This window comes from Ostrinia furnacalis, unplaced genomic scaffold, assembly GCF_004193835.3.
Source record: "Ostrinia furnacalis isolate ACB-3 unplaced genomic scaffold, ASM419383v2 OfSCF1253, whole genome shotgun sequence".
Lineage (NCBI taxonomy): Eukaryota > Metazoa > Arthropoda > Insecta > Lepidoptera > Crambidae > Ostrinia > Ostrinia furnacalis.
In genome coordinates, this window is record NW_021131492.1 from 174,243 (window position 1) to 290,790 (window position 116,548).

At 38.3% G+C, this 116,548-nt stretch overlaps 1 protein-coding gene across 2 annotated transcripts; it reads left to right on the forward strand.

Annotated features, from left to right (window-relative positions):
- Positions 1-8,256: 8,256 nt before the first annotated feature.
- Positions 8,257-116,214, forward strand: Ten-m (teneurin transmembrane protein Ten-m). Of its 2 annotated transcripts, XM_028303578.1 has the most exons (17): positions 8,257-8,274; positions 46,969-47,007; positions 98,960-99,121; positions 99,661-99,957; positions 100,048-101,766; positions 102,163-102,440; positions 102,535-102,751; positions 102,864-103,268; positions 103,350-103,685; positions 103,943-104,150; positions 105,303-105,519; positions 107,111-107,287; positions 107,489-107,897; positions 108,065-108,317; positions 108,438-112,224; positions 112,309-112,680; positions 112,811-116,214. In XM_028303578.1, exons 2-17 carry the CDS (start codon positions 46,971-46,973, stop codon positions 113,165-113,167), a joined length of 9,231 nt encoding a protein of 3,076 aa, XP_028159379.1. In that variant the 5' UTR covers positions 8,257-8,274; positions 46,969-46,970; the 3' UTR covers positions 113,168-116,214. The 2 variants fall into 2 exon arrangements, with proteins under 2 accessions (XP_028159379.1, XP_028159380.1); XM_028303579.1 differs by lacking the exon at positions 8,257-8,274 and having other exon boundaries at positions 100,048-100,206.
- The last annotated feature ends 334 nt before the right edge of the window (positions 116,215-116,548 follow it).

Genomic DNA, 116,548 nt, shown 5'->3' on the forward strand with positions numbered 1-116,548 from the left:
CAATGCAAATATTTATTTATTCACTTACAACTTTTTAACACGTCTGTTTACTTTTAAATTGTTTTTTTCTAACCAAAAGACGTCAAAACAAAGGCCTAACAATCCGCGAGGGTAGACTGCATCGTTATACATTAACAAGCGCGCGTTGGCTCAAACGCTCAATGCTCAAACGCTCAAACGCTGAAACGCTCAAAGGCGCAACCGCAGCGTGATAGTATAATGGTCTGCCTTAGCCGACCGATCCGAAGTCTTCAAAGTGACAGTCTTTCGGCAATTGTGCTGAGCGAGTTTAAAGTAAACATCATTAAAGTTGAAATGGTTTTATAAATTTAAATAATTGTGTCTGAAGACAAGATTAAAATTAAGAACTAGGTCGGTTACAGATTTTTTAGACTATAAGGTATGGTCACTGTTGATGTTAAAGTGTGACGTGAGCCTCTTAAGTAATTACTGCATGCCTTGACAAAATTTTATGCTAAATTTTATGATGGTACATGGAAAACAAACATTGTTTTGTAAATTACACTCTCTAATTTTTATAATAATATTCTCTAATATTAAGTAACTCTTCCAATTTGAAAGCTCTTTTTATGGCACTTTCTAATCAGTAGTTAAGAGTGTTCAATTTGGATCAATAATATTTTAGTGACTTAAGGTGCCACCCTGTTGACTTTGAGTATCGTTGCCTGTACCGAAAAAGTTTCACTTAGAAAATATCAGATTAGAAAAAAGCTACATTACCTAACGGCCAAATTACCAAAGCACTCGCCTAAATCTTTGTTAACATTCGTATTAACGGGCGGACCATTACTTCTGCTAAATAAAACCCGGGATACCCAGCCGATATTAAATTTCCTCCTATTTACAGCAAATGATAAGTTACGGGGATGCCATGATTAAACTCTGTTGGCGGCAATAGAAGAAAACATTATCCCAGTTCCCATTACGTAGCGTTTTACTTCACCGGATAAATTACACAGTTATGAATAAATTTCGCATAAAACTCGGCAGTGCACCTTACATGGGAGGGAGACGCACGTATTATTAGCGGTAGGTGTGAAAAGGACGGACGATTACTGGGTCATAATCCGAAAATTTCATTAAGACGTCGGCGATCAGTGTGCCTACCATGAGTTTACGTTAGGTGTGCTCGCTAGCGACTGCGTAAAAAAATGACATTTAAATGTATGACATATTGTGCAGCGCCCCTAGTGGCTACTTTCAAGAAATAGGATCTTCATAGAATTTTTTGACGTATTCGCTAGCGAGCTCACCTAACGTAAACTCATGGTAGGCACACTGAACAGGTCGCTGATATATCCTGGTGTGCTTATTAAGGGAAGAATGTCTTCCGCTCCACCGGGTGATTTTAATATAGTGCTATAAGATGCAATGAGGATCATTTCGATTTTTAGCTGTGAATGCAGATTTATAGGGCTAAGAAATCCTTAATACACAGTGCAAAAATTTTTGTTCTACGACAAAAATTGACGAAGTTATGGCCAAATTACTAAAAAAGTTCACTGACCGCCCGGCGCGGGGACGATGACGTCATTATATCCGATCNAATTTTCTACAACAGTACTGATCCTCATTAGGAGGCGCTGTTTGATGGTCGTTGCTGATAAGGACGATTGGGCTGAAGTCTATAAGTACCATAGTAAAATTCTTTAATATTATTTAAGTAGTATCAGCTTCCAGATTATAACGTGACCGTGACCAGTTAAATAGGTACTTCATTTAATTTTGTCATTCCTATCCGGGAATCGAACACAGAACCTCAGGTTTGAAAGAGTAATTGTCTCCACTTAACCACAAGGGCTTGCTTTTAATGCAAAAACACAGTTTTCCTACTGTGCACATTTGTTTTGAATTTCGTTTCATTTTTCTTTCTTTCTCTCTTTTTGGTGTTGCGTCACTAAAAATTACACCCCTTCGTGATAAAATAAGTTTCCCCTGTTGTCTTCGCAATTGTTGACTAAAACGCATTTCCCTTTTCTAAAAATATGACCTAATGCAATTTTAAAGCAAACACAAATGCTTGCTGTGTCGATTGACTCTTACACATAGATGAATGTACAGACAGAAGAACCCACTTGTAAAAAAAACTTACGAGATATTATTTATTTACCTATTTTTTATCGTGACAGTCATCATCATCCTTCTTGACAGTATTTAAATACATATCAATAAAATGTAAGGTTTGAATTTGGTAAATCTGTAACACCATATTTCATTTATTTATGACTGGACCAACCGGTCATTATGGCAATCATTGGGGGAGACCTATGTTCAGCAGTGGACGTCCTATGGCTGAAATGATGATGATGATGACTGGATCATCGCACAAGTGATATTTTCTATATTTATAGGCAAATGGGTATAAAGAAAAATCTTGGTACGGTACACTCCGTCTACCTCCAAATACTTCTTCTCAGCACCAGTGCACCAGCCCATATGTTGTCCCGAAGTGGTGGTAAGGCTAGCTATATTTGGGACGTGTATAAGTGCCCTACAAAAGGGCCTATGTACTGTACAAACTATTTGAATTTGAATAATACTAATGCCTCGATAGTAGGCATAATATATCCCAACACGTATAATTTGCCACTTCTGCACTCGAACCTAACACAATCGCGAGTGTTTTCTTTGCGGATAGCAAGCAGCCAACATCACCCTTTAACGTGTTTATCCTTACCCCGGCCTCCCCTCAGATATTCGGCGCTATTTTTATTTTACGAGTACCGCTGTTAATGTAAGTGCAAATTTTGTTTTTCTTATATTTATGTGTGTGGTTTTGTTATTTTTGTACGTCGGCACTTATTGTGTGTGCGTACCTTAATAATGTTAGGAGGGAGCATAATATGTGTTCGCCCGCACTCTTGTATATTACGGGTGATCCATTGAAGGCTTTATTATACGCGGTGCGGGAACAGAATGTGTATGGTACAGTTAGTTACTTGTTTATATGCTGACGATGTTTCTGTGTACATACTGATGCTGTATAGTCTTTAGCTGCTAACTGAAACTAACTTGAGAAACTATACCCAATAGAGAGTGTATCATTTAAGGGATCCCGGTGGATATCTTGAGATCTATTGATTAAATGTCTACTAAATAAAGATGGATGGATTCTGTAACTCTTCCTGTACCTAATCAAGTAAAAATAATACCATAAATATTGGTCATTATTTTATAATCAACTATTTTCTAGAAGAAGTGCGGTGTTACAACTTACCTCGTGCTTGGGGCAAGTTGTAACATCTACCGGGGCAAGTAGTAACGCCAAAAAAAAACGTCAATAATACCTTTAATCATTTATTCTTTGCTTGTTTTTTAATAAAATTCACATCATTTAAAAGTAAGTATTATTAATTCTTATCAAAAACCAACGTAAATACACTCTTTTAGTAAGCAACACCTAAAAATTAAGTAATTAGCAGTCTTATTAGTGCACTTTTAAATCACAGTGATTAAATTATTTATATCTAAGGCATGCTTCGTAATTATCTCTTCTTAATATCTATCTAACAAAGTATGATACTTATACATAGAAGAATCAACATTTGGTGGGTTTCATTACAATTAAATTCAGTCTTTGTCTGAGCTACAATTAATACAAATAAAAGATATAGTGTTTCCTTTAACACATCCTACATGTGCCCACATCTTATAAATGATACACTCTACCCAATCTTCTTGTTACAACAAGCCCCCGCATTTTGTTACAACTAACCCCATGGTATGATTTTTAACATTTATCAAGATAACTATTTAAACAATTTAGCAATCATAAAAACTGTTACACATTATCAAAGATAGATAAATTTGAATGGAAATAAAATATTGAACATTTGAAATGAGTCAGTAATAATAACGCAAACCGAAATTTTACGACAGTACAATTTTATATTACCTGGCAAAAATGAAGCACGTGCACACTTCCGCTAACTGCGCCGGCCGGTGGGACACTAGCTATGGCAACATGATACGGCGCGGTTTATAGGTTGAATCGAGTCAAAGACATACGTCAATGCGTTTAAGATCCTAGTGAAAAGAGCCTGTTACTACTTACCCCTGTTACAACAAGCCCCTCGCTCCCCTACCTCATATAATACCTCGTCCTCGGATGCCGCTTAAACAAAAGACGACACCAGCTTTTAAAATCATGCGCGCGCGTCAATAACGCTTGATTTAACAACAATCGCACTAATTCATTTGATTTAGGACATTAATTTATAAAAATACCATGTTACATTAACATAGTCATTAAACCCGGTCAATTAACACCCTTGTAGAATGATTACAAATGAAACGCACGTGATAATTTCATCCATTTAAATGCTGATGTTGGAATTGATATATTTTTTGGCTAATTATGGATAATGGGTGATAATTCGCTGGTCAAATGACCGCCGTAATTACAAAATGTTGGTGCATAATTATAATATTAAGGTATGTTTATTTCCTGGAATATATTAAATATGTTTTAACCCCACATAATGTGGTTTATCGATTTAATAAAATATTTTTCAAACCGCTAATGGGTATATGAATTAATAAAATTATAAGACAATAAAATTATTAGGTAAAGACTTTTTTTATTTATCAACTTTATGTGGTCCCTGGAAGACTATAGGACTTACACTGGTCTCTGGAAGTATATAGGACCCAAACTATTTGCTAAAATGTAATGCACAGCGCAAAATCTCTAATAGATACCAATTTCTTGGCCCTGGCTTGAATTTCTAAGTGGAACAAATCTATTATTATAATTAAAACATTGTGGTGTAAAATCAACCTGATTGTCCGATAAAAACACACAACATTTATAATTCCCATCTGGGAACGGAACTATGAATCTCAAGATCTTTTAACCGACTTATTTATCTGTCTCTCTCTCTCTCATGCTAGACACGTGCTTGCTAGCAAACGTTAAAATATTATAGCTTAAAACATGCGACGCTATAAACTTGCAGTGGCGCTCTATACTGGTACTTAGTACAGATGACGGCACATCTAGCACTGTGGCATCTTATCCACTAGTAATAAGTACTATTTTATAACAAAAGTGTATACCCTAATGTGCCCAACGCACTGCACTCGTACATAACATCTAATATACTCGAGTCGCACACAACCGTCGGAACAAAACGGCTTAATCCCCGGAATTTATAACAAGAATACAACAATTAAGCAAATTAACGAGCACTCGAAAGCCATTTACGACGCTACGGCTCGTTGGCCGACGAAATATCGCCCCATCCCGGTTTTTATTAATGAATTTTTAATAAATTAATTTATGGATTAATTAAAAGTTAATTAAAATGTTAACGCAGGATCGGTAGTTGGATACGAGACCCGAAAACCTGAATTTTTTATTCCAATTGAGTGGAACAGGAATAAATCATATTTTTAAGCACATTGTGTGTAGGTAGACTCAGAAAGGGTTGTATTCTGTAAGTACTCGTAATATTATAGAAGAAAGGTAAAGTAAAGTAACATTAATAAATCTGAACTCAATCTCGTGATAATAATAATAATAAATACACTTTATTGCACACCGACAAATAACATAACAGAAAGAAAAGGAACACACAAGGCACAACTAGGCGGTCTTATCGCTATGAAGCGATCTCTTCCAGACAACCTATGGTGAGGACAGTTACTTGAAACAAATATGAAGGGGAAGGCGGTGTCGACACTAAAGATTTCTGTGAAAAAATAGTACATAGCCGATATAACCACATTATACAATGTATCTGACTGTCTTTGAAGCTAGGTATTCATGGGGTTATTGAAATAATTTTATTTATTATTTACTACTTTTTGACATATTGTTTTACCCCTAAGTGCTTGACGATACTTAGGCTGAATTGCACCACCTAACTCTGACCGTAACTTTGATGATAACCGGTGTTTTTTGTATGGAGTTTGACAGGTTTTTGACGTTTGTCAACGTTAAAGTAAGATGGTGCAACCCAGCCGTAGAGCTAATTTATTATTAAGGATATTTTCATTATCTTCTGGTCATAATTACCTATCAAGAAAGCCTTCTTTATGAGCACTTATTTTGCGTCCAATTAGTTTCTATTTTATTTGTAGATTCTTATAGGTATGTTACTTGACAAAAAAGCAAAGATAAATAATTCATAGAGCTTGAATTGATATTAAAAAAGGTAATATTCCAGTTCGACTTAGCTTTACATAGAAGTAAGTACCAAGATATTGTCAGTAAATATGTTACAAACGCGTCTGTCAAAATATCGGATCAACTTGAAGTTATCGAATAAATATACCAAACGTTATAGTAAAGCGCGCCGCACATTTGCCATAGTGCGCGATGATCGAAGGCAAACACGATGAGTGTGCGTCGTTCCTTAGAATAACAGCGTAAGAGCCTTAAGATGGCTCCGCTAACCCTCCGAGGCGGTGCTTACACAACTTGTTGGCACAGGGTCCCATGGACCGAAACCACTTGTACACTGAAAATTTCTGTGAAAATACAAAACGCTTCTGCTTTTCATAGTGGTACGCGATGGGAAATGCAAATTTTCCCATCTCTAGAATATATTTGAGACAACTTATCGACCGGTGACGCGGTAGCGTATGTAGTATGTATAAGTTGCACCACCTAACTTTAACGGTAACTATAATGATAACCGATGCATTTTATATGGAGTTTGACAGATTTTTAACGTTTGTCAAGGTTAAAGTAAGATTGCACCATCTTCACTCAGCTTTATACTTTTGTCAGCTTTGGGTATATTATTACAGTAAATACACAAAATGCGTAGTAAAGGCGAGCTAGATAGGTACCTATCTAAATCAAATCACTCTGCCGTTATAGAGAAATCATCTACGTTATAAGTTTTCATAAGACATTTCTTAATCATTTAATTTGGATTATTAAAAAGTAATAATTACACCCAGAATGACTTACACAAATAAAAACATATTTAATTAATTAATTTAAAATCTTACGTCCTAGCTCTATGAATTCAAACGTCTACCGCCGGTCTTACAGACCAGCACATACGTTTGACGGTTACCCAGCCGTCTACAACGATGCAAAGAAAACACCCTAGCACATCAACAGCTCTGCACCATACACTATACTCGTATAGCCGTGTACACCAGCAAGCTATAACGTAAAATTTTACGAGCCAACGAAGCTCTATTAACTTTTTACAGCTTACTATTAATGTTTTGTTATTAAGTTTTCAGTACAATGTTGACCCGATAAATAGTTGCGATAATATCTTTCAGCTCTGTCGTCGTGTTTTAAAAATTCTATGCTGGGTAATTTTTAAAAGTATGCCTGGTCAGGCAAGTAGGTATACTGAGGATCGAATGTTAAAAATACAAATATATTATTCATAAGACTTTATTATGAAAAAAAAATTTACAACAACCTTGATCACAAAGTATTCAGCAATATTTAGTCTTAGTCATATTTTTCGTAGAAAATTAAACATAATGTGACTTTGTTACAAAATATTGTATTTTAACGTTGAAACAGCAATTTTGCTTCTTAGAATCAAATTAAGTTTTTCTGTCAAAGAGTTCTGGGTAGCTAAATTATTTTATTAAAACTTATTATGCTTCTTTTTCTTAAGAATTTATTTAAATAATGATATGAAACTTTAACTCCCGATGTCTGTATACAGGGTGGAATTTTGTAATGCCACCTGGAGGGAAAGTACTCTTAATACTGTAGATAGAACATTTTACTCAAAGAAAACATTCCTTTATTTTTGAATAGAAATAGAACTGCATTCAAAGATTTCCAAAATTTTGCTTGCCACACCCGAGAATCGAACCAACTAAAATTTGTTAAAAATTACACCCTGTATTTTTATTGCATCGATCGTTAGGGTAAAGTTTATGGATGAAATCTCTTTAACAAACTTGATAAATTAAATGAAAGGAAAACCATGAAATCTTAAATTATTTTAATTATTTACAGAAAATTGTATGGTATGGTAGTGAATTTTCGAAAAAAATTCAAAAATCTTTGAATGCAGTTCTCTTTGTTTTCAAAAATAAAGGAATGTTTTCTTTGAGTAAAATTTTCTATCCACAGTATTAGGAGTACTTTCCCTCCAGGTGGCATTACAAAATTCCACCCTGTATAACGTTCTACGAGTACATTTGATTGTCCTGTTATTATTTTCATATGCCTGTGTCATATACTAATGTTTCTCTTTTTTGTTACAGGTAAAAAACGTTAGTTTCACAGTTGGTACTAACCCCCACATCCAATCCATCCAGGTATTTAATATAAATTATGTTATGTAGGTATTTAACATAGAAGACATACGATACTTATTCTGAGCATGTTCGTCTAACTCAAAAATCTATAATATTTGCTGTTTTCGCTATAACTTGCCTTTCCTTTAATTGACAACTACAGACTTCCTACAGTGGTGCATGGTAAAAGTTAACTATGAAAATAAGAAACAGTTAAACAATACAATATTTCAAATATTAATTTATTTGTAAAGAGACTTGAAGCTTACTTTGATGCAAACAAAAAGTATTAATACAAATACAATTTTATTTTTTAAGAAAAATATAAAACGGTCACGTTTTATAACCTAACCTGTAAATAAAGTAATATTTACATTATTATGTTAAATACCGATAACGTTATTAATAACTTCGCTAGTTATCAACACCGCTAATCGCACTTAAGCCTTATAAACTAACTTCCAGCTCGTGCGTGAACATTAACGTTGAATGTATTTGAATTTTCAATGTTGATAATGACTGATTATTATAACTACTGGGCAAATTGTGTGTATTTAATGTCAATATTTAACATTGTCGTTAGTATCAGTCAACAGCTCAGTGCAATGTATACACGGGACTATTTCCACAACTGCAACTCCTACGTAGCCAGGACTTATGGCTTGACCGAGAATAAGATCCAACCTGTAAATGTAAATCAGAATAGACAGATAGTTTGAGTCCCGGGAAAAGACATAGGATAGTTTTTATCCCGGTTTTTGAAACAGGGACGCGCGTAATAAAGTTTTTCTGTAACGGACAAAATTTCACGCGGGTGAAACCGCGGGCGGAAAGCTAGTAGTAACTAAAATATTGTACCTAATTAATTACGTGGACAATGTTCTTTTCATGACTTTACTTTTATGATTGTGATCAGTTTGTCTCGTTGCGTAGGCGAGGACACCGATGCCAAACTTTTGACCAACCCAACCTTAACTTCGTTCGTTCGTTCGTTTCAGCCAAATGACGTCCACTGCTGGACAAAGCCAAACCTTAACTTACCGTGCTTCAAACAAATACTAATGAGCAAGAACATTATTAATTCAAAGGCATTAACCTTATTCCCGAAGATTAACCCGAAGCGCCGCAATGTTTTTGTGAAGTTTTAATTGGGGGCTAATACCGCCATCGGACGGTTCGTTATTACCCGTTACCGTTACCGTTACACCCAGTGGTAACGGACAGCGTTATTTAATTATGAAGTTTGATCGGGTGTGCCTTACCGAAATGTTACAAAGTAACGCTGTCATTAAAGTTTGTTTGAATTTTAAATATTAAATATCGATTTATGATTTTTACGATAAAGATTTCATTCGCCAGCTCTAACAACTATTATGATTAATAAGAACTTTAATTTTTTTCCAAACCTTATTTATGCAATCAAATCATTTGTTTGCCTGCCGTAAAAATATTTATTTATAGTTTTAAAAACCATTAGAGTTCACTACAAATTATTAATAACTCATTATACAAAAATATGCTAGGTGAGTGAACCAATCTATCTCAAAATAAGTATTAAGAGAAATTTAGTTTGTGTGGGATCTTAGCTTGAAGCTGAAGATCAATTGCTTTTTAAGCAGAGAAAACATTGTACATATGTTTCTCGGATTTAATAAGGCCTCTTAGTTTAGACTTACAATTTTTCACCAGAATTGGCACTACAGTGTAACAGCTAAGGTGCTTGAAAGAGTCCAAAAGCCGTCACACATTTTCTGCAGACGTGGCGAGTTCATTTGCTAAAACATCCTCACTTTACGCGTCGGTACATGGATGCACGAAAAAATGATACGACAAGCATAGAGTAGTTAAGAAATATTGACGTTTGTAGTTGGATATGTTCTGCATGAATCAATAAATTATTGTATTTAAAAAAAATATTGCAGAAGCACTAGGCTACTGATGATAACAAGTGTCGAAGTCTAAATTATTTATGCATCTCTATAGACTTAGGATAAATTCGGGATATTGCTATTTTCATTGCCACTTATGTGTTGTCTTTTCTGTGATGTCCTTTTGCGTTAAATGATGATGCTCTTTCTATTTTGCTAATATAATTGAACTCCGCTGAATTTTCAAACTTACGTAGGAAGTTTTGTACGAAACGTCAAGCTGTAAGATCATGTAGGTACCTCATAAAGAATGACTCATTGAGATCCGTGTTTCTCTATTTTAATTGTAATGAAACGCGAAAGTTTAAAAAGTAACCAATTAAAAATCTGAATTATCATGTTGCTGTATTATGCCATATCCAAATCACACTACCTCTGGAATAGGCGTGAGCCAGAGTCATCCTCGCACGCATAGTGAGACAAAAATCACGTCGCCGTGACTGCGCAGGACCAGTCCTGTGAATACATGATACAAGTTGTTTTGGAACCAACTTGTTTGGAGTCTGCGTTTTTATTTGTCACACTGAAAAAGTCCTGTAACTTTTTGGACCGAAATCTCTGTGGATAAGTTTCATTGCAGTTTTGCTGTTAATTTAAACTGCTTTTTTGTAGTTTTAAATACTGACCACCAAGTATTATTATTATTATTAAGGTGAAAATGTCTGTTCTGTAGACTATGAGAACGTATCTCGCTACCGCTTAATTATTCGCAATTTTCTTACTTCAAAGACTTATTAATTAACAACTTACATTTCCTTTCCTTAATGTATAGAACTTTAAAACATTTTAAACTTTTTTCCTTTTGACCTCGCCCTGTTTTCAATACCGCCTTTAATTTCACTCCCAAGTTTTCGCGAAATCGCTTTTTTACTGCTCCAAAATCGCTCGAGTCAAACGTTTACCAATATTAGGTGAGTTTTTATAGTGCCATCGAGCTGTAAATACCGAAGGGGCAACGCAGTCGATCATGCGTTTCATTTTTCTTTTGACACTCGGCGATAAAGTCTAAAGATAAAATTGGCGTTTCCAGAAACTGCCTGAAGCCTAAAATGACTTTTACTCAGGTACCTTCTAGTTAGTTAGTTCTTCTGACGAAATCTTCAGTAATTGTGAAGAGTCATATAAGCAAGCAACCAAGTTCAATGTGATTTTTAAAACGTGCAATAAAATTATTCTTTTATAGAAAACTTTGTAACGTTATAGGTTAAGTTTCAGTTGATATTTAACATTGTTAGAAAGGGTGGGAATATGTCCAGAGAAAATTGAGTGATTAGACAGTCTAAAATTGTGCCTTACCATCTTCTTGTGTTCCTTATGATTTCGTATTTCAATTTACAATAAAGCGGGTCCATCTATCAATCTCTTACATCCCAGATTCCATTTCACATCGGATCATTTAACACATTCGTCTTTATCTAAATCGAATAATCGAGTCGAGTCCAATCGATTTGCCGGCCGCCCGCGCACGGCCTAAGCTGTAAAACGGCAATCGTAAATGCATGGCGGATTGCCTACCGGCTGTTTTATGTGCCTCTCAATTGTCACTCGGGTTTATAACATCGTTACAATGCTAAGACGAACATAAACCGGCAAGATTCTTGTAACATGTCCATTCGAATTGTTAAAAATCCGACGTTAGTGCTGCTTGAATTGGCTGTTTATAAGTGACAAGTATATGGTGCTGTAAAATTGTATTTTAGTGACTTTTAGATACAGTAAATGCTCAATTAGTGAGTTTTGAACAGGCGCTAAAAGTCTTCACAACTCAATTTAGAGAAGTCGATTCAAGCCAACGAATATCTAAATAGTAGCCATTAAGTATAATGTGTATTTTAATTGAGGGTGACCTAGTTTTCAGAATCAAATTGACAGACTCATGTTTACTTTTTGTATCGTTAATTAATATGATGGAAATGATAATGAGACCTATCAGAAGTCCACTAATTAAATACCGTTAGTAAAAAAACAAAAAGTTTTTCAAAGACCCTACCAATCTCGAGATAAAATCGATACAGCACAGAATATGTTAATCCTAGCAAGATCAACTCTAGAATAAAGCTGACAAAACTGCAGCAAAGACAACCCCCCATTTTGCAAGCAAGGCCACCGGCAAGCGGCACGCTAACTACGTAATTCGATTTGTCGCGAAACACACCCGTACCAAAGCCAACCTGTGTATTTTTCCAACAAAGGCAAACTTCGGTCACAGTGGAAGTGTATGTAGTAGATTCATTCTAAATATTATTTATGTAAGCTCATTCGCATAGATGCTGGCGATGATATTTAGCTTCAAACAGGATTGTTGTCATTAAAAATTTACTGAATTCTGAACTAAAATTATTTCGATGGATCGTAGTCAATTCTCAATAGATTCATTTTGGAACATTAATAATTAATAGCAACACAGAATTTTCATTAAACCTTCGATGCTTTTGCATCCTTAAATCCTTATTATGATCTTTAAAGCCTCGCTAGTTCAAAAAATCAACCTGAATCTCGACAAGCATCAAATCAAAGTTCATCCTCAGAATGTGATGCTACTACTTCTGCGTACACTGTGTCTCAACACAGATCCATCCGCCTTTTCTCAGTATCTGAATTGCAAATGGCGCTATGACGGCGTTATACAAAACTAAAAGTGTCGGCAAACTTCAGATTAAACTTCCGCGTCAGGTACAGAAACAAAAACCTCACTTACAATTATGATAATTCGTTCGCATCTCACCGGATTGAATTTGCATGGACGCTATCCTATGTCAACTGCGCTACCTTACCAATGAATAATGCAGGCTCGCGTCGCCACTTACCTACGGGATTAACATATTTATTAATAAAATAAATACGAGACGTCCGCTCTCGACGGCGTCTGCTAGACGAATGAGATATTACGCTCGTGTTGACATTGTCTTCAAGTTCTCGAACGCTTTATGGTGAGGAGTGGGGTAATGTATGGCATTCATTATATAAATTGGGTTAGTACTGGAGTGTTCATTTCGTTAATATGTGGAGAATTTAACGCAAACACCTCAGAGGCGACAAATTAACGTGTGTTTGTTTTAATGAAGCACAATGTGTTGCCAACCGTTGCAATTAAGGAGTGCGGTTAGCAATGTATCTATTGCTTTTAATCGATTAATTTTGTTTCGTTCTGACTCTGAAAATATCGATTATCTCATGGAACACTACATCTGAAATCTACAGTGTCACATTACAAAATAATTCTGCGTTTTTCTCAGTTGTGGACCTTCCAATGTATTTTTCCAATCAAAGTTTTTTCATAACATAATCAGGAGTCGAAGTTACGACCCTTCGAGTCCCAGCAAAGTTTCCACCGCTCCACGAGGTATTAATCATCGGAAAGCCGACATCAGCGGATTTCCCCAAGGCCACTAACTGCATCAGCTTTATTTTATTCTGGTTCACAAATATTAAATACGTGGACTGCAGGTTATTGTTGGGTAAAAAACTAAAAAGAATAAATATCACGTTATGTAGAGTTCCGCAGATTTTTATTTTTATTAGACAAAAATGTAGGTAAGATAACTCAAACTAAGCAGGGGTTTGTACTATGATTTGACATCATCTGGATATAACGGCAAAACTTTACTTTTGTACCTACAAAGATAGACTATTTATGTCAATAATAATTCCAACCGCCACTAAGTAGGATACTTAAACAAAATTAAAAATTTAAAAATAGGAACCTTATATTATTTGGAGCACACCTCACAAACTCGTATTTTAGTCTCCCAACTTACCTTAATTTATATGAAGACATCCGAAAACAGGTAGACTATTTATCATTTTTATTGCTCATAAAAAGTCGACAAAATAAAAAGACCTTCCTGCGGACCCCTAATAATTTCTCAGGTGACCTAAATTTATGGTGCCCAAGAGACGATCGAGCGAAAATTCGACAACGTCTGTAGTAGCCCCCCGATTTGTTGCGAGTGAGCTAGGGGACTATTCTTGTAAAAACTTTTTTCGTTCGCGGAGGAGCAATATTTTTCTTTTTCGGGGAAATGTGACGGTTGGAGATTTAATTAATTAGATTCCCCTTTTAAGTGAATATATTTCAGGCACTGAATCGCTAATGGATTGATCTACTGTGTAGGTGGCGGATTTTTTTTCTTTTATTTTGGCAAGACATACAATGAGGTACACTGGAACTAAACGTAACAATAAGGAAAAGACAACAATAACTTAACGTGTCATCTGAAGTACAGAATCATTCATAACTGAATAGTTAATGATAACCGATTAATAAAAGCGTTTTGCTTAAAACTTACACATATGTACTTCATTTTTAGTTATTTTATACAATTGATACAGTTTATACAATTGGCACGCAAGTGCCTCGAGAACTCTTATTTCTTATCAAAATCTATAAACTCGCGTTTTAAAATCTCATGTTATCAATTGTTGGGTGCCTATGTCTTCCCAATTATTTACCAATTAGGGGAACTTAAGCGTTTCATCGTCATCATCATTTCAGCCATAAGACGTCCACTGCTGAACATAGGCCTCCCCCAATGACTTCCACATTGCACGGTTGCTAGCGGCCTGCATCCAGCGCCTTCCTGCTACCTTTATCAGGTCGTCGGTCCACCTTGTAGAATGTGGGTGGACGTCCTACGCTGCGTTTTCCGGTACTTCGTAAGCGTTTACTATCTTTCAAAAGTGGAAACAGATAGGTATACTTATGATAGAACATAAAACCAAAAAAAAACTATTTAATCTCGCTTAATAAATAACCTAGTCCAAACAAGGCTACACACTTCCAACATGGCGGCAAGGCATTACGGAACCCACCGGGACCGTAATTCGGGTTATTGTGTTCTTTCGTCAAGGCGGAACTCGCGGGAAATAATTCCCCACTTCAGTTGCCCGCAGTTCGCGATGCGTGAAACTCTGATTATCACTCGGTTTTGTTTAAGTTAATAAGAGATAGACAATCATGATGGTAATGCGAACATCAGGATTCCCCAACCCGTCTGGTCATACTGGTAATGTAGGTTATAATTATATTCAACTAGCTAGCCGCCCGCGGCTTCGCCCGCGTGGAATTTTGTCTGTCACAGAAAAACTATATAGCGCGCGTCCCTGTTTCAAAAACCGGGATAAAAACTATCCTATGTCCTTTCCCGGGACTCAAACTATCTCTATGCCAAATTTCATCAAAATCGGTTCAGTGGTTTACGCATGAAAGCAAGACAGACAGACAGACGGACAAACAGACAGAGTTACTTTCGCATTTATAATATTAGTATAGAAGTATAGATTTGCCTTTGGTAAATTAGAAAGAGTTGTGATCCTGCAGTGAAGACTAAATTATCTATTGATGATTGTGTTTTGAAACATATAAAATGTCATAGCATTTATTAAACATCTCATTCCATCCAGTGCTACTCCTGTGTTTAATGAATTTTGATGAATTTCGTACTGTACTGTTAAAACAATGCGTTACAATAGCAATATGGACGATGCCAAGGTAGCACACTCTACCTACAAAGTATTGCCAATGGAATAACTGCCTAGTTAGGTAAATTTCGCACTTAACTGACAAAAATATAAAAACAACGCGTTTACAAGCTACAGGTACGGCCAATGTCAACATTTTGCACACTTTTCTTCTACACGAATGGACTTTCTGCCTTGCTATAAATTGTAGCCAATTTTTTTCTGTATACAAATCGTGAAAATTCTTTGGCCGGGTTGCAACATCAAACTTTAAAAAAATTGTCAAACTCCATACAAAAACACCGGTTACTTATAACAGTTACGGTTATTTTTACGGTTAAACTTAGGTAGTGTAACTCAGCCTTAGTAAAACTAATAGAAGGTTAGTGTAGTTCTTGAGAGAAAACACTTTATACATACGAAGCATAACCTTCCCAAAGATGGAGAACTTTCCAAATATTTAGCAATCCATCAATTCACACCATAATTTCTCCATTGAATATGACAGGCGTCATTACAGCTTATCCGGCATCGCATTACTCGCGGAAACAACGAGCCAAGTTTCTGGTCGCGCGTGCATTATGGATGCGGTCGACACAGACTATGCACGTTGCAGATCAGACATTTTTTTAACCACAACGAGGAACTCTTGGCCTGTATCTCACCTGATGGTAAGTGATGATCAGGCCGAAGTACATAGCATCTATTTTGTAAATTAGCTCTCACTTATGTGCCTAAACTTGAGAAAAAATACTTTTCTACTCATAAAAATAAGATCTTTTCTAAGAACGTTCTGTGCTTGAGGTCATAGTCTTTTTTAGCCTGAAACAGGTTAAAATCTTTTAGGTTAAAATCTTCTTTATGTTTGCATTTTAAAGTTTTAAAACCTAATAAATAAGTAGAGGATTTCTTATAAAAAAAATTGCTCCAAAAGAAATACTAGATGTATTTGAATGAAATAACGCCCAAAGAATTTATAACGCATATCACGTCATTTAATATTTCTATTGTTCAAGATTTGTTGACGTCTGTTTTTGACATTGATATAGGTCGCGAATAGTATTGCGTGATCATATCTTATCACGCCCGTCCACTATATTTTCGAGATTTATTAAGAATTGAATTGGATAAAGCTGAGCTTTGTGTATCGCTTACAGAAAATTGTAAATAGAAAGCGATCTTGAAATTCCAACTAAGAAGAACAAAAATACCTGTTTGTATTATTATTATAAAGAGCTGTGGTTTTCTGAATAAAGAAAAATAAAATAAAATAAAACTTATAATTAAACTAGCTTTTGCGTTGCGTGAAATTTAGTTTGTCACAGATCGTCATAAATTATAGCCTATATGTTATTCTGGGTTATAAACATTAATATTGTAAAGTTTTGTCAAAATCCGTTCAGCAGTTTTAGCGTGAAAGAGTAACAAACATCCAGACATCCACACAAACTTTCGCATTTATAATATTAGTAGGATTTTAAGAGTATCTTAAAAGAGTACGCCTGAAAAAGTGGAATTTGAAATGTTTAAGACATTTATCTGCTTCGTTTACGTTTGAAATAAAGTCAATTTTCCATTTATAACAATCCACAAATTCCAGATTATGCATCTGCCACAGTGCTAAATGTTACCTATAATAATTAGGTAGGCAATATTGTCGTCTACAGGTTGTTTATGTGTTGACGTGTCCCATCTGCGCATCTCTGATCTATGCGCCGACATTACACCGATAGACGTGGATTAAATATGGACGCCCTGTTTAGGCATTCACTACTAACTACCAAGCACGAGGTGAGAATGCACCGAGCCGTCTACAAGACAGATGTGTTCCAAGTTTTGCTAGTTCGGGTACTTGTGGACGTGTATCGGGATTAATAGTGTATAGTGCTGTATATTGAATAGAATACCGCTAGCTTTAAATAAAAGTAGATTATTTGATAGTTACTCTTGAGTTAGAAGTATTAGTTTTGTCATATAAAAATTCTAAGGCTGAGTAGGTAACACCACCCTCTAACTTTGACCGTACGTAACCATAACGATAACCGGTGCTTTTTGTATGGGGTTTGACTGATTTTTGACGCTTGTCAAAGGTAAGATGGTGCAACCCAGCCTAAGTGAAATAAATGGGGAGCCAAAGCGCTGTCATAAAGCAATAATGACGTCATGCTTGCATGTGACGCAAAGGACAGTAAACAAACGTAGAAGTTATAAGTTAGGGGCAGTCCGTGACAGATTTGCAGGCACTGGAATGACGACAATAATTTTAGATAACTGGACTGTTCTTAATAATACCGACTAGGTATAGAATACCGATAGAAAAATAGTATTTCTGTTACAACATAATCTGTTACTGTTTGTACAACTTTTTATTAAAGGCTGTAAAGATCTGACTGCTTTGTCACATAATATGAAGGTGGAAGAAAGAAAACTAAGGATGGGTTGCACCATCTTACTTTAACTTTAACAAGCGTTAAAAGTCTGTCAAACTCCAAATAAAATGACCGGTTATGGTTATAGTCACGGTTAAAATAAGGTCTAAGCGTCGAAGAAATCGACAGTATATTCGACTACCGTCATCCGCTGGACTGTTGTGAACCTACTTTTAACACAAGCTGTAGGCAAGAGTTAACAAAGATTCTAGTAATTTAAACACAACAAATTAACAGTAAAAAGCCAAAGCTCTTAGACAACGCTGAAGTCACCGTAAACTCACGTAGCAAAACCATATTTTATGCGAAATGCGTCTAATTAAAGCCATTACAAATCCGAACGACACTTGCTCGCGAGCGCAGATGCGCGTAATCGCCACCTGTGTGTCATGTAAGGCGAGAGGCACACTGTTAGCTTTTATGAGAGCTACTAAGACTTACTTACAGCTCGATAATGATGCTAGAATTCTCACCTATAGCGAAAGTTTGGGTACATAAACTCTTAAATTCGTATTACAAAAAAGCGCGCAAAACGCGATTCAGTATCTGTACTAACTGTCATCATCATCATCTCAGCCATAGGACGTCCACTGCTGAACACAGGCCCTAAATGCTATCCATGTTGCCCGGTTGGTAGCGGCCTGCGTCTAGCGCCTTCCTGCTTACTTCCTTTACGATGTGGTCGGTCCACCTTGTGGGTGGACGTCATACGCTGCGTTTTCCGGTACGCGGCCTCCACTCCAGAACCTTGCTGCCCTATCGGCCGTCAGTTCTGCGTACTATGTGCCCTGCCCATTGCCACTTCAGCTTGCTAATCCGTCGGGCTATGTAACTAACTGTATTAGCCCTAATTGAAATTGAATCATAAACTTGAATCTGAGCCTTAAAGGGTGCTGAAAAAAGACATACGCACATAATACAAAAATATCCCTAATTTTCTTTAGAGCAATACAAACAAACTGATGTAAAACATGCAAAATATTTGCACACAAATGTTTGTTATCGAAACTTTTGTATCTAGCTGAGATCTCAATCAATTCGAACTCCGCCACAACGACGAACTGATGATTACTTAGCTAAGAAATGCTTCAGAAGTAAACTTTACTACTCAAGTAATATCAAGAAGCATTTAATTGACCCTTACTGCGAATCGCTAACTTAGTATTATTACCCAGTAGTGCGTTCCAGCTTAAAGTTCAGGGCGTAACTATAACCTTGTGAACTTGACCTTGCAAGGTCAATTTGAAGGTAGACTGTGATTGGCAGATAGATAAACGTTAGTTAGTAAAGCATTAACAACCTTTCAATGTAGTTCACAGTAATGCAATTAGTAAGTTTGAGTCAAAATTTTGCTCAGAAATCTTTCAATAAAAGCTTAATTAGTTTTTTTTTCTCTAGAAATCTGTAGTAGGTATAACATATTATAACCGATAGCCTGGATGTTTTCGTAACGGATGACAATGCGAGGTATTTGTGGTATCGAATCCTCCACCACCACAATATAGGGGTTCTTTAAAGATTTTCTAAGTACATATTTCTTTTTTTTTATTTTGATGACCAATGCCAATGACAAATGAAGACTCATTATTTAAAATTAGTTCACTTTTTATTTTGCTATTGAAACAGAAAAAGCCTCGTTTCTATTTAAAAAAAAAGCCATTAAATGTAAATAGAGTTAATGTCAAAGAATTGGAGGTGATATCTTCAAAGCAGTCCCAAAATTGTCACCCTTGTTGGCTCAAGCGTGTCCCGAGTGGCCCGCATGCCTGCTTTTTATTTCTTCTTCGTCGTGGAAACTTTATAATCTCAGATCCTCGTTTCTCGTTAGGCAGCTTTGTCAATCAAATACCAAGATCAGAAACGATTGTCCATTACCCTATTTGTGTTACGAATAAGAGGTGCGGGATTATGAATACCCCCAATTTGGGGAGTTTAACGCGGTTTCAGGGGAAAAAATTTAAAATGGAATGTTGGAAAGGCTAATTTTTGTAAATAAGCTCATTCGGGGAGAAGTTGCGAGTATTTTTTTACTTTTAACGTCAAAAATATATTCCGCAGTAGGTACAAAATTAAAACATTTGTACCTAATCAACCTACTTACTTTTACATGCTCCTTGCATTATTTTTATTTTATTTTTATTGCACAATAAACATCGTACAAAAGGTGAACTATGTTCCTATGATAGCAAAAAAAGGGGTTTTCCGTCATTATAGCTTCTTATTTAATCTTCAAAAATGGGTTCATATTTCTAAAGACACTTTCTTAGATAAATTGCTCGTTAACATTCCGTTTTATCATTAACAATGTCCAATTGAAACACCCAAACAGCATAAAATAGTGATGTGAACTCGCAACTCGATAGTGGCCAAACAAAAAAGCGTTTTCCCCATCAGCACGGAAAAGCTTAGGAGCCATGACGAGTGTTTTCCAAACAAATTCGTCGCATTCGTCGTAATTTCGAGACAATACAAAATTGTCAGTTGCAGCGCGCGGGGATTCCTAAAGAGCTCTATGATACAGTGCACCTAAAATGTTTGCATTTTGGACCGTATTGCAAAGGGTTAGAGACAAAAGTAAATGCGCCTTTTAGGTACGATGTACGTTCGCGGGTAGAAGGCGCGGTGGCCGGCGTCGGGTACAGTCGCGTGGAATCACAAAGAGCCAAAAGATAAATAGAACAGTAACAATTTGAAAATAAATAACAAAACATTTAACATTTTGCTGGGAAGAAACACTAATGGTTTTAAAAGTGTTTGGTAGAATTTAACAAGCGTCACCTTAACCTAGTGGTATGCTAAATCATATTAGCGCAATTATCAAGGGGTCAAAATATTTTATTGGTTTTACTTTTTGAATAACTTAATACTTAGTAGGCACATGCCACATACACAAGTCAACTATAAATAATTTCTTCAGTAATAATATTTTATTTCTATTTATTTAAGTACCAAAATACTTCCATAGTTCGATGAAATTCTTGATTTGAGTACAAATGCTTGATATTGCATGGAATGGTTCGGCGGATTTATTCGCGCTATAAACAGGTACAGGCGCTTGGTAATTGCACACTGGCCCGCTCCCACAAAAGACCGTAATGCATTCGCGAAATTCTGACGGTGAACTGGTAGTGATGAGCTTGATCCATTACCTTGTCGATAATATTGTTAATACTAGCTTTTGCCCGCGGCTTCACCCGCGTGAAATTTTGTTTGTCACAGATCGTCATAAATTATAGCCTATATGTTATTCTGGGTTATAAACAATAATACTGTAAAGTTACATCAAAATCCGTTCAGTAGTTTTTGCGTGAAAGGTAACAAATATCCAGACATCTAAACTTTCGCATTTATAATATTAGTAGGAAGTAGGATTAGTAGGATAGTAGGAAATAGGATGTTATCGATTGATTTCCTGTTATTTGGTTTTAGAAGAATCGAATTTCTAAAAACGCTTGACTAGATGTTAGACGAATTTTCTGTAAATTTCACCTTATATTTTTAAATCTTGTTTTTGTACGTTTAAAAATTGAACTTTAAAAAGTGCTTGCCTACGAAATCGTAATACAAAGGACTGATATTTTCTTAAACATTGCTACTTGCAATATCTCTAAAATAATACCAATTTTCATGATAATAGAATCGTAAATATTTCAAACAAAGGTCATCCCTTATACCTCTGTCAGAACAATTTCAATTATTTGCGCAGCTGCCAACGGCTTCACAATAAAAATTCAAATATGAACACGCAGAATGACAGATATTTTTGTTTTTTTATGTCTAACTCGGGTTTAAAGTGACCCGCGGAGGTCAACGGGAACAATTAGGGACGTCTGCAACACTGGCCCTGCCCAAAAGGGTATATTAATATTGCCTTAGTAATTCCCAGGGTTGGCACGCGAAAAACCGGCACGAAAATAAGCAGAGAAAAAAATTTTTTTTTTTTTTTCAATCTAAAATACTCAGTTAAAGATGCATTCAAGAATACATAGCTATTTTATATGGAAAGTGATAATGCTTAGCCATTTCACTCTCCCTCGAATTCGATGTTATGTAACACCCAAAGTGTTAGAATCAAAATTATTTCACGCTTCAGTGGTATCGGACACAATATTTTAATTAATTAATTCGTAAATCAAAATCAGATTAAACAACCAATATATCAATGAGTGCTCTTTAACGAATCGAATTTGTCGTTGTTGATTGTCAGTTGTCACACAAACGCAAGAGTGTTAGGTGCGATTGCGGTCAAATACCTGCCTTGTCTAGCATAAAAAAAAGTTAGTAAAAAAAGGAACTACAAGCTAAGGAACCTCATTTTAAGCTGCTGCTGAGTGTGCTGAAATTCATCTGTCTCTAAAATAAATAAAAAAAATATTTATATCTAAAGTGACGTAATCGTAGAGTGCTCAAAAACTCTACAATTGCGGCATCTTGTCTAATAATAGAGAACAATGCGGTAAAGCTAGAAAGGTCATGAATGTAGGTCTATGTAAAGACGCTCACAAGGCCTTTTATACTAGATATTATAGGGAGCTTTTACTATTATTCTAGAGTACTCAGTCGCCATTACAGCTATGTTATTCATATTTTGATGGACTTACCATATTTGTAAGTTTAAAAAAGTTCAGCAAATTCTGGGCAAATGAAATACTGTATTTCAGAAGCCATAGCATTCTTAATGTAAGTTTTTATGTAAGATGACCTTTAAAAGTTTCGTTCATATTGTTCACCATCTTAATTGGCTTCTTCCGAAAAAACGAATTTTAACTAGCGTAATGGTTATGAGGTATTGGCAGGCCTGGCTCACTCCGCGCGGTACATCCGATAATTACCTACAGCGAAGCGCCCCGCCGGCGGGTATTATATCAGTCGAGTGTCACGCGCGCGCCCGTCAGGACGCTGGCGTGCGTTGTAGTACCTAATTCTATAATCGAAGTATTATTTAAAAATGGACATAAAGAGAAATAAATATTATTGTGCGGCGTTCGGGTGTTTAAATTCGAAAAGAAATCTACCGGATTTATCTTTTTTTTCGCTTCCCAAAGATGCTGAAAGGTCTGTTGGCCATGTAGGTAATCAATAATTCTTAGGATAGTAGAACCTAACCTACCATGACTACTGCTCAGAATGCGTTCGTTCGTTTCAGCCAAAAATGACGTCCACTGCTGGACAAAGGCCTCTCCCAAGGTTTTCCATAATCAATGCGTACTTACCTACATACGTACCTCATTACAAATAAGTAGATTAATTATTTTTTTACTAGACACTACTAGACAGCAACCCTAACAGCGTAAGAAGAGTTCAGAGGCACGCGATAGAAAGAGACAAAACTTGTAGGTGAATAAAATTGTAGGTACGTAGTGCTGTGCGAGCTGAATTCCACTGTATCGCGTCGTAGCAAGACTCGCATTTATTTAAATCGTCTTGCGGAGTAATCCTTCTGTACCTGTACTATTACTTATTCTGTGACATTGGAATAATTACTCTTGTATTTTTGCTTTTGAATTAATGATTTTGATTTTATTTACTTCTCTGTCTGTCTGTTTGCACTGAAAACATAATTATGTACGATTTAATACGCCTTTTAGGCGAAAATGTATCATATAGTGATAGTATATTAACTGGATTTTCAAGAGGTTCCACCCAAACTTGGTGCGAGGCCATGAAAACTGTACGAACAAGTTCACGCCTACTACATCGCGAACTAAGCTGGGTTACAATGGAGTTATGGTCTGGTAGGCTCTTCCCATTTTTTGACCCATCCTAGACTGCATCTCACATAACATCAGGTGCGATTGCGGTCAAATACCTTGTCTTGGAAAACGCAGCGACGTCCACCTACAAGGTGAACCGACGACATCGTAAAGGTAGCAGGGAAGCGCTGGACGCAGGCCGCTACCAATCGATCAACATGGAAAGCATTGGGGGAGGCCTATGTTCACAGTGGACGTCCTATGGCTGAAATGATGATGATGATGATGATGACCTTGTCTTGCATAAAAAAAACGACCGATTTCAGCAGTGGTCACATAAAGACCAATCTCTGGCTCTATTTGTGTGTCTTGACAGTATTTCAATTGTTTTTCACTTATTACAAAACAAACTTACAACTACACAATTTACAAAAAACTTTACTTTTTTGTCCGGTGTTAATAGTACAGCTTTCAGGTTGAGTCTAGTACTTACTTGGGAAAGTTAGAGATGCAATGCAATGCAATTCACGAAGGCGATTTTTTTTTTTTTTTTGATTGAACTTTACTTGTGTGTGTACATGTACATGCACAAAACGATAGTCCAATGTCTATTATCAATGTGTATCATTTAGTACCAAATAAATATTTTTTCTTTCTTTCTTTCTTTCTTTCTATTAAAACTTGAAAAACTAACAGTAGCGAGCCACCACACATGTAAAGCTCACTTGCCTTCGTGAATTGCAACAACTATAATACCTCCAATATTTTTGTACGGCTCTAACACTGTGTTGTTCTATCAATCTTGAATTTCACAACAACGCCCTTGATGCGTTTCTTGCTTGTTAAAGCGGACTCACTATACCTACTTCTGTTGTGCGTAACTATAGCTGAATCTTCATTAAAGTTAGTTCTCTGCCATTATTCCATTATTCAGTGACGTAATAACTGTCTGCCTGCTATAAATGACTGCGTAAGACACTTCTAGAGTGCCCTGAACGGCAACAATGCTATTTTAATGCACCCACGCTGTGTTTTATTTAATTTTCCTGAAGAAACATTCGTAATTGTGAAAATAATGTTGAAGAAACTGTGATCTAACTTTTTCTTTTTCTAATGTTTTTAATTGAAAGAAGATGGCAAATTTTTCTTAAGCAGTACAAAGCAGATTTGACTGCAATCATACCTGATGTTAAGTGAGATGCAATCTGGAACCATTTTCAAATATTTTAGTGATATATTGTATAGTAATTAATGTGATCCCAAAATCAAGTACTACGATTATGTAATCTACGTACTATTCCATTATAATAAATAATTCAATCACCCAACCCTAGGAGGTTATCAAAGAAACCTACAGACATACTCATCACATTATCTTCGATTGCGCATACTCCGCACAATAGAATGTAAATACAATGGGAGGAATATTCCAAATGTCAACACAATCTATTACGACAATATAAGAAAATACTTACATAAACAAAATGCCTAATAAAATGGGAAGAGTTGTTTATTTTTGCTTCGCACACAAAATTGGAATCCATTATGAGGAGAAACTATTGTCGTTTGTTTGCTTAATGATACAGATTGCGTCTCTTTCCGTATTAAATATTTATAACTCAATCTTTACTCTGGTATATTGACAAAATGGGACATGAGATTTGGCACATAAAAGTCGCTGACCAAAATATCAGTCTCATCTTTTGTATGAAAGAATAAATGTTTCATGATTTTCAAGAACCAAATACAAAAAAGTCTATCACATTTTATTTACAAGCCGCACCCACTATTAATGTCAAACAACTCCATTAATTTTGCCGAGAGAGTCGTTTCGTTCGACATTATAATGATAAGTCCTTACTAGAAATTGAAGCTGTATTTTTTTATGAAATGAAAAATAGTTTTACTAGACCCGAGTGACTTTGTACCTTTTCAAAATAAAGCGAATATTAATGTTAAGTCAATTTTGATTTATAATGTCCTAGATTACTAAAAATGAAATATTAAATTCTACTCCTAACCCTCGGTTTGGTTGGACTGTGGTTTAATATTCGATATCCAAGTGTTCTGAAATAATATGCACCTATTACGATTTTATTATAGTACTTTCAAAGCCGCCTCTGTAATTTACACGACTGCATAAATCTATTCAAAAAACCATCGACTGATCTAAACGCAATAATTTCGTGTAGTATAGCGAATCGCCGCAAAATGTCACTCCGACATTATGGAATCCATAAACAATGACCGCGTCTGGAAATAGCTCGACTGCCTGTAAACATAAGGAATTGAGTCTTAAGAACTGGGCGCGTCTTAAGTCCACGTGGTAAAGTCTAAGGTTGCGTATATCATTCCGGGCCCGACCATAATCGAGTGCCTCGCGTTCCTCCTCAATAATGCATCGAATCGATATCCACAATACGTGGTAGTAGCACAACACTATCCTATATTGTTTCTTTTTATGATTACCATGTAAGTTATGTGCTGGAAGTTATTAATTGTGATGTAACTTAATTTTTTATAAAACTAAAGCCATTAAATAAACTGCTAAAGAAACTTTAGATCTTGATTGAGCTGTAAGTTATTGATTCGTCTACCATTGACCCACTTTATATGCCGAGCGAGCCAACCGTTAAACAAACCGGATTACCAGCAAAACCGATACATAATTAGATGGAACCGGTAAAGCGATCCTCCAGCAATTAGTGGCAGTGCATTGTTCGATTTGACTTATTAGTGCTATGGCAATGCTTAATTGGAATTATTGGCGCTACCGACAATGGCGGTCTTGTAATCAGCCGGCTGTAATCTTGTAATGGGGGTGATATATCGGTCTGTAGGCTAACAGGGCCGATAAGGGAGGCTGCGGGGCTTGCCTAATTAGGATGAATGTGGAACAGTCCTTGATGACCAATTCACGTAATTGTTACTTTATGGAGAAAACAGGTCGAGTGGTAGCCATATCCATAGACAGAGGGTTGTGTATAATTTCATGTAATCAGATGTTATAGTACTTATAGTTCGATAGACAGACGATCGCAAGATGTACAGCTGTCAGCAGCTAAAAAAAGCAGCAGAGCGTCCATTTTCGCATTAGATTTGATGATGATACTTACCGTGCAAACATAAATAAATTTTATGGCTAAGTACTTAATATCTAAGTATACTATCAGTATCACAGTACTGTATATTTCACCGCCTAAAATAAAATAACCCCAGTCTATAAAAACCCACTGGCAAGATAATACAATTTCGCCTTTTAGATAAGGGAAATTTCCTTTATCTAAAAGCATAAATTACTTTGCTACAAAACCAATTACATTGAATGCCTATTTTATAATATTGTTTCCACTTTTATATTTAAGAAAGTTGCATTTTTCTTTCATCTTAATCATTAATTATTTCTTTCATATACTTGTGTGTATAAAGACTCGGCCAAACCAACGCGTCCAGTCCGCGTGCAAATCAGTAGGATCGTCATCGCCATCGCCATTGGTTTGGTCGAATGGGACTATTCCCACCTCTCGTTCCCACCACTGCAACTCCTGTGTAGCCAGGGTCTACAGCTTGACCGCCATAAAAACCCAACCAATGAAGGTCAAGTTTGTCCCAGGGGAAAATTAAACTGTCATTGGACCCGCAACGAAATTAATCAGAAGAACATAGGAGGAGATCGAAATTAAGGTTCGACTTCCCTCCTGGTTTGGTCGAACCTTAACAAGTACCAGTCAGAAATGTAATCCACAATAAATGCTACCAAAGACTTCCGAATAAAGTGCTCAATCTAGCAAAGAGCAGGCTACTCGACATGAAATTGAAAAGCATTTCTATATCGGTGAACGGTGCTTTCTCGAAAATTTCAGTGTAATTTCCAACCAAAACTCGATTGGTCGCGGTCAACCATCGGGCTGGTTCAAAAGACGCTCGTTGTCCGTATCCCGGTCTAGATCGGCTCGCTTACATATCTGCTGGTTTGTTCATTGTATTTAATAGCAGGGTTGCCAGGAAGATTACATAAACGTTGATATTATCTACCTGTACTTAGACCTGTACCGATTTAAAGACATCTCGGTTAGAAGAGAGTGGAAGATTGGGAGACTTATCTGAACGTGGCAACAAATCGCTAACTCTACCTCAGAAAATCTTCTCTTCTTATGCTTGTCTTTGCCCTTGATCTGGCTGGACTAATGCTAACTGATAATCAGATTTAAGTACTCCTCACTTGTATCCCAATAATCGGAGATCTGGGAGACAGAAGTTGGCAAAGAGTTCTATAGACTTGCAGTCCGCATGAAGAACGTAACACCTAGCTTTGTTTGAATCAGTGATGATGTCAATTTCAAAACCTCTTTAATAAGGATACCCTTACAGAGTAGCCGTCTTTCATGGTCTGTGTCTATATAGGTACAGTTGTTATTTCTTTCGCCACTTTTTCTAAGAAACCAGTAACCTTTCGTATTAGCCAGCCCTAGCTACGGAAAAGCTAGACATTAGAAAGTGGGTCATCGTCCCCAGTTCTGAATGCATTTTAAGTTTAAAATACGCCACGGTGGCATATTGCTTTTTTCATTTTCTCGGACGTTGAACATTTAGTTTGCATATTATGTTTATTCGATTGGGAGAAACTTCGTCTGCGCGCGCTCAAAACATGTGTTGATTTAATTTTGTTACGCGAATGTTGTAAATGAGGCGACTTTTTGAATTAGGTCAACGTTCTAACTTCGTGTAGCGAATCCCATGCAAAGATGTATATTTGGGACAGTTTTATCTGGGTTATACGACTGAGTATTTTTGTAAACACAATTATGGGTTAATGGCTTCAATAATTAAGATCATTAATTGCCTTTCATCTGCAACTTATTACAATTATAAAAAGTTTAGTTAATTAGATTAGATCCAAAAAAAATCATACGGGTAGGTACGAGTACCAATGTGTCAAATATAATGTAACTAGCGACCGCCCGCGACTTCGTACGCGTGGATCCCGTTTAACTCCCTTAGGGGTGGAGTTTCGTAAAATCCTTTCTTAGCGGGTGCCTACGTCATAAATCTACCTGCATGCCAAATTTCAGCCCGATCCGTCCAGTGGTTTGGGCTGTGCGTTGATAGATCTCTATGTCAGTCAGTCACCTTTGAGTTATACTAATTTAGAAGGTAACGTAGATAGTAAATTAATAAATGACACAAACTAACTGACCGGTCTCTGACGCCAAACACTATAATTAACTTACATTTCAATATTTGTAAAGACGTCAATATTTTTTATTTTTAGCCTGCCAGCACGTGTTTCAAGTCGCACGCTACTATTTTTTCTTGACGAGTAAATTCTAACACGTCAGGTTTGACACTTTGAACTTAATATAACCCGTATCACGTGCTAGTAAGTATTATAATTGAGCTGCAACCGTCAAGGTTTGTGCTTACTATACAAGCAAATAACTACACCTATCATTAAGTAAAATAAAGTGTTTTCAAGAAAGAACTCTCTCACAAAGTATTAGTTATGCATTCCATGCCGTGCATGAACTGAAGCACTCATATTAAAATTTTAAAATTCATTGCTGACTTTATGATATGAGAATGTATTTCGCTCGCATATTTCATATCAATGCTTTATAGGAAAAAGGAATTGGATATCAACTGGCTAACGATAGTGATTTTAGTGTTAAATACTAAAACTTACTTCGAATTTTAAGCTTACACCCGTATTCACAAACGTTGCTTGCTTGCTTAAGTGAAGCAACAAATCGAACACACAGCGTTGAATAGAGCTCTGTGATTAGTTCGTATGTCACCCTGTGCGTCCACGCGCACTGTGGGACCTCATAGTAACTTAACATTTGTGTATACGGGCGTTAGACTGATCTGCTGATCATTGAGCTTATGGCAAAAACTGCCAGTGGGCTTAATCCATCCCATGAATATTGCTCAGGAAATGATTAGCTCTACCTTGAACCGAACCTGGCACCCATGGCGTTCAAAATGACACCATGTACAACTAAGTACTTGGATTACGTTGTTGCCATGTGAAATAAATTTCCCCATGATCATTTTCCATAGACAATCCTTTGAACATCTCAATCCTATTGAATATCTTCGTCTTAAAGATACCCATTGACTGATACAACCTAACTCAATACGAGATATACGCATTTAATTAGATTCACGTTTCACCTCACGAGATTATCATCTGGACCCAAAGGATGGGTACAATTTAAATTTAATCTAGCGAAATACCCTCATTCACAATATTAAAATATGATTGCGTTTGGCTGAGGGGTTCGACTGAAGCAATCAGCATCTGATCACGTGTTCCTTTCAAAATCCGCTTAAGGGGCTCAAGCCGACGCAGCCATTCCCTCGCACGCGCAAATCCCAACTCTAAATCAAACGGATTGAGACCAAAATTTGGAAAGAAAAAACTCGTTACAGCCGTGAAATGTTCGAAACCGTCTACGCCGCGGATAGCGTCTTCGGTTTTACCTTTCAAGTCGTAATTATAGCGGAATTTCGACCGAATTAATACGAGATAAGCCGCAGTGTTCGCCCTTTTTTACGAATCGCATAAAATTTAGGGGCCTGTATTCATTATCGACACCTATTTTGCGTAATAAAGAGCTCCTTTTTTAACGGCGAGATATTTAAATAGGGCAACGGAACAATCAAATGCAACGTTTAGTGATGCTTTGATGTTGGCTTCGTTTAATTCTCTTCAAAAGCCGATTTTAGATTTGAATGTTAATTCAGCTGAAATTCCACGTCATGGACATAAAATCCAGCATTCGTTTTGCATTACACACTAGGAATGCCGAGCTCAGAACAACTTTGTTTGTAAACAACTCACTTTAGAAATGTCGGGGATCGAAATAGTGTAGTGGCATTGACATGGCCGACAAATATAGACCGCAAATTCAAACGGCGTCTCACGTACGTCGTCCGACGAGAACTATGCATTGTTAAAAATTCAGCAGCGCCCTCACCTCGACTCGCGTTTGACATGGAAATGTACAGGCCTACTCGTTGCGATTTCCCGCAAAATTTATTCAAACTCCCCCCACCACGACCGCAGGCCCCTCGCACGCACCTGTCTTCGCAATCGCATTGATATGCACATTCAATTGTCAGCCAGCGCACGGGGCGGACGCGTCGAGCCATCGACTCCGCTACATCCAAATCGACGCCTCTAGAGTGTTTAGGTATTAACTTGTCAATACGAGATGTGTATCTGGCTGTGACTTGCACATCTTCCGCATGGGGCGAAGTTAAATTAACGGCGAGGAAAGATAAATGGAAAAAACCCTGTCAATATCTTCCTTTCATTAATGGTTCAAAAGCGTTGCGTGCAGCTCAAGCCAAATCTGCCGAGTCAGCGTGTATGTTAAATTGAATAAAATTTTTCGGGATATTTAGAAAAACGACTGGTATTAGAAATGAGTACCTACCTACATCTAACTCGACATTATACGTTAAATAAATTAAAAAGGAAGCTTAGTGACAATTGGGAACATAAAGATCCTGACCACGGTAAAATTCGGTTCAATGACGTTAACAACTAGGGTTTCTGCTCGAGCTTTCTCGAACTCGAGAAAACTCGAGAAATTTGGCTTCATTCGAGACGAGAAAAAAATTACCGGAGCTCGAGAATTCTCGAGTTTCGATTTTGAAGCTTTAATATTCTTGTTAGCCGATTTTCTTAGACAAAAGTAAGTTTTTTATTATTTAATAGGTCAACGTTGCTTTTAGACTGGCCTAGTCTTTCCTTTTTTAACTGTGCACCTACCATGAGTTAGGTGTGCTCGCTAGCGAGTACGAGGATTCCGTCAACTGGGACCGCAGTCCCAGTCGCCGGATGCGTAAAAATTAAATAATTTTCTTCCGGCGACTGGGACCACTCATGGATTTTAGTACTGTACCAATTTTAGATTGAATAATATTTTCTTTTAAGTTATCTATGAGTGGTCCCAGTCGCCNTAAATAATTTTCTTCCGGCGACTGGGACCACTCATGGATTTTAGTACTGTACCAATTTTAGATTGAATAATATTTTCTTTTAAGTTATCTATGAGTGGTCCCAGTCGCCGGAAGAAAATTATTTTTTTTATGGATCCGGCGACTGGGACCGCGGTCCTAGTTAATTGCGGTCCCAGTCGCCGGAAGACTCGCGAGTACGTCAAAAATCTCTATGAAGATTTTGTTTCTTGAAAGTAGCCGCTAGGGACGCTGCACAATATGTCATACAATTAATGTCATTTTTTTACGTAGTCGCTAGCGAGCACACCTAACGTAAACTCATGGTAAGCACACTGATTTGATTTGCAAGTCATGATCTCAATCGAAACTAAGTACATAATAATGTTCACCAACGAGTATGCTATATTTATTATGTATGTTTAATCTGACTGAAAAATTTGTTAACTAGACAGTTACCTTACCTAACATACGTTAGGTTAGGTACTCGTGCCTCCTCGTAAAGTTAATTCAAGTTTTTTTTGTTCATAAAAAAACTATTTATTTATTTATTTAAGGACAGCTCACAAGACATACACAATTAACTGGAAAAAACATTAAAAACAATACGTGTTTATAGTGTAGCCTTAATTAAAAGCTGCCACGACATGTGCATAGATTGCGTGGAAGCGTGGTATCGACTAGTCTAAAAAACATTGAAAATTTATTTATTTATTTATCGTAATTTTGCTATTTGGACTTGTGTTCTTTAGAAAACAAGTGATTCAATTGTAGCTCCAGATTTTTATTATCCTTAAAGTGCACGCGACTTTATGACTTTTGTTATGATTATTAGTAAATATTAATTATGAAAGAAGATTTTATTTTTTGTTTATTTCCTTACCAAAATAAGTGGTACTAAATTCTAATATTGATTTTTGTGCATAAAAGTAGGTAATATATTAGATTTAAAAAACCTGTGTTTTTATTAAATTTCAACCGATTTCAGCAGTTTTCATTAAAAGACTCGAGACCCGAGAAAACTCGAGACTTTGGCCTCGAGAATTCTCGAAACTCGAGAAAAAAAATAGCTCGAGAAATCAGAAACCCTATTAACAACACTCTTTAGTATTTATTTTACGTCTCAACATAAATTGGTTGGCTTTTTTGGTTTGGCTTTTCTTTCTTTTCTTTTTTTATTATTTTCTATTGACGTTCATAAGTGCCACTTGTGGTCTAAACTGAATAAATATTTTTGATTTTGATTTTTTGATTTTGGTAAATTAGAAAAAGTATCAATTATTTTTAGCAGTTTCTTATACGAGTGTTAAGTTTAGTACTGTTGTAATGTGCCGGCTTGCACTTTAAAATTATAAAGACTTTCATTTAAAGCGAATGTATTCAAAAACGGCATGCATCACGAAAGTCGTAGTTACAAACTATAATGTTTAAATCGGTTTTGTTGCGGGTTATGTATGCAATTTCAGTCATTTACTTAAATGCTACTAAATATTTTATGATCTTCGGCATTTTTTCGATATTTGTGTCTAAAAATAAACTAACTTAACAAACAATATTTGTAAGGAGTGTCTGTGTATAGTCATCATTAAGTAATTTAATTTCCATTTTAGGAAGATCGTTGTACAACAGAACAAATGGAAGATTTGGTCTGCACCCCCCATGCAATGTCTACGTCAATGCAAGTCTGAATTAGCAATAGCAAGATACCTGATTCTCCGCTCGTTCCGAATCGCACTACATCGTTACTAACACGTCAGCGCTCCCTAGCGTGTAGTGTTGAAAATTACTAAAGCGGCTGAATTTGACTGACCGTCATTTACGGTCAAATTAGTCAAAAACGGTCAAAAACAAGTCATGAACTGTCAAAAACGGTAAATTTCGGTCAATTTGATTTCAGTAATAGTTTAGAACATTTTTCTTAGATTTTTGTGATTGATAAAAGTCTACAACTTCTAAATTGAAACAATAAGTGTTTTATATGATTTATTGTGCTCTCTTTCTTTCCCTACGCAATTGCCCCGCACCCTGCTCACATGCATTATAGGTGAATGGCAATGTCGCATCGATGCGCACGTCAACTTTGATGACGTCTTATTCACTCTTAATTTATTACAAACTAACGTTCCTTCATTTAAAATTGCATATAAATTGGGTACCTAAATAAATAAATTATTCGGCGTTAGTACAGTAATATTAAGTCAAATTGACTGAATTTGACCGGTCATTTATCATCGTGACCGGTCAGATTCAGTCAATTTACATCTCTACTAGCGTGTGCAGCAAACGTGCCAATTACAGCACTAAATGAAATCCCGCAGTACCTCTTAATTCTCGTTTTAAATAACAAAAGGTTATTACGGGCGTTTTTCAGCGCCAGGCACGGGGTAGCACGCCCTCGCACTCTCACCCTCTCACCGGCTATCTAATAGGTACGCAGGGGCTCGAATCTAAATGGAAAGTTTCCAATTCTAACGATTAAGTAGTATTGATAAAGTTTTGATGACAATCCATTTTTGGGTAAACACGATAAGGGTATTGCGAAATGTTTGGCTGGTAGCGCGTCAATTGGCTAGTTACAAACTAGGGAGAAATTGTGTGTGGTTACCTATTGTGGCAATTAGGTACGGCATAAAATAAGGATGAGTTGCACCACCTAACTTTGACCGTAACTATAAACGATAACCGGTGTTTTTTGTATGGAGATTGACAGATTGTTGACGTTTGTCAAAGTTAAAGTAAGATGGTGCAACCCAGCCTAAGTGATACGAATACTATGTACTATAGTTTTAAGGATAACAACTAATTTAATACAAAGTGTATGGAAAAAAATCTTGTATGTAATACGCAATATCGCGTACCGCTTTGGCAGCATACAACAATAATATACTCCAAGATCTAGATAAGTGCTCCAGCAGTATAACCCTGATAGGAGATATTAATTCAAAAGCTCGGTATCTTCTATAAATAACAAAGGTAGACTCAGTGGTTTCACTCCTAAAAGACAAATAGTTATCGGGCGTTGTAATGCTGTTTACTTTGAGTAAAACTATATTACAAGATCACAGAAAATTAACCAACGTATTCGAAAGAAAAACAAGGTGGCCAACACTGCACCGTTTCTAGGCTAGTGTCCAAAGATAGCCTAGCACTAGTGTTACCAGATCTGTCGCCAGCAGTCAAGCAGCAAATATTAATCAGATCTTTACTCATTTCATGTCATATTATCCTGGAATTTAGACGCCAAACCTACTCTATATAACTCTATTAAATTAGGTATTTGTACTACCTTCGTTGTTCCGCTTTATAGCGCCGGTTTACAGCCTCCTTCATAGAGATGAACCGAGTTTTTCATCCCGGCGAAATAAATTTCCCCAGAGGCGTTTCAGTGTTAGAAACCTATTCTTCACCACAGCCATGAGCTTAGCGTTAATTTAAATCTTGCATTATCATAAACGGAATAAAGTGCATAATTGTGTGTAGGTATTGTAATGGTTTAATTCAAGAATGCTGAATACACGTTACAATAATGACTTCAGCCTAAGCAATATTTTTTCTCAAGCTTCTATTAACTTGACCCATTTTACTGACTTGGGCTTATTCAAGATGATTTTGACCTAATTTCTTGTGTTCATTATTTTGACCTACGACGGTCTTAGAAAAATCGTCACTAAGTACATTCTTTGGCTTTCTTCTACCAACTACCAGATTATCTTCTAGACAAAGGATAGTGCCAGGGTCTGGACCAAGTGTTGCCCAGAATCAACCCATAGTGCATTTTGTTCCTCAGGCCTATACTAATATGTAAACCGAAGCGTTTGTAGTTCTATTTACAGGTTCACATAATGTAGAATTTCTAGTATTTCTTTAGACCTCACATAATGAGAATGTTCAATCATCACGAACTCTAAAGTAGGCTAAGACCACGTGTATTCTCCAAGAACATAATGAAAAAAGCTCGTATATTAAGAGTCCTCCGTAACGAGCCCACTTGTAACGCTAGTAATTTCCATACTAATAAAAACTAATGTCGAAATATTGAGTGCCCTCGAGTCCGGGCTCCTCGATAAGTCCTCATTAAGTCGGCAGCGTCTAATTTTCCTTACCTCCTCTCGGTTAGTATGAAAATCCAAAAAAAACTGCCTCCGTCCTTTTTAGCAATAAAAATGTAGATCAGGTCATGAGATGTAGCGATATTTTACTTTTACAATATTTAGAGTAGGTACATGTGTTTTACACGAAATTGATACAATAATAATGTAAGTTCGACAAAACACTTCAACCTACTCGTATAATAATGACAATGCCTATGACACAAATAAACTCTGCACTTATACTCAAATGGAGTAAAAGTATACAGTTTTTTATGAGAGTCCTCCAACCGAGCCTTGTCGGACGCCTTTGGCTCATTGCGTGCGACCAAGATTGTTAAAATGGAAAGTAAAATACCGTTGTATTTAGCTATCTTTCGGAAATACATATTGTGATATGTCCCTTGATAAAACAGTGAAAGCTCAGAAGCTCGAACCCAAAAGCTCTAAGACATTACAAGCCGCTTCCGCTTATCGCTCGCGGCAGCTCCATTGGACGCGATTAAGGCGCGGGGCCTCTTCAGCCCATATTCAAGGGTCTTAAGATTTGTTAATTACTGGAAACATTAAATTTAACAACCATCCGCCGTAATAAAAATGCTTCAGCGGCGAATTTTCCAAGTTATTGTTGGGAATATGAATTCCAATTCGGAGACTGTGGATTGTAAATGTTGGTAATTATTGGGCAAATAGCCTTATTCCAGGCTTATAGCTGCTGTAAATAGGCTCGGGTTCAAAAGGTATAAATCTCAGACCTGTATTATCAAATATTAAATACATACTTAGGAATAAATTCAAGCCTGTGATTGTTTCGAATATTGAATTTCAAGCAATTACAAGAGACACATAGAAGTAATTTATGTTCTGCATAAAAGTATTTATCATCATCATCATTTCAGCCATAGGACGTCCACTGCTGAACATAGGCCTCCCCCAATGCTTTCCACGTTGATCGACTGGTAGCGGCCTGCGTCCAGCGCTTCCCTGCTTCCTTTACGATGTCGTCGGTCCACCTTGTAAGTGTAGTAAAGTATTTATAAAGCGCTTTAAACAGGCTTGATATTTGAATAGAATTTCTATAGAATTTTGAGCATTTGTTTCATAGTAAGGAGCATGGCATTCTGTGATACTTATGCTTTTTGCACCTTCTAACTTTAACAAACGTCAAAACTCTGTCAAATTCCATACAAAATCACCTTTTATTGTTATAGTTATGGTTAAAGTAAGGTGGTAAACTTAGCCCTAGAGATCGTTTTATCCATGAAGACGCGCCCCACTATTTTTCCGCTAATGTTTGAGTGTTATCGGTACGCTTAACTTCCCTCGACCAAAAAGGCGCGTCTTCGTGGATGAAACGAACTATAATTCATTTATATCGATAGTTAGCTAACTACCCTCATTATCGGCCACACCTCGTGATAACCTTCAACCTTCACAGGGCAAGTACACGTAGAAGTTCTTTCAGACGTCTCACTCGATATCAACAAGCCTAATGTAAAGCTATGTCGACAGAGATTAATGGAAGGCCCGCACTCGCTACGTAGCGCGGATTATACAGCCAGCTCATCACTATACAGTATAAAACAAAGTCGCTTTCCGCTGTCTGTCCCTATCATCATCATCATTTCAGCCATAGGACGTCCACTGCTGAACATAGGCCTCCCCCAATGACTTCCACATCGCACGGTTGGTAGCGGCCTGCATCCAGCGCCTCCCTGCTACCTTCTGGTCTGTCTGTCCCTATATTTATGCTTAGATCTTTAAAACTACGCAACGGATTTTGATACGATTTTTTTAATAAATAAATAATTTTTAATAAATAATTCAAGAGGAAGGTTTACATGTAAATGTATACTTAGCACCCGTACCAAGCCGGGGCGGGTCGCTAGTTTTGTATATTTTAAAATACTTATCACACCTATTTTACATCTTCAAGAAGAGTTTAAACAAAGACGATTGGGTAATCGATAAACTTCCTCAAATTTTAGTTTGAGTAGGTACACTACTTTAACTCATAACTTCATAAGTCTAAACGTCTTTCATTTGACACACAATATTGTGTGGTGGTGCTCATTCTCATACAATATGCCCCTAGTTAACAACAAAGACAATCAGTGTCAAATAGTCCGTGACACCCGAAGTGGCCAAAAAGTCAATAACACAACCTTTTAGTACAAGCTTTGCTTAGTTTGGGACTAGAAGCGCAGTGTAAAATGTCCAAGGATATTTATTTATTATTTATTTATTTTTCTAATTTTCACAAAGACGTGTTGCGAACTTATAGGCTACTTTGTTTTTCGCGAAGTATTTAACGCTGACTGCACCTACCTAGGTAGGATTTGTGAAGAAAATACATTATCTCTTTTGATAGCACTGGTTCTACTACTTGAGCTGTGGCCAGGCTCCATATAGCCGCTTAGTGCTTTAAAGTTGGGTGTGACGCAAACTTACTTTGCCCTGACGATGGTTTGATTTCTTGGACTTGTTTTAAAGTATCTTTTCGCTTGCAGTTTTATAAGAATCTAACTGGCTTAGGCTTCATGATTGATACCAAGGGATTATGCTGGGACCAAACTCGTAATCTATATTTAATTTTTTATTCTAAAAGCGAAAGGGCACTGATTAACTGACTGACTCACTCATCACGAAATCTCAGAAACTACAATTGCTCGGAGTCTCAAATTTTGGATGGGGGTTCCTTTGGTTTTCTCCTCACTGTTCTCTCCTTGGTTCCTTAGGTGCTCACTAAGAACGGATTTTACGAAACTCCACACTTATGAGGGTAAAACGGGATCCACGCGTACGAAGTCGCAAGCGGTCGCTAGTTGTCCATATACGGAGTATCATCTTAAACTAGGCCTACCCGTTTATAACAAGTGATGTGTTTGGACCAATATTAATAGTAGGTAGTCGCAATAGACATCCTAACACAGTGTATATTCTGGTCCGTGAGCACGTAGAATTTAGTCCAATGACCCCTAGCTACCCATCCTTATCGCTCGCGCGTAATTATGTTGCTATCGCGCTCGCACACTGACTGCGGCCGCCCGTCGCACAGTCGCGACAGCAATATAATTACGCGCGAGCGATAAGGATGGGTAGCTAGGGGTCACTGGACAAAATTATACGTGCTCACGGACCGGGCTTTAGGTACCTACTGTAGGTAGCTCAAAGGCGAAGTTCAAGAACCTTTTACATTTTTGAGGGCAGGACATAAAAAGCTCTTGCTTTTTATTTATGTTCGTCGTAAACTTTTAAGCAGTCAGTAGGTAGCGGGGCGAGTTAAATTGGAAAAATTCATAAGTTGAAGATTTACGCGGGTCCGGTGGCGGATTAGCATATTAATTGCGACGAGAAGTTCCGCCTTCTATTACTGGTGATTGCTGGGTTAAGAGCTTTCATGTACGTAGAAAATAATTTAAATGCAAGCAGACAGGTATTTTCGAGTTTGGACTATCCAACTGCAAAGAGTCACCGTGATTGCCTCCTGTGGCATGTATTAACGAAACCTACCAACATTACTTTAAAAATATTTATTCATTTATTTATTTTTGGGAAACATACAGTTACAATATATTTATTTATTTATTTATTTATTTATTAATAGGTACAGTTACAGTACATAGAATACTACTTATTTAGTAAAAAATACAGCTACAAATCACTTACAAATCTATGGACCAATTACAACTGCACACAACTATGCCTAATAACTTAAGTGCTTAGATAAACAACAAAAACTAATGTTAGCTACAACAACAACTAATCCAACAATCTAATCAGCATTTCTTAATTTATTTTTATTAACCCGAAATGTATGCTGGAACATGTCCTTGTCAACGTCAAGACTATTGTAGGCCCTGCACATTCTGTAAATAGGGTGATTTACTGAGACATTATTTGTAGCGAGTGGTACATGAAACAGCTGAGGTCGACGCACTGAACGTTTCGGAACCCTAAACAGTATATTTTGAAGCAGTGAAGAGTCGAGTAATTTAACTTAGGTGCAGTAAGAAAACACATAAAAAAATTGAGATTCCACAGTTAAATATATTTAACCCTTCAACGGCCAACAAACTAATAGAGCAAAGAATATAAGCTTTCGAATTCAAATTTCGAATGGCGGCGTGTCAACCCGTCCGCTGCTACAGACTTATTTGGTATCGCGCCATATACAGCGGCCGGTAGGACCAGTGCAGTGCCGCCATCTACGGACGCATTCCCCGGGCAACTTGGCTCAGTTGTAGTGGACTCCGACACATGTCAGAGTTTCTATGCCGGATAAAGGAAGCTGTCAATGTATTGTGTAATGGAAAGGCAATGTTATTATGTAAAGTGTTTGCCAAACAAGGCCATAGGCTTGGTCGTCCGAGCTAAGATATACTGGAAAATATTATAATACTGTTGAATCGTATTCATTGCCGACAATATGACGTAACTTATTTTCTTTTCTATATGATTTAACAAACCAGGCGATCAAATTTCATTGAAAACGCTGGTTTTGTTTGCGCAATTCAGAAATCAATCAACTATTTAAACAATCATTTGACACGAATTACGATGTGTCGTCAAACAGACAGTCCTTCAACTAAATAAATTGATAATGTTTATCGGGTCGAAATAGAACCTGACTGGTATTTTAATTTGAAATGCATAAAACCATTCTATCAATATTTATGTATGCGTAATTTGCGTATCATGCATTCTTCTCGTCAAAATATCAATGGCCGATGCCTACCAAATGACTATTGAATGTGCCGAAATAAAAACGGTCCGAAATAGGGAACAATGAATCACATAAAATCCTTTTCTGCCATTACGTAAGTCTCTTAAAATACCGAACCGAGGGTCCAGCAACTAAGATCGGTATCAACGCAAAAGCAATATCCTTTCGGCTAAACTAAAACGTATTATTTTCGCGAGAGAAAACTTCATAGAGTCGTAAGAAAAAATCGATGGTATCTTGTCAGTTGGTCCGCGGCAGCAATAAATCATGGCGCGAGTGACGCCGAGTGAGATAGCTATCTACTTGTTGATCTGGCTGCGACTTGGATCGCGTTAGGGAAATATTAATGCGGGTCGCATTTAGGCCGCAAGATAGAATATCAGATGCGAAAATGTTTTTGTGTGAATTTTGCGCATTGCTGGTAAGACGCATCTCGCTAAAGAGATTTGTCGCGAAATTGGTTTTTGATAAGAGCAAAAGAGTTTAAATCAAGGGTAAGCTTTTTCCACCTTTCTTGGTAGCATTTATTTTTTTTACCATCCAACCATTTTCATCTAACCATTTTCAACACAATGTAAACTCAGCGTAATCACGACATGAACATCGGCAGCCGGCTATTTAAGACGTTGCCGGCAGCGCAGTCGTTTATGGCTCGACGATGGGTCGCCCGTCCGAGTAGACTCGCGCCGTGTCGTATCGTAAGCGGTCGGCCCGCGCGGCAGGCAACGGGTTAACAAATCCCCACACAAGTTGAGATTAAACCTGATAATTGGACAACCAGTTAATTTAAGTTAATAATTTGTTGTTGCGAAAGTGGATAATCTTCGTTCCTTAAACGGATACGTTCTGCGGTAATAATTACACACAACATTATACGCGTTATAAGTGTGAGTAATTGCGGTTTTTAATTGAAAGTAATTTTCGGTCGTGTTCATTTTTTGGAAATAATTTTGACAGACAGTTTTCGACTTTTTCGATTTCATCTTAAAGTTAAATTCGACATTTACAATTAAAAAATAAACATTATCAAAAGCTGCTTTAACGTAACCTTAAATTAATGTCTATTAATCTAAATAATCTCCTATTTTAATACAAAACGAGGTTATTCAAACATTGTTTTAATCGCAACGCCATTAATAGTTGTTTGAATTATTTTCTACTAAAATATTACAAACTAAATAACTTAAGCAAACTGATTAATATTTATATTTTGAGTGAGTCTATCCTAGTAGTTTTATAATCTACTCCACCACATTTAGTTATTAAAGAGGCTTAAAATTGTGTATTTTTATTAATTCGAATAATAAGCGAAAAAACTAAAGTTTTGAAGCACAAAATGATATTTTTTTAGACAATCCTTTTTAGAAATCCTTTTGTACCTGAGTGTTGGCCAAACTGCAAATTAAATACACAAAGACCTTTACTAAAATTGTGAATTCAACCCAAAATCTCTAAGTCGAGAGAATGTCACATTCTGGCCACTTGACGCCAACGTGTTAATTAGGTTAGTAATAAAAAACAATCCACAGCCACAATTTTCGTACCGCGTCGCTTTGAAAGCAGCCGGGCGGGTGCGACGACGCTGCTGGGAGCAGGTTAACCATTACTCCATATACGGACAGACAGACCTACCTCGTAATTGAGATACGACTGCGATATTAAGTATACTGCACGACGAGAGGTTAATCTGACGAATATACGAAAATGGACAATAATTCGCTGACATTAAGCCAATGATAACTTTCAATATAATCGATGACATTATTCTTTGAATCGCCGTAAAAGTATGATGATTATAAGATAGAGGTATTATTTCCTTTACGTGCTTAGGTACCTATATAAATGTATAGACGTCCATTTTCTCAGTCATCATCATCATCATTTCAGCCATAGAGCGTTTATTGCTGAAAATAAGCCTCCCCCAATGATTTTCATATTGACCGCTTGGTAGCGGCCTGCATCCAGCGCCTTCCTTTATGAGGTTGTTTGTCCACCTTGTAGGTGGACGTCCCACTGCGCTTTCTGGTTCTTTTCATTTTCTCAATGTTATATCAAAATAGCAAAATAATTTCGTCAAAAAGCTCAAATCAACGTATTCACAAATCGTATTTATGTCACCGCGGCAATATCGATTTTATGATTCTCAATACCGATACCGATTGATCGGTAGATCACGCCGAATGGGCCGGGTCGTAAGACAATCGGGCTGACCTGCGCGTGACCGCCGATGACAATAAACAGGGCTGGGGGATATGCTTCAAACATTTTATGTTAGGTACAAATCGAAAATTCCATCTTGAAAATTAAAACTAGTAACTTTAACGCAACCAAGGACGCTACCAACCGGACAACATGGGAAGCATTGGGGGAGGCCTATGTTCAGCAGTGGACCTCCTATGGCTGAGATGATGAGGATGAACCAAGAACGCTGAGATGATGATGATGATGATAATGATGAACCAAGAACGCAAGAATTATACATTAGGTTTGAGTTGCACCACTTTACTTTAATCGTAATTATTACAATTTTATTACCGTTGTTTTTTTATGGAATTTAACAGATTTTTGACGTTTGTTAAAGTTAAAGTAAGATGGTGCAATGGTGGCGGTCTCAGCCTTAGTAATTAGTTAGATATTGACTTCAAGTCAGACGCCTTCAAAAGTGTCCAAATCGATCCAAAAAAAGTTCTAAAAGCTTGGCCGCCAATAAAAATTGATCATCTCTTTATATCAGGCCTCCCCGTTGTGGGTCAAAAAAAGTTAAAATAAACAACCCGGGTGTCAGTCCCCTAAACTACAAATGTATCGGCCACCGCTCGTGCTTCCGTGTCGTGATCCGTAGCACGCGCCGCGGCCGGTCGTGGGCCGGTCGTGTCGTCCGGTCGGACGCGGTCGTGACGTCACAGACGTGACGACACGGCTTTGTGGACGCCGACTGTCATTGGGTTGGTGAATCGATTGTTTTTGTAAATTGATTTAGACTTTTGGTGAACCGTTCTTTACATTTGGCCAAATGTGTATGAACAATATTATTTTATCTTGTTAAGTGGTACCTACTACGTTCCAATTTAAAGTTAACAAATAGAAAGCCCAACTGCTTTATGCCATAATTTATTAAATTAAGGATTCCTTCACTCAATCAAGTTGTTAATATGGTCTTAAGGTAGAGCAAACTCAAAAATACTCTTTCACAACCTATGACTGCATAATTTTCCTTTAAGAATATAGGGTGTCCTAACTTACTTGACTGCCATATATCATTAGCACACCGACACCACACATCCATATGACAATAGTAATGGTTTTTTTACCTACATTTTCGCAGCATACCTACTAAATCACCCTGAATAGAGTCCCGCAAGAAAAGGTCCGCTGGGCGCGCACAATGAAATAAACACTCGTGCCCATATGTGCCAATGGAATGGAATATTTTTGCGTTTATTATTTGCGAAGCAAATTTTCCGAGCGGCTGTACACAAGGGGAAAGGGAGCAGTAGGCTCGCTTCGGATTAGTCCAGTCCAAAGAATATCATATCACAGTAGATCAGCATTATTCTTTACCTTATACTGATAGAGACCTGTTTCAATATAGAAAATTAAGCAGAGCAAAGGAAAGAAAGTATAAAACGAATTTAAAATATCCCGCCAGACGTAACTTAGGTTGACACAGTCCAAAGACTAATTATTAAGAATTAGGTATGTACCTAGGATAGTCTAATAAAATTATCTAACTAATTAGTCTTAAAAACGTGCCCTTGAAGCACGGAATATGCTTAAGCTTGCTTATTTTTACAGACACTCGAATTGATTCAGATATATCATAATCATAGTAAGAACAAATATGCAAAACTAGCGGCCGCCCGCGACTTCGTACGCGTGAATCCCGTTTTTCCCGCTAATTCCCGTTCCCGTGTGAATTCCGGAAATTCCTTTCTTAGTGCACCTCTACGGTACCTAAGCTACGTCCCTTCCAAATTTCAAGTGCCTACGTTTAGCCGTTTAGGCTGTGTGTTGATCTGTCAGTCAGTCAGTCAGTTTCTCCTTTTATATATTTAGATAATGTTACCCCTGATGTTTCCCCCTAGAATCAAACCGAAAATTCCCTGGTCGAGAGAATGCACCTCTCAAACCACGAAATCAAGACACTATGGTAAATTTACACCCTATATTGTACACCTACTACATTCCTTCTGAATCTTCTGGCCTTGTGTGCCGAATGCCGTCGGCGTTCGTCGTCTGTTTCCAACGTTCCTTTTTTAATGTGTGACGATTTTGTAATGCAGGGAGAGGAAAGTGTTTGTGAAGCAAAAATATATTTAAAGCGGAGGCTCTTAGGAGTGGGGTTTTGAAAATCCCTTATTAGTTTATGCTCATTACTTTATACAGGGTGTCCTGTGTGTAATATTGTGTGGGAGGCGGGTTAGCTTACGGTAAAATAGCAATTCGACCTCTGAGTGCTTTTAGAGTGAATTACTTTATTTGTGTACCTAAAATACAGAATATATTGTCATTCTAAACCGAGGTAACATAAACCAGTATAATTATTACTAGCTTTCCGCCCGCGGCTTCGCGCCCGTCGACTACATTATCTACATATTTTACGGAACCCTATTTTTTTCCAAAATAAAATTTAGCCTATGTTACTCGTGGATAATGTAGCTTTCAAATGGTGAAAGAATTTTTAAAAACGGTCCAGTAGTTTTCGAGCCTATTCATTACAACCAAACAAACAAACAAAGTTTTCCTCTTTATATTATTTATTATTATATTATGTAGATTAACGGGATAGCTACCATGTACCTTGTTTACGAGTCTCCGATATTTCGACACTGTTGCAAGCGCCATGATCACGAAGTAACAATAATAAAAATAATCCCGTTAATAAGCGATAACAATTATTCTAATGTTAGTGACCATGAAAGTTTAAAACAAAACATTAATGTGACCACTCCTTCACCTTTTGTCAGATTAAAAACTATACCAAAAGCTCTATTTACCCATTTTAGCGGCTACTTACACCACTTCCGTTCTAAACGTGTCCTAAAATGACTAAAACAACTATATTTCATTGGGCGCGAGGAATTTGTACAAAAGGTTAGAACAATAAGAGTGATGTACTATGGGAACTGACAACGGTAGGTACAGCCGCTCACACAAATTTTAATGCTTTTTTAGTTTTTATTTCAATTTTATTTTTGACAAAATAAAAAGCTTTTCTGACTATAGACGAAAGTTTGAATTAATTTTACAAGTAGATATCTATGAAACGAGATTATTTACCGCAACGCAAGAATGAAGACACAAACGGCTAAAGCTTTCCTTGTTACTTGAAATGGTGAAAAAATACATGTCATTCTAAAATATCTTCACAAAATTAAATAGTAAGATATCCTACTTTACTACTTAGTTATTTGTTTGCTTTCTAGATTGACCTGTACATATAAAATATGCGACACAGAATTGCACTGCAACGTTTCACTGCTTTCTTCAAATCAAAACTTTTCTCTACTTTTTGCCATCGCCCAGAACTGAATTGAAAATCGAAAAACCCTAGTCGGAATGTCCTCGCAAATTAAATATCTTGTCTGCGTGTACGTGTGCTTCGAGGTGCTAAACGGTACAAAATGTCGGGCCCACAGACGGGGCGGGCAATTAGCACGTGTCCGATGTACTCGCCCGTCGCCATGGCAACGGAACACCGCGTTAAACAAACTAATTGGGCGACGCTTTTATCGGCGACTGTACTTCATATACAATAATGAATGAACGTCAGTAATTGATGAATGAAATTTTAATTTGTGCCATGCACCTATTAATTTAAATTCGTTTGTTCAATTACCCCACTGATGAGCTACGGTTTCTTTCGTTAAATCCATCGGTTATTCCAACATTTTCATGTTAATGCCGCTTATTTAATATGGAAATGTAATAATGCGAGGAATTGTGGGTATTGCAATTATTATTGGATAATTCACTTTGCCTTCCCACGAATGAGTATTCCTGGGACGAAAAACAGAATTTAATTACATTGTAGGTACTGAAGGAATTTCCAGGATTATTATTTTCAGGAATTCTGCCTGTCCCCTCCAAAATTTTATAAATTTATTCATACTCTCATTTGCTCTTTAAAATTATTGTACATACAGATGAAAGACGACACGTGGGTTGTTAATACCTTTTAAAACAGGTAACATTCATATTTCACGAGAGATTTCTAAAGAAATCATGTAAGATTTACAAAGTTTCAAATAAGATTTTGTAATTAACGAGCATGAAATAATTATATTCGTTAGTAGAACATCAATATTTATCCTTCAAGTTTAAGCTTATTAATAAAGTTTCTGTGTTCTAACGTCTCTCCTACGCCCTTAATTCAAGTATTTTCAATGAGATATATTTTAATTGTATTTTCCTTTGTTTTAGGCATGCTGAGATCCACATACGACCGGCCAGATCACGAACGTAAGTCACATAAATTATTATAAATATTATGAGAAGGCTCATTTGCTCAAAAACTCACTAAATAACACTACATAATTTAAACTTAGAGGCTGATTTTTCAATCGTCAGATATCTTTTATCTGAAGAATAAACTTGTCGTTTTGACATATTTCTTATACTGAAACTGTCAATGTGCCAAACTAATTCTTCTGATAAGAGATCCGATATAACCTGTTAATGTCAACTGTGTGAAGTCAGTGACGATGTAGGTATAATAAGTAGCCATATATTCTAAAATAATATAATGAGCTTGTGCACTCAATATGTATAGTATTGGTCTCAAATATTTATAAAAATAATATTCACACACCTACTTAAAAATAAATTGTATTTCCAATAAACCAACACTTTTGTGTGCGAGCATCCACGCTTTTGAATGGACCGTGAATAAATAAAAAAAATTGGGTAAAAAAAACTAAATTCGCATAGAAAAGCCCGTACTGACATAATAGCCATCAATTTTTTCCATTCGACGGACGCGATATTGAGTATATCCATCACTCCTGGCGCACCTATGGCCCGTACTACCGGCTCTTTGACACTCGGGATAGGAAAAAAGAAAGAGATCTACTACCCTCGATACTTACTATGAAAGCTTGTCAAGACTCAAAAGATTTTGAATTTTTGAATCTGTGTTCTAATTTGTCAAAAGATTTGTAATAGTTGTAACTTCAGCGGTAACAAAGTTTATTGCGTCAAAATATTGTAAATATCCTACAATGCGATTTTGCAAGAAAAGTATATTACTAAATAAAACTCTTTTGTAGGTTTTTCAGGGTTCACTCTATTTGATTTTTTATTTTATTAATATTTAAGTATTTTCCCAATTAAAAACTTACAAAACTCTGATACAAACATATTCATGGTAGCGCTACTTTACACACACCCTATTGATTCAATCAGGTCGTCCGTCCGCTAGGCAGTCTGAGTCGCACTCCATAACCATTGGTAGGGTAGGATCATAAATAATTGCAGCCCCTCCCCACGCACTATCCGTCAGATAAATCAAGCACATTTGCATTTGCACGGCATTCCGCGAATTGGCGAAAAACGTTGTTGCACAGTTTCATGACGTTTACCCAAATTGACGAAAAACGTTGTTTCACCGCTTCATTGCAACGTCGAGTCGTAATATAAATAAGTGGACAGTTTCGCGTAACGCAGTTGTTGGTGATTGTACATTATGGTTTTATGTTATCGTGTAAAATATCATGAATGAAAAACTTTTCCGACCGTAGAGGTAGTTATGTCTTATGTCTTGACAAACTACATATTCATATTTATTTTAATGGGCAGTAATGCTTCAACCACACCAACGACAGGTCGCGCGGAATGTGTGCGGAAGCTGGAAACATTTAATTTTCGAATAGAACCAGTTTATTCTCTAACCTATTATTGATACCGTTTGATAGAGCTCATGAAGCACTTTCAGGATCAGTAACAAAATTCAGTTTTTTGATATATTGTAAAGTTTAGAAATAATCAAGTGAGATCACCTATCGTTTCCACCCTGTATGTAATACGCTTGTGTGTGCAAGTTTAACGCATTAAATGTGTAGAGGTGTAACTCTCAAACTACTCTACGTGGCGAAGTTCGGCCAACATTCTCGCATTCGGTTGCTTGATATAATGTATGTATGTAAGTTTGGCAAACGTTTGAGCATTTGAGCATTCGAGTGCTCAATATAATTCAGAACTACACGGGATTGGACGCAGTTTGGGACCGTTTAATTAATTTATTTGCCATTGAGAAGTTCGTAGTTCCGGGTAATGCGTGTCAGGTGAAGTTTGTTGAACAATCAGCGAATTATAGATTAGTCACATGATAAATATATTAGGTAATGTTTCTTACTTTTATTTCTGTAAATTCACAATTATTCTTACTCAACGGTGCCTCCAACCTTTAAAAGTCAATTTTTACATTCTTAATTTTTAAACTCTGTAAAATTTTAATACATCTTTATAAAATACCCAACACTTCCAAGTGTCATCTATTACATAGATATTCTAGGTGCAAACGACAGCACATCAGATTATACATTTTTGTAGCAAACTCGCCTCTATTACAACGTCATAATGACCTCATAGTGAGTGTGTCTGAACGTGCAGAAATATTTATAAATTTTAATTGCATTTTAAACCTTAATTTAGATAAATAAACTCCTCAGTGTACCTACCTATATGTCTATATTGTTTATCGCAAAGAAAGCACAAGTTTCTGATAGTTAATAGACCTATCCAAACCACCGTAATCCGGCATCCCTAATTCGCAAAATCGCTGGCAAGTAGAGATGTGCTGCAAACTGGGACCGGTAAACTAGAACCAGCAAATTACTCATTACGGCATTGGTTCCCAAAGTGGGGGCACGCCCCCCAATTTGGGAACACAGAGGAGGCCCAAAGACCTTTAAGGCTGCGTTCCCACCAGAGATGTGGGAGGATGCGTAGCGAGGAATGTGTTTGCAAAGAACCAATAGAATCGCTTCATTTACTTCGCTTTACTACATTCTACTTCTTTTCAAACACATCCCTCGCTACGCATCCTCGCACATCTCTGGTGGAAACGCAGCCTTAAAGGGGGAGCGGGCCATCTGTGTACTTAAGTATAAAAAAAACCTGCGAACGCTGAGAGAATGCATTCCAGACTGCTCGAATAAATAATCTTGACTGGAGGCGCGGAATTTTTTGTATGGTCGAAAGGGGGCGCGTCTCAAATAAGTTTGGGAACCAATGCATTACGGCATAACCGGCAAATTGCGTTAGAACCGATTGTTCCCGGGCTGATACCGAGTTGGTGATTCGCAAGTTCCTCGGTTTGCGTGAAAACTTTGGCTGAGTTAATATTAAATTAGTTTCGAACAACCGGCAAAAATATAACCGGTTTTGAGAAACAGCACGGAGTTTGTTCAGAATGTTGCTTTAAATTATGATGTATCGATTCAATTTTATGTGATTGCACTAAGTTTTTTTATTTTATGTATTTTGTTCGCGTACTGAAGTTGAAAGTAGTTATGTCATGTACGAAAGCACATCTATTGTGTTATTTAGTTGTAACAGGTGCGATTTTGCTTCAAAAATGTCTAAGGCTATAATTTTTTACACTTTTAGTGATTGCATATAATCTACCGCTAAAATGGGTGATAAAAATCAATTAAACCTCAAAATCTTTTAAGCTTCCTCATCTATGTTAATCGGTCCGAATCGAGGTCGTCATCGTATCTGAAAAAGTGCAATTTCCTTCGGAGAGAATATCATTTCCTCGGAAGCGGCGGGAGATTCCGCCAATTTTATGTCATCTAAACTTTTTCTTATTAACCACCTTTCTATCCCCTTTCAGTTTTCACGGGAAAGATCCGTGCGTTTACCTTATAATCAATCTTTAAAAAGTTCGGATCACAAAAACAGCATGGCGTACTTTTTTTGAAATGTGATTTTTATTTTTAATTCCATTGTGATGGTCTCGCATAAAATAAACTTTTTTATCTGTAGCAACGACTTTCGATGTAAAAGGCACATTTTGCGCGGGACCTCCAGTTTATTTAATCACCCCTTTTGTGTAACTCGTAAAAGTAACATCGCAAGGTTATCCGGCAGATGCGATATCGCCCAAACTTAAAACAATAACAATGCCGAGGCTCGTTACGGACTCGCGCTTGGACCACAATGAAGGTGGGCACAGTGACTCTATCTAGGGTTATAGACATGAAAGCCTGGTCCGTAAGCACGTAGAATTTTGTCCAATGACCCTAGCTACCCATCCTTATCGCTCGCGCGTAATTATGTTGCTATCGCGCTCGCACACTCACTGCGGGTGCCAGTCGCACCGTCGCGACAGCAATATAATTACGCGCGAGCGATAAGGATGGATAGCTAGGGGTCATTGGACAAAATTCTACGTGCTCACGGACCGGGCATTATACAATGCTTAAACCCCTTTATGAAATTTCATTGTCATGATATGCCACGCGTACTATATCCATATCTTTAAATTTCACTTTAGCTCGCAAGGTCAAACATTTTCTCCAATGTTTGGAATTGAGTCTTAGCTTCTAATCTTACGTATGTAGAAATATGTTCTTCAAGTTCCCAAGAAAAATACAAACTTTTTCCTGGTTTCTATGCTAAGAATTCCTTCACGAAATGAATGGGAATTAAGAGTTCATGTTTACATTTAGACTTGCTCTACGCAATCCTACTGCATTGCTATTTATTGCGCTAAACGCTCAACTGAAATGAAAAAAGACGCTTCTCTCAACGACTACCTGAATCACTTTTCTGTTTAACGAAGGACAATGTCGTTAAGTGCGGAAGAGGGCCGATTTAACGGAAAAACTCCGTTATCTATGTAACGATCGGGCATTATTTCACGGGATGGGAGCCCGAAGTGAATTTGCATTATTTTTTACCGTTATACGCGGCTGACACTCAAACTGGAGTTTTCTTTGTTGGCCGAACAAAGCCAGCTGAGTTTCCGTTTTACACTAAAGCCCTTTAAACGATGTTTTTCTTGAGCGACAGTGCGAATGAAAAATTACTCTGTTATTGTAGTCGTTACATCGATACTCTTTTTGTGATCGAAATCGGCTGTGTCACTTCACTGCGGCGCTTAGCTCGGCGAGTCGGCTCAAATCGTGCTACAAAAGCTTTTTACAACAAAAAAAAGTATGTAGTTTGTAGGACACAAAACGTAAATGGTGTTTTGTAAAAATGTACTAAGAACTGGTATTTTCTTGGCCAGTGAATGGAGAATCCACTGATGTAACGTAGATTTTATTTGAAAAAATATACCGGTATTATTCACATCCCTATTCAAATTCATACTCGTTAACCCTTTAATACGCATGAAAATACTCCGACATAAGCTTTATTGAAATTCCCAAAAGTGGATTAATCTAGATCGTTCTAGATCGAATTAGATAATTCTAAGACGTACTCGTTATATTCTACGGGCGTTTTAAACCAATTTCAAATTCAATGTACATTACAATTCATTAGGGAGGCGATTTCGAGCAGCACTCGTTACCCACCTCCTAAAATTTCTTGAGGATTACCTATTGGACGATTCGTATGCAAATTTTAAACGGCAACCGTTCGTCTTGCTTGGTTTCGGGAGTCTGCGAGATTGGATTTGTTTCAATGTTACGTTACATCGTGTTTCTTATCGCATTATCGGTAAGTAACGATCCGAGTCGAACAAATTAATTGCCTATCAAACGGTGGAAATCGGAATCTCCAGTGTATTAAAGTACCATTACAAAATCTGACGATTTGATAAATGTGGTTCATAACGCGTATTGTATCCTTGCTATTTCAAGTTTCAAGTTGTGACGATAGGTTTAGTAGTTATTTAATTTTGAGCATTACTTGCATCTCAAACTAATTTGAAAATTATAACTTGAAAAATTCGTGGGTTCAATTCCTTTTTAAGCAGTTCAATTTTTTAAAGCTATTTATAATTTTCAGATACGTTTAGTATTCCAATCCTCTTCTTTGAAACAATACCATTGTTTACCACCTATACCAATTCGCATTAAAGATGTAACTGAACGTATGAGTAAGACATAAACAAATGATCTCTCAGTTTTAAGACTGATTAAGTCAGAGAGATTTTTTCCAAGTAGTCTCTATGCGCATAATACACCAGCCTGCATGTGTAAATCATCCCGCCAAACAATCAGTCGAACTCCCGCGGCGCGCAGTAACTAACTACTGCACTGCAAAAATGTACCGCCGCCTCCAGTCAATTTAGATCTCCTGATATTCCTCCCCATTAAGCGACGGGTTAACTCACAAGCGGGCTGCTGAAGTACGGGTGTTTAAGGGTTAAGAAGGAGCGAAAATAGTTTATAGAGTTTTCTTATTACGAGGGCCTTTACGCAGTCGTTTTATACGCCGTCTAAAATTGTTAAATTAATTGTTACGAAAGATGAATAAGTAATGCGATAGGTCAAAATCAATTGAATCTGTTATTCGTTTTTCTTAAAATTATATGACTTCGCGAACAAATAAAGTGGTTAAAATGAGAAACATTTTTGTGTACCTACTGTATAGATTTGCATTGAATAAAAAGTGAGGTTAGCGCTGTAGTTTGACAGATGTCATCTCCTCCCGCCTTTTTTATCAAAGCCACTTTAAATTAAATTGACAACAACAACAGTTTGTTACACGCTTCATCTCCCAAACTGCGGCAGCGGCCGCGACTGCCCAGCAATATCTCGGCCCCGCGCATTCGCGCCATTTTTCGCGCAAGATATTATTATGGCCGCCCAAGGAGCCGTTCCACCACGCCGGCTTATAATTTGCAGTGTTCGGTACCGGCTCTCGCGGGACCCTAACAAACCGGTTAGACGTATATTTGGCCGTGGCATTACGTGTTCCGCAAAAAAAACAACAGTGCTGTATTAGTTCTGTGTTGCCAGCAACAAATCGTAGATGTAGCGTGAACGAGTAATGTACTGGCCGGTATGCTGTTTTTTTATTGTTACAGCTCTTTGGAAATAGGAACACAGACTATAAATTGCGCATTTTTTTGTTTGAAGTTGATTTGTAACTAAATATTCGTTTCTAAAAATTAATCAAAACATACTTGCAACATCAGAGCAGCGTACCTAATTGCTTATATTGTGATGAACTGGATCGATGATACCCATAAGTTGACGATTCATATTTTATTATCTTAATGCATCAGAGCTAGGGGGCTGGTGCGAAAGATACTTTGTTTTATAAGTCTTAAAATTACCTATCCTAATTTTGGTAAACCTCCAACCTCCAATCTCTTACACAAATATTAAGAACAAAATCACAAATAAAAGAGCAAACGAAATTACTCCGGGTCAGATGAATCTGCGGCGGTACATAGCAAAGTATTCTGATCACCCAATACCATTTACGCAAAACTTTTCTATCGCATTCAAAAAGTTTGCTTCAACTTCCAAATTGTATCCTCTGATCAATCTGGTAATTCAGAGGGGGACAATCTGACCCGACGAATTCCAGATTGCAAATAGACTGTTTTAAAATATTCCTTGAAAAAAGTTCGCGAACTCGTTGTATTGCCGGGAAGTTTGTCTAGAGGAGGCCGTGTTTACATACGCGAGCTTAGCGCCGAGCGACCGCGAAATGGCATAAACCAATATTGTGATAAGGTTTAAGGAAAATAACATTAAAAAACAAAGAAAATATTTAATAATATATTCTTAGGCTTAAAAAATAATTATTTAGTCGTACATAGTTGCTGCTTTTTACATAAATACCAAAATGCATTCAGGTCCTGTGTCTTAAGTGAGTACAAGAAGCTATCTTAAATTGGTTTGGTTCTTATGTTATATTTGCGCCTAGTATATAGTCTTACAGGCGGACAAAAACTCAGATAATGCGTGTAAATACGTAAATATATGTAAAAACAGAACTTCAGGCTCGTTTTCGAACAATTGCCCGCCAGTACACCACACACACACAGCCCTTAGTCTTCGAGACACCGGTGAACTTAGTTTCAAACTCTGATGAAATATTATTATCTTTCGTTTGCTTTTCTCGTAGTACATTAAACATTTGTAATACAGAAAACTGTTGCCATTTTTGTGTCTATTAATAAATGTCTTTCATCAATATTTCGTAGTATTTCTTTGTAATCCAAACGGGTAGGTCAAACATTGATACGCAAGGTTAAAAACAGGTCAAACGGACTTGTTACTATATTCACATTTATAGTAACATGAGATCACAAAGTATTATTTTCAATTGAATAAACTTATTAAATAAATATTTCAATTTAAAGAGAAAAAGTTATGAATGAAAACCGTTCTCAATAAATGCTCAATAATAAAGATAAAATGATATGCTTTGCATTATTTTAGCTCTTGGAAACAATTGCATAAAAACTTAACCGTAAAACTATGATTGCATTAATAAGATCGGCCGAGCGTTCTAAGAATAAAACTACTCAGTAGCAAAATATCACTTTGTATGACAAACGCGGACAATTTTACTGTTTTCGCATTTTATTGCCTGGTCCATCATCCCTCCTTGTCCCGCACCAACTAATTCCCTATCCATCTCTCTCGCACGAAGACTACATAAAGTTTTTAGTACATTCGAAAAAAGGGGGGGTTTAGTAAAAAAACTGGACGGCTCTTATACTGTTTCCTTTATTACGTGCTCTCTGGTAAATTGTTTCAATTAACTAAGTAAGACGGTAAAATTCTATAGAGAGCAACATTTTCTTTGGACGAATGTACGGAATTTTCAAAAGTCCACTACTGGTTTGCTGCAGCGACAATTCCCAAAATTCTGTTACAATTTCACGGGTCAGTACGATGAACTCAAATCAAATTAGACCTTGTTATTTTAAACCTTAGGCAATACTACAAAGTGTTCATTTGTTTCTTGCTCGTGTTTTTCACTATTCAAAAAGTCTCGTTACTCTTAAATTAAAATCAAAGGACCAGAGCCTTCGTAAAATGCTGGTTTATTTTCTAATTTATTAGGTACTTCGTTCCAGTGAACAAACTTAATGAAGAAAGATACACAAGTATAAATCGTTAGGTTAAGTTGTTAACAGAGTAATTTCCAGTTCAGATAAGATAACTTCTATTCAGATAAGTCTTTGGAAGTCCCTTACCACGAAACTGGAAAGTTTAATATTTTCGGCTTTGAGGTCGCCATTAGACCAATCTACCATGAAACGTCGAATTTCCTCAGTGGATTTTATGTATTTAGTATAAGGTTCAGAATCATTTAAAATTTAGTAAGATTTGAAGACGGTATCTTTCAGAAGAGGGGCCTATTTTTGAACTAACCAAACCTGTCCTGACCAAATCGGTGTCAAAGTTGGTAAAGTTTTAATATGTTTAAAGTTATCAACAGAGTACCAAAAATGTATATTACCTAAGTAAAATTTTAGTTAATCATAAGTATTTTTGCAACAATAAATAAATGCTAATTCTCGTAAAATTTTGGTGGACTAAATATGTATTTTCCCTTAATTTTTAAAATTTCATAGCGTTCTTAGACATTTTACCAACAATGCTCTAAATTACCCGATATTACATTGTTTATTTCCTTTGTCTCGATCTTAATCATTTCTATAGTACCTAACGAGTTTGGATCGAGAATTCCTAACTGGTACCAAGTTGTAGGGTTCCGTTAAGTTTTTCTTTTGCCCCCATTGATGAGTTCCAAGGCTCTGTGGCGCTAGTTGTTCAAGTAATGTTGCTTTGTGACGTCACGGAACACTTTGTGACTCCGCTAATGAGCGGTACATTGTACAAGATTATAATAATGCTAAGTAATTCTTTAAATGAAAACGTGTATTTTTATCTGCTAATTGAAAGTCTGCATAGTCTATAAACCTCCAATCATTAAAATGTTATACAAGTAATTCTTGAACTGAAAAACTGGTAGTCTTATATTCTGTACATTTGACGTCTTTTCAGCATAATTCTGAGTCTTTAAAGTTAAGAATACACAAAACAAGATACATACAAAGTACATGAAAAAAGACACTCAGATATACTACAGGAGTTGACGTTCCTCAATTCCATGTAACAGTACATAATCAGGTACATCATCTCTGTATATCTAAAACTTCGCCAGTTGGTGAACTCCAAATATTTTTACGATATGAAACAAATTGCTGCAAAGTCATTAAAACTCCGGAGTCTTGATTAAAACGTAATATTCCGGGATCATGTTAAGACGTGGCTGTTAATGTTCTTAAATCGAGGGACCGGGATGACGCGGGCGGTATTCACAGCATGAGGTCCTTTTAGTATCAGTTTTGGGGTAATAAAAAAAATGTTGGAGCTATTTAATGGTGCTCGTAGAGACTAAGAGGTAATAATAATATCATCTAAGTAAACGTTTTGGAATCTTTTATTGCGGTTCCCTGGGAAACTCCATTATCCTGAAGTAAAACATTGCTATGGGCGCTGTTATTATTCCGAATGGCAAGTATAATTGGCGCATTAATGTAATTACAATGAGACAAATCTAAATTATATTGTTATTTGAATATAGCACAGTAAGTTGAATTCGTAATTTTCCATACTTTTCTTCTTAGATAACTCCACTGAATGTCTATAGATGGCTTGAAGCCTTTCGGTTTGCCCCATTTTCAGTGCTCTCCACATTAGCTCCTTACGTCGCACCGAATCCGATATTCCTTTTATCTAAAACTTTCCTATTTACATTTCGATCGATCCGTGCGAGCGAGTCAAGAATCGCGCCCACCCTCGCCCCCTCCCCCCATTTTCGAAGTCTCTCCAGTCGATGACTACAAAGTTTTCTTCTAATTAAGTAGCGTTTGGGCCGATCTCGGCTCTCGGAAAGTCTCAGAATTATTCTTATTTGTTGCTAATAATCTCGTTTTGGATATCAAGGGGCGATTGCTCCGTCTTCACTGTTTCTACATTGATATTTATCTTTAAAATTAATCACTTTTATAGCTTTTCTACTATGATAATATTGATTTTATTCCACAAAAAGGAAACTGTCAACTGTTTTCAAATTCTGTTTTTTTTTTTGTTAATATCATATTTCTCGACAAAATTTTGCATAAAGTATGAAGTTTGAATATCGGCCGATGGCGACTTTAACAAACGGTCCCTCGCAAAACTAAAAAAGTAACAACAAAGCGTTTCAATTAAAAGCGGGCGCTGACGAAATGTTGTCATGAAATGAATTCGCTATTTAAGCACCAATTAAAGGCGTTGGCTTCAGCGTCAGATAGCGAAATTCGCAACTCAATCGCAATTATTTTCCGCTCGCAAGAAAACTTGAAACGAACGTTAATTGTGGCTAGGTGGCGCGGTTTACAGCGCGGGATGCGGGACGCGGGATTACGATTAATATTGCGTTTCGGACGTCAAATGAAAATTAATCTTGTGACACATGGGATTTATCGCTTATTAATGACGCGCAATATCCACGCGAGTTACATTAGGTGTTATGAAAAATTTGAAATGTGCTCGGGAGTTTTATACGGTGGAAATTTATGAGTTTTTGATGGAGGTTCCGCTTTGACATTTCGAACGTATCCATCCACGTTTAGGTTTCACAGCATTTTCTTAAACGTAAATCCAATAACAAATTGACGATGAAAAATGTTTTCAGAGATTGCGAAAATCTTTATATCGGAAGGTGTAAATTGTCCTGGACAGCTAGGAGGTGTGACGTCATTAGCAATATGGCCGTCGTGTGCCCTGCAAAATTGGACCAATTATACAGTTGTTTTGCTCCGCCCGCCTCTTCGGCGTAACAACGCGGTAATTTTGAACTTCGGTGAGCTCCGCTGACAGTTTATTAAAAAGGGCGCGAATCGGAACTTCTTTGGGGTCGACTAATTGTATCATAACAATGCGGGATGCTTGTGGAACCTGATTGGTGTTTTATTAATTTACGTTCAATGTAAATATTCAAAATTTCGCTCACAGAAATAACCGAGCTGGAGATAGCAAAGGTAAAATTTCGAGATATTTACGAGGGAGTTTTATTGATGGACGAAATAATACGACTAAAATATCGAGACTCCGTCAACGTGTCAATATCACAGCTCCGAAAACACTCGCGTCACTGAAATTTCCGATCGGGAGGTCGCACACTGGAAGCGCCGGTCGCAAAGAGCCCGAATAGTAAATTTCCCACGCGCCATTACACAGCGAGCGTTCGAAAACGTTCTCTTTTTTAAATTTAGTTAATATATCACCAGCGGCATCTGTGCGCAGTTTCTTTCTATTCTACATTTTTATGTCTCCTCGCTAGGTTGCGTAAATTCGCGCCTTTGCCGCATTTTCCTGCGAAACCATTTTTATTATCTGTTGCTACGTGACAATTGTTTTGATTTCATATTTAAAGTTGGTCGAGCGCTAAGTTTTCTTGTCTCTAGGGATAACTAGTTTGAGCTAGTTTGAAGCAGTAAGTATTCTTCTTCGCTACTCCGCTTAGTTTTAACAGTCGAATGCATATTCATTGCTTTTTTAAATATTAACGCCGAGATTTTAAAGTAGGAAATGGTTTGTTGCTTCACAGTAAACAAAGCGTCCCGGATTTTATCTAAATGGAAAATTTAAATCCTTGTCTAGATCCACGGTGGAGTGATTTTAAAATGGCTCTTTATAGATGTAATTACATCCTATAAAAATTTTGCAATGGTTCTCTGGTTATGATTTTAAAAGGTCTGCTTTGCATTCTTCTTCTTTTCGTGTCGACAATAAACCTACACCGTGTCAGCCCAAAACTCCGCCACAAGAGTGACAACGGTCAGCAGCACTCATCAAATCCTCCTGAATTGAAGCATTGAAGATGCACTAATCTTTTCAATTCAATGCCTTATATTGCGACAAAAGTAAATAATATCAAAAGGCATGAATTCGTTAGTTTTTTTCTCAAAATGTCTCTGCAATATAGTTTTTATTTACTTACTAATAAATACAAGTCTGCCTTCAGTAAAGAGCAGTTGCCCTAACGAGCTCCTCGGAGACCGCGGCCGCACACATCGGCTCGTTTTACTTTTGCAGCTGTAAACCAACAGCTTGTAAGCTAACCTGCCTGGGATTACTCCAGCTTGAACCAGCCATTTGAATTTAGCACCACAGGGGGCGTAGTATGAGTATATCAAACGTATTCGATATCGAATGCGTTAAAAATCTATGAAGATTTCAGTTCTTGAAAGTAGGGGGCACTAGATAATCCGTCATACATTTAATGTAATTTTTAAATTACGCATTGATGTAATTCCACAGTTCACACTAAGCCCCCAGAACTCCACTGACACACAAAATAGAAATAAAACATCCACTCTGCTTACAGTAAATTAGTATTATAGGCACATTAAGAATAATACATCATCATCATCATCATCATCATCTCAGCCATAGGACGTCCACTGCTGAACATAGGCCTATAAGAATAATACAGGGCAGTTAGAATTATAGCAAAAAAGTAATTAATTAGGTAATATTATTAACCAACGCAACGAAGCCCTATTTTTAGAACGCTCATACCTAGGTATACGTGCTATTCACATACACGAAACAAAAACACATTTATGTGAGTAAAATAATTAGACTTCGTTTTTAACGAAGTATCAAATAGCCGACACGTTTAGTTTCCACGCAATTTGCCGGAAAAAGGCGCTAAAATAAACTCACCGAAATTTTATCTCTGACACATTTTGCCCCGATTTTAGCTCATATCGGCCTATTAAGGTCGTTACGTAACATAACTCAAGTTCATTGACCCTGGCAGAGGTCGTCGACCCCAGGTACACGTCACTTGCGGTAAGCATGGCAATTACGTAATTAATTGTTTGGACTAATTTGATTAGCGGACGCGCTAATCGACCTTTTGGCGGTCATTTGGACGTCATTTGGCGTTGGCTTGATGTGGTTATCTGATTTGTCTAGACAAACAAAAATGGCCCTTAAAGACTTTAGATCAAATTAATAGCGATAAACAAAAATTCGTTTACTCGCCTACAGAATACGCTGCGAGCACACTTGTAATTCCAAGAAAGAAAAACTAAATATTCAATCTAACTCGTAGCAAAATAATATACTACGAAACAAACTACGGCTACGGACTACGACTACGTAATCGGTGCTACGGTTTCTACGAAGCTACGGCGTAGTAGCGTAGTTGGGGAAGCTAGCGTACTCGTAGTATCATTGAAATATTAATTGGGACGGTTGAACTGATTGTTTACTATTTATATCTATCTATATAATCTATATACAGGGTGTTAGGTAAATGGGTATATGAGCCGACACTAGCCCATGTTAACATGGTATAAATAAATGGTATGGTGAAGTCAGAAAATTGATATATTCATTTTAATTATTTTATTTTTCATACAAGTCGAATTTTATAAAAAAAAAATTGTATAAAAATTAAAAAAATTAAAATGATGATATCAAATTTCTGACTTCACCATACCATTTATATGACCATGTTAACATGGGCTAGTGTCGGCTCATATACCCATTTACCTAACACCCTGTATATAAAAGAAAGTCGTGTTAGTTACACCACTTATAACTCAAGAACGGCTGAACCGATTTAGCTGAAAATTGACAGGGAGGTAGTTTAGAGCCAGGAGAAGGACATAGGATACTTTTTATCCCGTTCGAAATTTAAAAAAAAGTCTGCTTATTTATTGCCATAAAGGCGGAACAAAGTTCGCCGGGTCAGCTAGTTGTTCAATAAAAATAATTACATTTTTGAATGAAAATAACAGTAGCTACTGAGTGCTTACTGTGAGTTTACATCAGAGAATTGATTAAAATATACTTAATTGTAATACTTCTCGTACAAACTTAAGATGTAAATGCTTTGGTAGTTCTAGCGTGTTAATTTTAGAGCATGGTAATTTTAGTTTCTCACGCACATGCAATTTTAGGATTTTATCAAACGTCCACACTAGTGAGTGCGTTAAAAAAATGTATGAAAATTTTAGTTCTTGAAAGTCTCCGCTAGGGGCGCTGTACAATCCGTCATACATTTTTGTACTCGCTAGCGAGTGCGTCACCATAATCTATGAAAATTTTAAGTCTAGATAGTAGCCGCTAAGGGCGCTGAACAATCTGTCATACATTTAATGTCATTTTTTTACGCAGTCGCTAGCGAGCACACCTAACGTAAACGCACTGAACAAAGTTATCAAAACGTCTTTTCAACTCTATACAGGGTGTTAGGTAAATGGGTATATGAGCCGACACTAGCCCATGTTAACATGGTCATATAAATGGTATGGAGAAGTCAGAAAATTAATATCTTCATTTTAATTATTTTAATTTTCATACAAATCGGATTTTATAAAATTTAAATGATGATATCTTTCTGACTTCACCATACCATTTATATGACCATGTTAACATGGGCTAGTGTCGGCTCATATACCCATTTACCTAACACCCTGTATTTCAACCTTTAACGCCATTTCGCCAAAGCAGCTTCAAGAAATAGTGACGTCACCATAATTACGCCGTCTAAATCATCATTTTACGCCTCCAGGCTCCTGAGGTCGTTAATGTCACGTTGACAGTGCCTGCTGTGTTAGCGAGGCTGCATCGTTACGGATACGCGTCGGCTGAGGTGAACCGTCTGACAGTTGGCTTTATGAATACAGCCTTCTTGGGATGTGTAGTGTAAGCGTTTTGGGAGATGTGACTAATAAGCAAAGTTGGAAAATGGAAAATAACTATAAAATTGTTATGAATTTGGTTCTCCTTACCGTTAGATAATTTCTGGCAACTAGTGGTGACTGAGTTTGTTCCGGCGTTTCTTCTCAGCACTTGCCATAATATGTTTGTCTCGAAGCGCTGGTAGGGCTCAAAAGATAATGGAGACATGTAAAGTGCCCCATAAGGGCTACCTTTTTTTACTGTATTTGACGTTCATAAGTGCCACCAGTGGTCAAAATTGAATAAAATATTTTTGATTTTGATTGACTGCTTTTATGATGTGTAAATAATAATATAGTTCAGAGACAGAACTTGTGTGTAACCTTAAATTCGAGGTCTGGAATAAGAGAAAAAAGTGTGGTTAGGATTGCTGGATTATGAAGAAAAAAAGAACTACAAAACAAGTATTATTACACTTACTAAGTTGTTTATAGGTCTTTTGTGGAAAATTCGACTGTAACTCAATGTGTTAAAGTGTACATTAACTTTGGCAATGTAATCCACGTCCAGGGAAGATACGTGGTCCCAGGTGAGCGTCACCTGTCCCGCTAAGTAATTAACTCCTCGAATTCAGTAATTACGTGTCAATAAAATTATAATTAGAACGTCAAACTACATATTAATTAGCACAGTATGAGATCAAGTTACGAAAAGTACATAAACCTTCGATTATATCTAGTAAAAGCGCCTTTGATGAATTTTTCTAGCGTAAATATACTTCTCCAATTCAAATCCTCACAAATTATATTATGATTTACAATCGAATACTTCAAAATATTTTATATCTAAATATATCTTACAGTTTTATCGAAATGTAACACTATTTATTTATTTCTAGAAACGAACAGCGATACATTGAAAATAGGGCGAAATTTAAACTATACTATAGCAACCTATTTTCATAGTAACATTGTAACTTCAGGAAGTCAAAAAGCTGACTTTCATAAAAGAAACATAACCACAAGTACATCACAAAGCACGCAAGTCCCTTCCCTTCCCAACAATTAAACGGGCCTCTATTAAAATCGTAATTATTTAAGTACACACCAATTATTGCATATTTTAGCCGTGGTTCTGTCCCAAAATAGTGTTAAATAATTAAAACAGTAGTGTGTTACACAAATTCAAATACAGCTAGTGGCGTTGGCACATAAATTATTCCCAAATTGGATTTCTCTGGCCTCTGCCGTCGGAATCTAAAACCGAGTCTACACAACTCGGGACTTAATTCCGACTGCAAGTAAAACGATAATAGAAATGTGAGGTTAATAAAATGACTATGATTTGCGAAAGCATCCGCTGAGTTTGGTAGTGCCAGTCTTAATATGCTCGTAATATTATAAGGGGAGATCGCGGATTTTGCATCTTATAAGAGAGCAAGCAATACACTTACACGCATAGCTATTATGTAAATTGCAGTTAAAACTGCGGGAATAAGCTCGTTGTACTCAACGATATTTCGGTATTATTTTACTCATGTGCATTATTGTGCATATGGAATAGAATAGTCATGGCTCAAATAGATAATGTTTTTGCTTCAATACTGATGATATAATTAATTTATCAAAATGTTTATGGGCTAGGTACTTAAGACTCTAATTGTTGTTTTACAGAAGCTTATGTTCTTTTCCTTTGATAATGTCAAATAGCCGTACCAAAAAGATAGAGAACAATGCTGATACACTCTTTTGTTGTAAGTAAAACTTGTATGAAAGGCATTGTATTAATATGCCCAAAGGAGCTTTTCATAGAATCTTTATCATTCAAATCACCTTCAAGTCTATTATAAAAAGGGTCAAACTTAAAACTTTTACACCATTTTTTACCTTAAGCTGGAATACTAGTTGATTAGGTATCTAATTTATTTCTATGACAACTATTCAACTTCAATTTAATTTACATTTACAGATGAAATAACGATCATAAAGCCGCCATTTTAATTACTTCGTTATTTAAGTAACGCGATCCGAAATTACAATCAGAACGCTTAATTATAATAACAGAGATCGAATTGTTTAAAGGCCGATGGAGAAATGAACGTTGATTAAAAGAATGAGTGAATGGCCGGCCCCGATTGAATGGATCTGTTAATGTTCGCAAACGATTGTGACCGAATTCGGAATTGACAGTTATTCTTAATCACAAAAGATACGCCGACTAAACAATAAAGATCGGGTAATTGGTGCCAGAGTTATTTCGGTTCTGGAAAATGCCATTGTGTTTTGGAGTAATGAGTTCTTATCGGAATTTAATACAAATTAAGCGTGTTTTCATTATTTCGAATCATAGTTTTCTACTTTAAATTAGTAAGATTTTTGTTATCTATGAAGGATTTAGTTCTTGAAATTATCCGCTAGGGTTGCTGTACAATCTGTCATACATTTCGTGTCATTTTTTACGTGGTCGTTAGCGATGACGTTTCATTTAAACTCGCACTATGACGATTATCACACTGCACCGCGCTCCGCCGCGGTCCGCATGATTTCATATAAAAAATCCCGCGCGCAGACGCGTTGTCAGTGTGTTGTGCCGCGCGTGTTTTCTATACAAACTGAGGTACTTGCGTACAATGATTAAATCTGTCGTCCCGCGTACCGCGGCGGAGCGCGGCGCAGTGTGATAATCGCCTATAAGCACACTGTTTGTACAGTAAAATTATTCAATACCAGTAGCTACAATTTGTCAATATTTTTTTCATCTATCCTCACTTCAGTATGTTTCCATCAAACACGTGCTAAATCATTATTAAATGTTTTACACGTGTACATATCCAAAACACGAATTGTATCCAAAACACAAGTGTTATTTTATTCACAGACAAGAAATCTAGGTCAGGCCCAGCGATATGATCGAGACTGGGGAGCTGATCAATTTTTCAGCGTCAGGTCTCGGAGATCATGTCCGACCTGATTACAGCTGAGGCCGAGATGTATTCGTATTCTTGCACGTTAAATCACTAGTGGTTAAGGAATACTCTTTATTTATTTATTTATTTATTTAAAATAGGTACACAAACAGATCACTGTCAATTACATAGCCATGAAATTAACAAAATATTAAATAACTAAACAGAGATCCAAAATCAGCGTACACAACATGCTTAGTATTAAATAAAGCTACTTATATTAAGGGCTGATTTTTCAATCGTCGGATAACTTTTAACTGAAGAATAAGTTAACACATTGACAGTTTTCCTATGGGAAATATGTCAAAATGACAAGGTTATTCTTCAGTTAAAAGATATCTGACGATTGAAAAATCAGCCGTAAATATGCATAAAAATAGGGTAAACATTGGATGGGGTCGAGGACGATTATTTATTTTTAAAGATTTCTTTATAAAATAACGAGAGCTTAGTTTGGAAGATTTTATCATGATCACTTGTCTATGATTTCGTTGTTCCTGTAAGTTGACCATAATCGCACCTGGTGCTAAGTGGGATGCAGTCTAGGTTGGTACATATCTGCCCTGTAAGTGCCTATTCATTCACGCCTTGAAAAGGCCCCTCAATTTTTTACACACAATTGTAGGAGAAAGATAAAAACACTTTTACATCGCGATCTAGCAGTATATCCAGCAGTGCCATCTATCGGCAAAAATAAAACATGATTTCACATTTGGAGCAAAAAATTTGAATTTTAAATATCGAATTCTACAAAACGCAAGACTTTAAGGCTGGGTTGCACCATCTTACTTTAAGCAAACGTCAAAAATCTGTCAAACTCCATACAAAAAGCACTGGCTATCGTTACAGTTACGATTAAAGATAGGTGCAGTGCAACCTAGCCTAAAATCTCACGAATTTTACGTACAAAAAGCCAAAGTGTAATTAAAAGGCCCCTTGTCTTTAAGTGCTACTTTAACACCGACAAACGCGAATTAAACCGCTTCAGATTTGCACCAAATAGACGATATTAAACTAGGGGAGAAGAAATAAAAAGGGCGAAGTGCGAGCGTCGCGTCAATGAAGACACAAAAAGTTCTCATTGCTATGTCATAGACAACATTTTATACGAGTTATCAACAAACCATAGTTTTTAAGTACAAATCGATACGCATATTTTTACTATAGGTATTTGATTTTTTTGTCTAATTCAGGGCGCAATGTTATGGTGATATAAAATATAGTTGTAATTTCCTGTAGTAATAACCACCACACAATAATCACCTTTTTCACTCTTTTAAGTGCAGGGATTGGGTTAACCAAATTTTTACAGGCAAAGTTTTTAAATGCCCGCATTGCCCATTTTTTAACTCCAATTTTATAGGCAGTCCAACTTCTGCATCACCATCCAAATTCTCAAAGTACACTTGCAGCGAAGCGTTCAGTAGTTTTTATGTCGAAGGGATAAGGCTCACATTTGTGCAGCAATTGTAGTCTTTCAGCGATGGACAGTGTAATAGAATTATAAATCTTAAGTCAAAGGATTTTGGTTGAGGTTGGCAAAGCACTAGCCTGGTCCAGAGATTAGGGTTGCTACTATTGACATTCGTACCACGTTCGGGCCGGACGGTTCCGTACCGATTGTGAAAACAATTTCGACGGAGCGTCAAGCTGATTTTTGGCGTTTGATCATTCGAGCCTTCTTCGGATCTCGAACTGAATAGCGAGTTTATTGTTTTGATGTTGGCACAACCGAATTTGTAGGTACACAAACAGCCTTAGTTAAGCAAATATTTTACTCTATCTCAAACGGAGCTGACGAAACTAATGGAAATTAAAATCTTATTCAGACCTTACTTCTTAAATAGTGAATCAATTTTATAACTACTCGCAAAACTCCAAATTGGATTAGACGCCTCTAAATTAAAAACGTTTTTATAAATATTCAGATCAGACAAGATAATAAGTAATTCAAACTTTCCCAGATATCTAGAAAGGTCACCCAGCAGATTCCAGTCACGTTGGTATACATAATGTTTTAATACCGAAAAACAACAACACCGTGTTCCAAAATTTTGGTTAGTTATTGACCAAATTGGATTTGAGCAAACGTCATACAAACTAAACGGGTTAACCCAAACCGAATTATCCAATTACATCACCATTAACCCCCGAATGCCGCAATAAAATTGTAGATAAAGCGAACGCTCGCGTCAAACGTACGTCTTAACCCGTCGGCCGCCTGCCAAGCGCCGCCGGGGGCACGTGCACACTTCAGTCCTGTAATTTTAAGAAGTATATTGGTTTAGTTTTTAACACTACGCCGCTGCCAGCACTGCATTAAGCCTGGTTTATCGCTCGCAATGCTCCGCGGTTTCCCGTATCTCAAATTATTCGGTTCGAGTGTCTCGCATTTGCTTTTTTTCCTTGGATAATAATCTTTTTCTTGCTGCGGTACAAAACGGACCAAGGATGCCGTCTATTTTAAATATTCATTTTAGAAGCTCCAACGACTTTCATAAAATTCCAAACAATGAAATCCAAACTCAAGTTTAAAAGCTTTTGATTATAATCGAGATTGAACTAAGTAAAAGTATTTAAGAAGAGACCAATCGAGCTCAAGCGTATCGAGTGTCACCGATCGTTATCGATCCACTCGAGATTCTTTTGATAATTGTGTTGAAATTGAGATGTCCAGCCCACTTGAAGTGTCTTTAGAAATTTACCTACCGGTAGAAACAAAGCGTTTCTGATTCGATTTCGTAGCGAACGAACTGGGTCTTCTTTGATGTGACGAATCAAAGGCAGCGATCCGGCCGTAATACACTTAGCCGGGCCATTTCAACCCCCCAGCGGGTGCACTAGGGTTCAATAAGATTTTCATTAACCGTTGAAAAGTTTGTAATGAGGATTTAGTACCCCTTTCCTGATGCGCTGTTGCGGACGCAGTTGGAAATTCGCGCTTATCATGTTACGACAGCTTTGAGCGCGCAAATTGTTTGGGGAGGACTTTTTTAGTGAATCTATTTGGTGGGTTTTATCTGCCCGATGTATTTTATTTAGATCGAATCCGCTACTCGGCCGGTTTATGTTCGCTAAAGTATTCCGGGAACTCCCTTAAGGCCATGATTTCCCAAATTGTCGATATTTGACCGATTTTGTTTGCAGATAGCTTCTAAATGAAAAGATATTTTAGCAAACAAAAAATTGTACGAGTAAGTTAATGTCTTTAACTAGGGCGACAACTTTTCCAAAACACGATATTGCATAGTTTGTCCGATAAAAAAAAATCCCAAAGAAGTACGTCGACGGCTTTTTTGTTTTACTCTCATATATTCATTTTTAACATTTTACACTTAAAATATATACTAATAGATAGGACTTTGTATTTTCTAGGTCGACAACTTTTCAAACTTTTGTTATTGCGTCTTATTTAGTTACTATGTTGAAAAAATGTGAAAAAATCGGCCATGACGGTGTTAAAATATTATGTCGAAGTATATTTAATTTTATTATTTATTTATTAACTATTTGAAGATTACGTAAACCGTCATCCAACTTACGGTTTGTTTTTACACTGTGGCGTCAACGCGTCGCGCGAGTGTCAGCGCGAGTGTCAGTGCGAGGTGTGCGGGGGCTGAGGTAAACAAATGCACGGCATCGAGGCGGTAAATCCTAGCCTTAAGTTGCGATCTCAAATAAAATTATATCCAAACTGTATGAATAAGTAAATAGGCAATTTTTGCGGAAGCTTCGTTTATCTTAGATTCGATTTTATCTTATAATAGAAATGATGTCAAACGTTGGCCAACTGACGGAAATTAGAATGAAATCGCAATTCCTTTAAGAAAGTAAGTGAAATTACGTTTCTTTGCTAAAAGGTTAGGTAAGTATTACTCTGAAATGTTTTCTGCTTATTAAGGCATTTTGAGTACCTACTTATAACATCTAAAATAGGATGAAATAAACAACAAAAATAGTTTCAATTTATATTCATAACAATTTTATTCAGTGTTAGTTCAGTCAAAACTGTTTTGGCATCCCTACCGCTTAAACTACTAACCGTCGCACTAAAGCGGCACAAAGTAAATAGGTACTACTTATTTCCTAAAATATTGCCTTGTTTTAGTAAGTTTCCATTAGGGTCGGTTTAAACGCCGTTCACAGCTGTCGTTGAAGGAATCGGAGCGCGGAAATTACTTATAAGTAGAGCAAATAGGGCACATCAGATAAGTGCGCGCTTTCCACGCCATGCCACGCTATGCCACGCCACGCCACGTGATTGATGCCTTCATTGCGGCCACTGCTGGCTCGCGGCTTAGGGTGGACCCACACCTGTCCAAGCTGAAAGAATTCAGATTTTGCAAACTACGATTTATGTAGAGAATATGACAGCGGGTTAGGATAGGTGTATGTTTACCTTATTACTTCGGTTCTACTAAATATGAAATATGTCTCGCACATTGTTTCACCAAAGCTAAGCTACAAAACCGACTTTTTTCACCAAGCTGTGTTGTGTTACTTAAAGCTCGCATTTATAGCCACATCGAATAAACGATCCTCTTGATGAACCTTTATCCCGAGGCGATAACGTTGCGCTATAGGTGTGCTTCAAGCCTTATACCTGTATGCGTCAAGGAACCTAGGACCAAACAATATTTTTAGCGCATCATAAACAAGAGCAGTTTCAAAATGGCATCAATGTAGGCAATTGAAATACCTATTGATGGATGTTACCTAATACCTACTTGTATGAATTTAAAACATACTAATTTGCTCGAACGATACTATTCTAAGACTTCATTATAAACGCTATCAATAGATTCTATTATCATAAGCTTCATATTATTAAACTTAACTTTACAGGTTCCGATAATTATTACCAAGAACGAACAAAGCTTTTAACTCGGCTCTTTCAAACCGAGCGAAATAATGGCTATCATATAAAATACATCTACCGGTTAATGCCTGACGATTTTATTTTAATTTTTTATAGCAGAGATGAAAAGCTGGAGCCACTGCAGTTTGCTAACCAACCTTTTTCTGAAGAAATCAGATACCGCGTTTTGCTTGGCGTTCTAGCTTGGCAGGGAGGCTCTCCCTCCCACCCCCTCCTCCCTAGGAACTGTATAGCTGCTATAGGCCGACTATTTCCTTCAGAGGCGGATATCTGACGTGCTACGGTTAATGCACTGGCTATAACGAAAGCTACTTTAAAAATTGCTGTAAAGTCATTTATGCGGCAATACGAAGGTTATGACCCAGCTAGTTTATTCAAGTTATTTTCGTCTACAATCGAGAGACTACGGTGTTTATTTGCTTGAAAACTTTCATTACGCTACAAAAGAAATTTAATTCGAAGTTTCTTCAATAAAAAGGAAGTAATTGAGCTACGAATAACAAAAGGTAGGTGCTGGGTTCTTAACCCCTTAACACAAAGAACGGGAATAAATCACCAAATTTTGTGGAGAACAATGAAAAGACAATATTAACAACACTTAATTGCGATCGGTTCTGCATCGCAGCCATCGACAGGCCATTCAGACGGCCCGAGGGACGGGCCTTAATTGCAGCGGTCTAAACGAGCCGCAGTGTAGCTTTACTATTTTGATTAAATTAAATTCGTACGTCTTTTGCGGCGGGGTGAACGCTCGCGGACAAAGTGAAGGAGTTTTCATAATAGGCCGATTTTCGACGTAACAATTTAATAAACGTGGCCTATAGATCTACTGCGAGCGTAGCTGTTTCATCCCTTGACATTTATTTTTTTAAACTCAGTGATTTATGAGGAGTCTTATTTCAAAAGAAGTTAAGTAGAGTTAGTTCAACACCTTATTTTCTAAGTTGAAAAAAGTTTTGCACTATAAATCAAACCCAAGTCTTTTCATGTCTAGCTTTTAGAATTGGTGTAATTAACTATGTGTACCTCAGAAAGTGTGGCAAGTCGATAGCTAATAGCTATTAGAGAACAATGGCGAACTCTGAACCAATCGGAGGCGTTGAGTTGTTGAAAGCAAGTTGTGGTCGCGGGTCACGGTCACCCTTTGTGCGTATTGTGACTGTCATAATTGGGCCGCATCGGAAGGGTTAAGTTTTGCGACAAGACGCCGTGGCCGGAATTGCCTTTCTTCTGGTGTCTGTGAATAATTGTACACGAGATAGAATAAAACAAAACATTTGTTGTGACAGTCTGAGTTTTCGACGCATACCGCAAGTTTCCTTCTTTGAAAAGGAGATGGCGCTGTCTTCAGTTAGATCGCGTTGGCAAAGTATTCTTTCCATTTATTATTTATTTAAACCTATGCTGTTCTGAATTTGATGATTGTTTTATTCCCTGACTTGGCATTCCTATTTTATTTCCTATTTTACTTCTACTTCAGTTTTCTCCCTTCATTTGAATAAGCTTCTACTTAAATCTAAAATTCTTTTTAATCTAGGTACCTAGGTACTTACTATACAAAGTCACTTGCATATGACTGCCAAAAAGTCATTCAAGGCCTTCACAGTTCACATCGCAGAAAGCCGATTTAGCCACATCGTAAATTGGCCTAAACATACTCTCTACGCACCAGCACTTTGATGTCAATATCATAAGTCCTCAGTATTACGAGCAACAATTTTTCTAGAACCCTTTTAGGGCGATGAAGGCTCGCAGAATTTAGTTATACTTTAGTTATTAGGCGCTGTTACATGACACGTCAGAATATTTTCAATGCTAAATCACTCATGAGGTTTTAGGGATCCTTACTTCAATTCTGGCCAAAAAAATCACTTGTAATTAAAGATGAAAGTAATTTCAAATACGACGAGCTATCTTGTCGAGATTGAGGCCATAGTAATTACACGGTACGAGCGTTTATAAACCTACGAAATAAACGTTCATTTACAAGTCTTCACAAAACGAGAATACCTGACATACTTTTAATTGACAGCCAATTGTCTCTTATTGTTGAAATTCAGCATTCTTTTTATAACCTATTTTATTAACCTAAATTTTCTTTACTGCTTTTGTCAACTCGAGATAAAGCGTCTAACTTATCTGTTTCACCAAATATTTTCGTCAGCTTTTTAAAAGCGCTGTTTGCTCTCGAGCTGAGCGGAGCGAGCGAAGTTTAGCTTAAGCGATAATTCAGTTGTTTCTCGCTCCATCGATTGTTTGAGCGCGGATTAAGCTGCAGCCTGCTAACGTCGTTAATAAACTCTTTCAGACGTGATTTTAGAGCTAAACAGGTTTTTCTAGCCATCATTGAGAACGTTAACTAAGTCTTGAGCTCGCGTATTACGCTAAAGTCAATATTATTTCTTAAGTGAGAATTTGACGTGCTCTATATTATATTTATTTTGATGTCTACTTTAAAGGCTCTAGTGTAAGAATAATGAGCCAATATGTTGGCATTATTCTTGTGATAATAACGCCAATAGACTGGCGATCTTACAAAAAATATGGCCAGCTACATCAACACCGATTTGTCTATGTTTAGAATAAAAGTATCAAATTCTGACATTTAACGATTGGGTTGGTTCATTAGTCTAGAATAGTCTACAATAATATTTCATTTGGATATTACCTCTTTGGCAAGCTCACATACCTACAGCAAACATCGTCCTATTATGGTTACTAACTTGAAACCTACACTCCTAAAGTTTTCCCAAACCGCCCAACTTCCATTTTTATCTTTGAAAACAATACTAGAGCTAAGAACTCGCCGATAAAGGCTACTAATTTCTCTCGAACTCCGCAAGTCTAACTGGGGTTTAACTTAAAACCACCACAGCTCGACTTAAGCCAGTGCTTAGCGGCAAACACTCGGAAATTCAGATGGAACTGTTACAACTAACAAATGTACGAAAACACATCAAGCTACCCTTTGGCGTCTTAAGTTAGTGCTAATAAGATCGATATATGCCTAATTACGTTTTATTAGCTATTATATTACCTAAGAACCTGGATGCGGGCAGCGCAGGACCGTTCATTGTGGAAAACCTTGGGGGAGGCCTTTGTTCAGCAGTGGACGTCATTTGGATGAAACGAACGAACGAACAGACGTTTTATTTAAGTGATGAATTATCGCCAAAACGTTAAGTAACTCACGTTTGGACGAAGATACTGAAGTTATGTCAGCTGCTAATAAACTTTTATTAAAGACATTACAGTTCAGTTTAATTACTCTTAAATAGCTGGCTCTTTTATAGCAAACATTTATCCACCTTCATCTCCATGAAGTGAAATGTCACACCGAGCCGTTGCGTTTCCAGTTCCACCGAGCGCCGCCATCTTAACCGTTGAAAGTCGTTACTAATTCCAGCAGGGAAGGAAGCAAAAAGTGTGTAAGTTCACTTAGTCCGTAATAGCGCGTTGACGAAGCGCTTTGTGCCAATAATGACGACATGAACTTTGCTAATTTTGCGGCGCGGCCGCGGCCTAGCCGGGGAGCACACGCGCTGCGATTTTACAAAAATCAATACTATGTTCACGCTCAGCAAGCGTTCAGTAAGAAACGGGTTCTAAGGGTGTTAAACTTTTACTTACACGCACATTTATTGGGTTTTACATTGATTATTGTGAGTAATTATAAGTAAACTAAAAGCTTCTGATAAATAACATAGGATATGCTAACTTACATCTTCGATCATGCTTCGTGTACTTTGGTGTCAAATACTGTCTTCTTCCTGGGTTGTCAGGAATAGATTGCTTTCTCGCGATAAGACCGCCTAAATTGCACTGTTTCAATTCGGTATTTCTTTTAGTATCTATCTGGTTCGCTGTTCTATAAATTCTACTTATTCGGTCTGACAATCGTTAATTGGACTGAAAAGTCGCTTAACATGCCTTGCGTAGCCCTGCATCGTTTGTCAAATCGTCCCATATTCGTGAAACTAAACATACGCTATATCTATCTGGCAACATTTCCTTCTTAACCCTATTATTGCCAAATTCTTATCAAATATCAGCAAACTTAAACGGGAAATCGCGTAATATTCGTGCACATTAGCTGTGTGGCCGCGCCCTAACCCGGGGCGATGGGGCGATACCGCGCCCTTTGACAGCTCGTCCGAACTTGCTTATCAGTCGCTCGTTACTGCGGTTACGTACAATTTGTTTGTTGTTACTTTGTTGAATCAGGAATGTTTCTAATTATGCATATTGAGGGCTACAAGCCTACGAAATTCGCGTCGCGAAAGGATTGCCTGGCGGTGATCTACGATTGCCAATTTGAACTTAGTTGGTGTACTCTTCGTTGGAATTCAATAGACTCACTACGTTCTTTAGTTTTATTAATAATCGGTTGTTACTAACATACTGTCTTCAATACGTTAATAGACAAAGCAATTATTTAAAATCACGCAAATTTCGCCAGTCGATTTGTCACACTTTACAAAATTCCTTAAATTTAAAGTGATAAAGACGAATTTATACATGCCTTTTTCGTGACATATCGATTCTGTGGCAAATCGACAATAAATAACCCTTTCAAAGCAGTGGAATTATCGGCTAACACTTTATTCAATTTAGAATGTTACTTCTTCTGACATGACCATGCGATTGAGGATAAAGAATTGAGGTAAAACGTCGACATAATCTCATGTTAGGAATTTAAAACAAGGTAATACAGTCGACATCACATCAGACTTTACATTTTTGGCTTATTCCACTATTCCCCGTTGACAGTTGAATAGTGGAATAAGTCACATTTTTGTTTTAAAATAGAACCTATTACAACTAAATAAAACGCCATTCCATTCTATTTTCCTTATCTCTCTGTAGTCAAAGTATTTAATTCGGGCTGCGTCGCAAGTGCAGGTCATAAAGTGGCCAGCGCTGCAATTACTCGGAGTGTACTTCAAGGACTATTCCTCGTTCTTGTTACGTGTTTAAGTTTAACATAACAGTCGACTGACCTACTTATATTGGAGCTAATTTACCTACACGGTGCATTTAATTTAAAGAAAAAGTGGAAGGCATAAGACGACTGAAAAAAGTTTGCAGCGTATAACACAGGTTAAGCTACTGCTTACACAAAAGGATTTTACTTAAGCTGGGTTGCACCATCTTACTTTGACTGTAACAAACGTCAAAAATCCGTCAAACTCCATACAAAAATCGCCGGTTATCGTTAAAGTTACGGTCAAAGCTCGGTAGTGCAATTCAGCCTTACTTTTTAGTAACTAAAAATAAAAACCAGTAACGAAGGGAAAATTAAATTTCTTTTTACTCAAAGTTAAGTTGATTTTGTAATAGCTTAATTTTTTTTCAATCTTTACAATAGTAGGTAAATAAATAAACAAAACATACATGATGTTACAGTCTTTAGTCATATAATTGATCTTGTAATAGCTTACTTACAAACTAAGTAGCCAGCTACCAAAATGTTAACCCTGCGCAAACTCTCTCGCTCCAAAACAAAGCATGCATGAGCTCTGTTTTAAACGACTCGTTAGCTCGTGTGTTCGAAACCCAATCGAGCCGATACAAAGCTAACTTGTGCTAACGTCGCATGTTAACCGGATAAATTGAAGGCCAAGTCGTCAGTTGTAACTTGGCGCGAGTTAATGGATGGCCAAGTGGTCAAGCCCGCGGCTCTACACGCTGACACTTCGCAACTTGGGGTAATTTAAAGCAACTTGGCAAGCGTGAAGCTGTTGAATAAGGCAGACTGTTCTTTTAATTACTTACTTTTTTCTAATGGTCACTAATGTGATACCACTAAAATCCCATCAGCAAATTGGCCAACGTTATTCAGTTTAAGCCAATTTTTATTTTTGTTGGGTACACATTTTATGACAACTATAATAAAGTAACGCCATGAAAATCCCATAAAAATCAAGTGGACAAATAATATTTTGCCTTCAAATTAACTTTGACGAACGGGCAATTTTTTTGAAAAATACTTACATACTTACATATTAAATAATTCTAACACTTAGGCTCAGTTGCACCATTTAACTTTGAACGTGACTGCAACGATAACCGGTGTTTTTTGTATGGAGTTTGTCAGATTTTTGACGTTTGTTACAGTCAAAGTAAGATGGTGCAACCCAGCCTTAGTTAAGTTAGTTACCTGATTCTTATCTCTCGCCTTGTCAAATCTGAACAAGTCGACGATATGACGTGAATAGCATCTATATCACAATCGATACTGGATACCGAGTGCGAGTCGATAGATCGCAGGCGGATTTAAGTCGGCAGTGGGCGCCGACCGCAAATTACATGTCTTTGAGAGAACGGAACCACAATACAAGTGGGTTTAGCAGGCTTGGGTGAGTTGCACCACCTAACTTTGACCGTAACTATAACGATAACCGTGGTTTCTTGTGCGAAGTGTGACAGATTTTTGACGTTTTTCAAAATTAAAATAAGATGGTGCAACCCAGCCTTAGTACCGCTTGGACAAGAGCTTTGAAAGGGTGAATCTACGTAAATAATTGCTTTTAGCAATGGCTTAACTTTTTAAGTCAATGAAAATAATTAAAATTACCCATCGTCAATGAAGTTCTAAACAGTGCGTAAGTCATTTTTGTCGGTTTTAACATTTTGATGCCTAGAAAGACCAATGCTTTTCCGACCAATCTCCTCTAAAATGCACATTTTTTACTTACTCCCTGTTAGAACTTCACTGACGCTATGTTTTATGATGATGAAAAGACCACTAAGGCTAATCTGACACTAATGATGTACTTTATTTTGTTTGATTTTTTTTCTGTATTGTGGGTAGGCGATGCGACTAACGCGCTCAGGATTAGGTATGGGCCAATCTGATTTACCTACCTGATGCTATGAATAGCCACAACCACGCAAAATGGTTCGATCGCACGTTACGGTTTTGCGGTCGTCGAGACACACACAATCACTGTATACACAAACACTTTATTACATTACAATTTATTTATTATGTACACCCACACAGTTTTGTTTTTCAAATATTATCGTTTTATTTATAATATCTTATTACATCTTTTCTTTATAATAATATTATACTGTACTTACCTACACTTAAAATTTATACGCGCACTATTATTATTATTATTTATGTATGTATATTTTATGCAGTATAGGTTAGTGTCCGTGACTCCCACTCGGCATGGGGCACACTGAAAACCAGCGTCGTGGCCTCCCTCACCGGGGGCCATGGCATATGCTGAGTGGGGTCCCATTGCGATGGACATCGCTGTGCGACAGGGTGGCACTGCTCAGTTTACTTTCACTTTCATTGTATGTTTTATGTCACCTATGTCTTATTTACTTTTTTTCTATTATTTACATCTTTTGTCTTCTGTGATGTCCATGGCAATAAATGTTTCTTTCTTTCTTTCTTTCTTTAATCAGATTTAGTTTACAAATTTTGGCGCACACAGAACCACAGAGCATTATAAATAAAAAAAACTTATTTTTGTAGCCACCTTCGTCTTACATGGGTTCGTATCTGTATATTTTGGTCCTATACGCCTAAAACAGATGTGAAGATATGAGTCGACTAGCTTGTCATGAGGTCCTTGCTGAACACACGTGTAGTGTGTCGGAAGCACGAAGTCTCTTCGTTAGGGCCGCGCCATTGTCCGCCGTAATCGCCGCCGGACAATGGCCGGCGAATCGCGCTAAATGCTCGCGCTTAATCGCACGCGCTGAAATCGCGCGATTTTAATTGCGCCGCTTCGCGCGTTAACGCGTTGATGCGAAATTTTAACGCCCACTAAAAATTTTGCACGCGTTTGCGTACAGTGCTACGGAGCTTTGAATGTTTGATTGGCGGTAACCGTAGCAAAGCTGTAGCGATTTCGTAGTATGAATATATCAATGCCTCGTGCTTTTATGGTAATATTATAAATCACATATGATACATCAATGATATATTTTATGTAGACGGATTTTGTAAATCACTGGTGTTGGAAAATTTAACACCCATTAATAATTTCGCACGTGTTTTCGTAGAAAATATAGCTACGGAGCACGCGATTAAGTTTGTTTGATGACAACGGAATACGTAGTAAAGTTATACGCATTTCGTAGTGTCTCTCTAAACTTGTAGTTACTTCTTATTATGACATAGTTACTAACTTGGAATTGATAGTCGTTGAACGAGAAAATTGTTGCGTGATTTCAGGCAGATTTCATATATTCAAGCCTATTTAACAAATTGATTTTAACTGCCATAAGTTATAAACTGTGTTAACAGCATGCTTACATTTAAACGCCCATTTACTTTTTCACTACCCACATAATAATTTACTTTTAACTTCACCTCTGGCTTTTAAAATTAATGCCGTATAAAATCTTTACGCTTTGATTATCGCCTCTCAAATGGCGTAGTCGAATTAAACGCAGACGATCGCCCTTTACGCCGTCGTATTTCGCGCGGGATGAATTTTATACTCGGGCTAATTTCGTAGGATTCGCGGCTAAGGTTTAATTCTTCAATAAATATAACCCTGGAAATACATCCTGCCTATTACAGGGAGTAAATCTGAACTTTTAGAAGCTCTCGAAAACGCAGAACGTTGAAGTCAAACCGTAAAAACAACAGAATAAGGCTGGGTTTGCACCATCTTACTTTAACTTTAACAAACGTCAAAAATCTGTCAAACTTCATGCACCTGTTATCGTTATAGTCAGGTACGGCTAATAAGAACTTCTCATTGACTACATTTGTTATTCTTGCCTTTATTAGCCTTCTATTTGTGTAGGTTGAAAAAACAACAAGAAAAAATACAAATGAACAATCATTTGAAAGAAAGAAAATCCTTTTAATTACATTTAATATAGAGATATCATTTAATTTTGCTTAGCTTACGCAAAGTAAGCTGTGTGCTTCGTAATAGGTTCATATTTCCAGTTTGTTTCCTTATCCACAAACACCGTATTTTAATTATATTAGGAAAGAACGCCAGTGGGTATTATTAGTAGGATTTTATTTACATTTTAATATGTAGAGCGCTTCTGTAGCCCTGAATGCGCTCGAGAGTTTCCCCGATAAACAAGATTTTTTCACTAAAGCAAACGAGCATGCGGAACCCGCTAATTGAAACTATAAATATAAACCCCGACATTTTTCTTCGCTATTTTCATTTCAGTGTTTCACAGCGCAGTAGCCACGCATATTATGTCTTTCGTTCGAAACGTTTGTTCGTTATCCTTCGCTTAGCGTTATCTCTAATATTACTCGTAACACAATGCAGGAAAATGAACACTCATATGTATCACTTAGCGGGGACAATCGTCGGAACATAGTTGGAATGCAACGCTCGAGTGTGCGTGACGCTGGCGCGGCCACCGATTTCACAGCTACACGGCGATGTACTTAAAACAACTGGAAATGTTAGTCGAAAGTTGTTTGGATTGTTCCGCTAGAGGCGGCACTGTCCCGGTGCTCCCTGCCACCCCGCGGCTCGCGATAACCGCTTTTTATACGCATAATGCTCCGGATCTCCTACTAAGCTGATAGAATTGTGGTGGAATCAGCAGCCCTTTTGAAGTTCTATTAAATTGTAACACTCGCGAGTTCGCGCCAACGCGCCTGTGAAATTGTGGCTTTATTGAAATTGTTGGGAATTATTTATCTTTTTTTGTTCGGGGATCCCAAATTAGAATTATGCGAATTGATTATCTTGAAGGGAATTTTCGACTCCCTTAAAGCTAGGGATGAACGCCAATTTCGTTTTCTTTATAGTGTCTTTGGGGTGTGATAAGAATTTTCTGCTTCTATGGCTCTAAATACCACTGGCATTGTATGACAGCCACCGATAACCGTTGAGTACAAGCTTTGCTTAGTTTGGGACTAGCGGCGCAGTGTAAAATGTCCAAGGATATTTATTTATTTATTATTACCTATTATAAAATGTTGCCATTATTTCGTTACTACGGAGTTCTTACTACAGCTGTTTACTGAAACTTGTACTTTAGAAACAATTCCCTAAAAAACGCGTACAAAAATAAATAATATGGTGTACTTGAGAAATTAATATTAAAAAACAATAAATCGATATTTAAAATGCCATTTTCAATTTAGGCATTGCATAAACATTATCCGTCAACAACTGAACTAACTCGTCGTTTTGTTCGTTTGTTTGTTAACAATTCCGCGGAGCACACATCCACAGACCTTCATCAAGCGTCACAGACTAATAAAAACAAACATGGACGCATCGCGCGTCCCCTGTGATCGATCGCGAACGTCTGAAACGTAATAATATTATTGTGGTACAATTCTGCCCTTTTATGAGTAACTAGCTGACCCGGCGAACTTGGTTCCGCCTTAATGGCAATAAATAAGCAGACTTTTTTTTTGTTTCGAACGGGATAAAAAGTATCCTATGTCCTTCTCCTGGCTCTAAACTACCTCCCTGACAGTTTTCAGCTAAATCAGTTCAGCCGTTCTTGAGTTATAAGCGAAGTAACTAACACGACTTTCTTTTATATATATAGATTTCCGAATGTGTTTGTAAGGAAAACCCTTTCAGCAATAATGAAACAGCACAGCCATTAAAAATATAGAACATTGTTTTTACGTAAAGTCTAACAACATGGTTTATTTATGCGATCACATGAATTACATGCGAAACAAATCCTCCGTGAATCAACATCGTTACTAAACGAGATAATTACTTTTTTACCCCCATTTTAATTTTTCACCCGAAATTCAAAGCCCTAACCTCATTTACAAAATTACATAAACCGAATGCAATAACGTATCCATTACATAACTATAGGTACGATAAATACGCAATTTAACGAGTATTCCCATATCAGTATCGATAATAACACGGTTTTATATTTGCCATTAGCCAAATGTACTACTTCGAATCGCAGCAAGCGACAAATGGGAGCGTATCTGTAACATTCCAACTAGTTACCGGCCCAGTGGGCAGCGTGTGTATATTAGTTGTTATTCGCTATAATTTATTTCCCCTGGTAAATAGGATTAGCGGCGGGTGGCGGTGCACAGTGGGTCATTTTTTGCGACCGGACAAAAGGGCAGCGGGTGGGCCCGCTAGCGTAACATACATGATTTCGCGGTACAGTCTGTTGTATTATTTAACAATGGGAAAAACAATCGTTACTGTGAATGTAAGTATTTTTTCACGTTTTCGACAGTTGGGAAATGATTTTATTTTAATAACCTACTTCACATAAATCGAGAAAGTTTAAATCTTGCCATACTTTTGTACCTAAACGTAGATTTAGATCGCAATGAATAAACGACCTGCGTATTAGAATCCAGACAGGCTTTATACCAGATAAATTGTGGCATTAATCAGAATTAATATCCAAAGGTCTAAGCTACGGTCGTAAATAATATTATGGTTTGAATAAAATTGTAATACTTATTTAATAAAATAGTATACTCGTACATTTTATAAAGAAATTATGTCTAAACATTGTTATCATTAACTTTGTTAAACTCGTAAAGTAAAGTTTTGATAAATGTACCTTACACATACCTAACACCATAGAAAATATCGCAAGTAAAATTAACAAGCTCATAACCCACTTTTACCAAAAAAGAATCCAAACAAACCCGGTTCAAAATATTTCGCTCACGCCATAGAAATTAGTGTTAAACTTTTCACGCTAGAGATAGTGTCCGGTAATCCGGAGGTTTTCCGGACAAAAATACTCCGTATTGACCGGGCCGTCGCGACCAATCAGCCTCGCCAGCGATTGGCTTTGCGGCAAAGACAGTGCCCGGTTATGTTGTGCGTGGTGACTAGAATTGGGACTTTTCAAACATTGGGGTGTATTGGTTTTGAATTTACGAGTAAGTCGGCAGATGCCAATGTGAATGGATGTTGATGCAGAAAAATTTTCACCTATTTTGACTGCGAATAATGCCAGTAGGTATTGTGGCGCATACAAATACTACTATTTTTAAGTGTGTACCTTCGCCTAACCTCGAAAAAAAACGAAGGAACACCACTGCTACACCCCAACCAATAGTAAAATAAAACTTTAATAAACATTTCATTATTTTTAAAATGGATATAAGTGTGAACCATTTCTCTCACATTTAACGTGCGTGCTAGACATTCACCTCCGAATACTTCATCTTCGAGCACGATGATAACGTTATTCCGAGGGTCGCGTCGAGCGGGATATGGCTGCAGGCTAGGGGGCGCCACTAGGGGTGAAGTTGCGAAAAACACTATTATAGCAAAATTATCAAGTGGCCGCGCTGGGATAACGGATATCAGATTTTATCACCTTTTTAGCGATTACGTGCTAGTTAAAAAAAACGTAACTATAAAATCACGTCCATATTTATCCTGCTGGCTTGATAGGTAGTAGCAATTTTCTCAGAAATAACTGAATACCTTTCAATAACACTTTTTACTTTACAAACCCACAATAATGTGTCTGCATGAAACGAAATTTAATATTTTTAGTTATATCGCTTACAATATCCTCTTTTTAATTAACCATTCTTTTTCGTGTGCGATTTCACCTGAATAAATATCGTTCCCGCAAGCCCCTTTGTATAACCTCATTTGGCACCCCTACAATCGCGCTGAATATAAAATATTGATCTCACCGGGAATTTATGAAAACATAAAAGTGCGGAGGTGCGAAGACGCTGGGCCCTAGCCGGGGTTAATCTGGAGTACACTCGGCTACAGTTTACTTACACATTTGCACCTTCGACTTAAAACTCGTTCGGAAAAACACGACGAGAATTTCGCCCGCGCTCGGCCGTTGACTAGAGTGATAAGCCCTAGATTTTTGAAATATTGGCAAGCAATAAAGAAGCACAAAATGTGTAAGTTATTCTGCGTCATTGAACACTGAATTATTCCCATTACTGATTTCACAACCTATGTGACTTATTAAAACGATAAGGCCTTATTAGTACGATAATGTAATCTATTTAGCTGACTTCAAAACGGAGGAGCTTATCAATTCTACTGCTTTTTTTTCTGGTACATTCATCAGGTCAAACCTTGTTAAAAGACATTATGAGTTATCATGGATAAACTCATGGTCATAGTTCAAGTAGTGAAACGACAAATTAACGAATTGCTTAAAACTAATGGATGCAATTTTTCGAGATTCGTACCGATGCTGAACATGCTCAGATGGAATTCCTCCCGTATCTTGTTAATGGACAGTGTATAAGAGTGAAAATGTTATACAATTCTCGTGGCTGACTGTATCGGAGATTACTCGAAAGTAATTCGAAGTCTCATTGCGTTGCCTTCGATTTGTCGACGCTTTGAATATATCCCGTAATATCTTGCGATTTCTGGTATTATGGCTTTCAAAATATTAAGGATTTCAGCCGTCAGCTATTTTGTCGGTGTTAATCTCAGAAATGCTATTTGTCTTGCTTTCCTAATACTTATTAAACTCTCGAGTGACTTGGGTATATGCTACAGAGTACCTACCTACCTACATTATGTATGTACCTATTCCATCTATATCTAAGTTTTTACTTAGGTATCTAGAATAGGCAAGAGGCCTAGGCCCATCAGTGTGCGTGTATTTTATTTTGTCTAGACTTACGCAATCTTATGAGAAATGCATTTTTTAGGATTACCTTTAGGTCCTTCGATTGTCAAATACCTCAAAAAACAAAAGCAATAAATATCACCGGCGTCTCAAAATGGCCGCCGAAGAAATTCAATTTAATGCACTTATTTGTAACGCGCGATCGAGGTTCATTCGGTCAGGGATTTTTGCAAATTAAATTCCGCCAGCAAAAGTCCCCAGGGGGATCCACACTCGGTTATTGCCCATTTTTAGGGATCCTTGCGACACGAAGAATAACCATATTTTATTCGTTTTTTAACTTGCAGTTTATGTTAAGTTGCGCAAAAGTAAGAAAAGGTTACTGAACTGATTACAGAACTTAGGACTGGATAGTTAAAAAAAATTCCCATCATTGTTACCCACCCTCCACTATAGTGGAGGAGGCTCATAGTCCAGCAGTGGACTGTAAAGGGCTGTTGATGATGATGATGATGATTGTTATTGGACCTACAAACATTTACTTACTTTAAATCGTTATTACATACGAGTATAATATCAACTCTACATTTTTAATTGAAATTAGAAAACCCGGCAAAATAATTTTAATCACGTTTCCAGTCGCTACATTACAAGCACTTACACCACTAACAACCCCTAATACTTACTCTTCCTTCATCTTAAGTAAATATTTAATTTATAAATGCATTTAGGTACAGGCCCCACTGTTGGGGTCCGCCTCTCACCTGTCCGCATTTTATTTTTTCCACAAACCCCGCGTAATCCGCACTGGGCACTCGTAACTCAAGCTTTTATTTAGTCTCTAAATTAAGTAGGTATAAACGCGTTCGCCTTTCTGACTTGAATACCGCCATTCATAAGTGAAATGTGTAATTTATTTCATGGGGCGGGAAATGTTAATGCGACCTTTGTAATCCACGGCATACCTGGAGGCAAACGAAAAATAAAAAACGGATTACAAAAACAATTTTCGAATGTTATGAACGGTCTATTTTTCTATTTTCTTTCGGCGAGTATGCGAATGGCGCACACAGGTGAAATTTCCTCAAAAGTTGGCCAAAATTACGTTAAGTGTGTTTATGCCTATATATTGCTATAGTCTGTCTAAAATAATAGTTTAAAGGTGATTTAAAAAGAAAAACTAACAAATGTTTTCATTGATGTATTTAGTCTTACTAATAATTTGTTAAAAATTTGATAAATTTTAAAAAATACAATTACGATGCAGAAGTTATTTTTGGTTCTTTTAAAAGTTTTATTACATCTTAAGGATAGGGAATACTAATGGAATGCTATTCTGGGAACTGCCTGAAAACATATTATGAGTATTTTTAAAATTCATAAAAATTGACAGTTTTGCAATATTTTGTTTAGGTGACGCAGTTTGACGCAGCTAATTTTGGTGTCATATGAAAGCCATAGATATGTTCTTTCGAAATATGTAAAAGAAACGGGTTGATCGTGCTTGATCATGAACTTTTTCACCGTTTCAAAAAAATAAACTGTTAAAATATAGACTTCTATTCAAACCTATATATCTATAACATAGTAAGTAATGTAGACTGTTTAGTAATACAGAAATAATAAACTAACCTGGAAGTATAGAATCCATATGTTTTTTACCAAATATTAACTAAATAAAAGTTAAACGTTGTTGTTAAACAAGAGCTAAAATTATAATAAATTACTCAACAAGAAAAACTGTTTAAATCAAATGTTGTGGGTATCTGGATAAAAAGTGTTAAACTTTTTAAATATCATTTATAGATGGCTCCATATGTCTTGTTCCTATATTAGGTTACTAATTTAGAATCGGAGTAACTTTGCTTTTTTTAATTTTGGCCACAAATAACGTACATTTCACCTGTGTGTGGCGGTCGTTGAACCCGATTCCATTGATTTCATTTCGATCACGCGAGTTTTTGGGAACTTAACACGTTTTTTGTAACAAGAGCGTTACGTCCGATAACTTTTTTTTAAGTTTTAATTGCTTACACTATAGCATAAAGTTTGAGCTATATTTGCTTGTGTGAATTTTATCGATACGATATATACAATTTACTTAATAGCATAATACAAATTGAAAAACGTATCGCGATTCTGGAAGTTGAAATTATTTTATGCATATGATTTTTCAACCACGTCAATATTTATGAGCTTAACCTCTGTAAACATTGAAAATATTAATATCAGAACCAAAAAGCTATTAATCAATTTGCTTCAAGCAGGCTCTCATCAAATCTAATATGAATTAATAATAAACGTTACAGTAATCACCATATTCCACAAATTACCAATTAAAACAAGACGACGCTAAATTGAGTCCGTATCACTATGTGTTCGACACCTCCCACACATACAAATTAGGTATTTCACACTTCATACATGAGGTGGCAGATGGCTCACCGCTGATTGCTAATTCGGGCTGGCTTATGACTCGACGACTAAATTTGACGGTACATCGATAATTACATCTATATTTACATCTATACTCGTATAAGCACTGTCATTTAGGCTACCAAAATTCGCTAATGAGATCTGATAGTGGAGAGCCGAAAGACATTTTTATGAAAGAGAACGCAAAAAAGAAATTTTCTAATGATGAGGGATTAACTAACTAACGCTCACTGGGATCCCAACACCAACCTATGGAATTGATGCGGTAGTACCTATATTTTTAAAGAGAAATGTTTGCTTAAAAATAGTTTATAATCTTTCTAACAAATCTTTCAAGGCTCTCTAAGTAACTGAATTTCTGGTTGTAATCCGAGTTGAAGCATGTCCCGTCAGTTTCTTACAATAAACCAAGCGACTGCTTAACGTTCCCAAGAACTTCCTATCACTAAACCCAACCTTATAACTATAGATCTAACTTAAATCGAATTCGTGTTGATCGCTAGGCTCAATAAAACTTGAATAACTCCGCGTAGGCACGTCAAATTTCAAGTGATCGTTGGAGAGCCTCTAAACGCTATGAATTGAATTTTGAAGGTATGACATTTCAATATCTCTCGGAGTACAAAAGATAAAGAGCTCGGAATCGATGCCGATGACAGTCTTCATATTAACTTCTATTTTAAACGATGGCTCCTCAACCCAACTTGTTGTCAAGTACGCAATATCATCCGTGAGAGTGATAGAGAGATCGATCACTCAAGACTAGCTCACGATCATAAAAGCACTGAGAATAGGAGAAAATATTCTGAACAATACAACTTTTTATAAGGATTTGTATTGCTTTAGGATTCCTAAACTAAGATCAAGTGTTCGGAAAAAGTGTTCTCCATGTCTTTTATCGTATTTATACCATCATCCAGATAGTTTTAGCAGCTTCAAGCAAGCAAACTATCAGAAAAAAAAACGCATGATCACACTCAATTTAAGGTCCTTTATAAAATACCCCCATTAATCCGTCATATGTAATGCTGGCTGTCACTTTGCGCGCTAAATAATACATGATCAGCGCTGCGTAACATTCGCTACAATGACCGGCCGCTGCAACTGCGCTCGCTGTCAGCCGCCTGATGGATGACATCATTCCCCCATGGCATCAGCAAAACGGCTTCTAGAAGACAACAGATACAGATCTTTAAACTATGTTGATTAGTATTTTATGGACGATTTAATATGAAAACTAAACAGCTACAGTGAATCACAGCCTGAAAGTTGTTACAGCTTTTAAGATGGAATAAATATAATCAGCTAAGGTATGTATTTTTAAACTAAAAATCTTACTTATTGCATACGAAATCGCATAAATTTAAATCTTGTCGGTGCAATATTCGTGTAAACAAATTGGAATTCATATTCATAGATTCATTTGGGGTTACACATGTTGACACCTTGGTTGGACAACTCCGTCTTCGCAACTCAAAATTTCCTTACACCCAAAAATAAATGGACTGTCGAGTCAATCCCAAAAAATGGGACAAGGATCATCAATCCTTTCCGCGTTTGCATCAAATATGTACACATAAGCACACATCGGAACGGAACGAATCGTAACATGACACATTCTCGATATAACCCTCATAAAAAGCCGGAGGCCCGATAAAATATGGAGAGTAACGGATAGTAGGGTAAAAAAAACTATTACTGGGGTCTTAGAAGGAATGGATTCGGGGTCATCGCATTGTGTCATCTCGCATATCGGAGGGCCATCGTTCGTCACCGGGAAGATGGATGGCGCGCTCGGTTTACATTTGTAAATGGGATTCGAACTCGAGTGCTCGCTTGACCGGCCCGCCCGCTTTTTGCTCTCTTTGCGAAGCCGTATTTCGACCTATCGCACACCCCTTTACGCATTCCTTTTACACTGTGCAACTACTAGATTAATTAGTCCCAACACAAATATTTATGCACCCAATATGTTAATAGTGTTTGCTTTTGAACGATGAATTTAATATCTGCGGCCCTCCGCAAATCTCACAAATGAGCCGCCCCGTGTGATGTGTAATAATTGCACGTATAAATCAAAATGACACACGTTTAATGGAACCGAACCCTACCAAGGCGGGGGCATCTTCGAAGGGAAAAAACTCGAAAGAACCTCTCTAATGCACACAGTCCTATACCTATTTGGGTACAAAGGGACGAAGTGTGCTTGACCTATGGATGTATTTCCAGGCCCCGGGATGTTTGCGAGTTAAAACTTGGCGAATCGCTCGAGTGCCGAAGTGAAATTGGATTACTTTTATATATTCAGGCACAATGCGCACGGGCTACGTGTTGACGTATTCAGCACAATAGAACGTTCAATTACGTGACTTCAGGGTTAAATATGCGTTAAATATACATTTTAGTCCACGAACACTCGAATACAAAAATCTTTCGTCATTTGTAACGGGTAAAAGCAATTATTTCTAATGCGTGTAGTGATTCAGACAATAACGGCTTTAATTAAATTCTGTATGGCACACGCCACACTCACCAATCAATCAAAACGCAGACTATTAAAAACAAGTACTCAATGTGACAGCGTGCACCTGTCAGAGTGACGTCAAATCCCAGTCCCAGAAGCGCCATTTTGTTTCGAAATTCGGATGCAAATGCCGTTGAAACGGAGGGGGTAACCCGATCCGAGCCGGTGCGATGCAGATTTATTTCATAAGCGATATGATTTTACCGCCCCAGTGCGATGCGTGAAGATAACACGTATCACGTGACAGCGGCCGTTAGCACAAATAACCGATTGTTATTAATGAAAAGTATACAGTTTCAGATATATGACATCGTAGATAGTGGTCTTTTATTTCAGATATACATACATTTTTTGAGTGGGTATTTAAGTTCTGAATGCAAAACTACAAACAATGATCAAACATTTTAAGGATAGTAGGTAACAGCATTGAAAAAAGTCGAAAATTTTAATAACTTTATAATGAAACGACCCTCAGACACGACAAACAATAGTACCAATATTGCGATGTCCAGACACCCCATCCTATACTCAAGTCAAGGACTCTATTGCACTCTTTTCTGCAACAATATCTAGGTTTATACAGAGCAGTCACTTATAGGACGAATTGAACTGTATAAAAAAGCCCCTTATAACATTGGATTATCGCTACCAAAACTAACAAAGTTCCATAACCATAAGGGTGAATTTGGTAAAATTAAAAAACCGAAGCTGCCTTACGTAATACAGGTGCTTAACGCGTTGGGGGGAAAGAATATCAGCTCCCGCCGATCGCTGCGCCAGCTTTTGGAGTTCACGGCCAATTACGCAAAGAAAATGCATGCGGATTTTTGCCGGTTTTTTTTCCGACGCAACGCCCCCCGTGCATGAATGACCACTCCGCCGGCACTCGACACGAGATGGCGTCGCATCCGTCGCAAATGCACATCCCTACGCGCGGGTTTTTGAAAAGAGAATACGTCGGCTTTCGGCGACACCTATGAGAGAGAATTGCATTTGAATTCGACACTGGCTTGTTAGTTTTTGAGTGGGGCGGCAAAAAAAACCTTGTTTTGTCGCAAAACATAGCTCGTTTAATCATTAGTAAACTAAATCCGGAATATTTTGCAAAAAGTCGCGTAGGTAATGCTTTTTCTAAAACGTATTAAGGTTCGGCCAAACCAACGCGATCAACCGGCGTGCAGCGATGGCGATCAATGCATTTAGGTCTGGTCGCCATCGCTGCACGCCGGCTGATCGCGGTGTGATCGCGTTGGTTTGTCCGAACCCTTAGAATTAGATCTTACGTGCATTTGCTCTTACTACAAAGGCCGACTGTTCTTGTGCAAAGATACACAGAAGACACTTCCTATAATGGACTCCTAACAATGCACTCACGTAGCGTAGCGGCAAATGGATTGATTCACACACGTAAACTGCATTAGGCCTATGGTCCTCTCGGTCAAAGTCCTATATCCCGACTGCTCGAGAAAGTTGCCGTCTTGTAGTGCACCATCATCTAGATAGCCATACAAGGGCTATTATTAGAGAAAGTAGTTTGGTTTAGGAAGTTTCAGTGCTAATAGCTTAGCGTCCATGTTTCAAGCCAGAATGCACATTTGTCAATCGTTAAATTGAATTATAATAAAGTAGATTATGTAATGGCATCTAATGATAAAACGATGGGCATTGTGCAATATGCATTTAAATGGTCATAATAATAATCCAATCGATTTGATTGAATCGTTGTATTTGTCAGTTGGGCATTTCCTTGATTATGGGTAAAACAGGTTGTCCTGCAAGGGAAAATAATAATATAATGTGTTATTATCAGTTCGGTGTTCATGAAATACCTGAATTAAGAATCAAACGTGTTCCACCGTGAACTTCCAATAGTTGTTCAACAAACCCTGTTGTAATTTTACTCAACAGCAACAAAGCACGTAGACTTTTTCTTTACTCAAGAAAGTTATTCCACAACTACATGAAAACAATCTTATGCTGAGTGAGGAGCGAACAGACGTCGACTATCAAAAGGCTTCTTATGATTCGCAACCGCTAAAAACACAAGTCTTGCTGTCCCGTATTTACACAGCATAATAACGATAAAGCGAACCAGTGCGTTTTATTTTATCGCTATGGGCAGGGTTGCCACATAGTAGACAATATGACTGACCAACTGTATTTTCAATAATTTCATTCGACTTATCAGCAATAATTGGACTTTTTTCAGAAGATTTAAAGATTTAAGCAGCCCTATTTAGAACGCCAGTCATCAATGCCTAATATGTAAACCTCGTCTCACATCTCACTTTTGACATCTCATAAATCTTTTTGGTTAAAGAATAGGCCTCCTGTACTCCTGTCCCGCGCGCCAAGTAGTACTGCTGGATTTCATAAGGTTTTTACGTATAGTTCACCCACATAAAAAAATATGCCCAAAAGAAGCCAAGCCCGAACCAATAGTTGAATACCGTTCTGGACAACCCACTCCTAATACAAGGCATGTATTTAGCTTAACTGGAGGGTTTAACAGGATTATTAGGGTTTGTTTACGGCTAATTACTACAGTAATTATTAAAATACAAATGGCAGCCCTAGGGTCGGTCGATATGCCGCGGTGTGCATCACGATAACGCCAGATATGCACCCGGGCGGGCTTAAATACTGCATTATTTGCCCATTACACTGCTCCACTTTCCCCGATGGCGCGATGCGAAAGATATTTCGTAATAGGCTTTACTGAAATTACACAGCGTTCGTTAAAATCACATAAAATTAATAAGCTGCACGAAAGAATTAATAGAAATTACTTTTTAAACCATATAGATGTCGCTATGAGAAAAACAGCTGAACTACAACGTTACAAAGCTTTATTTGCTTCCTATGAAATTCATGACTAAACATATCTATGTCTATATACGTATCAACTGCTGTTCGAAGCGATACATTAATTACAACCTGCCAAACTAATGCTTAATTAGAAATAATAGCTGACTTCATAATAATAGATTGGTACTATCGGCCCACCCTGACTTCCCTAGTTTATTTTGAATGACGTTGAAAGCATACTGATTATGTTGATTTAATATTTTTTTACTCTGGCATGCACCTTTACGTTATATGTGTCAACGATTCTGCAGAAAAATGCAAAGTGATAACGAGAGAAATTGTGCTTGCTTCTTTCTATAAAAATATTCGGTGTTAGGGCAGACCTTGTATAAAATTGCAAACATAATTTCCATGGTGTGTATGTAGCTTATGAACAAAATTCAAAGTCAAACTCCATTGCCACCCCGCTCGGCGCCGCTGCGCACGTCATCGGCATGAGCAACGCATGGGCGCATAATTTGATGACGTCATAAACATTTTCACAGGGTCCTGCAACTGCACTCGTGAGTTCTCGAGTTTATTTCATGTTTAGTCAAACATGGAATAAGCTTAGTAAAAAAAGTATTACAGACGCATAGGCCCTGAAGAGCATATTATATCGTCTTCCGGTCTGGTAAAAAACGATTTTTACGAATAAGAAAATGAACGATTTTATGTCCACGCTGCATGACTACTGAAAGAACTCTATTTATTTGCAATATTCTCGAAATCACATCCACTAACCGCTTTAAACCCTCGATCATCGATCAGCCTACGTACGCTGTCAAACAATACACAGCTTTGCTAAGAAATGTAAAGTGAATCACTTATCGCAAAACCCTTTAAGAGTTTTTTCCGAATAACGAGCATCTACCATATCCCGATACTGGTCAATCCGCAAGAAACGTCCATCACGTGCGTAATTTGGATATATGCGAGCTTCGCGCCCGCGCCTTCTCCGCCCCATCAATCTCCATCAGCCCCTAAAAAGCGGCAGCTAGTGGTATTATACCCGGATCGGACTTCACGGGAATGCACAGGTGTTTTTACTTACCGCCATACATCACCAAGCACTTCAAGAAAACAAATTTCCAAAATGGGGTCAGATTTAAAGACACTCGAATTTAATTTGCTGGATCAGTCGTCGTCTCCTTTGTTTAATCCGCCTTAAACTTTAAAACCTTTTAAGCCGAAAAGTACGTCACTAAGCTGAATTTAGCATCGTTTTAATAGAATCTAGATAAGCTTGGGAATATATTTTTAGTTTTATCGCTGCATATGAGTCAACTGTTCGTTACTGGAATGGTGTTTTGAAATTAAAAATAAGCAAGGCTTTTAATTTAGAACGTTAGAGCACGTAAGCATTTTGTTCAGGCAGAAATTGGTTATACCATAATTATAATAATAAACCCTTGAAGACGGCGTGATTTGATATCATAATATTACTAACCTAAGTTTGCCCTATTTCACGATATCAAGCAACTTTGTTACTTTGTGTATATCGTCACTCCATCTTGTAGGGCGCCACTTATCATGCTGTCATCGACGTAAAATACTGCAGTGACAAGAAACCTCACAGGCACGAATCGAGCCTAACCAGGCCGGCGCGCCATCAACAAATTACATTGTTGTCGAGCCAATTACACAAAACATTCGTCCACGTCGCAAATCTCCGCTCAGAATCGTTCATTAGCGGAAGGGGAACGCCGATACGACGCTAACTTTTCACAAAACTTAAGACGTAAACGCCAAATGAATCCGCATTATGCCGCCACCCCCGCGACTCAGATAACACAATTAAATAACTATCTCGGCCCATTTATCTGTTTGAGTTCGTTTTGTTTGTTTCTATTAGTCGTAATTAATGCCTCGACGGCGGAGGTTAATGAAGGCGCGGCTATCGCGCATCTGACGGACGAATCAAACGCCATTGTCGTGTGACTGGCGCATTCCTCGCACAAAGCCGCGTAACGAGCCGCCATCGGCGTCCGCACGACCTCTTTTGCACCTCGTCTAATACCTCCTGGAATTTCCCAATTTCACCCCCCTTATCAGACCGCCCGATGACACCTATGAATCTTCGAGCGTTCCCCTTGAAATCCATCGCGCGAATCAGTCACCACCGTAACTGCATTCTTCAGCCGACAGCTAATTTGGCCCCCCATTTACGTGTAAGTCCCGCATCTATCACGCCGTCTCGGCATTTCTTCCAATTTACCGAGTACTACTCTTCTATCGGAAGATTCAATGAATGATAACGAGCCTAATAAATACGGAGTCGGCTCGCCGAATGGCCATAATTAATTTAATGGATTTAGACAAAGAAATATGTACAATGAGATAGTGAGATTGATGGCGGAGCTATGTTGTTTTGACCATTAGCAGATGTCGGGCGAGCCGGCCGCCGCGTGGCAACCCGAGCCGCGGTTTATTTTTCATTGAACGGTGCACTAATGAAGGCCCACTGGCTGCGCTTCTAACGAGCAGTAACGCTGCACTTCCCGTTTATTATCAACCCTGTAATCTAGCATCCGTTACGGAGCCGGCGCGGCGCCGTACGCTGCTGCTCGACACAATTAAACGCATTTAGGCCAAAGAAAAACTCCTTCCTGGGGTCTGCACCGGCTGACATCGCTCGCGTTACATCATTTTAATTTCTAATGCACCTACTAATGTATGTACATAAAGTAGCAGTCTTCTACGTGCTATGCAGATTTCATAGCGTACCTTTGTTTAACTCTGTACGGATGTTTCTACGTCTAGCATTAACATAAAGTAAAAAGTTCTCTGCGGACGGAGGAAGGGTAGCGTCCACCGGTCTATATCTGAAATCAGCGCAACATAAATTAGCGGACAGGTCGCGTGACGGACCGACTTAGCAACATCGTCTCCTTATCGTGCTCCGGAAACCACCCAACTAACCGCTCCATATATTCCGTGCCCACAAAAAAACCAACCCTAAAACCCTCCACGAAAAGTCTACATTTCCCCGACGCGACGTATTGAAACGTCGCCCCCGAAAACCAATTTGGACTCTATTCATGGCAGCAGACGGTCTAAATCCGCGGTCGGACAATAGCGATCGCCAACAACAAATAAGGTAACATTGCCAGTATGTCAACATAAATAAAGCTGAGTGTCCTTTAACGAAGCAGACGTTGACGTCGGGACACTAATAAAGCATGGGCAGGACAATGTGGACTTTACAGCTTAAGACTTAAAATTGGGATTGGATGAGCGCGCACAGGGGTAGTAAATGAAGGCTCGCATTTAGCGGTCGTGGTGGTAGTGATATGGGTGGACTTCCTTTGTCTGGTAATCTTATCAGTGTGGCAGGCGGCCGCCCGTCTTGACATGATACATTGCTCCGTTATACGTTTTGCATTCGGAGCTATGTAGCGCTATACAGCTGAGCTGTAACGCGCAGCAATCGACCCGCCGTTCAAAGTGGAGCTACTTTCAGCTGACGAATTTGGAGGCAGCCTGTTAATCAATCTTCGCGAAATGGATCTCGAGATAAGCGAGTATAGACTTAGATCTAACGGCGAACCATCTATTAAAATGCAAGCGTAATTACATTACTCGGGACCTACTTTTAACCGGTAGATAACGACGGTCCCCTTCCCAAATTCGTTCACTGAATTTTTCAATTATTGCCTCCAAAACGGTTATCTTTGAAATCAGTAGCGGCGGACCCGAGCTTTTAATTAGTGATAATAAAAATATCTTGAGATTCCTCGGCATTTAGAGTTAATGAACCGTTCACGTAGTTCCGCAGTCCTTTGGACGGATATCTAAAGATAGTCGGCAGCGTCAAATCGGCAGCGCCGATCCCTTCAGATCGCAAACTTTGAATACACCTCTTTCGGACTATCGAAAAGTTCCCAATAATGGATTTGTTCGAGGACTCAATTGTTCCACGATGAATGGGCACTAATTAAAACGAAGTCACGACGCCGCCGGACCAAGTTCCCGATTGTTTCCCAACTATAAATCGCAGTAGCTCTCTCGTATAAATATTGTACGGTACGCTGCCCAACTTTGGTGCTAAATTTAAAATCGAAATTGGGGAATCGGGAACGGGAATGTACGGCTTAAGTGTTTTCAGCATAACTAGCTAGTTGGAATATGTTTGCGGCGATATGAATCTGCATAAATAAGGATTTCTGTTCCCGATTCGCGTTCGAATCAAGATTAAGGGGTAAATTCTAAATTGCTCCCGGAATGTTCCCGTAACGAGTTTAAGATTGTGAGCACGTGTTGCCGCGTCTCTTGCCTTCTGAGATTGCCTAAATGTATCCCGTCTGTCGGTGTGCCACGCTCACAGCTGCCATACATCAATGTCGCGAGTTATGAAACTACCTGGAGATGTATGTTTGAAGGTCTCACCCCGACCGGCGGCCTTACTGATGCTATGGCGTACGCACAATGTTACGTAAGTCGGATCGCAAAGCCATCTCTTAAAAAGGAAAACGGACCCCGGTAGCACGGATGGGATTAGCATCGTTTGTAGGCTACGCTCCGGAAAACCACAATTTCTCTATTACAAACGCCGTCTAGTCTCTGCCCAATAAGGAATCACGTTGGCTCGCGCCGCGCTCGGCCGCAAATGAGCCGAAACACACCCCCTTTATCTTCCAATAAGTAAGCGAGCTTTGGTTTCCTTGCAGGGAAAATACGGACTCTAAACGGGAAACACCAAAGCGAATGCCAGATGGCTCGAAAAATATAAAAATAAACGAACCGGAGTATGGATAGTGGTCTCTATCTGATTGTGATTCAGCTTTATGCATAGACGAGTCTGCAAATATGGGTACTATAAAATAACGGAAAGTCGGTCGGTTCGCTCGTAAAAAGCGGCGTTTTTCTGTAACGTAAACAGAAACCGAAAAACAGATCGTCGACCCGCGAAGGCAATTTTGGAAAAGTAAAACGGAAAAAGTTCGTTCCGGGACAAATCCCAGGGCGGCATTCAAAATCGCGTTCCCTTTTTAAAGTTGAGACGATTCGCGTAACGAGTGTCGAATTCTCGGGCCCCGGGGCCCCCTCCCGGAGACGAAGTGTCCCCCGGAGGTGCCTCAGTAATTACCCACCATTACAGACAAAAGACACGATCCGTCCGATTACCATAATTCCCAAGCCCCGAGACGGGATATAAATGGGCCACATTTTGTAGTAGCACGACGACTGACGTGTGTATTAATGACTATACTTGTCCTCTTAAATTAGGTGAGGGATCTGGTGATTTAGTTTTTCATAGGCGGCGGGCCCGGCGGGCTCGGCCCGGCGTTGTCGTCCGACAAATCGCTCGTTCACTGGATGCCAACTACTTTTTATATGCAAATGAATTATTAACCGCTGGGCGCGCAACCTGGCGCCTCGCGTGGCGTTCCTCTTTTTACACCCGACAAAACATTTCGCGTGAAATTTTAAAATAACTTCATTTATCTCTAATTACTGCGGGAGAATCGTTTCAAAGGGCGCCGCCACAAAGGGCTGCTGACGATATTATCGAGAACTTCGCCATTTTCTTTTCGGCAATGAAATTGGGGGGCGATCGTGAAAAAAACAACACAAAAACCCTTTTAAAATTAATTGAGTTTTCTTGCGGCTACATCGGCCGCTACAATAAATTAATTAACGCTCGAAGGAATCCTTAAAATTTGTCGAGGATCAAAAGTTGGCGGCGGGCGCGCGGCGCACAGATAATACTTCGATTTTCCATTAGGTTGTATTAGCGATGGGAGAGGCCTCTGCCGGCGCGCCCGCGGTTGAGCATTGGCTGCCGATCTAATATATTTCCTTTATAACTAACTACCGGAACACGCGATCTTTGATCCATTTGCATGGGCCGATTCACGCTCCTATTTGTTTACGAGCAATTAGGTGAGCAATATTTGCCCCTTAATTGAATTTGAACTTGTGAATTTTCGTGGATAGAATTAATTAAATTTTTCCCGCTGCTAATGCCTCCGCCCGTGCGCGAGCTGATTAATGTTGTTAAAGCTTTTAGCGAGCCCAGCGAGGCCGAGCTTTGATGCTTAGTTCTACACACAGCGTTCCAAACGACCTCTTGTTGACTTGACTTACAATTAAATAAAATCTGGCTAATTACCACTTTTGGGAACCTTTCGGTTAGGCAAGTAGGTAAATAGGATTTTCAAGGAGCTTCGCAAGAATTTCCAATGTATATTCCATGAACTCGCTGTGTACATTGCACGTTATTATATTATTAAGCGACGCCTACTCTTAAATTAACTATCGCCGTATCTCAGCCATCAAGCTATGATTACGAGTTACGAGATTAGAATGTCAACAACGCGCAGTCTATAAACCGGCACCACACAAGATTAATGTCTGCAATATTCCCGCGGCGTATAAAGTAAAATTTGCGCCACATTTTTTCTAGCACCTCCGCCGTTTCCCCAATGCATTGGCCAGTATACACGAGTGATTAAGTGCGACCATTTGCCATAAGCTTGCCCACCGCCTTGCCCTTTTAACTACCAGTCAATCAAGTAACGAGCCATTTGGTTGTGACTACGGCACTCTCCCTCAGGAGTAAAGGTCTCGATTAAGAATCTTGTAGCACAAAATGTTTCTACGGGTTTGAGGATTTTGTAATAAAATGGTTTTCATACGGCCCGACTTCGAGGTATAATTCAACAAAGAATTGTGAGAAAAAACTTACCTACGAGGCCAGTGTTTGATCTAATCACTCTAATAATTCTGAATAGTTATTTGTTTAGATAGTGCACGTTAATTTTGGAAAATTCTCCAGGACGTAAATCGTCGCTTGCGATGAATGCTGTACTAAATAATAATTTTTAGCAGCTTCAAAATCAATAAATTGTCAATCAATGAGTTCGCCCCTGATTACTTAATTTTACCCTTTGTCACACAAAATCTATGGAAGTCTCGTTTTGGCTGCTCATAAAAGACTAATGCCCGTATTTATAAACGATGCTTGCTTAAAAGTGAAGCAACAAATCGAAAGCACAGCGTTGAATAGAGCGCTGTGATTGGTTCGTGTGTCACCCTATGCGCACTGTAAGACCTCATAGTAATATTTGTGAATACGGACGTTAGTAGCTTCGAATTTGATAAATTGTCAGTCTATTGAGTTCACGAACCGATGACATCTATAAGACCCCTTTGCCATACAGAATCTCTGGGAGTGTTTCATTTTAACAAGCTCAAAAAAAGTATTATTTAACCAATTGACTAATTCCCATTTTCACCATCGATCCCAAATTTTTAAGTAACCCCTTTGAAAACAAAATTCCTGTTTAGTTTTACCATAGGGGTCATTTAAAAATTAGGAATGATGGTGAAAACGGACATAAGTCTGCCATTAGGTTAAGCTACTGCAGACTCAGAGTAAATACAAATGAGTAGGTCACCTTCATAGAAACGCACCGAGCGCGGTTTGTATGTGAGCGCGCCAATACGTATGCGGCGCGCACGCACACACTGACAAAATTTAGCGTGGATTAGCGGGGTGTTGCGCCGAATACCTATCTACTCATTTGTATTTACTCTGGCTACTGTCCACCTAACCAAATGCGATATAGAAGATATTAACGGCATGTCTCTGTTGTCCCCAGGTTGTCTCCTCGAGGGCTCCCGTCCGCCGCCCGATGTGCCTCCGCGCAACCCAACCATGTCTCGGCTGAACGGCCGCATCACCGGCAATCCCGCGGACCTGGCTGACTTCGAGCCGTCGTGTCTCGTGCGGACGCCTTCTGGAAACTTCTACGTGCCTTCAGGTAAAACTTGGGAAGATAACCCAAATAGAAAAATGTAGTATTAAACAAAACGACTAATACCATCAAAACACCCTTGAAAAAGAGGCTGAAAATAGTGACTGAGTTTATTCCGCTGCTTCGTCTAAGCACTGGCCCATTTATGGTCCCGAAGCAGCAGTAGGGTTAATACTGGGACGTGTAAGTGCTTTCAAAAGCCAACTAGCAAAAATAAAATTAGCTTTTTAATGAGTTTTACCAAGATTATACCACTATCAAGTATTATTCTTCATCGTGATCAGCATCAGGTCATTCGGACTCCAATGAAGGATTCATTTAGACTCTAACTTATGAAAGACAAAAGGGAGAATTTGTCTTGCACTCTACACGCTAGGCAGACGTGGTTTCGTAGAGGCCCGATGTTTGCTAGCATATTATTTCTGCCTTAATCTCCTCTTACGACAAAAAACTATTAAAAATCTACCATAATCTCCACTAAAAGAAACTCATTGATTATTCTAGACTACAAGCCCAGATCTTAATCCACCAACAAAATTTTCCAGGGGACATCCAAAAGAATCCGTCTATGGATTACAAGTCGAACTCATCCTGCAGTAGTCCAGGCAAGCAAGACAAAAGCACCCTCGAGAGGATGGACAGGAGTGACCGACACCCCGCGTTCGGCGCGCCCGTGCCGGTGCTGCCGGTCCGGAACAACCTCCGCTCCACCCACTTCCCCCCAGCCGCCTCCCGGTTCCACTTCAGGAAAGGGCTCTCCTCTCGGTGTTCGTGGAAGTGCACCGCTATAGTGTTTATAATTCTCTTCGTTCTTCTATTAGCAATCGCTTCTTATATGTCAGGTACATTTACTTAGTTATTTAGAATTTTTGCTAATAACTTTAATGCTCAATGTATGTCTAGAATAAAACTTAATTGTACTTTCATTCCAGCTTCATACTTCGTCAACTGGTCATATCAAACCTCAAAAGCGTGTACAGTACTAGTTGGTGAATCAACTGAAATGTTCCCAGCGTCTAAAGCCACGACGCTGGAGTCAAGTAACAAATCATTAGCGAGACCGCACCAGAGCTCGACCTCTTCAGGCTCAGGTAAAGGGGACAGCCACTCCCGCCCGCGTAGGAGCGTAGGGCATGCTTCTGTCTCGCCTTCTATTTCTTCCATGGATCCTTCCACTGTAGATATGCATGAACTAATCACTACGCCTTCTGTGAGCACCGTTAGTGTAGTGCATGGTGTGACCTCGGTCCCGCCCCGCTCGACTGACGTCACTCAGCCAGCAGTGGAGGGTGCTAATAGCGCTTTTGTGTCTAGCAGTGTTAATATACCCGTCTCAACTGGTGAACTAATAGATAGTGCTACGCTTGAAACCACGCCGCGTAATAATGAACCGCTGGAGGGTACCACATCTAATGAGCCAACCGATAGTATGGGGAAATCTGATAACATTACTAATAAAAATACTGAAAGTGTGTCTGCCGTCAGTGCTAATCCTGATGTTGAATTCCCACCTGAAGTGCTACCTACTAAAACTGAACCTGTCGTTGAAAAGGATATCAGCAATATTGCTTATGAACCAGAATCGATGCAAGGTGATGCATATCCATCGCTTTACTCGTACGGTGTCCAAAAGTTTCAATATCTAAAATTGTTAGCCAGATTAAATGAAGTAAATGAGCACTTGCATATCAAATTAAGTGAATCGGTGGATAAGGACAAAGACCTAAATAAATTACATTATGTGACTGAAAATGTACCTAACAAAAATACTGAACCTCCTACTACAACTCAAATTACGACTGTAGAACCAATAACAACAGAAATAACATCAACAACTAATACGCCAACAACAGAAGACAGTGTGTCCACAGCAAAATTAATGACCACACACATTCCGCATGTTTTGAATATCACACAGTCTACACAGAGTGCCACTAATCCTAACATTGTGGTGAATAACACGGTCACGCCGACTGAACCGGTTCTGGGAGAAGACGAATCGGTGACTGTAAATATTGCTTCCGAGTCGAGAGCGCCAGATGCATCATCTAACCCAAAACACGTGTTGATTAATTTGACAATTTCTGCCGATGATGCTGGCAGTACATCTTACAAACCTCTTTATTCGTTAACAGTGACAGTCCCTACTGTTGGCGATAGCAATGAAATACCAACAGTAAAGATTACCCCAATGGAAGTTGAGCCCACATCACCGACGAACTTTAACAATCCCATGAAAATCGAGAGTTCAACGAAAACGACTCCACCTCCAATCAAGACAGAAGTCGATTGGGGAGGCAGCTGTGAATGCTCATGCCCGAGTTGTAATGAAGATAATACTAGCGATGACTTTTACTCTGATTATTCCGATAGTTCTACCACCGATTCTACAGGATCCACCACTGAATCTGAATCTACTTCAGACGCTAATGAAACTTTTAGTACCACCACGGAAAACGTTAGCTCGACAGACGATGTTGAATCATCAGTAGTAACTAAGACGAATACAGAAATGACAAGTGATATAGATTCAACGACAACAGATGTCACAGATTTCACTACAGATTATACGACCGAATCTATTGTGTCCTCGACTGTACCAAGTTGTGAATGTCCAAAGGTTGTATGTCCGCCTATACTCATACTGGAAGGTGAGGTTGTTGAATTTGAATACGATCAACGATAACTTACTAATATTCACCGAAATCATCTTTTAGGGTTTCTTGGTCTTTACAACCATTGGTGTCTAACAAACTAAAATGCATGCTCTCAAAGAGAGGATGGGGAGTTATACATTCTAACTGCTTTTATCAAACGCATGTGCCTTTAATTCCATCTGGGTGTCATTGTACTTTTTATTATGCATAGTTTAGTTTAGACGTTTAGTTTAGTTTAGATGTTTAGTGTAGATAATATTTGTTAATAAGCTACAAACTTGCACGTATTCCGGTCCAGATAATATTCATCACATTGTAGCATGTTTAAACCTCTCATTGTTCAAATTTTTTCAAAAGAATTTCCTGCTAATTACATTCTTCACATTCTAGGTGCGCGAACGTTTCCCGCGCAAACGTTCCCGCCAGACGGGACGACATTCACACAAATTAAACTAGGTGAAAAATTATCTAAAGAAATCCCTCCATATAGTTACTGGAACGTACAGTTCTACCAATCGGAAGCTACGTACGTGAAATTCGACTACATGATTCCTAGAGGAGCATCGATAGGAGTCTATGCCAGAAGAAACGCATTGCCAACTCACACGCAGTATCACATTTTGGAAGTTCTGAGCGGATTTAAAGCGAGGACAACAAGAGCGTCACATGTAAGTAAACAATTTTCTGAGACAATAATCCCTAATACTTAAATTAAAAGAGGGAAAAGCAGCTTTTATTCATACATTACCTTTAAATCAACAGCCTTCTGTGAAGAAAGAAGTAACACACTACATGGAGCAAGGGCACTGGTTCCTGTCTCTGTACAACGACGACGGCGATCCTCAAGAGATATCGTTTATTGCTGCAATGGCGGAAGATATGACCCACAACTGTCCCAACGGATGCTCAGGCAAAGGCGAATGTCTCATGGGACACTGCCAATGTCAGCCTGGGTTTGGAGGGGACGATTGCAGCGAGAGTAAGTTATACACAACACTTTTCTAAATCATATGTAGACAGCTCAATCCCGCAATGTTTTTACTGTAGGTTTTCTTGGTAAAATCAGTTTCTCATTGATCGTGTATTTGTAGGCGTATGTCCAGTGCTATGCAGTCAACGAGGCGAGTACATAAACGGAGAATGCCAATGTAATCCAGGATGGAAAGGCAAGGAGTGTTCTCTACGGCACGACGAGTGCGAGGTTCCAGACTGCAACGGCCATGGTCACTGCGTCAACGGCAAATGCTCCTGCGTCCGAGGGTATAAGGGCAAATTCTGTGAAGAAGTCGACTGTATCCATCCAACTTGCTCAGGACATGGCTTCTGTATCGAAGGCGGTTGCGTTTGCAAGAAGGGATGGAAAGGATTGGACTGCGCTACTATGGACAAGGACGCACTACAATGCTTGCCGGATTGTTCTGGTCATGGAACTTTCGATGTCGACACGCAGACTTGCACGTGTCACGCTCGCTGGTCGGGTGACGACTGCTCTAAAGGTATGTTTCGACTCATATCATAACTCTTATTTATTCAACTTTTGTTAACAGTCATCTGATCATCAATGTTTTTGATTACAGAGGTCTGCGATCTAGATTGTGGCCCTCACGGCAGATGCGTTGGAGAATCATGCGTTTGCGATCCTGGATGGACTGGTGAATACTGTACATCTAAGCTGTGCGATGCCCGCTGCAGCGACCACGGACAGTGCAAGAATGGCACCTGTCTCTGCGTCTCTGGATGGAACGGCAGGCACTGCACTCTGGAGGGATGTCCACGAGGTTGTGCTGGTCATGGTCAGTGTAGAGTGGCCAATGACGGACACTGGGAGTGCAAGTGCTTCGACGGCTGGGACGGCCCAGACTGCACGACGCTGAAGGAACAAATCTGCGACGATTCCAAGGACAACGATAAAGGTAACTTTAGAAATGCAAGCAACCTTTAAACAAAAATAGAAAGATACGGTTCCAAACGCGATATTTATGAACGAAAATGAGTTACCTTTCGGCTGCCGTCAAGCCGTGAGTACATAATCTAACTCATTCATGAATGTCGCGTTAAGACCCGTGTCTTTCTATTTTAGTTGAAATGGAACGTGAAAGTTTAAAATCTTATATTAAACCTTTGAACCGTTCAAAAATGACGTCATACTTACTTCCATGCTTCTGTTTAGACGGTCTTGTTGACTGCGAGGACCCCGAGTGCTGTCAAAGCACAGCTTGCAAAGGAAGCCAGCTCTGCGTCTCTTCGCCAAAACCGACGGACATCCTCCTCAGGAAACAGCCTCCAGCGATCACCGCCTCCTTCTTCGAGAGGATGAAGTTCCTAATCGACGAAGGTAGCCTCCAAAACTACGCAAAACAAGAAACCTTCAATGAAAGGTAAGACTTTGTGTTCGGTGTTATTCGTTAGATAAGTTATGTTTATGTGTCTACGGGGATGTATTGTCATATTACAATTTCTAATCTTACTTATAATTATTGCAAAAGTAATCAGCATAGCACGTAACAATCATTTATTAAATCTTAATGCATCATGCAAAGTTATATGGCAATAAATCCTTTTTAGCGTAAAAAAATGTGATAAATAACTAATAAAATATCTGTAATTATAATATAAGATACGCAATGTTGTGCCCCAGTCAATCCCAATGTTTTATTTACATTAAGAGTGTTCCACATCGCTTTACTTTCTTTTCCTTACACGTTCTATGCGGAGACTGTATTTTATGTTCATAGCTCAAAATTTGGCGAAGGCCCTAACAATTCGGCACTTGCATGTTATTTTATTTATGTATCAACTAATACGTTTATATCAGGGCCTTCCTAACAAACTAATCTACTCCTTTATTAATGAAAATATGTCCAAATGATGATACTTACTTATTTTTTGTGATTTCTCTCGCCTTTCTAACGCTGCGCAGTATGTTTTGGAATCACTTCAACACGAGGTAAGAATGTGGTCCGGGAGTTGTGTGTTATCCTAGAACAGAACATTACCTTAGATACTACGTATATATACGTAGTATCTAAGGTAATTGGCATATATTTATATATGGTATATTGATGTCTGCATGCATTATTGTAACCTTTTGTTGTGTCCTGTGAATTTGTGTTACGCTTTTTATTTAATAATGTTCATATCCATATGTTTAGTCCAGGAGAATTGAAGGTAGTATTGAGTGGCCACCTCCAAACGATGTAGCTTTGGTGATGGGTCTTTTAAAAGTGTGTCAAGTAGAAGGGTTTAGAACATAGCTAATCAAAGTAGATCCCAAGTATTTAAATCGCACAAAACTTCTTAGACGAGTTTGCCAAACCTTGATAAAATAGGCCGATTTCCTTTTAGAAAACCATTTTAGTTTAGAAATCACGAATCAAGTTTCCAGTCACCTTTGTATTTTAATTAAACTTCTATTTGAAAGAACTTTAACGAAATGTCAATATAATATTACAAAAGAAACCTTACAATCATACCTTCCAGTCACTTAAATATCGGATATCCATCATCTAATCCTTCACCTACGGTTTCAGCCGGTCCGCCGTCATCAGAGGTCGCGTGGTGACCTCCCTTGGCTCCGGCCTCGTCGGGGTCAGGGTCTCGACCTCGACCCCCCTAGAAGGATTCACCCTAACCAGGGAAGATGGCTGGTTCGACCTCCTGGTCAATGGAGGCGGCGCGGTCACGTTGCACTTCGGTCGGTCGCCGTTCAAAAGATCTTCTCAAGTCGTCTTCGTGCCTTGGAATGAGGTAAGTTGAAAACCTTAGAACCTACGCAGTCAAAAAGGTTAATTATACTTATGTCACCTGTTCGCTTTGCACTGTAAGGAAGTCGAAACTTAACTCGAACTCGGCTTATGTTCCTCTGATTAAATTCGTTGCGGGTCCAATGACAGTTAACTTCCCCCGGAAAAAGTTGACCTTCACTGGTTTTGGGTTTTAACCTTTGGCGTGCTATTGAGCCGCGCAAAACTGCACCCGCCAACTGCTACGGTTTTCAAATGATGTTTCAAAATGACAAAGTAGTCTTGTCTTAGATCTGAGACATAGCAGTTGACGGAGGTTGCACAGATCTGAGACAAAGCATAGGAGAGGTTAATGACAGCCAAGCTCTTTATCCTGGCTTCATAGGAGTTACAGTGGTGGGAATAGTCCCGATTAAACCTACTCAGTCACAGTAGGTACCTACTCATCTTGAGTATTTCTGAAGAATCACTACGGTCTGCACTGCACTCATCAAGCCGTCTTAAAGTGGCGATGCCGAGACAGGTCCCTTTGAAAAACTTATCATTTATTATTTCATGTTTAGGAAAAAGTACCTTCCTACACCAACAAGAAAATTAGTTTGAAGCGAGTAAAACTGAAATCTAATATTTCTATTCAGAAGCTCTATCTTATAAGAAAAAGTTCCTACCAAAGAAAATGTTTCCGGGAAACGACAGAACTTGATATTCGATAAATTAGTTATTAATTAATGTTATTGAATAGAGAAGAAGCGTCTCAGACATTGGGACAACTTTTATATCCGATATGTATGAAATAAGGAGGTAAGTAATTATTCTGGAACGGAACACGTGTAAAGAAAGTAATGTAGGTACATAGAATAAAACACGTTTGCGTATATTTTTTTTTATCCTCAACGGGGAAGCTTTTGGCCTGTATCTATTTCACCTGATGGTAAGTGATGATCAGGCCGAAGGTGGAAGCGAGCTTCACCCGGAATCCTCAACCACAGAGGAACTGGCTATCTTACCTCTAACTGCCGAATAACAACAATGCTTAAAATATACTTACCAGTCAAGTAAAAGTTTGGTTTTTGCTGCCACTGGGCTACTTTACATGATTAAGCATTCAAGGGTTCCATAAATCAACGGGGGCCATACGCAGTTGATTCACTCGTTAATAAACCAAACGACTTCGACCAAACTTCATATGAAGCAAGTAAATTTTTTGCCCACTCCGGAAACATGCGAACTGGCGATTAAAGCCACATTAACATTTTAAGTCTCAATTTTACAACCGCTTTTTAACTTCCTGACAGGTAGGCACTAGGTGGTAATTAAATAATTTCGCCACATTTCGCTGTTATATCCTAATTTTTAGTATGTTGAGTAATTAAGAGTTTCATACACGAGTAATCTAACCTAATTTACGTGTTAAAATTATTATTTCCTACACTTCACATTTAACTTCAGTTTTTATTTAGCACAGAATAAAGAGTTAATTAAGATATTAAAACAAATTTCCAACAAATTACAGATTGCAAGAAGGGAGTTATAGTACCCAACAAATTACAGATTTCAAGAGGGACGATTTAAAACATAAATATAAATTTTTCCAGGTTGTGATAATCGACGAGGTGGTAATGACAACCTCTGACGAGAAGGGCGGCATGGGCCCGCCGCAGGCCTGCCTCGCGCACGACTACGACGCCATGAAGCCTGTCGTACTGGCCACGTGGAAGCATGGCTTCCAGGGCGCTTGTCCCGACAAGAGCGCTATTTTGGCTGAGTCTCAGGTGAGCCGAAATTAGATATCTAGTGTAAGGCATCAATATTGGATTGGTAACTATAAAATATGCGCGGTCCAACAACAATAGCGGTGATACAGTCTTTAGGATATAGATCATCCACATCTAAGATGTCTTTATTCTAAGTTCTGTGTTCGATAAACTGTTAAACGTAGCAAATCTTTACCACTGCCATTTTTCTTCCATCAGGTTGTACAAGAGAGCCTCCAGATACCTGGCACTGGACTGAACCTGGTCTACCACAGCTCCCGCGCTGCTGGCTACCTCTCCACCATCCAGCTACAATTGACGCCCGAGAAAGTGCCTCCCACTCTCGCCCTTATCCATCTAAGGATCACCATAGAAGGCATTCTCTTCGAGAAGACCTTCGAAGCAGACCCTGTCATCAAATTCACGTACCCATGGAACCGGCTCAACGTTTACAGGCAAAGGGTCTATGGGGTGACCACTGCGCTGGTGAAAGTGGGATACCAATACACGGATTGCAAGGATATAATATGGAACGTGCAGACGACGAAGTTGAGCGGCCACGACATGAGCATATCAGATGTTGGAGGATGGAACTTGGATATTCATCACAGATACAATTTCCATGAAGGTTAGTTCATTACGTCCTGTTTCACACAGTCGTTGTTATTCTATTTTATTATTACTTAGAACCAAGAACCTTAAACATTATGACATCACTTATGAACTTACCTCTCTCATTCTTCTATCCTTGTTGGAACTTGGCATAACATTTACACAATAATATTTTATTTTCAGGTATCCTCCAAAAGGGCGATGGCACGAACATCTACCTCAAACACAAGCCGCGTCTCATCATCACCACCATGGGCGACGGTCGCCAACGAGCCCTGGAGTGCGGCAGCGAATGTTCTGGATCCGCGATCAAGCAGAGGTTGCTGGCGCCAGTGGCTTTGGCCGCGGCTCCTGATGGTTCGATATTTGTGGGCGATTTCAACCTGGTCAGAAAGATCAGCACTGATGGCACTGTGCGTACGGTGGTCAAATTGAAGTGAGTATGATTGTGTACCTTGGCCAGATATTAACAAAGATTATAATTAATTACACAGCTAATGTAATTTTGTTCACAAAATTCTATTTCTAACTTAATTTTCTATTTCCTCATTTTCAGTGCCACTCGAGTCTCCTACCGATACCACATGGCTTTGTCACCTCTGGACGGCACCCTCTACATCTCTGACCCCGAATCGCACCAGATCATCAAAGTCCGCAACACAGACGACTACAGTGACCCCGAACGCAACTGGGAAACCGTCGTAGGATCTGGAGAGAGATGTCTGCCAGGAGACGAGGCCCACTGCGGCGATGGAGCATTGGCAAGAGACGCCAAACTCGCCTACCCTAAAGGAGTCGCTGTATCTATTGACAATGTCCTGTACTTTGCTGACGGTACCAACATCAGAATGGTAGACCGAGATGGAATTATTACGACTGTAATCGGAAACCACATGCATAGAGCCCACTGGAAACCTATTCCATGTGAAGGCACACTGAGCGTAGAGGAAGTCCATCTGAGATGGCCGACGGAGCTCGTGATCAATCCTTTGGACAACAGTCTGCACATCATTGATGACCACATGATCCTCCAAATGGCACCTGATGGTAGAGTCAAAGTAATCGCAGGCAGACCTCTGCATTGCCCGTCGCCTTTGACTGGCTACGATATGGAATTAGCCACGTATGCGACGCTTGTTATGCCGCAGAGCATTGCTTTTGGAGCCGCAGGAGACCTTTACGTAGCTGAAAGTGACTCTCAAAGAATTAACCGTGTCCGTCTCATCACAACTGATGGAAAGATTTCTCTATACGCCGGCGCTGAATCAAAATGTAACTGTCTAGAAAGGGGATGTGATTGCTTCGAAGCTGACCATTTCTTGGCATCCAATTCAAAGTTCAACACGATATCGGCGGTGATTGTAAGCCCAGATGGCATTGTGCATATCGCTGACCAAGCCAACTATAGGATACGATCAGTAATGGCGAGCATTCCTGACGCAAGTGGAGCCAGAGAATATGAAATATACTCTCCTGACACGCAAGAGATTTATATCTTCAACAGATTCGGGCAACACATTATGACAAAGAATATTCTTACGGGAGAGAACAACTACGTGTTCACATACACAGTGAACACCAGCAATGGAAAACTAAGCACGGTAACCGATGCAGCCGGTAACAAGGTCTTCCTCTTGCGCGACTATTCTAGTCTGGTGAATTCCATAGAAAATACGAAGGGACAGAAATGTAGACTGAGAATGTCGCGAATGAAGATGCTTCAAGAACTGAGAACACCTGACAACTTCAATGTAACCTTCGACTACCATGGCACGACTGGCTTGTTAAAGGCCAAGTACGATAGCACTGGAAGGAGTTACATCTACAAATACGACGAGTTTGGAAGGTTGACCTCGGCAGTAACTCCAACAGGCAGAATCATCAACCTAACATTCGACCTTAGTCTCAAAGGTGCCACCGTTTTGGTTAGTGAAAACAACAGGAAACCTATATCAATACTCATCAAAGGCTCCTCAGTTCGCACGAAGGTCGGAGAAGCCGAAAAGAAAACTATCATATCAACAGACGGCAGTATCTCTTCTAGCATGCCTTGGGGTCATATTATCTCAACTGATACAGTCCCATACACTATTCTGTCTGAAATCGATCCTATCTTGGGTGAAAGCTATCCAGTTCCTGCCAAGCAAAGAACAGAAGTTGGTGGCGACTTAGCAAACAGATTCGAGTGGCGATACTTCTTGCGAAGATTGCTGTCCAACAAGGGTAAGAGCAGCAAAGCAGTCGCACAAATAGGTCGCAAACTGAGGGTAAATGGCGAAAACCTATTGACACTTGAATACGACAGAGACACATCGACTGTCGCAGTGTTCATGGATGATAAGGTGGAACTACTCAATGTGACTTATGACAGAACTGCAAGACCTGTCAAATGGGGACCCAGGAGTGGCATATTTGCTGAAGTAGAGCTCGAATATGACAGATTTAACAGGCTTACGAGATGGAGCTGGGGAGACCTCAATGAAACTTACGTCTTCGATAGAGCTGGAAGATTGCACGAAATTCGCTATGGAGATGGTTCTTCTTTGGCTTATTCGTTCAGAGATATGTTCACTAGCTTACCATTGAAGGTCACCACTCCAAGAGGTAGCGATTATCTACTGGATTATGATGACTCTGGCGCACTACAGAACTTGACCACGCCACGAGGCCATATACACACGTTCGCCCTAATGACATCCTTGGGCTACTTCAAGTACCAGTACTTCTCTCCAATGAACAGGCATCCGTATGAGATTTTGTACAATGATGACGGTCACATCTTAGCCAAGATATTCCCTCACCAATCTGGCAAAATCCTGTATGTCTATGACAGTACTGGAAAACTAGAAACTATCCTAGCTGGAGCATCAGCAATTCGTTACGTCTATCATGAAAATACACACTTGGTAAAGAACGTAGAAATTACAGACCCTGACTATGAGCTAAAACAAGATTACAAATACCATGCTGGCATACTAAAGGACGAGAAGATGAAGTTTAATTCGAAGAGCGGCTTGAACAATGCTCACTTCAAGTACCAATATGATGGTAATGCTCGATTATCTACTATTGATGTAAATATCAACAGCAAGGAAATGCCGCAGCTGAGATTGAAATACAACCAAAATCTTGGAATCCTAGAAGGCGTTAGCGACTTGAGAATATACAGAAATACCTTCAACCGCTCAGTCATGCAGGACACAAGCAAGCAATACTTCACAATTACGGACTATGATGACCACGGTCGAACCAAATCCATCCTGATGAATATCAAGTCCTTCGACGTATTCCGCCTCGAATTAGAATACGATGTGAGGAACCGAATCAAGACGAAAAAGATGATGATCGGCGATACGACCTCGAACGAACGAATCAGCTACAACTACGACGGTCATCTCATGGAGGTAGTCGGATCTGAGGATGACTGGAAATATGTTTACGATGAGAACGGTAATGTTATCGGCGTCATTGAACACGGAGAGAAACGCTACCTCGGTTACGACATCGGAGACAGAGTTGTACAATACGGAGATATCGAATTCAGCAGCTACGATGGACGTGGATTCGTTATTCGACGAGGAGAACAGAAATATCGATACAACTCTCGCGGTCAATTCGTCCACGCCTTCGAAAGGGAGAAGTTCCAGATGTGGTATTACTACGACAACAGAAACAGATTAGTCGCATGGAAGGACGACAAGAACAATGTCACTCAATTCTTCTACACTAATCCGCAAACTCCAAACTTGATCACGCACATGCACTACCCGAAAACTGAAAAGACTGTCCGATTCTTATACGATCAGAGAGATTTCCTCACCTGTATCGAGACTGAGGACCAACGCTTCTACGTCGCTACAGATCACAATGGCTCTCCTCTGGCCGTCTTCGACGTCAATGGTGAAATCATCAAGGAAATCAAGCGCAGTCCTTTCGGAAAGATCATAAAGGACTCGAATCCTGGATTCTATGTCCCAGTTGACTTCCATGGAGGTATTTTTGATTTCAATACCAACCTAATCTACTTGGACAACAGGCTATACGACCCTGTAGTTGGTCAATGGATGACACCGAGCTGGGAACATCTGGCAACTAAATTGAGCCTGCCAACGGACATATTCACCTACCGATTTAAGAACAATGATCCGATAAATAGGAACCAGAATGTCTTGTACATGACAAGCCTAGGAAGCTGGCTGCAGCTGTACGGTTATGATCTAGACAAGATGATGGGATCGAAGTATATCACGGATATGATCTTCCAGCCGATGACATCAGTGACTGCTCCACAACTGGCCCCTGACTTCGGGGTGATGTCTGGTCTCCAGTGCATCATTGAAAAGGTAAAACTCAACATTCCTATCCGTTCAATGTTTTTAATTAGTTCCTCATATAAAAATCAAAGCTAATGGTGATTTTCTTTTCAGGTAAACGACAAGTTGTCTGACATAGACTTCGTTCCAACGCCTTTACTCAAGATGGAGCCGACCACAAGAAACCTACTGCCTCGAGTGTCATACAAACGCGGCGTGTTTGGCGAAGGAGTGCTCATCTCCAGGGTCGACGGCAAAGCCTTCATCAGCGTCGCTGACGGCGCCAACAGCGTCGTCGAAGATGTTATTACGACTGTCTTCAACAACTCCTATTTCCTAGACGTGCACTTCAGTATACACGATCAGGACGTGTTCTACTTCGTGAAGGATAACTCGCTGAAGATCAGGGATGATATGGAGGAGTTGAGACGGTTGTCTGGGAAGTTCAACGTGTCACAGGACGAAACGAACGATCAAGGCTTAGAGGTAATTGACAACATTTTTAACGAAAACCGTGTACTTTCGATCATTATTACATGGTGTACCTCTCATATGACGTAAAGTTGAAATTGAATATTCGAAAGCAAATCATAAAAAATCAAATATAAAATTTCAGGTACGAGTCCACGCAGTGGGCAAGGGCTCAGCTCAAGCGGTGATAGTGCTTCGGTACGGAGTAGACCCTACTCAAGAGCGTATCAAGTTGCTGAAACACGCGCACAAGAGGGCCGCGGCTCGCGCGTGGGAACGGGAGAAAGCTCTCGTGGCCGCGGGCTGGGAAGGGCGCGGCTCCTGGACCGAAGAGGAGAAGGAGGAGCTGATCTCCCACGGCATCGTGGACGGCTGGGCCGCCCGCGACGTCCACTCCGTGTCCAAGTATCCCCAACTGGCCGACGACCCCGCCAACATCGTCTTCGTCCGCGACGGACGGAGGAAACGGAGAAAGAGCGGCCGAGCGCGTCATCGCTCGTGACTCCACTAACGTGCCATAACCCGACGCCATTTTGTTCACCCGACTTGACGGCGACAAAATGGCCGACGTCGAAAAAACGGTTTTAGTTCTCACTATTTTTATAGGACTGAAATGTTTCGACGGTCTGCCTCGGTAAAATGTTGTGTATTAGAATTGAACTTTTGTGATCGGTGTAGTTCTCGATAGGGAATGGACTGAAAGATTCGTGTGATTGGGAAGGAATAAATTTAGGACGTGGAATGAATTCTGGGACGGTCCCTTCGTAGGCCGTAATGGGAGTGACACGATTTATTTCGCTTTTCGTACTTAGGCGTATTGTTTACCCCCGTATATTAGCTTATTTTTGATACGTTAGCCCTTTCTTCTTTGGACTGAAAATGAATCTCTTGTAACAACTCTCAACAGGGTACCGAGTCATAAATAAAATGAATTAAATAATAACTATTAATACGTCAAACTGAGCATAATAATGGAACCAAAATACTCAATGCGATCACAATTTTTACTTTACCAATTATGATATTAATTTAACAATATATTTTACTATTTTTATCCCTAACATGTACTAAGCATATACATCACCATGTAGAATAATTTATCATTTCACAATCAATGTATTCCTATCACATTTTAGCCAAATATTTCGTTCTATCCTTAAAATTAGGTATTTGTAAATAATAATATTTTATTCTTGTAGTTGTTCCTTTTTAATGTTAGACCTAAGGTCTTTTTTACTTCGCAATACTATTACTATTTAAGCAATAATTTTATATTTTTTATATTCCACGGTACGCGTCTGACTCTCCAAATTAACGGTCCCTATCATTATCGTTTGCTTCAACACAGCGGAACCCGTCGTATGCAATTTGCAGAGATCAGAACTCGGCTCAGTATCAGTTCCCTCTAGCCATACGATTCGTTCGGAGCGACAGAGTTCTATGTAGCGATACACTAATCCCGTAACAGTAGAAGGCCTCGTAAAATAAATAGACAAATAAACTAAACTAATTAAACTACAGAAACGTTAATACGTACATTCTGCATGTGTTGTGCAATAATCGAGCAGTAGGTTTTACCGTAACCGTAACCGTTTAGGGCAACTTCTGGCTGACTTATTGTGCATTTTTTTCGAGACTGACTTTTCGTTGTTATAATTTTTGTACGACCGCGTAAAACGGTGTAAGTGACTATACTACGTTTTACGCGGTCACTAGTGTGTTAGTTCCTCAACGATAAGTCAGCAAGAAGCCGGAAATAAATTGTAATTAAAAAAAAGTAGTATAAATAAGTAGTATATGTCCATATGTGTCTCATTTAAATTGTGGTGTCTACTCTGTGTTAGAGGTACTAATTTAATGCTAGGTGACTGAGTGGCTGGTGATATGATGCGGATGATATTTTTTACAAAAAAAAAAGTATATTGAAGGGAAAATGAGTACCCGGGTCCGCACCGCCGGCCCAGCGATGGTGATATTTTTGCAAAATGTGACTAAACGAAGCAATACATTGTAATGTAATACGTCTTATTCTTTATTTAGTATCATAAGGTGTATTTTTATTTAAATTAATATATATTATATATTGTGAATGTAGTTATTGATTTTGCGGTGATATTTACTAGAGCAGTATAGTTATCTTTTTTATAATGTATAAAGAATTCTAATTTGTAAATAGGTACTTAATGAGGACGTAATTTGTAAAAATATTGTACATATCTTTACGCTTCGATTATTTATAATGTAAACCGTTAAGATTCTAGAGTATGGAAATGTAATATATCGGGCAGTTGTCGGTGAAACTGTAGAGATATATCCCCTGTTAACCTCTTACTGTCCATAGACTCCGAGGTCGAACCATAGAGCAATACCGCTGTACCATAGACGACCGTCGCCGCAGATCCATAGACTATTGAACTTATAGATAGTTAGAGCTTGTGACGGATTCACGGACAGAGCATTTACTGTAGAACTGAATTCTTCGTGCTGCATTTAATTTGTACTATTGTAGATACTGCGTGGGACGGGAAGCTGGGTGCGATTGTTACACTTAAAACACAAATTGGCAATATTAAATTAAATACCTCTAAACATCCATAAAAACTTAAAAACAATTCTGCAATAATAATCCCCTGAAATTTTATAAAATTCAATTATTAAAAATTGCAACATTATCCAAGTCATAATAAGTCTAATTTGCAATAAAAACAAAGATACATCTTGCCACTCTAACCCCTTTACTGTTAAAAAGTTACTTATTGAACACTACTTTGAAATGACATTTCCATGCTAAACGTCACTTTAGACTAGTGTTCAAACGCATGTAACTTGCATTAGTAAGTTTTTCGACCTTAAGACAGTGCCATAAAATTCAAAATTGCTGGCCACTATATTGCCTATACTTACGAGCAAAAGTATGGAATCAACGGTACTTTGTCCCAAACGATCTTGAGAACTGAACGACTATGTATGTATCTATGGTATCAATTTACAGTTCATAATATTACCTTTAAATTGGTACCAGTTTTTTCTTCTACTAGGTAGTAATTTAGTTTTTACAATCGCTCGGAACAAATAGGGTGTTTCCATATTTATGCTCGCGGGTAGTTTTAAAAAGTCCCGGCCTTAAGCCGGAGTGTTGCCAGCGCACCAAGCTTCGCGGTTGCCTCAATGTGTATAGATAGTTTACTGCCATACTCATTAGATCGGCGTGCGTGCTGTATGGCGAAGTAAGCATGTACAATAATAAATATAGAAAGTATTCTAATGGAATATGTAATAAAATACTAAAATATACAACTTTCGTTTCCTTTAAACTCCTCCACACAATTTGAAAACACTCATAACATTTCAGACGTGTTAAAAACGCATGCAGTAATTTTAGTAAGTGTGCGTAGTGAAATCTGTAACTATAAAAAAAACATTACAAAAATATTTTAATTCTGAATATTCCAGTGTACTAATATAGTCTGGCAAAGTGTGTGTCAACATTAAACACGTAGCGTTACGCTTACGTTATTCCAAATACAGAATATTAAACTAAATTAAACTTAACACTATTTTATGATAAAACTGACTATGATATTGGCTTCAATAAGGCCCGTATTCTTAGACAAGCTCCAACTCAAGCACAGATTCTAAAATATCTCAATCACAAGCTTGAATCTCCTTGAATTGAGTAATGAACGTCGTTTTAGAATACGACTCTCAGACTAGTTATGACTAAATACACCAAAATAAACCGTAACATACCGTACCGTAACCGTCGTTAGTTAATAACGTACGAAACCCTGGAATAGTCGTGCGAAATGACACTAAATATTATTATGCGAGGTTCAGACTGGCAATAAAACTTGCAGAAGTTGATTTCTGCAAGCTGTCGCCA

Excerpts from the sequence above, each read along its gene's own strand:
- Ten-m (XM_028303578.1), top strand. The coding sequence starts at position 46,971 with ATGCTGAGATCCACATACGACCGGCCAGATCACGAAC. Across the intron at positions 99,958-100,047 it reads AATCGCTTCTTATATGTCAG|CTTCATACTTCGTCAACTGG; the intron begins GTACATTTACTT and ends CTTTCATTCCAG. Across the intron at positions 112,225-112,308 it reads TCCAGTGCATCATTGAAAAG|GTAAACGACAAGTTGTCTGA; the intron begins GTAAAACTCAAC and ends TTTTCTTTTCAG.